The 121,896-nt window shown below is 35.9% G+C and overlaps 6 protein-coding genes across 10 annotated transcripts; 2 read left to right on the top strand and 4 right to left on the bottom strand.

The window, feature by feature from the left end:
• Nucleotides 1-525: 525 nt before the first annotated feature.
• Nucleotides 526-11,375, bottom strand: LOC128994318 (ubiquitin-conjugating enzyme E2-22 kDa-like). The gene is made up of 5 exons (XM_054418763.1): nt 11,132-11,375; nt 8,833-8,985; nt 8,422-8,504; nt 5,710-5,873; nt 526-3,567 (listed from the first exon to the last, which is right to left on the bottom strand). The coding sequence occupies exons 1-5, from the start codon at nt 11,192-11,194 to the stop codon at nt 3,431-3,433; spliced, it is 600 nt and encodes a 199-aa protein (XP_054274738.1). The 5' UTR covers nt 11,195-11,375; the 3' UTR covers nt 526-3,430.
• Nucleotides 11,376-15,060: 3,685 nt separating this feature from the next.
• Nucleotides 15,061-33,999, top strand: LOC128994312 (ribose-phosphate pyrophosphokinase 1). 4 transcript variants are annotated; one of them, XM_054418754.1, is made up of 8 exons: nt 15,061-15,265; nt 18,262-18,445; nt 25,743-25,763; nt 28,928-29,026; nt 29,916-30,040; nt 31,805-31,978; nt 32,966-33,125; nt 33,639-33,999. In XM_054418754.1, the coding sequence occupies exons 1-8, from the start codon at nt 15,063-15,065 to the stop codon at nt 33,729-33,731; spliced, it is 1,059 nt and encodes a 352-aa protein (XP_054274729.1). In that variant the 5' UTR covers nt 15,061-15,062; the 3' UTR covers nt 33,732-33,999. The 4 variants fall into 4 exon arrangements, with proteins under 4 accessions (XP_054274729.1, XP_054274728.1, XP_054274731.1 ...); XM_054418753.1 differs by lacking the exon at nt 25,743-25,763 and adding an exon at nt 22,924-22,992; XM_054418756.1 differs by lacking the exon at nt 25,743-25,763.
• A 540-nt stretch (nt 34,000-34,539) lies between these two features.
• LOC128994314 (UPF0046 protein C25E10.12-like) lies at nt 34,540-42,310 on the bottom strand. Its single transcript, XM_054418757.1, has 5 exons — nt 42,079-42,310; nt 39,481-39,625; nt 37,714-37,981; nt 36,720-36,946; nt 34,540-36,068 (listed from the first exon to the last, which is right to left on the bottom strand). Exons 1-5 carry the CDS (start codon nt 42,199-42,201, stop codon nt 35,941-35,943), a joined length of 891 nt encoding a protein of 296 aa, XP_054274732.1. The 5' UTR covers nt 42,202-42,310; the 3' UTR covers nt 34,540-35,940.
• Nucleotides 42,311-45,452: 3,142 nt separating this feature from the next.
• On the top strand, nt 45,453-79,956 carry LOC128994311 (uncharacterized). The gene is made up of 15 exons (XM_054418752.1): nt 45,453-45,944; nt 57,471-57,527; nt 63,368-63,409; nt 65,275-65,352; nt 66,009-66,125; nt 66,988-67,193; nt 68,226-68,526; nt 69,084-69,201; nt 70,738-70,869; nt 71,838-72,032; nt 72,791-72,954; nt 73,505-73,565; nt 74,292-74,450; nt 74,825-75,537; nt 78,871-79,956. Exons 1-15 carry the CDS (start codon nt 45,816-45,818, stop codon nt 79,033-79,035), a joined length of 2,637 nt encoding a protein of 878 aa, XP_054274727.1. The 5' UTR covers nt 45,453-45,815; the 3' UTR covers nt 79,036-79,956.
• A 4,318-nt stretch (nt 79,957-84,274) lies between these two features.
• Nucleotides 84,275-90,754, bottom strand: LOC128994315 (uncharacterized). Of its 2 annotated transcripts, XM_054418759.1 has the most exons (5): nt 90,641-90,751; nt 90,461-90,520; nt 89,850-89,982; nt 85,909-86,332; nt 84,275-84,470 (listed from the first exon to the last, which is right to left on the bottom strand). In XM_054418759.1, exons 1-5 carry the CDS (start codon nt 90,698-90,700, stop codon nt 84,341-84,343), a joined length of 807 nt encoding a protein of 268 aa, XP_054274734.1. In that variant the 5' UTR covers nt 90,701-90,751; the 3' UTR covers nt 84,275-84,340. The 2 variants fall into 2 exon arrangements, with proteins under 2 accessions (XP_054274734.1, XP_054274735.1); XM_054418760.1 differs by lacking the exon at nt 90,461-90,520 and having other exon boundaries at nt 90,641-90,754.
• A 21,441-nt stretch (nt 90,755-112,195) lies between these two features.
• LOC128994316 (uncharacterized) lies at nt 112,196-118,426 on the bottom strand. The gene is made up of 4 exons (XM_054418761.1): nt 118,313-118,426; nt 117,547-117,718; nt 113,657-114,086; nt 112,196-112,641 (listed from the first exon to the last, which is right to left on the bottom strand). Exons 1-4 carry the CDS (start codon nt 118,370-118,372, stop codon nt 112,515-112,517), a joined length of 789 nt encoding a protein of 262 aa, XP_054274736.1. The 5' UTR covers nt 118,373-118,426; the 3' UTR covers nt 112,196-112,514.
• Nucleotides 118,427-121,896: the final 3,470 nt, after the last annotated feature.

The raw sequence follows: 121,896 nt of genomic DNA, 5'->3' as shown, positions 1-121,896 counted from the left end.
CATACGATAAAGCATAACAATATAAGTGTTTAATTGCAAACTTTAAATTTGCAATACATGTAAAATCTTATACTCAGCATGTTTGGCATACAATTTTATACGAGGCTCATTTTGATTGAATACAAGAAATATATGATAAATTTATTTGATGGATTCACTTCTTTGGCTTATTGTGACAAATCGTGGCTAGAAGTAGAAATTGTATACAGATTTCAGAACATATTAAAAAGTTTCTGTAAGAATACAATATAAAGACAGAGAGTAAAACTAAACTTGATGTTGATATTGATTTTAAATCATCAATATCTCCCATTCTGGCTTTGTACATACACTTTTACAAGCTTCAACATTGAAGAATAAAGTATTTTTCAAAACTATCATCTTGCGCTAAAGATGGTGTTGCAAAACAAATTTAGCCAACTATTTTTGGACAAATTCTCAATCATTTTTGCATACAAAAGTATGTGTGTTTTTGTCACTGTAGTTTTGAATAGGATTTGATAACAAATAAGCATTCAATAATAACCAAAACTATTTATTAAAGACAATTTAAAAACTAATTATATTCACAAGTTCATGAAAGATATGAAGCTACTTACAAAAGGTAAAATTGAATTCAAATGATGATTTTCCTGTACTAAACAAAACAAGTTAAACGATTTTATATTTTTGGTGTAGTTTATGATTATATTTTTCCACTTACCATCTACTTAAAACACGTAAATTAGAGCCGTACCTAGATTCTTCATTTTAAAGTTTTTTGTATGATATTATGTAAAATAATTTGTACTAATGTTTGAGGATTTGTTGTTTGAAATTTGTTGCTTAATTCAGAGGTGTGCAAGAGATTACAAATAATGCTTTAAAAACTATAAAAATATATAACTCATCCACCGATCAAAATCATGCTGATCAGCTATAAGTCATTCAAAACTTAATACTAAAAGAAACAAAGTTTTTTTTTGTTTAAATTACCGTTTAAGGCAATCCTAATCCTATGATTCATACCAAAATTCAATACAAACACTTTTAAAAGCATCAGTAGGTGTTGATTAAACCATTCACTTTAAGATTTTGAAGTAGACATCCCATTAATAGGAACCAGTTTTAGACTATTTTGTATTAAAAATGGAGGTAGTTGAATACTCACAGAGTGGACTGGTCTAAAATTAAATTTCCTCGGTTTTTTTTACTGAGATAGTTTATAGAGACCAAAGTTGTCCTTTTAGTCTTGTTTTCAAAAGAAATCAGCATTCTATCAGTGGCTTCAACTACGTACAGTAGAACCTCAATAATACGATCTCGACTAGACCGGCTCCCCCCCTAATTTCGACCATGCCATCGCCTATGAGTGACAATGTTATCACAGTATTATCGTGACTATTTTCCATGGCTGTTTGGAGGTAATCACCGTCTCACGAAAACATATATCACCATCCTTCACGATCGAGAAAATTAAAAAACGTCTCTCACAGTCACAGGAACTTTATCATCGTCTCCCGATATGGTGGACCCCTAGGTTAATTCCACGGTCTAGGAAAAATCATTATCATCTTTAGTGATTGTGGCAAAAACCTGAACATCTCCCACGATCGTGTAGACATCATCATAGTTTTCCGCAATCATGGAAACTATTGTTGTTACCTGCAATCACGGCATACTCTTGCTTAAAGGAAAATCATCGTTGTCTTCTGCGATTGTGGAAAACTGTTGAATGTTTTCTTCAATCATGGAAATGCCATCATTGTCTGCCGCGATACTGGAATAGAGTGGAATATATTAAAGGTCTCCCACGGTCACGAAAACATTATCACGATAGCAATGCGATCATTAGCGATGTTTGGTATTTGCAATAGCGCGTGTAAATATCAGTTAATCAATGAATGTGGACATTTATTATGCTCCTTGGATAATACGACCTTTTCATTGTTCCGACCATGGTCCCGGTTCGGTAGGGGACGGACTAGCAGGGTTGTACTGTAAATTCATTCTAAATCTGGTTATAGCTTTAAAATGTGAACGGAATATCTAGTCAAAGACTAAACATACTAAAGATACTACTTAGCTGTGATGGTGATGCTTAGTTCATAGAAACTGTACAGGTGCCAATGACTTTGAATAGCACTTAGACTTCTCATCTCAGTATAAAGTAAGAAGTCTTTATGTGTGTTTCGTGTTGATGCCATTGGCTCTAATGTCAATGAAGTGTTTTTTCTTTTCTTTTTGGAACGATTTTATGGTTTGTGGTTTACTTTTTGTTCATACAACCAGAGGAGCTATTGTTTAATGACATTACTTGAATTAGTTTCAATTCAACTTGTTTTGAAATAAGTGAAATAGCAAGAAACAAATAAATAAAAACACAACCTCAAAAAGAACCGGATTGAAACTATCACCAAAATTGTCTTCAGTCGATCCACCATGATGAATCTATAAGTTGAGTATATTTAACGTTTGAGTATGTTTTTAAGGTATAACTTACTTAAAATAGCTAAAATAACTATTGGATCTATGACGGGAACTTAAACCTATCAGGAGCTAAGACTCCTCTTCATCCTTCGCCCTACAACTTATTCCATTGATAAGTGTGGTAAAGCACAAGAAAAAGCGGTTAAACAATAGCAATAATATTCTTTTGGAAATTGTTCGGGAAAAAAACCTTCTCCAGAAGGAGGGAGGTAAGGAAACTCTTTCCACTGTTCCCATCACACCAATCCCTGGTTTAAACATCAATGCTGTTACCATGCCTTAAAAACACTTGTTTTGTTCACCCTTCTTGCACACCTCTATGGCAAATAATAACCTATTTTATATAAATTAAACAAAAATACATGAAGGACAAACATTTTCGATACATAAAAACATCACAGACATTCACAACGAATGAGCGTTCTAAAGCATTCCAATTCGGAGGTATGTTCAGCTCAAAACAAAAGACAAAATAGAGCAACAACATTGTAGGATATTTTTCTATGTACAAAAGTGACATTTTATGTACAAGTTTGTGAACTAGACAAGATCATAAGATTTTGATTAAGTTGATTTATTATAATATTTAACACATAAAATCTTGAAGGAAAATAAATACCATCTGCGAGTGAAAGTGACAAAAATTGTCACCTGAATGTTTCTAAAACACCACAAATCATGAGTAAACAAATGAAAAATAAATAAATATACAACTAAAAAGTACTGTTCAATTTTAAATTACACCACTATAAAGTTCAAAAAATATTTTCCCGTTTGACGGGCCTTAATGAATAGGATGAAAAATCATTCGCGTTAAAAATATTATTGATCATATAAAAATGTGTAGTTCTGTATATGATTTGAAATTTAGAAATCTCTTTAAAATGCAACTCAGTAATCTAGGAATGTGACCTGGCTTTACAAGGTAATTTTCATGAGATTTACAGGTGATGTGAGGCGACTAACTAAACAGCTGTTCCGTGGCGCGCACGAGGTCCCAGTTGTAAGTGGACAGAGCCACACGAGCTTGGTCCTCGTCTATTCCCATGTCTGTCAGGCGGTGGATCTTAGAATCAAACTCAGGGTTGCCGTTTGGTCCTGAAAGCACAACACCCTTGACCATCGATAGAACTACATATTCCATTCCCGTAAAATAAATTGTTAACAGTTTGAGTTTCATAAAATGCATCAGCTTCATAGGATGTAAGGGTTGGTTTAGAGAAAGGATAACATTCATGGCTTTAAAAGTAACATGGTCATGTTTGGTATAATTTTTCTTCTGTTTTCACCACAGGGAAGTAAGGTATAGACTATAGAGGAAACTCGCTTATGGGAGAACCGTGCGTTTTCAGCTCTAATATGCTGTGGGTAATATATTTGTAACAGGCAAGGTGTAATGGTATGTTCTAAATTTTCTTATTTGTTGAAATCAATAATAAAAAACTCTTAACTACATGAAGTCACTAGAGCGCTCAACACACAACTTAAATCAAAACTCAAACGATTGGGGCAGCACTATACAGGACAATAAGCCTAGCGGAAAATCCAAAAGCTTAGTTACAGGGGAGTCTCGTTTTGAGAGGAGAGACAGAGACAGAGTCATATGTCTAATGATGGCGGTCGGTAGCAGTAGCTAGTAACTGTGTACCTAAGTCTTTATCACTTGTTCTGGAGTGTGTCGAGAAAGGTGACAGTCGCTGTGTGGTGTGTTATTACAAGAAGAACTACTAGACTTTACCTATAATCTGACATAAGTAAACTTAGTTTAGAACATCAAGAGCCAGTTTGTTGGTTGCCCTGGTGTGGAAGATAGCCAAACAAATATTAAAGTACTACGAGGACGAGTTTTATTGCTTTTACCACTCTTGACAACGGCAGGGAGGTGATCGTGGAGCTGTGGGACCGTGGAGGCTACAGGCATCTGGACTGGACTACGACTACAAAGACAAGACAACAAGACAGCCTACCGACACGAGGCCTGGGGAGCCATTAGCGGAGCTTTGGCGGGACAGCACCTTTGTTAAGCTAAGTGTAAGGTTTAAAATTTACTAATAAAATAAAAGAAATAAAAACGACACCATTACAAAGGAGAGCCTGACTGTGCGGAAACTCCTATCGCATAGGGCACAAGGTCAAGGATCTTTCTATACCGTGAGCGTTGTAGTGCATCAGGGTGAGGGGGGTGTTAGACACCAGCGATTTGTGCTAAACACCAGCGACTAGTGTTAGACCCCACTTCGGTGTTCCATTGAGTGTTTCCTCTGTACTTTGCTTTTATTTTAACCAACTTTTTTATTATGATGAAAAACAATCAACATCCCAAGTCACAAAAAATGTTATCGAGGGCAGTAGGGATGGAAGACTCAGAACAGAACACACATAGAAGACTAATAATTGAAACTGCTACTTGAGGAAGTGAGTGAACGAGGGTCAGACTAGGTAGCCAAGGTACACCAAATCAGTGTAAATCTAGGATACACCCAAAATTTAACAAAATTTGTGTTATTTTGAAAAATGTATTTTGAATTGTTCAGCCAATTGTTAAAATTATTGATTTCAATGATTGATTGTCTTATTTCTTGAATTTTGTTCATAAATTGTTTGTTGTTGCATTAAGCTAAGTATGGTGTTTTCACTACTGATTAATTCCAAGATATATATATAATGCAATTCTTCATTAAGATTCCTTCGTTCTAATTTTGTTCATACTCTAAAATTTTGACACAGTCTTAAGCCTAGTTATGGTTATGCGATAATAGGTCATGCTGAATATATTTTATTGCAATAACTTAGAGGAAAGTGAAGGAGTGCAAAAATCTGCTATTTTCAGTGAAAATAGCAAATTTTTTACAAGGAAAACTACATTTTCTATCTTTAAGAATGAGTGAAGTGAGTGCCCGATACTAGCAATTAAACTAGGCCTATATAGTTTAATACATTGCCAGCTAGTACCAAGGATCTTGATCCCCAAAATTTTTAGCAAAAAATTGAAAAATGGTTATGCCCTGCCGCCAATCTGTAAATATTTAAATATTTAATTAATGTTTTAGTTTTTATTTTCTTTATGACGATGGACTGCACAGTGCTAGTTAGGTCTACTAGTTCAGTTTTGACTCAATCTATCCAGCAACTGCTGGTCAAAGATGAAGAAATGAAGAAGAAGTATGAAGTATGAAGCAATACATAATGGGGAACTACACTCTCTACGTCTATTGTATTCGTCTCACAACCTGAACCCACCTCCGGCATAAACAGCAGTCCAATGACGGGCAGTGAGTCTAAACATTTCGGGGTTCTCTTTGTATTGACGAGCAACAACAGCGTCCTGGGGATCGTCAGGCTCAGCGGCTGCCATCAAAGCTTGCAGTGAGAGCAGCACAGTGCGCAATGTTAGCGCTGCGGCCCTGCACATCAATGTGTTTTTAAGCTATACAATAGTTGCAATGAAAATTTTTATGTTTTGAGAAAAAGAGTTAGAAAAAAACAATTTTTGAACATTTAAAAACCCATACCCCGTTTCCATGACCTTGCTGGTTTACGCACTCATTCAAAGTTTATCCTGCCCTACACTTTTCTTGCCAAATTTCATCAAAATCGGACCAAAATTACTCAAGTTAGCGCATTTACCGTCAAACACACACACAAATTTGAACAGATTGTGTTTTTGGCCTCTGGGTACATCGAAATGAATAAAAAAAACGATGGGTCCCAGGCCCCCCAAAGCAGAATGGTTCCTGCGTGTCTGCAACGGCCTGTGAAAACCTCAAAATGTGTCCGCAAGCGCTAAAACTAAAAAGCTAAATAATGACTTATATACCGGTATACATATATATATATTCACTCTTTAGGGCTACTAGTAATATAGTTAAATAAAATAAGTAAATTTCAATAACTTGTATAGCCTACTTTTAAAACAAAAAACTAAAAAACTATTAAGGGGTAGGCATAATCAGGTTATTTAAATTTACTTTTTTTTAAATACGTATATATATATACACATACCTTAACAAGTGTTAACAAGGTCTTCAGAAGTAAAACTTTAAATGTACTATAGTTTCTTTATATAAACACACTAGGGATGGACGGGATTGAAATTTTAGTTCGGGACGGGACGGGATTTTTATTTCCTTCCCGATTTTCGGGACGGGATGGGACAGAATTTTTTTCTGTGCATAAAAAAAAGTACTGTATTGCAGTTACCAAAAAAGACATACAAAATCAATTTTTACCATTTGTGGCACTGATCTATAAAAACCAAAAAATGGGTAACAATTTACAGGTACCTATAGAAACTTGTGACTCGCGGGTCACGGGGTGATCGTCTGTAGAACTCACGGTCACGGCGCAATCGTCGTCATGACTCGCGGTCACGGGGTTATCGTCGGTATGACTCCACGGTCACGGCGCGATCGTCGGTATGACTCCGCGGTCACGGGGTTATCGTCGGTATGACTCCACGGTCACGATGCGATCGTCGTCATGACTTGCGGTCACGGCGCGATCGTCGGTATGACTCGCGGTCACGGCGCGATCGTCGGTAGGACTCCGCGGTCACGGGGTTATCGTCGGTATGACTCTGCGGTCACGGCGCGATCGTCGGTAGGACTCCGCGGTCACGGGGTTATCGTCGGTATGACTCCACGGTCACGGCGCGATCGTCGGTATGACTCCGCGGTCACGGGGTTATCGTCGGTATGACTCCACGGTCACGGTGCGATCGTCGTCATGACTCGCGGTCACGGCGCGATCGTCGGTATGACTCCGTGCTCACGGTGCGATCGTCGTCATGACTCGCGGTCACGGCTCGATCGTCAGCATGACTCCGCCATCACGGCATGATCGTCAGTATGACTCCGCCATCACGGCGCGATCGTCGGTATGACTCCGCGGTCACGGCGCGATCGTCGGTAGGACTCTGCGGTCACGGCGCGATCGTCGGTAGGACTCCGCGGTCACGGCGCGATCGTCGGTATGACTCGCGGTCACGGCGCGATCGTCGGTAGGACTCCGCGGTCACGTCGTGATCGTCGGTATGACTCGCCATCATGGCATGATCGTCAGTATGACTCCGCGGTAACAGCGCGATCGTCAGTAGGACTCCGCGGTCACGGCGCGATCGTCGGTATGACTCGCGGTCACGGCGTGATCGTCGGTATGACTCGCGGTCACGGCGTGATCGTCGGTATGACTCGCGGTCACGGCGTGATCGTCGGTATGACTCGTGGTCACAGCGTGATGGTCGGTAGGACTTCGCGGTCACGGCGCGATCGTCGTTATGACTCCGCGGTCACTGCGTTACTGTTGGTATGATTCCGCGGTCACAGCCCGATCGTCGTTATGACTCGCGGTCACGGTGCGATCGTCGGTCCAATAATCGCGGCCACGGCGCGATCGTCGTTATGACTCCGTAAATGTGTCCGCAGGCCCGCGTTTCTCGGCGTTTCGTGTCCGCGACAATGTCGCAGCGTCGCTCGTTGTTCTGCTTTGGGGCCCAGGCCTAGGTCTTACCGTGCCACCAACAAATAGCTACTTCCCTATAGGGAAATTTCTAACAAATGTTCTCTTATAACAGAACTATCATTGTTTTTGTTTTTGAGATTAAAAAATTACAGCATAATAATTATGTAGGCTAGTTATTTTATCTTCCGTACATTTATACAAGACCTAGTTTTAATTTGTGTAGCCAATAGAACCATATATGGTGGGTTATGAATCGCTGAGTTGTGGCCTATCATGCACTGTCACATGTAAAAGATATTGGTGATAAGAGGAATCAGGACAGAAATCCCATGCTCCATGCACTAAACCAACTGCACCACAAATTTGGCTTAGTCAAATAGCAACAAGTCAAATACTGCAATCTCAGAGACTCGTGAATCTTATAGGAATTAGGCTTAATTTTTAATATTCAGACACAACTAAAGTTAATAAATAGAACTCAAGTAACCTTACCACTGATCTTTCAAAATATCTAAACAAATCGCTCCCGTAACCGAAGATATATTTGGATGCCATATTTTTGTAATAAATCGAACCTGAAACAGACAAAGTAAAGTTTAGGCCCAACTATAAAAACATTTTGTAATTGCTGATTTGTTGTTAGGTGTTAGGAAATAATTCCACTGCAAAAACGTTTATTCCAACACATTGTTTTGTTTCGGACGCATCTGCGTGTGGCACTTTGGTTGGCCAACATATCTTTGAGGTGTGTTAAATTTTTTTTTAGCAATTTCATCTTGTTATCTAACAGAGACAATTTTAAAGAGTCATGATACAATAAATCCTTGAAAAAACCACAAATGAACATCATGAAGTATTGGATTTCAAGGACGTAAAAATAAATCAAAGCAATCAAATACTTACTTTGGGTGGATTAAAAGGATATGTTTCTGGAACTTTAATCTCTAATATAAAATTGCCTCCCTCATAAGGAGTATCGGGAGGGCCGGCAATTTCTCCTTTTAACTCAGTGTAGTTGTCATCCACTAGTTCTACTCGAATCGCACATTTCGCCATCTGGAAAGAAGGATCCGTTGATTGATTTTTGTTACATGGTTAAATTTACTGACTATTAAAATTTAGGTTATTTAAGAAAAAATATGTAGTTTCAATTTTTTAGCAGCTGTAAAAAATCATAGCTTAGAGGTTCTAACTTTAACAATTTTACAAGTTTTACGATTTCTTTCTATTACAATTTGTAAGGACTATTCAAAAGCCAACTTGCAATAAATTTAAAACTTGTTAAAAAAAAGCTTTAATTTTGAAAAAAAGTAGGCCTAGTAATTTTCTTCAAACAGGTTTGATGAAGTTAATAAAACATTGTAAAATCCATACATGCTATAATTGGTACTTTCCTGTTAAAGGGAACATCCATTATTATCGATGATTTTTTTTCGATAGCCTATATCAATAGGTATTTTACTTTTTGATCCGATGTATCGATATTCATGATATGCTCACTTAACCAAGTGTTTATATGGATTTACTGGTGAGTTTTATTTCAACTTTCCATTTGCCTTTACTGTTATCAAACGGAATTTTGAAATGGCACAGTAAGTTTGGTTAGTTATGTTAGGTTACTTTGGAACTGTTTTATTTCTCCATAACTTAGCCTACCTAAAGGCGTGTTTACACCAAAGTTGATACAGTTAAAAGTTGCTTTTAAAAATTAGAGCCAACTAAGTTACTGTAGAGGAATATTTTTTTCTGGAAAAATAAAAGTCACTCTTCTCTAAATTGGAGCAACGAGAGGAAAACTGGTTACCAATGAATTGCCACAAAATAGGCAGTAGTGTCAAGGATGTAGGACGAAGACATGATCATTGCCGTGGCTACCTGTGTCATAATAGCCAGCTCTACTTGACAAGAGGTTCATTAAGATATTAGGTGAGACCCTCGTTGATGCCTGCGGTTAGGTAGGCTATAATGGCAGTGACATGATATCTTAAGTTATCTCCAAGAAGATGACATCGATCCGTTAAGTGGTGAGCTAAGATGCGACGGGAGTGTCCAAACTTTCTGAGAATGAAGAAGTGACTTGGAATATTTTATTTCATCGATCGGACAGAAAATCAAGAAGTGCATAACTTATGCGAGCAGGTTCTATATTTTGGTTCCTTATGCCCATTTAAGCCTAGCCTATGTTAATCCGTGGAGGAGGGGGGCCATGTCCCGATTTTCCCTAACATAAGGCGGCAACCCAGGTGGAGAGGGAACAGTTCTAAACTAGTTTTCGACAAGTTGCGCGTAACAACAAACTTTACACTTTAAGATGTCAACGTCACTTCGCGAGAAAGCAAAGTTTGGTGGAAAACTTTGATGTAGGCCTAAATGGAGATTTACTTGTGAAGGATACTAGAGCTAAAGCAAGCAAGGATACAGGTTACAGGTACGCAGAGGATAAGCGTCCGGCAACAGGACGTGGATTAGGCGTCCGGCAGTTACTGTCATAATCTAACCTAACCAACCAAACTTGCTGATAATGAAAAAAATCAAATGAAGGTTCATATTCTCTTCATAAAATAAAATTATAAATGCAAAAAATTCTAACAAAAGATGTACAGTTAAGAAGAAATTACATTCAAAGCAAATCTGTGACAATAAGTTAAAGAAACCGATGGGTTTCGAAGCAGGGACCTCTTGGATATCAGCCGAGCACTCTATCCACTACACCACGAACAACGCTGGCCGAACATCGTATCGTTGTGGTAATGGCGTTCCGGGACCCCACAACCCGGTGACGTCACTACCGGACGCCTAATCCACGTCTGGTTACCGGACGCGTATCCTCTGTGTTACAGGTAACCAAGTAGGCCCTAACTTAGGGAGTAACTTATAACGGGCATGACAAAACAGGTAAAATACCTAGGCCTAACTTACTGTTAGTGTTTTAGTAAGCCTAAGCCTTTTTTGGTCTTCACTTTTCAGCATTTAGGCTGAATTAACACTAAATATAAATATTATGGCATTCAGGCATGACTAAGTAGTTATAACTAGGCAAGGCCTTAGCCTAAATTACTATATTTAGATCCTATAAACTGATTATAAGGACGGAATTTTATTGATGGACATTTTATGAACAAATAATTCAAAGAAAAAATAAATTAACAATAAAGGCCTATGTATAATAAAGGATAGTAAAGTTACTATCCAAACACCTTACCTCCTCACTTTTAATAACATCCTTAAATTCTCGTTTGATTCTTTGAGCTGCTATATTAGCCATTTTATTTATATAAAATGTTGAATAATTATAAGGTCAAGGAACTATCTCATTTCATTAGTAAGTGTAATTTGATTTATAATGAAATTTTCACTTATAAGATACTTTTCTCACTACAAATTCAGAATTTTCGCTTCTGCACCTCTGGACTGGATGAGTGGAGTGGTGATATAAAAAATTGTAAAGTATAAAAATAACAACGCTTTTCAACATTGACAAGAGCGATGGAAGAAAAGAAGGAAGACCATCTGCTCTGCTTATTCAGCACAAGGTTACCAAAAACTAATAATTTTACGGTAGTTGACATAGACAGTAAGTAAAAACTTCACATGACGTCATAGGAGCGTAAGGCTAAAGTTATAAAAATTTGTCCATTTTGTTATTTTACAATTATATGACGGGGTTTTAGTGTTTTTATTGTTGATGGTAACAATTATTTAGTACTATATCAAGAGGACAAAGGAGTATGCTTAATCTATGATTGTTATCACCCAACCAACCATCATCAGTGATTTGAATTTCCTTCACAAAATATCGCAGTTCGCAGTTGTGTTCCCATCTTAAGGCCTGCACTCGCCGGGACCGGAGCGGTGAGAGCGGTGGCGATATTGGGGTGTTTTTTTCATCTCCTTCACCCACCATCACCCTTATGTCACCCCCTTATGTCATCACCACCGCGGCGTTATCGCTGGGGCGTTCACACCGGAGCGATTCCGCACCACTGCGGTGGCAGCATTCTACAGTAATTTTTCGTTGTCATTATACAACGTATACGTTGTCATTTCGTGTGCAGTTAACAAGTTCAATGTGTTGTTATTTAGAAATATGACAGACGAGAGGAAGAAATGTTGCTATTGTTTGATGTGTAGCTGAAGATGACGAGCGCAAAGATAGGGAGTGGGTACATGACATCAACAAAAGGCGATTTGAACATGGTGAATACCATACATTGATGCCTGAACTGAGAATATATGAGAAACGTCTTTAGAAATATATTTCAGAATTTCAATTGGGTACAAATAGACGTTTTCGATGAGAAGCTTAGTTGCTATGGTTGCTTGGAGTCCTGGACACAAAAAGACTCGTCGCACCGGCACCGCTGGGCGGTGAAATGGAACATGCTGCATCTCGGTGGTGCGGTGGTTCGGGTGGTACTTACGAGTGGTTTTTCTTGTATACCGCTACCCTGCTCCGGTTTGGCCGCTTGCATTTACTTCCATTGTACTAAATCACCGCGAGAATATTGCACCGCTACCACACCGCTTCGGTGTGTGCACCCCTTTAACAGGAGATTTTGTTTTTTCCTTCCACCATGGGGAGATTTGACTTTGTAATACAGTATCATCAAGGCCACCTTAAGCACCATGGCCTCGGCCTTCGAATTGGCAACATCCCAAGTAGTGTTGTAACAGCTGTTTTGTTTTTATGGTAGTTCGGTAGTTGTGTATGTTTTAAAAATACGAAAGCTTGGTTACTGGGCTATGAAAATATTGACTCCAATTTTAAATGTACATAAATATATATCCAATTTATATTGTTTTGGTTTTCAAATCTATATGTTTTATTTTCAACCTTTTAATAATTTATCTTCATAAATTTAAATTTAAATTAATAATAAAATATTATTGAGCTGGTGTCACCTCTACCTGCCTTGTTATCTTATGGGACGTATATGTCGCTAGACAAACCTATTTGCGACGTTATACCAATTGTACCAGGCCGCGGCCTATGGAGTTAAGGGTGGCCGTGGTATCATGTTCTATTGCACTGACTTCTTATAATTGACTAGACACTTTTATTACGGCATTGTGTCCAGTACAACAATCCAACATGTCAAAATCTCTTCAATTTATTTTTTCATATTTTACTACTGTAACAATGAATACAATTAATTTGACAATATTTTGCCCCTCCTCTGGTATTGCAAACAAAAAGCTAAATTATTTTGGTAGAGGTTACCTCAAAATAAAAAAGACATATTCATTCACCATCAATGAACGTGAACGAACTCAAGCGTTACCGGACATGAAATACTCTCCCAAGAGTTCAATACTAACATACTGAAGATAGTTTGATTGGAAGTAGACCTTTCATCGTTTACTATTCATAATGAAATGTATATAGATTAATGTTTAAACAATGTAAAGAGCTAATGAGTTTTACTATAGATAAAACCATAGATTAAACATACTCCTTGAGGAGTATGTTTAATCTATGATAAAACCAAAATAAAACATACTACCTCAGGTTTTACCTGAATATTAGCATAGACTAACCAAAGTATGCTTTATCTATGATATTAGCATCCTATAACCAGGGTAATCTATGATTTTGGGTACTCACAAAAAAATAAAAAGTGCGTTACTAATATCATGATCATTTTTATGCCAAAATATGTAAACACGAGGTGCAAAATGTACCATCATAATAATTCACATGAGTTTTAGTGTAAACATATGTAACATATGTAAACATATTTTTCTTTCAAAATAAACAATCTTTAGTACTTGAAACGGTTTATAGTAGTTATAGGAAAGTCATCATGGAGTAGTTGATAGATAGTTTATTATTGTCGAATTCAAAATTACTTATGAAAAAATGCACAGAGATACTTTTTATCTATGTGGATTCGCTTGTTATGTTGCATTCTACAAATGTAAGTTTAATTAACCTTCTTTATTTTTAACGTTACTTAAGTAACACTTTTGTTAGACAAAAAACACAAGGTACTTTTGTCCCAATTAACAAATATTTAATTAGGTAAACAGAATAAGTTTATATTTAAAGATAACGTACTCACTCTAATTCTAGGTCAAGTTTGGAAATTCTCAAACTTGCCACGTTTTCCAACTTCCCTTCAATTAAATTGCTGGGTGAAATTGTGTTTACAAACTGTCAACATTGTATTTAACTTAACATAACCTTGTTTTTTGTTATTGTTGTATTGGAGGAGAACCACGCGAATATACTAGTTTCAAATATTCGTGGGGAGAACCGACTCTGGGAAATAACTTACGCTAATAATTCATTGGATTACATTAAAATAATTTGATATATTATTAAATAAGTTCTCACTAATATTTTTACGTATAGCTAGGTCATCGGCGTAAGGGACCAAATTATATGGTCACAAATATCATTCTCCATAGTCCGCTTAATTTCTTGGACTCTTCGTACCCACCCAACTATAAACCAGGAAAGTACAAACTACCCTCAGCTGTCAAACGGGCCAAATTAAAATGCCAACACCCCCAGTGCAAGAAATGAAACAGAACAGAGGAAGAGACTCCGCCACGTGTCCGTCTTCACGTTGTGCGATTTACCCGACCGCAATATAATAAATCAAATGACCACGCGTGTGTAAATATTTTAGAAAATACAGTATATATTATATAGTGTTAAGTGATTAAAGCAGGCCCACTTTTATATACGGGCAGACTGGGCATATGCCCAGGGGCACCGGAGGTATGGGGGTGCCCACCGGGTGCCGGGTGTTTAGGAGAAAAGGGGGCAGCATATGTAATATGAAATAGAAATGTAGCATATGAAATAGAAATGTATTTCCTTCCCCCATGGTACCCGAGGCCTTAGTGCAACCGCTGTTTCGGAAGGCCGGGACTGCGGTGTTGCCACTTTTATCTCGCTACAGACTTGTATTAGTGGAGGCAGGAGGCTATGTTTCAACTATAGAATTTTGATTGATATTTATAGTTAACAATAAAATAAATACTGGTTATAAAATGGTGATTTGTATACATTTTAATCGAACTTTACGTAGTGGTTTGAAAACATCATAGCATCATGTGCAAACGGAAGTCGAAGATACTGAGATTTCATTTGATGCATTTTTTCTTTTGTTTTTATTCCAGTAATGCCTGGCTTATCGGACGCGATACGTGCTAAGAGTTTGTTGAGAGCTAAATCAGACAAGTACCTACCTCTAGAGTCTAGGATGCCGAACATCAAAGTTTTCAGCGGGTCTTCTCATCCCGATTTAGCGCAAAGAGTGGTTGATCGACTTGGGATTGATCTGGGAAAGGTGGTCACCAAGAAATTCAGTAATTTGGAAACATGGTAAGATGTCTTCTTTTCATTACTTTATTTAAACTTAGGTAATTATGTAATGTTGGCTACTTCTACCTGCCAATGTTAATGGTTTTCGCCTTTCGCCTAATTATCACGTGTGTTGTTTGTGCCTCTTAAGCTTACTTAGAATAATTTATTTCAATCTCCCAATAAGTGTACTATGACATATTGGTTTAACTGGGTGTAGCCTACTGGTTTTGTATTGCTCTAATTGGTTTGTTAGAGCCTAGCCTGTTAAATTAATCTGCCATAACTTGTTATGTGGTTGTAGATGGTATTCTAGGGCCTTAATCCATCATTGGGATTCTTTTAGGTAATTGGGCCTATGCACTATTATTATCTAACTTATAAAAGTAACCTAGGCTATTAAATATCAGGGCTTGTTTACGCCCCACATTCATTCGATTAAAACTATCGATACGGTATATCAATTACTGTTTTTCATTCGATTGTTTAATCCATTTTTTTATCAATTTTCCCTACTTTTTTATCACTAATTTTTTTGTAACTTCAATCAACTTCAATTTCAATTGAGTTTACATTCAATATTGAATGTGAACTAAAGTGAAGCCATATCAGTTTAAAGGTTTGTGTTTCAAAACCGAACAATAAGTAACAGTGTTTAGGAAGTTGAACTGAAGGGAGGGCCGGGTACTCCCTAATTTTATGCTTGCCAAGTGGGCCTAGGTTAATTTAAAAGTAGCCTAGGTAATTTAAGTTGAAACTCATCTCAATTAGCCTAAATGTTTTCTTACTGTATGTATTCATTTTTTCAAAATTATTTATCAATAGGCCTACTCAGAGAGGGTTTATTTCACGATAAACCCCATGAACATGTAAACATATATAGGAGTAATAATTTGACAGAGTTTTATCTTTTGATTATAGTTAAGTTATATACAAAATATAACCAAAGAAATCTATAACGGTCTCACAGACCAAAGACACCTAATGTGTGATAAAAATCATGACACCACTCTAGGGTTAAAACTCATTCAATCGATATATTTCTATATCTAAACTTTTTAAGTTCTTTCATCCAGAAGACACAACCACTGCAGCAAACCAGCAGATTATCGGCATTTCCATTTGTCTGATGAAATTTTCACTAAAATATTTCTGGAAAGTAAATGCCTACAATGCACCCAGTAGGCCTATAGTTTTTCTTCCGCTTAACCTAAATAATATAAGTTACAAATGCACTACAGCAACAACATTTTTTTTAACTTCCATCTTGTCGATGAAGCTTGGTTGGTACCGGTATACATTTGTCATTGTGGTCTAACCACCTGTTCATAACCAACCACCATTGCAGTTGAGACGATCTTTGAGAATAAGGAATTCTAAGAAATGTAGTTGTTGCAAGTGAATGATGAACTAACGTTGAAGTCAAGTGGGGGAGAACTGTTATCTATAAAGCTCAAATACCACTGACTCATTCACTCACTCATTACGAAATCTCAGAAACCATAAGACCTAGGAACCTGAAACTTGGCAGGCATCTTCCTTTTGGGTAGTAGACGCTCACTAAGAAAGGATTTTACCCTCCGACCTCTGGGCTCCGCCCCAGTGGCTCTGGAGTTTCCCATGTCAACCTTATGTGTACTCATATTTAAATGGAATTAATAAATCTTAACAGCTGTTTCAATTAAACAAGTTGGTTCTGTTCTATGATGTTCAATAGCATTAAAGGTACAAGGATTACCAACAGGGTGCAGCACTATTATTTCTTTTACATTATGAAAACAGCTAATTGGCAACGAGGACGTGATTAAGCCATGCGAACGAGCTCACTTATGAAGTTAAACGGGACAAAGCCCACGGGTAGGCCTACAGCTAGTAGCCTATATTATTATATCTGTTAGTCTGGACTCATTAATTAATTTTATTTCTATATAAAGCTGATGTAATATTTACAATTCTAAGATTGAGAAATGAATAAAAACAAGACTTTATTTTTAGTTCTTACAATTATGTGTTATAATTATTTAATTCAATAAGTACGTAACAAAAAACAATTCAAGGTACTAACACAGGGAAGTAAGATACAGAGGAAACATTCAATGGTACACTTAAGTCGTGTCTAGCACCAGTCGCTGGTGTCTAGTGCAAATTCTATTGGTCGTCCCCTTCCGCTCTCCTCTCCCCCTCACCACCACTTACTACAGCGCTCACGCTGTAGGAAGAACCTGTGTGCTACAACTGCTGTTGTAAACAATAGACATTTGGGTTCTTCGTTGCTCGGTACTAGTATAATTCCGCCCCACTATTCCAGAGCTAAAAGCGCTTGGTTGTTCCATAAGCAAGTTTCCTCTTTATCTTGCCTCTCTGTGGTACTAAATTATTTTTTTTAGCTCTACAAAATGGTTTAGCCAATGTTTTTAAATAGGCTAATTCTATGTTTTGATGGTCAAAAATGAGGAAAACCAATTTTCACCCCTATATAGGCCTGGCCTAACCCCCATTAAACTATGTTCCCATGGTCCAATCAAGGCAGTTCACAAACTCGTTTGATTAAACATAGGTTTAAACACGTTATACCAAATTTCATCATACCGGTACTGGGATTTTTTTCCTTGAGTCATTGTAACTAACAGACATATACCCTACAGTATATATAAACATTTTAACATGGCATTTTTGGTCTCTGAGGACATCAATAAGTAAATCGGTCTTGGGTCCAGGTCTTGTACTATGAGACCTACGGTAAATAGCTTATTTACATTGGAAATCTGCTAAAATCAAAATTATTGCAACTTATGAAAGACGTTAAAATTAATTATGCTTATCACCAGTTAATACCTTTATAAAAATGTACAGCCTTCGTTCCACAGATCAAAGGGAATAAAACTAGGCCCACATTTTAAAGTCAAGCTCCCTTTCACTTTCTTTTAAGGTAAGGCCCATGGTTTTCATAATTCAGTTATTTTTCATGTCAGTCTCATACTACTTAGGTTGTTAACATTATTGACTCATGTTTACAGTGTGGAAATAGGAGAGTCAGTACGAGGAGAAGATGTGTATATAGTACAAAGTGGCAGCGGAGAAATCAATGACAATCTGATGGAGCTTCTTATAATGATCAATGCATGTAAAATTGCTTCAGCTTCAAGAGTCACAGCCGTCATTCCATGCTTCCCCTATGCCCGACAGGACAAAAAAGACAAGGTAAAATTTTGAGTAATTTTGAATTATAGTTGTTTAATATTCTTTTTACAGTTATTTGGGAAAATTTGAAGTTTTAGTCTTGTCAAATTCATGTAGTGTAATACATTTACAGATTTTCTTACTACCATTAGGTTGTATCTCTCAAAGAACAAGTAACTAGTTTTAGTGCAAGTGGGTAGCCTACCATAATTAAATCTAGTCCTAAATACAGTGGCATTCTTAAATAAGCTGCGATACATTCATTCTAAGTTACATATGTAAAAAAATCATCCCTACTATCTTATGTTTGTACTAAACAAAAATACTAAAAAAAATTCCTTAGGTGTTTAATCTACACTAAGTATTTTTTTGTTAAAATGCTATTTATGCTATTTATGATACTTTTCATAAAATAGACAACATAAATTGTAAGAATTAAATAGACAAATCATTGGTGACTGTCAGTTATAGCAATGTAAAGCAATGATATAGCTATTCCAACTGATATAAAACAAATAAAAGCAGAACCAAACGACCTAAATTAAAAGTAACCATTGAATTTGATGGTATAAAGAACAATATGAAAATCTAGAACTACAGAGTTTTAAATCATTTTATTTGATTGGAATCCAAACCCCATTTTAATTGCGAGGTTGCTCAAGACAGTGGATAGATCAAACATTAAACTACATTGGCTAGAATCATATAGTGAGTGAAAATAATTTGGTTTTGTATAAATAATACACCTAATTTATTGAGAAAAGACTAGAGAAGCATGATGCTTGCAAAGTTTTTGGGTTTTACTTGGAGGAAGGTTGTGTGCTGATTACAAAGCATTCACCTCAGTCTTTGTCAGACAGAGATTCAAGGTTATCCAGTTGGCTGCAAAGGTCTTTATACTGAGGGCCCAATGGTCCCAGCCCCTTTTTTGCTCTCCAAACAGATTAAAATCAAAAGAGGCACATTCCTTTTTGTCCCTTTTTGGTAGAGGTTGTCTATTTGGTGCAGGGTAGTTTTAAAATGTTATATTTTCTTAGTTTTCAATAGGAAATATAAACTTTTTCCTTTATTATCATTGTTTTTTGTATATTTTAAAACATTTCTACTGGTAAATTTTAAGTAATTATTGTATTTTCATTTTTTTTACAATTTTTGAAGTTTCCTAAATATTTTGTTGATTTAAATTGAGGCATACTATTTAAATTACAGTACAATTACATTAAATAAGAGTATATTAATTCACGTTCACAATTTTTTACTTAACTTGTAAGTTTGTAAACTGTGTGTGGAGAACATTAAATGTAAATAATATGTAACTTGTTATTTAGGACATTGATAAAGTGTAGTTATGATGAATATTTAATTAAACACTTAGCTAAAATGTAATTTAAAACTGTTTATATAGATTTATTCTTTTTTTAATCATATTCTGGTACCTAGGTACTGCATTACTTGAAAATTCTAGCCCAAACACAATTATTTAGGTACAGATAAGCAATAAACCACTTTTAATAAGTTTTAGTAAAAACCTTTGAGTTGTTTTTGTGCCATAATTTTGCTTGAAATATAATTTGAACCCATAATTTAATTTCAAATAGAGTATAGGTATTTACTGATTAACTGATACCTAGGTACTGCATTACTTGAAAATTTCAGTCCAAACACAATTATTTTACAGATAAGCAATAAACCACTTCTAATAAGTTTTAGTAAAAACCTTTGAGTTGATTTTGTGCCATAATTTTGCTTGAAATATAATTTGAACCCATAATTTGATTTCAAATAGAGTATAGGTACAGTAGTCGCAGCTAGTCTGGGCGCGCGGCCGCTCTAGGGCGGGGGGTGTAGAGGCTGTTTATTGCTCATTTCCAAAAACATCTGGCCCACACGGCTGTCTGGGGTTGTTCAGCGCCTCACTGCTGTCTTCATGGCTTTGGCGTGGGATACGGTTAGTACACAAGGGTCTGCGCGCCCAGAATAATTGCGACTACTGTATTTACTGATTAACTGATACCTAGGTACTGCATTACTTGAAAATTTCAGTCCAAACACAATTATTTAGGTACAGATAAGCAATAAACCACTTTTAATAAGTTTTAGTACAAACCTTTGAGTTGATTTTGTGCCATAATTTTGCTTGAAATGTAATTTGAACTCATAATTTGATTTCAAATAGAGTATAGGTATTAACTGATTAAAATTCTAAATTGAGGTCACTTTAAAAGTTAAAAATACATTGTTGATTTCAGTTTTAAAAACATGATTTTACAAAACAAGATATAATTTTAAGGAAATATTATGGTATATTTGTTGTTGTTTAATCTAGAGATAATTTTTATTTCTTAACATGTTGATCCAGAATCATTTTATTTACAACAACTTGTTGACTAGTTGTTTACGTAATTATGACATGGGACTGTTTCTGACGCTAGAAAGTTTCTTTTTAACAACCATATTACGTCATAAGTTTGATAAAACCCAAATAGAGGTTATCTTTCCTTCATTGTAACTGATTTTTTTTACATACATTCATTTCTTGGTTGTTAACATATTGAGAAATTAATGTATCTATATTGTACGGACCTGATTGTAAAACATCGAAACAGTTAGTTGTTACATCTATAAGCCTACTGATAATGAAGTGACTAAATACTTTAATGAACAGTAGTTACAAAACTTTGATACACCAATATACTATTTCATGACATCATAGCTCTGTAATATCACAAACCTTATCACATTTGACTTAACTACTGACTGTAATTTCCGCTTAATAGTCAATTGACCATGTTTTTATATTGGGAAGAAGTGAAATCACAAATCCTAAAAATAAGTAAAACGCCTATTTTACTCAATTCAGTTTTTTTTTTTTTACGCCAGTGGCATTTCACGAGAGAGTTACGTTAGGTGTGCATCAATATTTTGATATTATATGTTGTTTAAGAGCTCAGTTTTATTTCTCTATGTTAGTATAAGCTACTAGTACATTACTAACATGTACTGAATGTGGTTTTCCACCCTGACGTCAGAGAGCCAATTGGTGACTTAATTACGAGCTTTGAGACAACAGATCAATTAAATACTACTTCTTAGCCCTGTTAAACAGACAAGCTAGGCTATACAATAATATTGACAGTTGGTAGGGCTACTAACAAAGTATGACTATTAATCTATTTAAACGCTGTAGGCCTTCTATATATTATAATTATTTCATAAATAATTCTTAAGATCACTATCAAAAATTTTTCTCCAAGTTGATGAATTTCGATAAATGATCATTCATCTTGCTCCTATATATTTTAATGGTTTTTGATGATTATGGATATTTTGTTTTAGGCAATAATAGGTTAATAGGTTTTTAGAAACATGAATGTTGTAGCGTACCAAGTAGCTAAAACATAATGTTACAAAACATAATTGTGGCTGCTAAGTCTTAAGTTTCCAGGATTATTATTAAACTTTTAGGCTATTACTAGCAGTTACCCGGCGCGCGTTGCTGCGCTAACAACTATTATTTTAAATGGTAAATTTGTTCTTTACAATCTATATCTTTATATATTTATTAGATGTATGAATAGATAAGTTTTTACTTGATAAAGGTTTTTACTTTTTATGTTTACATATTTTATACAGTAGGGGAGAATTTAAACGTTGTTGAGTGCACAGGTGTGCTGCGATTGGGGTTTAATATATTTGGACTTATCTAAAAGTAAAATAGTTTTCTGTGATGCATTCTGTGGAAATATTGTGGCGCTATTCCAAATCATGACTAATACAGAATGTTGTGATTATTCAAACCAACAGTTGGTGAAAGTAAACATCTGCTTTTAAATAATATTTATTTGTAAACATTGTAGTTCCAAAAGTCTGACATTGGACCCCTTAAAAATCTCTAGGGCAGAGCCCTTTTGACGGATCTGCACCAAACTTTACACAAATCATCCTTGAATAATGCTCAATAATGCCTGAAAGTTTCATTACAATCTCTCGAGTGATTTTGGAGTCCATAACGTTCAAATATATATGTATATATATACAAACTTCGTCTTTTATAAATATAGATATCAGCTTGAAAGTGTTTTTGCTAATGTACAAATTTTTAGTTCTCTATTAATAAGATGGCTCCTAATTAAGGCAGTTTCAACATGAAATCTGAATAAAACTATGATAGTGAAAACATTTAACTAAAAGTATCCTGAATCTTCAATTTCACACTGTTCATTTGGTACGCTCATTCACACACTGAATAGGTATCTTTTAAACTAACTTTATCATCGAGCTTCTGTGTGCTTACTGGTGCTTTCTTTTGCATTAAGGTATGTAGCAAATATCCCAGTACGATTTGAAGCTAGTCTACACGATGAGTTAAATCCTAGTGTGACATTTAATATATTGTTCCAATTTACTAGTTCTTTGTTTGATTATTCAGTAGTCAAAGTGGCGAACAAAGTCCAGCATTGTGCAACAGTATCAGTAATAAAAGTTTTCTGATTTGACAGGGTGGTATAGATGATGATTCAAACGTGCCACGGACCATGAAATTTGTAATCAATGAGTGGAAGTTCAGGGTATTTATTTTATTTATCAAAAAGACTAAACATGGAGGACTCAAAATGGTTCTTGCGATTTTGCACTTGGCGGTATATTTTAACACATGGGGTCAACTTGTCTGTTAAATTTGACTAAAATTAAATAATCAAGCCTCACTGATTTTATTTTTACTGTAACGTACTCAATTTTCAATAGAAAGTATTTTTTAAATTTTTTTACAGTGTGGCTAAAATACTGCTAAAGTAACAACTGGCTGGGTTACCAAGATAATTGCATTCATTATTACAAACTACTAATCCTTTGATGCTTGTTGCTAACATGAAAGCGTAAACATTTTTTTGTAACTAGTAATTTAACACTTTATTAAAATTGTAATTTGTACGCCTATTTATGCTGAATTAATGTTTAACCATATCAAGAAAAGTTTCAAAAACTAAAAACTATTATGTATGTTATTGTTACCGGGATTGTTATTTGTTATGGTCACATGCTATAAAATTAATATATGTAGCATTATGTGAATTCAATGGTTCCCTCATGGTCACAACAAAATGGGATTTATTGCTTTGATTTGGTAGGCTCTCAAAAATTAAGGTCTTAAAATCTCAGATTGATGAAGAAATGTAAATTTACTGACTAATCAGAAAAATTGAGGCGATTTTATAGCCAAGTGATTTCTAGATTGCATAAAATGAAGTGCCAATTTTATTTTTCTAGCTGTCTGCTTCTTGAGTTAAGATTTTTGGGAGTCTACTATAGTCACTTACCTGCCAATTAATACCAATTACAATTAAACAACTTAAATGAACAAATTAAATGACAAAGTAAACAGCAAACTTCCCTACGGCAGCTATGATTTGCATTATTTGACATCATTTCTGCTCTCTTGTCAAATTAGACCTACTAATATTTGCATTTGCACATTAAAAATTACCAGTCAATGCTTGGGACACAATTGCTAACCAAATTCAGTATTTAAAAAATGTTTAATTCACTAATCAATTAAAAAATTAACAACAACAATTTTTGTCAAATTGTATTTTATTTGCTGCTGTTCATGTTGCAAAGCAGTTACTATGTTATTTTTATTTATCCTAAGTTTTAAACAAAAGGCAATCATGAGACACAATCAATATGAAAAATAATTATATCAATGTTTCTAATTGAATACATATTTGTTACTTAACTCAAATTAGTTGTTCCAACAGTGAAATAAAGTTTTTTAATCGGTCACATTTTGAGTCTCGTGGCAATTAGTTATATAAGCCCCAAACATGTGTGGATTTGACCCGTTGTGTTATCACTGTCCGTTGGACATTGATATACTGCGGACATATGATCACTATTTTCAGCTATTTATGGTTTCCTGGTGCACTGCCAGTTTAATTTGTGTTGGTACAGCCTCTGCCAATTGCCAAAGTTCATACTATCTCAAACAACTTTGTTTGATATCGCTCATATTTTTGCTGACATGGTCAATTATAACAGTCTACTGATAAATGGAATTTCATAGCTTTGCGCTATCAGATTTAATTCAAGTTATTCAGGGTAATGTTGAGAATGTGATCTGATGAAATTATAACTTTTAACAGAGTGACTTGATGTAAATCAGTTTAAAATTACCAATGCAAACTAAAATGAATCAATAATCGTAGATGAATGGGATATTTCTTATCAGTGATATAAATTCTCTTCATTGGTAATTTTTATCAAGTTTTTTGCACATACATTTTGCACCAATCTCTCTGCATATTTGGTGACTTTCCTTGTCAAATAATACAAATACAATGGTAAATAATCATGCTTAAATAAATCTGATAGTGTCTGGCTAGAAACTATTCGATCATTGAAAAATTACCTGTCTATACGTTCACAAAATTTAGGCGTTTGAGGGGAAGAGTCCCCATCACTTTTTTAGTGAATTTCCCTATAGGGAAGTAGCTATTATCGTAGGTGGCACGGTAACACCTAGACCCTAGAAATAGATTTAATTGAAAATCGATTCAGACAAATGGAAATTCACTTAGTCGGCAAGTTTGCTGCAGCGAAGCTATTCTACTATCTATATGTAGTAGCTGATTGAGGTTTTGGCAAACCTCAGCTGTTGATCTATTGCTTTCAAGGTAGGATCAAGTGGAGGGAATAGATTTCTTCCCCTAAAACTGCCTAAATTTTGTGAATGGAGTATAATTGAAAATGTTGGGCCTTCTATAGAGATATTCTAAGGCTCCCGAAAGTATGCTCCTGTAAAAAAGTGTGAATGTTAGTTTTGGTTACAATACTTTGAAATAGGCTGTATTTTTGCTTACTGATAAACTAGCCTATTTGTAGTATAATGTATTATATTCAGCTTAAGTAAATACAGAGAAGAATCTACTTGAGTTTAGCTGTTGCTTCATACTTTAGTCTTGAAGTGGTTACCTGATTTGAATCTACTGATTGTTATATATTTTTAAGTTGATGAATATTTTTCATCATAAAAAATTACATGACTAATTAAAAATGTAGGACCTTCTATAAAGATGTTTTAAGGCTCCTGATAAAGTATGCTCCTGTTTGAAAGATTGAATGTTAGCCTTGGTTATAATACTTTGTAATAGACATGTTTTTGCACACTTCTGAACTAAACCATATAGTGTACTGCATTAGATCCAGCTTTAGCAAATACAGAGAATAATCTACTTGAGTTTATCTATTTAGTTTTGAAGTGGTTACCTGACTTGAATCTACTGATTGATATATTTGAAGTAGATGACTATTTTTTCAGGATGCTGCACATTGGTATACTGTAAGTACAGTCAGCCAGGTTTATAACGTGCCTTTATCTGTTTCTAGCTTAGAACAGTTCTGCTCTTCACATTTTGTTTCTCTGTACATTTTCTTTGTATGACTGTCGAGACTATTGTTTGGTGAGAAAACATTTTGTAGGAAAATTATATTCTGGAGGTTGTAAAGATGGTATGGACGCAGACAGTCAATATTTTGAGATTTGAATCAGAAAATCAAGTTTAGTCAGAGTCAACATGGAAGGTAGTTTTAAAATCATTATATCTCAATTAGAGAATTTATAAAATTGGTTTTGTATCATAAAATTATTGTTATATTCCCAGTAATGCAAATGGGTTTTTATTGAAAACAATTTATTTTTTTATTATAAAATTCATAAATTTGTCCTTAAAGATTCACCAAATTCAGTTTGAAAAGCTACCAGTACTAATGTGATAAAATAAAAACTATTTAAAGTAGAAAAATGGCTTTAAGTGAGTGTTTAAATAATAACCTTTCTTTGGAAACTTGGACTTTTTATATTTCCCCCTTTCAACATCTCCCATCTTTGAAACACCTGTTTAGTGTTTGTATATGAAAATATCCCTTTTACTAAGCAATATTGTTTGAACGATGTTGGCAGTTGAATAAGTAAATCAGGGTGGTACAACTTGGAGGCAGTTGGTTGTAATCAATAAAGGATAACTGTGTCAATGTAGACAAAGAAAGCCAACGGATACATCAGGAACTATCTACGTTTACCTGCGTTAAGTTACAGAAGTAATCAAAATCCTCTTAATCAGTCACAAATAGCTTCAACATTAAATTATAATTAATTTGTTTCCCTATTTTTGGTCCAACATTGAACGATATTTGAGACAACCGCTGTTTACATTTGTAAATGTACAGAGAACTACAGTTGAGTGATACTGTTAATTTTCTATTCTCTTTTAAAATAAGTAATATTGATGTGCATTTCTGACCAGATTAACAAATGCATGGAGATATATAGGCCCATTTTCAACATAGCGGGTTGCTATTTTGTGTTAATTTGTGATAGATCATGTTTGTAACTCGGTGTACAACACCAAAACAATTGACGATTGTGACCTTTTAAGTTGCCCTTTAATGATTTAAAGAGGCTATAAAGTCTTAAGAGGGGCTTTGGCTTATGAAAACAAATTACAGTATATTAACCTTTGTGTGCTAATGAAATATACTAACTCCTGGTTATTTTTTCCTGTTGTCTTTTTAACCCCTACATTTTGGTGAAATTTTATATTTACTTATTCTGATTTATACTGTTTACGTTAAATAACTCTTCTAGTGTTTCGTTTGAGACGATAAGTGGATGGGTTGTTGCACAATTTGTTGTTATTAAGGTGAATTGAGTCTAAATTCTGTGCCGTGTTTGAGCCAAACTAATTTGAAATGACGCCTCTGAAAGCATAACGAGGTCAAATTGTAATTGTAAAAATGTTATTGGTCGGTAACTACAGTTTAAATAGTGGAATTAGCTCAGTAGACCTCTGGTCGTTTTTATTAACTATGATGGTTACCATCTTGGCTATAAACAATGAAAATATTTGAAAATTTAAGTTACAATATTTATACCAAAATAAAATCTACATTTCTTGTAATTTTAATATTAATTGTTTAGCTTTGATTTTTGAGGATCCAGAACAAAAATTAAAAATTGGAATTTTTCTATTTTTCTGTAAAAGCTTTTGAATTAAGTTGGGTTGGATATGCAAACACCTGTTTTGGTGATAGTTTTGCCATCTCGAAGCTTTTCTTTATTTTCTTGTTTATTGCTTTTTTAAATACTAAGCTTTGTTTTGTGTCGTCTGTGTTTATTTTCGGTGTACCAAAAACCTTGGCTGACTGTATGTGTTAATGTACAATTTTTGCTAAAAGTATTTTAATATAAACCAAAATATTTTTTGAAATTTTGTGTTATTCACTGCAGGAATGTGTAGGACAAAAGTGTTAGATTCCGTATAAACATCTGGAAATGGTTACACTTATTAAAATATGCCTTAAGGCTGTTGTAAATATAATTTCCCCCAAACATGAGTACTCGTACTAAGCTCGATAATAATTTGTATATTACATAGCGTACTAGTTTGTAATGGATGGTGTAGAGATAAATTGAAAAAGTAACGAATAATGCTAAAAAGTAAATAAAATTAAAAGATATTCCTCGTTATTATTTGTTCCCGATTCACTTTTCCTCACAACCTGTTAAGAGAGGTTTCATAAAATATTTTAAACAAAGCTATTCTTTTAAAATATTTTAATAAGTTCCAAATATAAAAATTTGTTTTAAAATGTTCGATGCTTACATTGTATGAGTAAATAGTAGCAATCCTAAGTAAACATACAACCTAAATTAAATGTCGAAAAATTAAAAATGTTAGCCGACTTGTTCTCTTAATACATTTATATTAGTTAGAAACAGATAATTGTTGGAATAGGCAGTCAATATTTGCTGGCCATATGTTTAGCGACTTTTGTAAGTTAATTGCATTTAGCAGTGTCAATAATAGCAGCTTTTTTGCAACCAATCCAACTATAGCCGACATGCAATAATCGTTTTTGGATAATGTTGTAGTTAGAACTGTTAAATTAACTTAAATGCTTGAAGGCAATGTTTTAGCTTTTTGCCAAGATCTTGGATGGATAGAATTATAAATGTCTCAATAAACCACTAGATCAGAATCACCAATTTGCTTTCCTCATGTGGTTATTTAGAAACCAGTAAACATAGACAACAATGTTTTTTTGTTAATTGGCTATAGCCGTAGACAGGACTGTTTTTAGCAATTTTCCTTTTTTACATTTATCTACTGTGAATAATCTTGTGTATTTGTTGAAGTGTTAATGCTAATAAAGATGTTTGATTAATAGTAGTTAAGATTCCATTTTTAGCCATTACAATTTTGTAAACTGGATTACACTTAACATTTCAGGGTTTGGGGGTTATAATTTTCCAAGGGTGTGTGTAATATATACTGGGAATTCAAAACCAAATTTTTGTACTGTGATGTGTTTACCTTTTGATCTCTCAAATATGCATACTAATTTAGTTCTTACACTTAACTATAGCATAACATTAAGTTTAACTGGGGAAAGATGATTTTACTTTTAAAATGTTATTGTATTTAGAGCTCCAATGCTTTGCAGAGTCGGGCTCCGATCTCGGCCAAGCTTGTGGCCAACATGCTGAGTGTCGCCGGGGCGGATCACATCATCACCATGGACCTTCATGCCTCTCAGATCCAGGTGAATATAGAGATATGTACAGTAGTTTATATTCGGATAATCATGAACTAGTACATAAGTTTGATTGTCATAAAGGAGCTACATTGAACTTATGGTATGTTAGGTTTTATTTAAGGAACAAATTTTCTGACTGAAGAAGTCCCATATTAGGTTGAAATACCAATGTTAAATGTTCTCTCACCTCTTATTGTGTATCTAATGGCCCCTGGATTTTAATGTTTTCAGGTAAGCTAAATAAACTCTACCCCTTTAAAAGCCCTGACTAATGTATTGTGACTTTGTGACCTCGTAGTATAATCTGTGACTAATGTGACCCTCTAGTAAAATCTGTGACTTATGCGACCCTCTAGTAAAATCTGTGTCTTATGTGGACCCTCTAGTAAAATCTGTGACTTTTGTGACCCTCTGGTAAAGTCTGTGACTTATGTGACCCTCTAGTAAAATCTGTGACTTGTGTGACCCTCAAGTAAAACCTGTGACTTATGTGACCCTTTAGTAAAATCTGAGACTTGTGTGGCCCTCTAGTAAAATCTGTGACTTATATGACCCTCTAGTAAAATCTTTGACTTATGTGACTCTCTAGTGAAATCTGTGTCTAATGTGACCATCTTTTAAAATCTGTGACTTATGTGACCCTTTAGTAAAATCTGTGACTTGTGTGACCCTCTAGTAAAATCTGTGACTTATGTGACCTTATGGTTGCTAGTAAATGTGTCTTTGGGACCCTTATCCATGGCTTTTGATGACTTCCATGATCCCCAAGTAAAATCTTTTACTATCATTGACATGGTTCATTTTGTCTCTAGTGACAGAAAGTGTCTTAAAAGTGTCTGAGACTGTGGAGCAGTCAAAGATTACCTCTTACTGATGGTTCATGATCGATGTTTAGGGCTTCTTTGACATTCCCGTGGACAACTTGTACGCAGAGCCGGCCGTTCTCAAGTGGATCAAGGAGAACATCAGTGAGTGGCGCAACAGCATCATTGTGTCTCCTGACGCTGGGGGTGCCAAGAGGTGAATATAAGTTGTTAGGTTAATCATTGTCCTTGGTTGGAATATATTATTGATAAAAGGATTACCTTATCCAACCACATTAATACATTGACCTGACGAAGCTTTAAGGAACGAAACTAGTTGTCATACCAGCAACTGTGGTTGGATAAGATAATCCTTTTATTTCATCATGAATATAAATTGTTAAGCTAATATAAGTTTTTAAGCTTTAGACTGAACTAGACATTACATTAAAATTTGAAAGTTGTAGCCAGATTTAGAATGGAAATGAACATATACTAGAGTCACACTAATCCAAACCACGTTATGGAACTAGGACATTCGGAATAATCACCTTATATGGTCGAGTGTCCATTCATCTTTGCCATTCCATTGGTTCTGTTTTAAGAATGCAATCACCGAGGATGATCTTGGGTTTGATTGTAATATAAATCAAAGTTAGTTCCGAGATAACAGGATTTACTCAAGGATGATGATTGCAGTGTTTTTATAATTGCAGGAAATTTCCACTGTGTTTCCGATATACCATATATCTTTAGTCATAAAAATACATTACCAGTACTTTAACTTTTGGTGCAGTTTTACTGCATTTGTGGCTAAATTGTAAAATTTTGTAAACCGAACAGGGTCCAGTCCCAATTATTTCAGATTAGCGGCACTGAGGTGTAGTTGAATTCAACCACGGACGGAGTGTTTTGATGTTTGTTTCTGATTTCTGTTCTACATGCCAACTTTTTTTATCACAGGGGATGTAGAAGATGTCCCTTGGTCGCGAAAGATGTTAACAATTCCACCGTGACCGCAGGGGGTGCTCACGTCTTCCTAGTGACTGAGGACGATTTCGTTAATTTTCAATTTTACTTGGTGTTAACACTTTCGTCGTGATTTCAGAAGTCACTCTATATAAATCATTATGCTAACTTGCTTACTTGCTCACTTGCTCAAACAAATTCAACATGTACTGTCAGTAATCAGTTACTATTGTGTCCCTTATTTCATTCAAATACAATTTCCCAATCAAGCATAATGTCTTTTCACTGTCGAACGGTCATGAGTATCTTTTCACGTCAGATAATACGGTTGTTTGTTCAGTTCAGTTCAAAAATCTTTATTCATATAAAAAAGCTTTTATAGAATTCCATATTCAACCATGTGTTGGAAACACGTGTGGTTGAAAAACTTGAAAATATATCTTATATCTAGATAAATACTTTCTTGAGTAGGTCCATTTTATTTTAATTAGTCACTGTTACTGATACCATTGACTATTCTGATACTTAATATCTATTTTGATTGTTTTTATTTTTTTTACTATAAGACTTATGGTTCGTCGCTTCACTGGCTATTCACACTTGCATACTATTTTATATACAAAAATCTTTTTAACGTAATAAATTTGATAATTAATTGTTTTACTTTGTTTAATTGAGCCGTTTTTATCAATTCCTTTAATTTACTTTTATACAATTCAATTTTAAAATCCTGCATACTTTTGAGTAAATTTAAGTTAAAACATTTTACTGCTTTATGGTACACTGTAACCTGCTTGTGTCTTTCATAACTGGTGGTCTCACAATCATACCCACAGTACAGTTTCTTGTATTCCTATTAATAACAACTGATTTTGTTGTTGGCTACGAGTTACAACAAATCTCAGAGGCTCTACCAGGTTCTCCAGTTTCATGATAGGGTTATGTTGTACTTGGTTTTTGGAGATTTCTGTAATAAGTCACTTAAGCACAATCGTGTCGTTTTGTATCGCAGGGTGACATCAATTGCGGATCGATTGAATGTGGAGTTTGCGCTGATCCACAAGGAGAGGAAGAAGGCCAACGAGGTGGCGTCGATGGTGTTGGTGGGAGACGTCAAAGACAGAGTGGCTATCCTGGTGGACGACATGGCTGACACTTGTGGCACCATATGTCACGCGGCAGAGAAGTGAGTCAATTTAAATCAGAATTACAACCTCCAATACACCCAACAGAGGTGGCCCTAAAGGCGAAAGGTGGTGCCTGGGGCCGGCGCTTTTCAGGGCACAGCCGTATCTCAGGTAACTTGAGAGAGGCCCGCTATTTAACTTCACCTTGGACCCCGTCATCACTAGGTGCCCCGCCACTGATACCCATCCATTTTTTTCTCCCTATTAGGGATAATCGAGATTGGATTTTCAGTTGGATACGAGACCGGATTTCCCTTATCGTACATAATGGGAAATGAGCTTCGTGCGGCTGTCGTGCTACTCTATCCCTCTCCCTCTAAGCCCATTCTTTTTCTCACACAGTCAGCTGACTTGGCCGCACGCTCACGATAGTCTACCTAGCGGCCGCCGTGGGAACTATCCAAAATTCAGATATTCCCAGACTGAATTTTTAACAAAGGCATTGCGCTTTTTGTATTCATTGAGAATGTTGTGCCGGTGTAAATATTGTATATAACGTAAAAAGAACATCTTAGAATTTTTTCTGAAGATGCCACTGTGGCAAACTAACTAACAATATTTGAGAAAAAACTGAATTCTGCTGCTACAAAACAATGGCAATAAATTAAATTTTCTAGTTCTTGTCACTAGGAAAACAAACAAAAAGTAAATTTGAGATTTCTAACTGGGTCATTGCTGAACAAACCTATAAAACAGAAATTTCTTTTAACAAAGTTGTTACTTTAATTAAAGAATCAAATTAATTTATTGGCACATAAGTACAGTTTACATAAAGAAAGTGCTTATAGAAGTAACTTCAGGCAAGTTTTAACTTCTGGTGTCTCGTCCATTACATAAATATAACTAATTCAGTTTTTTTGCCTACTAATTTATTTTTGCCAATTTATTTACCCATGAAGCTTAAAACAAATATCTAGTAAACAGACAACATGTTGACAACTGACGTTGGTGCTAGGATGTAAACTAACGGTGTGTTCCTTCTGCAGACTGATGGAGGCTGGAGCCACCAAGGTTTACGCTATCCTTACCCACGGAATATTCTCAGGACCAGCCATTTCCAGGATCAACAATGCCTGCTTCGAGGCTGTCGTCGTGACAAACACCATCCCCCAGGAGCAGCACATGAAGGACTGCCCCAAAATCAAGGTGAGTCCATCACCTCAGGATGTCTTAAGCTCCAAGATATCCTTGATCCCCTCAAAAATTTTCCAATATTTAAGCAGGATCCCAAATGCCCTTAAAATCTCATAGAACTTGTCCCGAATGTCCTTAAAATCTAATAGAACTTCCTAAAAATCTATCCGAACCCGAATGTCCTAAAAATCTAATAGAACTTGTCCTAAATGTCCTTAAAATCTCATAAAACTTGGGAATTGTTCATCAAAGTCCCTAAAACCCCATAAAACTTAAAATTGTGTATGTAGGTGATGTAGAAACCCTGATAATAAACACTGTGCCTAACGATTTTGGTTTTTATAACAAATCTTTCATATGATAAAGAATCATTGGTCTCTTTTGTTCTAAATAAACGTAGAAAATAACCGATCAATTCACAAGAGACCGGACACAGTGTACTCATAGTTACGGGTGTTTTTTAGATGTTTGAGATGTTCCTACGTATGAATTCACAATCAAGTTATTGTTTCTGGCCTGTTTCAGTGTATTGACGTCTCGATGATGTTCGCTGAGGCAGTCAGGAGGACACATAACGGAGAATCTGTGTCCTATCTATTCTCTAACGTTCCTTATTGAATACTGTTTTATATTAAAACAGTACAAATGTTATTATGTTAAGGAATATCAAATCTCATCTAAGGTTTACAAATATGTACCACTCTTAGAGCAGTGGTCGCTACTTATTTTTATACACAATTTGAAGTTATTCAATATTATTTAGCCGAGAAAGTTATTATTTGTATTCTAAAACTGTTACGAATAACACAGTGAGCTTCTTCTAATCAAGCTGTACATGGATTATTGATAGTGTATTATGTTAACTGTGATTAAAATGAGAATGACATTTGTGGCTTTATTTTACCTTGAAACTCGGTGAATTGTAGTGACTTTATTGTAGTTGTGTCTTGTCTGCCATGCAGCCTGTGCCGGTTTGTCTCAGGTTGCAGGTTTGGCCGGCCAAGTGTGTATTTACAAATGTTTTCCTGGTTTTCAAATATAAATACTATACGTGTCAATGTGTGTTTGTAGTTTAAAATTTTTGTTGGATTTTATACCAATTTCATGTTGGATTTGTATTCTATTTAAATTTTATTTTTATATAATGTAGACTAAGTTCAGAAACATGTCGTCAAAATAAAATAATTATATACAAAAGCTTTTTTAATTGTGGTTTTAATTTTTATGAACTTATATAACTCAATATGCGAGTATAAAATAAATTTGAACGGATGGTGTTTTTGGCCTCTGGAGACCTCAAAAGAAAAAAAAGTAAATCCGTTCTGCGTCTGGGTCTTCCCACAAGACCAACGGTATTAGCTTATTCCCTATATGGGAAGGAACTTTCAAATAAAGAAAACAAAATGTTATTACAAAAGCTAAAAAATTTATTCCGTTCCAACATCCATATAGTAAAATTAAAATCCTAAATGGTAACTCTAATGCTTACGCAGGGACAATACTGATCACAAATAACCTACAAAAGGTACAAAAAACATTCAAATTTGTAAATTACACACTGCAAATCAAATCATGGTATACAATCACAAAAATAGGCCAAAGACAAAGAGAGATAAATTTAAGTGAGTGAGAGTATTCATTGCACCATCTGATCAACACACATCAAAACGTGATGTTAATATACGTGATGTTAATGTATATATAGATTCTCTTCAGTAAATCTTTGTTTCTCATTTATGATATGATTCTCGATTTGAAGTAACTATTTTACTATCTTATACTAGCTGATACAAAAGTTTTTTTTAGCAAATATTGCAGTATTTGATTGTACTTTTTTTGTATAGAAATACAGTGCAACCTCGATAAAAAGACTCTCATAAGGATTATTAAATAAGACTTTTTATCAAGGTTGACTTCTTAACAATGTTTAGAATAACACGTAGGGGTAAAATAAATTTAAGGGAATTTGAAAATGAAATGACACTGGTTAAGGTTGACTTGTTATCGAGGTTCCACTTACAATTTCAATTGATGAAAGTAATAAACTACACCAGTTGGCTCCTTTTCAAACCTTAAAACTTTGTCAGCCAATGAAATTCACCATAACAGAGTAAAACTAATTTTGCTCTGATTGGAACATTTACCGCTCAGAGTGGACACGGCACCAGCGTACCAAACCGAATAAATTCAAGATTGAATGCAGAATAACTAATAAGAGCTACTATGTGATTCTGTGCTGGTCAAATATAAAGTCGTTGTAATTTGTAAAAACAAAAATTACAAAATATTAGTAAGTGCCTTTCATTTTACCAAGGAATGTTTTTAAAACATGTTTGTACAATACTTCAATTTTTTCCCAGAGCCTCCTAGTTATCTACAAGTAAAAAATACACTCGTCAAACACTTATTCGTTTAAAAAATCTCACGACTTCTCACCTTAACACTGATTAAAAAAATATTAATATAACATTGTAATATCATCAAAGTGTCTCTTCTAGACCTTGTTAGGTAGCCACAAGGTCTAGAAAATATATGACTTTGCAGCAATTAAACGTACGAGATCACTTATTTGTGATTTTGATGCAAACGATTCATCAGTAATTGTGATGGCCAGGTAGGGAGGCGATGTAACACTTACATCTAAACAGCTGATCCAACAAGTAAACATGCTATGTGAAGAAGGTAGCTCAAACACGGCTTCAGTTGAATCGGTAACCATGCGTTGTTGCCATCGTTATCCTAAGATGCCATAAAGCAGCCTATCACATACACGGATTTCTTTGTGGATTATCAAGCACATGTAAAACATCAAAATAAATTATACTGTTCAATCCTTCGTTGCACCAGGAGGTAGGCTTATGTCAAACACTATTGGTTGATTGTTCGGTAAGTAGTTGACATCACAGGTTGAAGCGTTAATGTAGATCACCCGCCCATCTGAAGACACACCATAACCTAGGAAAATAAATCTTTGGTTTTAATAGATTCAAATTGGTACAGGTTACAAACACAATGTGAGTAATACACCAATACACAGCGGGACTGAGTTAAAACTACGCAAACTCGTTGGTACTGAATAACCAACACTATAGCAACGCGACTGGATATGAGCTTGTGAAGGGGTTCCCCCGCCACAGCAAACATCAATACTAAGTGAATTACCATTTGCTTAAATTGATTTCCATTTCAATATCTCCTTAAAACATGGTATATGACCTATGTTGATGACTACAGGATTATGGCCTAAAATCTCCAGTTCTACATTTCTGTTGCAAGAAAACCTGCATCCTTTAGGGTAAATATTTAGTTTTTCCAACTTAGAGTTTGTCTATTGGATGTTTTTCCTCTTATATATGATATGATTTCATGGTTAACATAGGAAAGTGAGTATGCTTGTTTTCTACCATTAAAATGAAAAAGAATGGAATTTTAGGCCACGATACAATACTTCTAAACTAGGAGAATCAATAAACTTTTAAGGGAGATATGACTGTTTCTCCAGAACTTGCAAAACTGGTTTAGATCACCTAGCTCGGCCTAGCACTTTTCACTATGGCATTGTGTAGTGTCGTAGCAGTTAGATGATTGATTACTGTTTTCAGTTACCTTCATGGACGTGTCCAAAAATGTGGTACCTAGGTCTGACCCTCTGTTGTACAGTAGCCAGCAGTTCCACACACCCTGCGCGGACACCCGAGCAGCACAGGTCACCATGTCCTATGGGTGGCGTGTGCGTCACGAGTACATCGGTGTTGTCTGGAATCTGCTGCCACTTGCTGAGGCAAGCTTCACCTCGAGGCAGGTTGAACGCCCACTTGCAAAACTCCGGCTGCCTGGTCAACACACACAATAAACCATATTAGCAAACCGACACGTACTTTCTCTCATTAGCTCGACATTAAAATCGAAACACAGGTGTGATTGAATGAATAAACAGTTTAAGAAACATTGGCTACAGACTTCAGTTGTGCTTATTAGTAAAAGGTGACAGAGTTACTGACTTACAGGTATTATGACTTCATTATTATATGGGGTGACACAGGGTACCTACCAGTTGGTCCAGTGACTTCAGGGGACAGCAACGACGTAAATGCTCGACCTTTTGTACCGATGAGGCAATATTTCGATTTGATTTGGTGGCTTGCTCCTAAAATATGGTCCCTCTCATTGATTCTTCATTGTGAATTAAATAATTATTTGCATCAAGCAGAGCAAAAAACCAAAGACACTGTGGCGGACCTGGAGATCGCGGGGCCCAAGGTGAAGTTCAATAGCAGGCCTCTCTTAATAACTGAAATACACCACACGGCTGTGCGGGGGCCCCTGAAAAGCACGGGGCCCCAGGCACCGCCTTGTTCGCCTTTATGTAGGGCCGCCACTACAAAGAGAGGTCTGGTCTGGGGAACTTTATTTTGGTTTTGGCCCAATGTTTTCCTGTGACTTTTGGGACTTTGAAAGGTGGATACCCTGTGAAAAGAGACTACTCCTCCAGTTAAAGTCAGAGCCCTATTTCCCATATATTCGAGGAGCCCACAGCCTATTTTCCCCCTGAATTTTTTCTACGCTAACGCTTTAAGTATAAGCACACTCAGCAGCTTACCACGGCGACCCGTAGAAATTCAGCCCGTATATTCCTATCGCCTGGTCCTGCAAGTAGGTGCAGTTCGTCAGACACTCCTTGATGTTCTGCATCTTCACAGCCTCCGCGATATTGTCCTTGGGCAGACCCAGCGTGGGGATCTGGTCTATGATGCTGCCTCCTCTAGAGCCGTCACTGGGAGAGTGGCTCAGAGGATGTGTGAACGTCCGGTCAAAGCTGAGCTCGTGGTTCCCAGCTATCACAATTTTGTGTTTGTGTGGCAGGCCGCCTGGACACAAAATTTATTGTGTTTTCAGTTAATCGAGATGGACATTTCCTACCGCTGTTCAATAACACAACGTTTCGGGAGGTAAGGAAACACCTCCTGGTTTCAAAAAACAAAGTATCTTAAGTTTTCTTAACTAGGGGCACAAGGCAAACCCGCTTCCACGCTGACCCACGGGATCATGATTTTAGCCTCTATGCACCAATATGAGGTTAGGTGGGCTAACTAGGAAAATGTAGATTTAGGGTCACACGAAAAAAGGAGGAATTTTCTTCACTCCTGAAGCATAGTGTAGTTAACTAAGCGGTAGTAATTGAAGATCCATGTTACTTAGAAAAAAGTTAACTTAAGTGTCAAAATTAAATTAAGATTGGATAAAATTTGTTTAAACTAGACTTGACTTTTCTAATTTTGAGTTTTTATGCCTTATGATTTTTCTATAACCATAAGTAATATTTGGTGTGTACATGCTATTGTGTATGGTATTAATCTTAAAAGCTAAGTTTAATCGTAATCAGTAGTTTACTAGTTTTGTTCATTGTGTTTTTAGAAATGTGACTAAATTAGCACTAAAATTTGAGTAATATATTTGATTGTTTTTTTGGAGTGTTTAATAACTTGAGTACTTTTTGTCCGATTTTGATAAAATTTGGTTTGAAGGTGTAAGGCGGGATACACTTGAATGAGTTCGCGAACCAGCATGATCGGACTATGGGAACGGGGGTTTATGGGGGATTATATGGGGTAAAAATAGGTTTTTCCCATTTTTGACCCTAAAAACACAAAATTTCACAATTTCTTTTTAAACCATTTTGTAGAGCTTAAAAAAACAAATAATTTAGTACATTGAAGCGTTGTTATGCGCCTAATTGTTACAGAGAAAATTCAAATAAATTGTAATTTTGAAATTCCCATGTTATTCTTATGGAGAATAAGTCAACTGTTGTAGTTTGCTTGTTTATGAACATATTTTGATAAAATTTGGAAAATACATTAATTTCTTACTAAACCACAGTACCTTTTAATATTTTACATTAAAAAAGACTTTTTTACCCTCCCTGTTGCAGCAAACCTAAGTACTCATTAAACTAATTCTGTTTAAATTGGGAATAAATGTGATATTTTTAAGGAGACATTTTAGTTTAAATCCAATCAGGAAAATTGAAATTCGCTAAGTCTGCAGGTTTGCTGCGGCGGGGGTATTTTAGACACTCTATGTTAAATTCAAACCTCCCTGTGGAGGAGCAAACTGCTGAATCACATAATATGTCTGAGTGGTATGACTACACCTTAGCGAATTGAATGTATCGATACAACCCCAGCACAAAGCATAGCACACCATTTGTCAACTCTTCACTCACACCTGCTTCTTTCTGCTACCCAACCTGTCTTATTTGGAGAACACTCAGTAGGCTATAACTTCTATTTTAACCATGGTATTCTGGTAAAATTAAAACACAAAACTCATTCTCCAGATAAAAGAATATCCATTAATTCATTACCTATCCAATTGTTGAAATCAATAACTTCTTCTAATCCTCCACATTTTGTAAAATCCCCAGCGTGTATGAAAATGTCGCCATCAGGAATATCAAACTTGATGTGAGAAGTTAAAGAGTGTGTGTCACTCATACAAACAACTCGAGCCTAGAAAAAATGCCATTCGAATAATTATCTTCAATTACCAATTATTTAAGATGGGGACGCCACTATGTGCATATTTTAACACAAATATGAGTATAGGATGAGTGGCCGATCTTGTAGTTTTGTTAGTGACTAAGGCCGACACAGCTTCCTTAGACACAGCTGCTAATTAATAGCCCAAACAGCTAATGCCAACTAAGGGACCTACAGTTTATAGTGGAATCTGAACCACATTCTTGCCTTGGTATTAACGAATTTGTCTAGGATAGTAGTCCTACTGCGGATAGTCGTAGTACTCACTAGTGTGGACGTTAACCCACACCAGGGAGTATCGCATCCACAGTGCATCTCTATAGACATCCACAATTCGTGACCTCCTAGTAGCTGGATTACAGGACAACGCCACCGTCCCATCTTGCCTTAGGAATAGGTAAATAAGTGTAAATGAAAAACATACGTACAGCGTACAACTAATGCCCAAATTAGTAGTTTCTAAATAAATTAGGGCAGGACACGTACTACAGAGAGAACGGGGTTCACTATTAAAAGAAGCAAGCATAGGAAAGCCAGAAAAGAAATTACCGGTACCATTAGGAAGGCCCAAGAGATGGTGGGATAATGTCTCCAAGGACGTCTGAGAAGTGTATATATCGATTATTTCATACGATATGTCAAGTTTGGTTAGTTAAGTTAACCTAACTTAACTAACCGAATGAAATAATCGATATATTGAATAATCTATATATCGATATTTTTCACTCGAACTAGTGTAGGACGTTTATACTAAAGTGCAGCCGCTGATTGTTACAAACAGTGTGGTAGGCTTAAAATATAGGCCCTAAACACAATCTTAAATAACAAAAAAAACTATTTTCTAACCTCAAATAGCCTATGTCCGTCAAGCATCCGGACAATCTAAAAATAAGTTTTCGGTGGGAATAAATCTGAAATTAACTGACGGAACTGTGCCAGATGAGTGTAACCTAGTTACCACAATAGAAAATCCACTATCCACTAAAGAACCAGAATGTTTTTTTACTGTGAAGCAACTGCTGTGTTTGAACCTTGTAAGTTAAGTCCCCCTCATTTTGAGCACTTAAGACAGAACATTTTAAGGCTTAATGGGATTCAACTAGGTGGGTACACAATTTTAACCCTTGAGGAGGTGCTTCACCAGTAAAAGAGGTGCGGGCGCATGCAGAGTTTTATTCCGCAACACTAAATAGCATAAATTTTACCCATTTTACTTGTTGTTATAACGAAATATTATATGTAAATGATGAATAACATAATATGAAATCTAATTTCTTTGTAATAACATTATTTGTTTAACTTTATATGAGTAATATTTCAAATAATTATATTGAGCAATTTTCTAGTATAGGGTATGTTACGAGAGAGGGCGCTTGCAGAGTTTTGTTCCGCAATAATGCAATTGTACATACATGCAAACAAAATATATTTGATAATAACTTAATTATATAAATAAAATATTTAGCCTACATTTAAACATGTTTATAATTTTGTAGGCCCTATGTATAAAATATACACACATTTTGACAATAGCGCATGAGGAAATAAACTCTGCGCCAAGGACTTAAGCAATAGGGCGCACACGGAGTAAACCTCCGCAAACTGACACCGCATCACTGAATTGCAACTGACAACAAAATTAGGAGGAATTCGGGGGTAAAAATAGCTTAGGGTATTAACAGGATGAGGTGCGTGAAGTGTAGAGCCGGACACGGCTGCACTTTACTTTAGGTCCAACACTCATTCGAGTGAAAATATCGATTGTTCGATTAATTCATTCAAAATATCATTTGGTTAGTTAGGTTAGGTAACCTAACTAACCAAACGATATATCGAAAGAAAAAACCGATTAATCGATATATCGATCGATATTTTCATTTGAATGAGTGTAGGACCTAAAGTAAAGTGCAGCCCCGGACACGACTGCCGACACCCGTTAAGCATATTTCTATTAACAAAAACTACAAGGAGGAAAACTCCGCATGCGCCCGCTCGAGGGTTAAAGTGATAATCAATAACATTTTCACTAAGCATTTAATCAAGGACAGGTTAGGATTTCAAAGCCTCTAGTGAACAAGACGGCTGCACTTTACTTGACGTCCTACACTCATTCGATTGTTTTTTTCGATTCGATATTTTCATTCGATATATCGTTTGGTTAGTTAGGTTAGGTTAACCTTACCTAACTAACCAAACGATATATCGAATGAAGCAATCGATTAATCGATATATCGATTGATGTTTTCGTTCGAATGAGTGTAGGACGTCAAGTAAAGTGCAGCCAACAAGACTTTTAAAAATAAGGAGTTTCCACAGGCTAATATGCCTATATTGTAAGCTAACCCTAAAATGAAAGGGACAATCCTTGACTTAATCACACTATTAAGCCTACTTTTAATAAAAAACCATAATATCCTACCTACCTTATTTTGGCTTACTTTTTCTTTAGGGATGTTGACATGGATTTTAATAACCTTCTGAGACTGGCTCAATTCTTTCCAAGCAGCAGTTGGGTTATTTGTTAGGGGATGAACTTCAACACTCATTTTAATGTTATTTTATATTAAAGTCAATTTTGACATGGAAGAGACATCAAAGGGAAATTTAAAACCCTAGGCCTAGTTCTACTTTTACTTTACTTACTCCCATCTGACAAGCTCAAGCTCAACAAAAACACAACAATTCAACCATTACAAACAAACAACCACTGCACTGATTAACACGAACACAACGACAACATAGGGTATAAGCCACTTAAGCATAGACTATTGGTGCATAGAGTCATTTCAGGTCACTGAACTAAAATTATAACTGGAGGTAGCACTGCCATGGCAGAAGTCTGTCAAAAGCGTGTCGCTGATTTTGTTAGGTTGGTATAGCAGTAAGTTTTCTTATCATAGCAATGACATGGCTTCTTATAACTAGGTTGGTATAGCAGTGAGTATTTTTGTCATACTTGAATACTTTTAATACTTTAATAATTTTCTTTGAAATGGCGACCATACAAAGTAGGTATTTTAAGCCAAGTATAATAATAGTTATAGCAATAATATGGCTTCTTATGACACCAGACTCACGCAAACATGGCGGCTGGCGACACGCATCTTTGACATTCATTCAGTGCTACCTCCAGTTAGATAGCTCAGTGTTTCAGGTGCTGGTTGGCTTGATCATGGCAGGCCTCTTTTCATAGAGAAAGGGGTCCTAACTGTATAAAGTCTATACATATTTCATTGTGTTGTTGCCATAAAGGAAAGAAATGGTTTATTTACATCCGTTGGTGAGGTTCATGAGCATAATCATTGACTATATAACACTACATTGTTATATAGTTATATATAACTATATAGCTATATAGTTATATAGTTATATGTTGTAGTGTTATATAGTCAATGGCATAATACAAGGTCAAATAGAAATTTGTTCTATCCCAGAACTAGGCTTGAAAAAACTTTGAAATCTTTTCCTGTTTCAGGTATACGTTTTTTTAACAAGCTGCCTGTCACCGTCAGAAACCTTCCCCTTCCAAGATTCACTCAGGTCATGAAGTCTTGGCTCATTCTACATCCTTTTTACCACACTAATGAATTTTACAACACCAACCTCAACACCTCTTCTGCCCTATTAAACCCCTAACTTCTGTACCTTCCATCCGGACCAAATCAGGTTTCATATTTATATTTTTCATATTTATATTTTTCCAAATCAGGTGTCTTATTTATATTGTTTGTCATTCACTTGCATGTGATTTGTGATTTGCACTGTTCTAGATATAAGCATGACGAAGCCTATTGTATTTTGTAAATATTTAATGGTAAATAAATCTTTGAATCTTTGGATACAGAAGTCAGGTATAAAAGTAACCGTTCCGCACATTTTTTTATTTCAGCTGCGGTTTTTCAATACGGACGAAATGAGAGTTAACAAATTATAAAATTAGTTATATAATTTTAAATTTATGAAAAAATTTAAAATGATTATATATTTTTTCTTAAATTTTTAATTAATTTATATTCATTTATTTCTAATTATTTTTTATAGGCTATAAAAAATTATAAAATTAATTTTATTATGTTTTAAGTAGTTGTGATATTAAACTGTGTCTAGCTTAATCTGTTATAATCCATATATATGGTGTCAGAAGTGGAATACGAATCCACGCCCTCATGGAGGACCAGAAGTTGAGTCTGAAGCTGTTAGTATCCAAATATATTATGTACTACAGTTCAGAAGTAACCCGCGTTCTAAGCTAAATCGTTATCAAAAAGTTAACTTTTCAGTGGGATTCGATCCGGCTACCTTCAGTTCATCAGCCAGGAACGCTTCCACTGCACCACCGAGGCCGATGGCTCTACCGTATCGTTGCGGTAATGGTGTTCCCCCAAGAGAAGAGATCTGATCTGACACTGACAGCTGACGTCATAAAAGGCTCGTCTATTCCTCCCTTGAGTAAATACCCTCTAAAATCACGACGCCCCACTCCGCTCCCAATCGATGTGTGATTTTTTTAACCCTAAACTCACTCAGTCAAGTCAGTCAGTGCACTAGGGTAGTCTGCAGTGTGGTGAGTGTCTCTCTCTCTCTCATCTCTCGACTTCGTATGTCGACCACGGCCGCCTTTAACTCCAGGCCGTGGCCTTCGAAGTGGCAACGTCGCAAGTGGTGTTGTAACAGCTGTTTTGTTTGGAAGCAGCTAATAGTATTTGTATATTTACTAAAGATTGGTTACTGGAACTATGACAATATTCGAATATTCCGCTTAAAATGTACATATATATTTAACTCATATTGTTTCGTCTTTCAGTTCTGTATGTTTTATTTTATTTATTTATTTGTTTTATTACAATGCTGCTAAACAGGATAAACCCAGTTACATTGTAGCATTAAATATTTACAAAATACAATAGGCTTCGTCATGCTAACAACAAAATCTTGACATGCATGATAAATAACCCCGGCTTGCCCCCCATGCATGATAAATAGCCTCCCCACATTCCCTGCTCAGCCCTAGACCCAATATGTCATCAGGATTCACAGCTGTTATTTCAATATTTTAATAAATTTATGTTCATAAATTTAAATTTAAATCATTAAGGTGCGAATTAATGGCTGTCACCTGTCCGCCATGTTATCTTATGGGACGTCTGTCACTAAACAACACCACTTGCGACATTGCCAATAATTCTACCAGTCCGCGGCCTGTAGTTAAAGGTGGCCGTGTGTCGACAGATGCGCCACCCGCGCCAGGCGCCACGCCACCACTAGTAAGTAGTGTAGTGACCACTGAGCTATAATTCTAACTGGAGGTAGCACTGAATGTCAAAGATGCGTGTCGCCAGCCGCCATGTTTGCGTGAGTCTGGTGTCATAAGAAGCCATATTATTGCTATAACTATTATTATACTTGGCTTAAAATACCTACTTTGTATGGTCGCCATTTCAAAGAAAATTATTAAAGTATTAAAAGTATTCAAGTATGACAAAAATACTCACTGCTATACCAACCTAGTTATAAGAAGCCATGTCATTGCTATGATAAGAAAACTTACTGCTATACCAACCTAACAAAATCAGCGACACGCTTTTGACAGACTTCTGCCATGGCAGTGCTACCTCCAGTTATAATTTTAGCTCAGTGGTAGTGACTGACAGATCGCTGGCTGAATTCGAACTCTTACTTGGTTGTCTTTGTCTAATGTCTAGTTGAATGAAGAGTTGAAGTTGAGTTGAGTGGACCAGTTGACTTTGACTGAGTTGAGTTGCAGTTGAGTTGAAGTTGAAAGTTAAAGTTGGAGTGAAGTCGTCGTAGATCGTCGATCGTGTTGCGACTGTGAAAGTGTGATTTTGATTTTTGATTAATAGGAACTTAGCAACACCGGTTTACTTTTTATAATCAATAACTTATCCTCTAATCTTTATAGGCCACAAACCCTTCTGTGTACTAGAACTATTGTTATATTAGGGCATATAAATATCGCAATTTCATTACAGTAGGAACCGCTTTAAGTTGACTTTCTTTGTCTAAAGACGCCTCAATCAAGATTGCAACAGCAGCCCTTGTCGGTAGAAAGTTCAAAGATAACGCAACATACGATCATTGACTGACCTGGCTTCTTGGATTTTCTGACTAATCAAGTTGGATTTGGTTTAGTTTGACTAAAATGTCGGACCAATACGTCTTTGAATTGTGTTATAAACGACAAGGAAGGAGCCCTGATGAAAAAGAAACTCAATTCGTGATAATTGATGGCTCTTCAATGGCAGATTTCTGCAGACTGAAGGAAGACTTGGTAAGCCCTTATAGACTTAAGTAGGACATATCCTTTGTGAGCCTAAGCCTCTGCCCTATGCTGTCACTGGCTTCATAAACTTTATCATGACAAATTTATTTTCTTTTGGCTAAGGCAATAAGTTATGACTAAGTTTAGGCCTAGCTGGTGTGCAACCCAACCCATCTTTAACTTAGGCCTATGGATACTGAACTAAACTGGTCCCATGAGGGATAGGCCTAGGTTTAGGATAGCCTCAGTCTTGGTAATTATTTGATAGGCTATAGGCCTATCGGCAAATATTTGATACATCTACAATGCGATATTGTGTAATTTTTAGATGTCTAAAAGTATTTTTCACGCTGAATCCAAAAATGCAATCAGTTTTTGTCAGAGAGATTCATAAGTGGCCGTAAAACGAAGGTTAAAATTACAAATCCAAGGTTCATTGAGCTTACTGATGGTAAGTTACGGTACCTAATATGGCGTGGTCTGGACGGGTCCGTATGTGGACTGTGGACTGAGTGAGGAGGAGAGCAAACAGCTGTTTTATAGGTACTCGACTTAATGTGGAATGAAATAAATTTGTTTTGAAACCAAATAATCAGTTCTTATTTTAGGCATGTGAGGAAGGTAGGTCCTAGGTCGGGCTTTACACGGATTCGTAACTGTATTAGGCCTAAGTGTTTTGAAGTGAGGTTAGATTAGGAAGGTAGGTAAAGGTTAGGTTATAATGAACCGACTCATTAATAAATGCAACTTCCAGACTGTTTTTGCAAAATTAAATAGTGGGTGAAACACAATGAAATAACGATATCAAAAACACTTTGATGCGGGAGCTGAGGGGGCCCGCAAACCGGTGAGTGGGAAACGGTGAGCAGAGAGGCCCGTGAGACGAGTGGGGCTGAAAAATTGGAGTTCATTCTTATTTAAATGTATTATCAATCATTCAATAATTGTATTGAACAAGTAATGACATTGATGTCATTAATAATAATGTTGTTATCAGGTAGGCCTATCGTTTAATTTCGTTAGGCCTCTTCAGTGATAATGAACTAGGGTAACAAATTCAGCGTGTTATAACGTGGGTCTTTGCAATCTTACTTTTGTCAATGAGAATACTTTACGGTAAAATAGGCCTATGCATTTTAGGGTTTGCACGCGATTTTTGAAAATTTTTTTTCATTCTACTCGAAATTTAACGCTCATTCCGAAAATGACGTTCTTTTCCCGCGGAAAACGACCATAACACGGAAAAATGACCAAAACGACCAAAAATTTGTTTTTACCAAAACACGTAATATGGGTACTCAAATTAACCGTAATATTAAGCAGATCACGACTATGTAAGAATTTTTAGGATCCGAGGTCAAATAAGCGAGATTTTTACGAAAATCTGAGATGCTATTTTGAATTTTTGCTCCAACTTTTGTCTGTGTTGAAATACCAGCTGATCAGGATCAGCTGGTCATTATTTTATTATAAGGCAAATATTTGAAATATCAACAACGCGATATTATGTACTTTTTTGATGTCTACTTACAGTATTTTTCACGCTGAATCCAAAAATGCAATCAGTTTTTGTCGGAGAGATTCCTAAATGATCGTAAAACGAAGGTCAAAATTACGAGTCTAAGGTTAATTGAGGTATACTGATGGCAATATGGCGTGGTCTGGACGGGTCCGTATGTGGACTGAGTACTGAGTGAGGAGGAGAGCAAACAGCTGTTTGTATTCGACTTAATGCGGAATGAAATCAATTCGTTTTGAAACCAGAGATAATCAGTTCTTATTTAGGCATGTGAGGAAGGTAGGTCGGGTTTTATGCGGATTCGTGACTGTATTAAGTGTTTTGAAGTGAGGTTAGATTAGGAAGGTAAAGGTTAGGTTATAATGAACCGACTCATTAATTTATGCTACTTCCAGACTGTTTTTGCACAATTAAATAGTGGTTGAAACACAATGAAATAACGATATCAAAAATGCGAGTCAAAGTAGCCCCGGTTGACGGTACCTTCCTAATCTAACCTCACTTCAAAACACTTAATACAGTTACGAATCCGTGTAACCTTCCTCACATGCCTAAAATAAGAACTGATTATTTGGTTTCAAAACAAATTGATTTCATTCCGCATTAGGTCGAGTATAAACAGCTGTTTGCTCTCCTCCTCAATCAATCCACAGTCCACATACGGACCAATCCAGACCACGCCAAATTACCATCAGTATAGCCCAATGAACCTTAGATTCGTAATTTTAACCTTCGTTTTACGGCCACTTATGAATCTCTCCGACAGAAACTGATTGCATTTTTGAATTCAGTGTGAAAATACTGTAAGTAGACATCTAAAAATGACACGATATCGCGTTAAAGATATATCAAATATTTGCCTTTGTTTTTTCAATCGCAGAGGATACGGGTGTAGTAACCGGACGTGGATTAGGCGTCTGGCAGTTACTGTCATAACCTAACTTAACCTAACCAACCAAACTTGCTGATAATGAAAAAATCAAATGAAGATTAAATTCTGTTCTTAAAATAAAATTATAAATGCAAAAATTCTAACAAAAGATGTACAGTTAAGAATAAATGGCATTCAAAGCAAAATCTGTGACAAAAGTTAAAGTTACCGATGGGATTCGAACCAGAGACCTCTTGCATATCAGCCGAACACCCTATCCACTACACCTTGAAAAACGATGGCTGAACATCATGTCGTTGAGGTAATGGTGTTCTGGGCCCCCACAACCCGGTGACCTCACTGCCAGACGCCTAATCCACGCCCGGTTACCAGATGCTTATCCTCTGTGTTTTTCAATTTGTTCAAAACCTTCAAATTTATAAAAATAATTTAGGCAAACTTAGGCCCATAACAACCATGTCAAAACAAACTAACTTATGTTAACTTTAGTTATAGACCATTAAATAAATCTTAGTCTAAAAGGCAATAGGGTAGATAACGGAAGTGCTATAATGTAGATAGGTAACAGTGCTATAAATAACTTACAGGCAATAATAACAGACAGTAGTTGAAACAGTCAACATCAGTGGTGCTCTTTCATTGACAGTTTTGCTGAGTTTGTATATTTTTCTGCATTATTCCAATGCCAATGGTGTTACTATATCTATATAGATCTCGTCCGCTATGATTACCCAGGTGCGATATTACGAGACCCCGAGATTAACTTACATTGCGCAGTAATCTTTTGCGCATCATAACCTCGCAAAGAAAGGAGAGAGAGAGAGAGAGAGAGCGTTAGTTTATATGAACCAGTAGCCTACAATGTTTAATCTTCAGCCAGCCCAGGAAGTGAAGAAGGCGTCATTGTACGAGATCTCATACCGCACAGCTGTATCATTATTATCATTATTTGTTTGTATTTATTATTTTTCTACAATAAAAAATTAAGAAAAATATGTGTTAGGCCTATCTGTTTATTTACGAATTCCTAATAATCTTAAGTAACCGTTTTAAAATATATATTTTATCTTTGTATTATCACTTTTTATGCCAAATGCGTTTCCTTATGGCTGGTTTCAGGCTAAACAAAATACAAATGAAATATGTTTGCAAATTACTGTTTTTTAGCCTTTACCTTTTTCGGTCCCAATTGGTTCTGATTTTTGATGCCCTACTCTAGATTAGCTATTTTGTTAGGATTTGATTCCCTCATTTTACCAGTCAAATCTGCATTAAATGAGTTTTTGATTATCCGAGATACACAATGTCTCTATTCTCGGATAGCCTAATCAAGGCTCTCTATTGTATACCAATAACACATATTGCCAAATGAGCCATTCCAAAACAATAATCTAGGTAAAATTAGTAGTCTACCTATTTTTAAATTGCCTAACCATTTTCCAGTCCCCTTCGAACTCCAATGAACATGCTGAAATGTTGCAAAAAATACGCCCAAAGAGTTTTATTGTGTAAAAAACATACCGGTATCATTGAATGTGCTGTAGGCCCTACCAGTGGGGTTTACTGTGCTCCCAAAACAAATAACATTTACCCATACAGTAATTTTGAGTTATCGCAACTTCAAAATCCTTATTCCTGAATTGCTTATCAGACAATGAGCGGTTGGAATGAGCCTCTTGATATAACCTCAACCAGTGACAATATTAGACACTCATCAAAATATTCCCTTATTCCTCTTGACATAATTTCTAACTTCTGACATAAATTCTGACATAAACTGCATCTAGTCCTTTGAAAGTAGGTGTTGTAACTCTTTATAACATAATAAAAGATAAATCAGATAAAAAAGTGTATTATTCCATTAACATAGAATAGAAACTAAACATAAACAATAGTAATCAATAAGAATAAAGATCATATGATCAGCTGGTAATTCAAATGCAGTCTATTAGAAATTATAACAATCTTCCCCACATAAGTTTTGAGCTCACACATAAGCCTCAAGGTAACTTGGCGGTTGTCGAACACGTGTTGACCTACGTAACTGAGGTGACTCAACTTCATCGGGAATCTGGATGTCACATTCAGGATGCTGAGCCTCCACTACCGGTATTTGGCCAGTCGAGGAACGTCGAGGTGATTGATCTTGAATTCTGACTTCATCAGGAAAATGGATGCCACATTCAGGATGTTGAGCCTCCACTACTGGTATTTGACCAGTCGTGGAACGCCGTTGTAGCGTACGACCGACAATGGTTGAACCACTGTTTGTAGAGCGTTGTAATGCTGGTATCCCTGGAATATTGAACCTAACAGTACGTCTTTGGATATCTTCTGACTGTTGGTTAGTGGAGCGTCTTTGATTATCTTCTTCCCGTTGATTTGTCGTTTTAGGCGGTACTCTTGTTCTTATGAGTTGATTGATGTGCCTTTTGATTAAGCGTCCAGAGTCAAGCTTTACCATGTAATGTCGATAGCCCAGTTTGGATTGGATGGTTCCAAATTCCCAGATTTCGGCATTTCCAGAGTAAAGGCGAACTTGGGCTCTATCTCCTACTCTCATCGATCTTACATGTTTTGTCTGCCTAACTTCTTTTTCTTTATTTATCTTCTTTGGAATAGGAAATATGGCATCCAGCTCTATTCTTAATCTTCTGTGCAAATAAAGTTCTGCTGGGCTTTTCCCACATGCAAGTGGTGTGGCTCTGTAGCGTAAAAGCATTTTCCTGACCTTTTCTGGCATGGTGCCCTTTTCACTTGCCATTGATTTTAAACGTTTCTTCACAGTTTGAACATTTCTTTCGGCTAATCCATTTGTAGCTGGATGGCCTGGGGCAATAAATTTTTGGGTAATACCATGATCAATACAGAAGGCTTTGAATACATCGCTTGTGAAAATTGATGCATTATCGGTGACCAATGAATTGGGGTAGCCATGGAATGAAAATATTTCTTGAAGTGTGTGTATTGTTGTTTCAGTTGTAGGAGAATGTCTCATGACTCGGACCTCTGCCCATTTTGACTTGGCATCAATGGCAACTAGAAAATGATGACCCTCGAAAGGACCTGCATAGTCTATATGTAGACGTTCCCAATTGGAGTGAGGCTGATCCCACGGGTGTACTATCACCTTCGGGGGGTTGTTACGGAGCTTAGCACAGATTTCACAAGATCTAACTAGGTCTTCTATGTCATGGTTCATCCCTTCCCAGTACACATACCGCCTTGCAAGTTGTTTCATTTTTGTTATACCGATATGTGTTGTGTGAAGTTCTCTCAAAATTGAATTTTTAAGGCTCTGTGGAATGACAACTCGATCTTGCCAAAAGAGAATTCCATCAAGAAGGGTGTAGGGTGTGTCTTCGTTGCTTGTTTGTAGAGTTTTCATAAGAGATTTGAGATGAGAATCGTTTAATGTTGCACTTGCAATGGTCTGATTCGTGATAGCAGTTGAAGAAATTTGGAAAAGTGACTCAGCATACAGAAGGTGAACTTCTTCATTTATCTTCATATCAGTTGATCTTGAGTCTTGAGACAAAGGTGCTCGAGATAAACAATCAGCATTTTCATTTTCATCTCCTGATTTGTTTTTCAACTTATAATTGAATCCAGATAGAAATGAAGCATATCGAAGTAATCGAGCTGTTGTCATTTTCGGCAAAGAGTGGTCATGACAAAAGATTCTGCTCAAAGGCTTATATCTGTGACAAGAGTGAACTGGCTTCCATACAAGTAGTTATGAAACTTTCCAACAGAAAATATAATAGCAAGTGCCTCTCGATCTAGTTGATTATAATTTTGTTCTGCAGGTGTTAGTGATCTGGATGTGTAAGCGATAGGGCGTTCATGACCATTTACGATGTGGCTAAGTATTCCCGCAATGCCAACAGGGCTTGCATCGCAAGAAAGTACAACTGGCAATTTTGGATCATAAGGAATCAGGACTCTGTCACTGCAAATCTCTTGCTTGAGCTTTTGGAAGGATGATTCACATTCTGTCGTCCATTGAAAACGGTGTTTCTTCTTGAGCAACTCCCTTAAGGGACAGGACAACGTAGATAGATTTGGAATGAAACGTGAGTAATAAGTAATCATTCCAAGAAATCTTCTGACCTCATCAGCGTTGTGCGGTCTTGACATTTCCATCACTGCCTTTATCTTCTCGGGAGATTTGCTGATTTTATTTTGCTCAATCAGATGTCCTAAGTATTCAATCTTTGTTTCAAAAAATGTACATTTCTTTCGATTTAGATGTAAGTCGTATTCTGTTAGTCTTCTTAAACACATTCGAAGGTTGTGAGCACATTCTGCTTGGGTTGCTCCATGGACGACTATGTCATCGAAATAAGCTTCACACTTATTAAGTCCATTGAGGATTTGTGACAAAATTCTGTTGAATTCTGAGGGAGCGGTTTTTATGCCAAAACTGAGACGGTTCATGAGAAAGGTTCCCTTATGTGTTGACATAGTTTGGATTTCACTACTTTCTTTGTCTACTGCTAAATGTAAGTACGCTTTATAAAGGTCAAGTTTGCAAAAGTATTTGGAATTTCGGAGACTGTTAAGAACATCTTCAACCGTCCTTATAGGAAAATTAGCCGAGACTAACCTCTCGTTTACACCGCACTTGTAATCCACACAAAGTCTCAGTCCACCATCTGGTTTGGGAATGATGACGAGAGGTGATCCCCAGTCACTTGTCGCAATCGGAGTGATGATTCCCTCTTTTTCTAAAGATTCCAACTCCTTTTCAACACGTTCTCTAAGTGCATATGGGACATCACGTTCTTTTGTAAATACCGGTTTTGCGTCATCTCTTAAAGTTAATGAAACTTGAATGTTAGGAGCACAACCAATTTTTTCCTCAAAAATTGAAGCAAACTCATTCAGAATGTTATTCATATCTTGAAAGTTCTTTCTGTCGCCATCAACCAAATGGACTTTTGGATTAGTTTTCATGTCATGATCGATTTGTTTTAGTTCAATGTCGAAAGCACGGATCAAATCTCTACCTAAAATAGGATCGTGGCCTGATGAAACTACATACACTTCTGCTTTTAAAGATCGTTCTTTATATTGTAATGTAACTTTTGCTTTTCCTTTACATGGCACAATATCATTGGAATAAGCTCGAAAATTTAGATTTGAAGGTTGAAGATCTATTCCCAAATTCAATGCTAAGAACTTATCCTCTGGTAAAATTGTGTACCGTGCACCAGAATCTACTTCCATCTTCAGTTTCTTGTGGTTTATCGCTACCTCTACTATGTACTTTCCATGTCCAGGTTCAATTTCGTAGAGGCTGATGATTTTCTGATCTTTGGATACTGAACTGATTATGTTGCATGCCCCGTAGGAACAATCAGATTGTGAGTCATTGATCATATCATTGTCAGAGAATCGGTTAACTTGTTTACTTGAAGCATATTTCTTGGTCAGGGTATTGATGCAAACTTTTTGAATGTGGCCATTCTTCTTACATGCTTCACAGAATAGTTTTTCACGCCTTATTCGACACTGGTTTGATCGGTGGTTAGATGTTCCACATCTGAAGCAAAGATTGTTGATTCCTAAGGACTCATAATCGATTCTTTGGCTTGATCGATGCTTGTATGATGGTTTTTTCCAGGGAGATGATGTTGATGATGATGATGATGATTTCCGAGTGGATGGATGATCGTGTCTAGTGGTCTTCTGAATTTTCATTATATCTGGCACTGAAGAACTAGGGATCAGAGGTTTTGAAATGTTTGAAAGTTCCTTGCACTGGATTTGGGCTGCTTCAAGAGCTATAGCTCTCCTGACTATTTCATCAAAGTTCTCTTCCTTTCCTTTGAAAAGTTGTTCTCGAATGCTATTATCACGAATGCCCCTAATGAATTGAGCCCTTAAGAAAATGTGAGCTGTTGAAATGTTTTCTCTGCATTCACATTTTATGTAAAATTCACAGTCAGCAAGTCGTTTTTGCAAACTTGCAACATAGTCAGGTATGTTTTCACTTTCTGATTGGTAAGTGGAGAAAAAGTAATGCTGCGACACTACAGTATTCTTTTTAGGCGATAGCATTTCGCCAAAGGCTTCAACTAGCTGTTCATATTCCAAGTCTTTGATTTTCTTTGTAGGTCCTTTGAATGCAACTAAGTTGTTGTAATGGATAGAACCGATTGATGCACATAGAATTTGAGCTTTTTTAGTTTTGTTTGACACATTCTTCATGCTGAGATAGTTTTCAAATCGTTCAATATAGGCTGAAAATCTTTCTTTTTCTGAGTTGTAACTTTCAAATTGAGCAGTTGGATCTGGTGTGTTATCTTTCATTTTTTGTTCTAGTTTCTCAAACAACAGAAATAGAAGATCCATTTGTTGTTTCTGGCCTTCTATGAATTTGTCAAATTGTTCTGAGTTCATTTTGTTGTTGTAACTTGAATGTTCCTAAGCCTGAGGTGTAGTTATTAACATGTTATTTGAAGAAAAGGTAATTGAAAAAAAAAATGTAACTGGTCATTAATGTATGAATAAACAAATTTATACTTTTACCTCGTCGCCAAAACTGTTGTAACTCTTTATAACATAATAAAAGATAAATCAGATAAAAAAGTGTATTATTCCATTAACATAGAATAGAAACTAAACATAAACAATAGTAATCAATAAGAAGAAAGATCATATGATCAGCTGGTAATTCAAATGCAGTCTATTAGAAATTATAACAGTAGGTAAGGTAAAGTACAGATTATGATCCTAGTTGTTAGTTTATGTTATCTTCAGACTGTTTTTGTCCAATTAAAACACTGGGTAAGCCATTGCAAAATATGTACCCTACTATTCCAAAGTTGGTTTGTGCAATGAAAAACAATAAACTCATAGAATCATAGCTTGTTTTTTAATGATAGTCATAATGAAACAACGTTGCTGAAACTCAAATTTTACCGTCTCTGTGTAAAAGTTAACCTGCACTAAGTGTAGAAATATCAACTAACAACTTCAACACATTTTATGTATTTAAAAAAATAAAAAAATAGGCCTATCGTCATTAAAAGGCCTCGTTACTTAGACTGGCATTACAGTATTATATTAGTCAAGTTGATTTTTTATGTTATTATATTGCCATTCATAGTTTGTTTGTCATTATGAGCCATAGACAGAAGTTGTTTGCAATTCTGGTGTATTGAGTGTCCATTTGATCAGAATGCCTTGATAACAGAAAACTTGATAAGATAAGCTCAGTAGGCACTATGTTTCAATCTTAATATTAATTTTAATCTAACTCATAACAATTTTGTTTATGCAAAAACTATTCTGTATAACTTGGTAATTAATGCATTTTTGTTTTCCTAAACTAAATTTAAATGTTTAATAAATAAATAAAAGGTTAAAATACCTGCTTGTTGCCTTGTGGTCTTAGTATTTTATATTAGTATACTAGGACCACAAGGCGACAAGCAGGTATTTTAACCTTTTATTTATTTGTCAATCAATTGGTCCGGAAACACCACAACAAAATATGAAGTTAAATGTTTAGATGTTAATTATTATTCAAGTCTTGGATTTATACCATAAGTGCTGATAAATAACCAGACTTTGCCTCTCAATAGTTGGCTTTTTGGAGGAGAGTGCTTTTTGTATACCATCTATCAATGATCTTATTGTTAAGTTTTACATATCAACTTAGAAATTTTAACTCTATGGGCCCTATTACACTTGGTCACCAGGCGACGTCATTGGTGTTACTGTATGGGCAGCCAGGCTCAACACCTGAGATGTCACCAGGAGTGACACCAACCCTCAAAATTCCTCCACTCCAGTGTCTACGTATGCATTCAGCGCTGTCACCTCGTTGAAGGACAAAGTACTCTGTTATCCGCGTCTCTTCAGTTTAAAAAATGTCCAGTGAACAAACATTATTGAATAAACGGGGAAGAGATGCAGGGAAAGGAAAAGGGGAAGAAGACTTAGTAAAAGTAAGCCAGTCTAGTGTAAAATGTAGTGGTGAAAAAGATACCACTAAATTTTCCTTGGGGGTGCACGTACATTTTCCTTGCTCGTCTCCTCCTTTTCCTCAACAAACGAGCAATAATTAGCATTTCTTCATATTTTTCCATTCAGTACGTCCACCCACTACACTGGCAACAATCTGAACACGAAAATACAGTGGTGACGCAACACCGGTGACTGTGTGTAATATGTGCCATTTGATTCAATGCCCAGCGACAAATCTTGGTCACCAGGAGACGTCACCGGTGACCTGACTGGTTGGTGGGCGGGCACTGGTTGGTGGGCGGGCACTGGTTCTTACGGCACCTATTACACTAGAGTCACCGGTTGCGTCACCAGCCTTTGGTGACTGACCGGTGACTCTGCCCCGTGACCAGACGAGTAACCAAGATTTGTCGCTGAGTATTGAATCAAATGGCACATATTACACACAGTCACCGCTGTTGCGTCACCACTGTATTTTTAGATTGTTGCCAGTGTAGTGAGTGGACGTAATCGGAAAAATATGAAGAAATGCTACTTATTGCTCTTTTGTTGAGGAAAAGGAGAAGACGAGCAAGAAAAATGCACGTGCACCACCAAGGAAAATGTAGTGGTATCTTTTTCGCCACTATATTTTACACTAGACTGGCTTCCTTTCACTGAGTCGTCTTCCCTTTTCCCTTTCCCTGCATCTCTTCCTTGTTTATTCACTAATGTTTGTTCACTGGACATTTTTTAAACTGAAGAGGTAAGACGCGGATAACAGAGCACTTTGTCCTTCAACGAGGTGACAGCTCTGAATGTATGATTGTAGATACTGGAGTTGAGGAACTTTGGGGGTTGGTCTCACTCCTGGTGACTTCTGGTGTTGAGGCTGGCTGCCTGTACAGTGTGACGTCGCCTGGTGACCAAGTGTAATAGGGCCCAATTAGTTTTGAGATTCATGAATGGCTTCTAGGTTTTGCAGATTTACACTCTTACTAACCAGATGTTTTTGTTTAGCCTATATGTACTGTATTTGTATTTGAGTTTGCAGTTGTTTGTTGCAAGTGGTAATTATTTACGCATATATATGCAAGTAGGTCGTATTAGAGGATTTTTGTACTCTCATACACTATCGTATCTAAAACTTTACCTTGTGTTTCAGGGAATGTGTATGGCAGAGCCGTTTACAGTGCAGTACATTGACGATGAGAATGATGTTGTAAGTGCATTTTATATTTCAGAAACTATGCATTAGTACATTTTATAGATTATATTGTTTTCATAATCATTAAAAATCTTATTGTCTATTGTGATTTTTTAAGACAAGGATCTATTTTCTAAGGCTTTAGTATCACATGATCCAGCAATTCACCTGAAGCAAAATGATGCACAACGATTTGCTTGGAAGCGTTTTTTTTTTCTTTGCTTCTCCAGTGAGCGGAAGTTTCAAGCAATTCAGCATTTGGTTTCAAGCAAAAATAAGAAAAAATAAACACTTTTTTCTCTGGTCCTCTACTACAGTATTGTTTAAACATCAGTCAGTTTGTTTTTGCAAAATTTTGGACTAAATAGAAAGAAAACATTGGGTTTACACAATCAATCTGATGATGGACATTAAGGATTTTCTCTCAGAAATGAAATCAGATCCAGGGAAATTTTACAACTATTGTCGAATAATTGCTATTCTAATTAATTTGAAAGGGTTTAAATACTGTAAGTTATACCGTAAAAAACTATTAGATAATGGCGTGATGGTTAAATAATGGACTGAGTATTCTTGGTAATTTCTTAATTATTTTACTACTTTGCATGGGCTGTATGACTATCAAAGTGGTAGCAAGAAAAATTAAACAACAATATTGTTCAATGGAAATACAAAATATAATTGTCAAGTTTTAATGGAACTTCAAATAAGAGTTAGTTATTTTTTAAACAACAAAAGGCCAATTGAATTTTGAGAGCCACTAAGCCTATTCTAGTTATAAGGGATTTGGCGCATGCGCAGAACATTTTGCCCCTTGAAACATCAAACATCGTGCTGTCTATTCGTCGAGCAACTGCTCAAATGTTTCAAGAACATTTGATGTAAGAACATCCAAGATGGCGGACACTCATCACCAACTGTACTAGTGCTCCCCATTATTTAAGTGAATTAAGTGGTAAAACCAACAAATTACCTACATAACTTCACACAAAACTGTACTCATCAACCGTAAGTACACAAAAATCATGAGAAACTAAGACCTACATAACTAAAGAGTAGATTCAATCTGAAAACAAATTTGCTGCACAAGGGCTTACAACTCACCAACATACCTTGCTCTCATCTTTAAAATATTGAATAAAGCACCAAAATAAATTTGTATAATCTTCTGACAGTATAAACTGAAAAACTCTAGGCCTAAGATATTTATGAATAATACACTAGGCTATTTACAGAACTAGAATAAACCAATTAAAACTGTGAGAGCTGGTGACAAGCAATGCTGACAGAGCACAATCAGCACATTCCATCTTTGCTAACCCACTCAAAATACTGCTAACAACTGACCAATGCCAACATGAGCTGAGCTGTGCTTTCAAATCACTAATGCAAGACTGCACATATGTTATCAATTGACATAATATTCCTGATAAAAAACACTTAAACAATTTGACCAAACCAAGAAGAAATTTATTTCACAACCACCAAAAACTAAACCCCCCTAAAAAAGTGACAATCAGAAACCACCTTAAATCATGTCAAAATATCCATGCGGAATATGCAACATAGGGGTAAAACACAAAGGCATTCTGTGTACCGGAGAGTGCAATCAATGGTATCACTCCAAATGCCTGAACTGGACAGATAAAAAACTGAAAACGCTTACGAACCTAGAGATACAAAACTGGAAATGTACTTCATGTACCGAAGACACCAAAGTCCAAAACCCCAGTGTAGACGAACTAGAGCAAAGAATTAGTAACCTAAGGCCCCTATTACACTAGGTAGCCTGGCGACGTCGCCAGCGACCAAACTGGCTACTCAGCTTGTCATGGGGCATTGATTCTTATGGATGTTATTACACGAGGGTAGCCAGCGACGCAGCCACACTTTGGCGACCGACTGGCTACCGAGCCCCGTCGCCACTGTGGTAGCCACTGGCTACCCATATTGGCGACGCTGCGTTGTAGCATATGGAGCTTATTACACTAGGTCGCCAGGATCACGTCGCCACTCGGTCAGTTCACGGGGTACTTGCACACTGTTGTGTTGAGTTCTCTTGTGTTGTTCAATTGTTGTTGAATTGTTCACTTCAGAATGTCTACATCTGATTCAGTCGAAGGGACTAGGATCGAAGATAGGAAGAAAAAAGAAGAAGCTCCGAAAGGAGAACAAAAGAAAGATAAGAAAAAGGAAGAGGAGCTCACGAAAAAGTGCCAGAAGTTGGCCGACAAGTGGAACACTGAAGACTTTATCAGTGAAATTGAAAAACGCCCTTCTATTTGGAACTGTGCTATTGAGGATTACAGCAACAAACATGTGAAATTGAGTGCGTGGAATGAAATTTTGTGCACCTTCATACCTGACTTCGAAGAGCGGGAGGTGGCTGAAAAAAATGTCCTCAGTAAGTACTGGTTACGTTATTCAGTGAGATTGTAAAGTAAAATAATGTTGTATAGTTTTGATTTTGTATTACCGTACGGAGTTATTTTGTTAGTTTAATGTTCAGTTTATTTGCATAAACCTTCATTCATAATCAACCTAATCTAATGCCAAAGAAAATTAAATACAGTAATTACACAAACATTATACAACAACTATTTTACTTTACACACTCGCTGAATTAAGTAATGATATGTAGTTCATTTAGAATAGTTCATTGAGAAAATGTGTTTTATTTAACATAACATACCTCATGTTTCAGAGTTAAGTGAATATTTGTTGTTTAGTGATAACAATTGAAACATAACTAAAGGATAGTGTTTTCATTTTTTTTTGTTACACAAATTTTCTTAAATTTTGGAAAACATTTTTTTAGAATAGTTCATTGAGAAAATGTGTTTTATTTAACATAACATACCTCATGTTTCAGAGTTGAGTGAATATTTGTTGTTTAGTGATAACAATTGAAACATAACTAAAGGATAGTGTTTTAATTTTTTCTTGTTACACAAATTTTCTTAAATTTTTGAACACATTTTTTTAGAATAGGTCATTGAGAAAATGTGTTTTATTTAACATAACATACCTCATGTAATAAATATTGTTTAATACAATTGTTGTTCAATTATTTGTGTCCCATTCGTGTGCCCAAAATTTTTATGAGCGATTTTCTTGTTATTTTGTATTATATTTATGACATTTTAGATTTTGAATAACTTTTATATTTTTCAACTAATTAAACAATTTTTATTTTGTTATATTCTACATGAAATAAAGAAACTTTTGACCCATGGAAACTATCATAGCTCATACAAAAATAACTCAATCGTTTGAACAAATGTAATTTTTTTAAGTTAAAAAACATTTTATACTCAAAACAAAAATATTAGTGTTGCTTGTAGTTGGATTTCCATGCGTGACAAGTTTCTAAATACTATCAAAATGAAGTGGTTACAATTTCGAGTGAAAAAAAATAAAAATAAAATATTAATATACATAATATATATATATATATATTCTTTATTTTTTTATTAATATTGTTTTTCCATAGATTCGCAAGAAACACCAACTTTTCGCGAAGCACGCGATTCCATGAAAACATCCTAAAATGTTAGAAATAATGCTCGGAATTGCTTGATATTTTGCAGACACAATTTTAAGAATATTTACAATGTATTGGAACCAAAAACACTAAATCACAACAAATTTACTAAATTAACTTTTGGAGGAGGAGGTTCCCCTTAACTATGTTGTTATACAATTTCAATTTTTATTTAACAAGGAGACTTACCTTAAAGTGACTACAAGCTTCTCCTCGGGTGTAATACATCTTCTCAATGCAGTATCAGTTCCAGTTATATCATCCTTTATGAGACCTAACAACTCGAAGAAACTGGATTGTGACATACGAAAATAATTGACAAATTTTGTATTGTCCGCACAGAGCTCATAAAAAAGGGTGTAATATAACCCTTTTGATTCTCTTGCACTAAGCATTGGATGAACGTGCATTTTTCTCTTCCTTAGCCTCCTTTTCTTCAGAAGTAACAGAAGGAGAAGATACTTATAATCACTCATTATTCACTGTAAACACCGCTCATAACAAGTACAAGTGCAAGACAAGCACTCACAACAACGGCGCCAAGGCGGTAAAATTCTGGCTACTCAACTGGCTACTCAACTGGTTATAGGTTTGGTGGCCAGTGCGTCGCCAGCTACTGCCGCTGGCGACGTCGCCAGGCTACCTAGTGTAATAGGGGCCTAAGTGACATAGAATCAGCTGACCTTGAAACATCACTATCTTTAGCATCCGAGGTTGGCAGCACACTACTAACGGAGAATAAAGAACTCAAACAAAACTTAGTAACTATGACAAACAAGTACATTATCCTAGAAAATGAAATAAAGGAATTGAAAAACTCCAAAGACCATTCCTTAATATAGGTACCAACAGCAACTAGAGGAATGCATTATTGAAAAGGAAAACATCCTATTCAAATGTAACTCATTGAAAAAACAGATGAACTAGATAAAGCACTGATAAAGGAGAAACAAATGAGATATGGCCTAGAAAAAATGTTCAAGGAGCATGACAAGGAGAGTACTGAAACTATTCTTAGATATGAAACAAACATCAAACAGCTCCTTAACAAAGTTAAAGAACTTGAACAAAATAAGCCTGTCGCAGATAGAAACCCAGCTAGACCAATATACACAGACTCTGAAACCCAAAAAACAATCTCTGACGCATTCCCATAAACTCAGATATGGCATTGCGACTTGGGGTGGAACATCAAAAGGCAACCTGGAAAGAGTACTCCTAAAGCAAAAAAGAGCAATTAGATGCCTTGCCGACCTAAACTATAGAGACAGTTGCCGAGAAGCCTTCAAGAACCTTAAAATTCTCACATCAATTTCACTCTACAAAAGAGAAGTCATTATCCACACCACTAAAACAGCCCAGCCAAGACACAGAGACATAGACCAGCACAACACACAACATGCCGCCAATTTTTCCCTCCCACAACACCATCTGAGTCTGTACGAGAAGAAACCATCCTACAAAGGTGCTCTGTACTTTAACAACCTACCAGAGCACCTTAAGAGAGAACAACCCAATCTGTTCAAGAAGCACCTGACAACATGGCTTATGGACCGGCCGTTCTACTCTGAGGATGAACTCTTAAACAATAAGCTACCATGAAAAAAAAAGAAAAAAAAATTCTAATTGTAATTGCAAATGACTGTAATAGTTTATGTACATACTGTACATTTTATGTACCTGACACATGAATGTTCTCTAGGAATATTTCAATAAAGATTTTGTCTATTGTCTATTGTCAAGGCGTTGCGAGGCGCCTCGCAACGTTTGCTTGATCAGTGTGCGGCCTCCTATTGAAATACATGGGGCGATCGTACCCAGTGAAACATTTTGCCTCGCAACACTTGCTTCAGGTGAAATGCTGCATCAGTGTGTGGCTGGCCTAAAGTAATAGCAAAATACTGTTGGGCCTACGCCTGAATACAGGTCACCAACCAGATGAATCAACACTGTGTAATTACAAGCATTATTGTGATTTGTCAATAATTAGGTCTATATAAGCACCGATATTACCATCATCAGGACTAACATATTCTTATCAATGGCCTTATTTACAAGAGAGTTTTATGTTATGGATGTAATAATAATCAGCTTTAAATCAGAAATTTCCTTCGACAATGAGACATGTAATTTTTATTAAATTACAATGTTTACTTTTGATCTATTACGTTTATTAATTTTAAACCGTCACACAAATCAACTGATTGAAATGAATAAAATTTATTACTGTTTCAAACTAAGTTATGCAAGGCCTACTAGTTTATTAATAGAATCACTAATATACACGTTTTAAAAACTTTGTTGCTTGCAGATTTCAATTGATACAGAAGAGGAGTTTCAAGAGTTTGCAAAGGTAAGCTAGAATGGTTATTATCACAAGAGCCCCCTTGTCTTGCACGGAGATAACCTCACATTGTTAAATTGTTTCACACTATTGTCTAGATAAGAACACCTAAAGAATCATTAAAAGTTACTTAGATAGAATACCTATCATATTTGGCTGATAAGCCTAATTGTCCGCTTCTGAGACTTGGTCTGCACTAACTTATAACTGCAGTTCCCAGCTTAGCAATGTGACTTGTACCAAAACTTCACTGTCTTCGCATATCACTGCAGAGACCACTAGGTTCCAAAAGCTGTCACGGCTTGCTAAAAAAATGTTGTTTCTAAAAAAAACTATTAAAACTCTCATGCATGTCTTAGTATGTACCTATTACAGAGTCTATATCATATGTCAATTTTGATAGTGAATTTAATATGTTCATTCCAAAGACTTTTAAAATGGTTTTTTATGTTAAAACTTGAAAGAATTTTTTCAGAGGCTAGAATTGCACTGGTGATGGTTAGGGAAATGATTCTTTTATTCTTTTGCAGCCATCATTTTGATTTGATATCAGAATACAGTAGACCCCCTCTTAACCGACCCTAATGGGACCGGACCTAGGTCGGATAACTCAAAAGGTTGGATAAAACGGACAATCCCTAAAATCATAACATAATGAAGTGCTATTCATTTGGAATTATATAATCATTATTTTGGAATCATAATTGCATTATTTATCAAATAAACTACTCTTATCTCCTTTTTCCTATTGATAGAAAAGTCACAAATAAACACAAAACACGGTTAAGTCAAATAGGCCTACTTTCAGTGGAATATATTATAATATTAGGCAAGAGTCAATAAAATTCCTATTTTAATAACTTTAGTACTGTAATTTATTAATTGATGCTTTACAAATCCATCGTAATGAGGTACAGAACCTTTTGTCAAAATTAAAGATACAAGCAACCATTTTGTTACAAGACAGGACGTTTATTTATAGCCTCTCACTGGAGGCTCGAGGCAGAAAAACTATCTTGACCTTGGAGTTGTTAACCCCCCTTCCCTGCCATCCCTTTAAGTTGCTTTGTTTGTTTACTCCAGCGATAAGATAATCAGTTCTCAAAATCGTAACACACTTTATGATGTTATAAAATTGCCTCACAGATAACAAACAGATCAGATGCGCTCGAGCTACGAACGATGATGACAAACTGACGACAGGCTGTGCTATATTTTTTGTGATCAACACAAAATAACTTATTCTTAGTCATATCCTGTGGAGATAAGCATATGGTTTGGTTCTCATCGCCCAGCGAGGGAGCGGAAATGCCGAGATTCCTAGAAAGCGGCGGTTAAAACGAGCTGCTCTCAAAGCAAGGTCGGTTAAAACAAACTGTATTATTTTACGATCGAAGGCGGATAATCCGATTTTCGGTTAATACGAGGTCGGTTAAGAGGGGGTCTACTGTATCTTTATTCTATAGCCTATTCTTATAGCCTGCCTTAATATAAATCGATACTATACATATTTTCAAGATATTCTTACGTCCAAATGAGGGTTTTACATTGATTAATATGTTTTTTATTTCTATCTTTAACTTATTCTTAAATTGAGTACAACTAAATAAGTTTATGGTTTTTTTTTTTTAGGGATACATATGTTTTTATAATGAACTAATAGCATATGTCACTTTAATCACAATCATTTGAATGAATTTTGAGCAATAATAAAGTAAAGTGGTAAACATTTTTAATACAGTTAGAAAATTCCTGTAATGTCTTTTAATATTTGGTTTAAGCTTTTTTTCTGTTTGTGATTTGTGTTATAAATAGCAATGCTCTTAACATGTACCAGTTGAATCTATTGTGAATTTGGTCGTCTCAACTTTCAGATAGCCAAGAAGCGTTGCTCTCGTGGAATGCTTATGCGGCTCATCTTGAACTCGAACACACAAGCTCCCACACCACCAGTAAGTAAAAACGCAAATGGATACTAGTAATGTTTCTATAGTGTTGATGTACCTATGTGTTGGAACAAGGCTGTTAGGTTCGGTAAAACCCTACTTATTTGCGGATTTAATTTTGGATAACTAACATTATCTACAAGACATTCCCTTGAAATCAATTATTCAATAATTAATCTTGGATTTATTATTTATAACTATGCCATAGACTGACTATTTAAAGGTTACAAAACAATTATCTTAAAATAGAGGTGTGCGAGGCAGATTTTTGATCTAGCGGAATCTGGGCTTTTTTATATCATGAATTTTATGTAATGCCTTATAATAAGTTAATCCGTCACAAACCTTCTTTTTACAGTGGAATTTAATATTGTGATGTGAAGAGTTAGAATAAAATTTTCACATTACTTAAATAGATTATAAAACCGTGACTAAGTTTAGAATAAATGTGAACTTATTTTCTATTCTTAAAAATGCAATGTTTTTCTGAAATTTATGTAGTTACGGACGAAGAATAGGTCCAAATGAATATACAAATAATAAGTTATTAGTTACAATTAGTTCTGATAAGCCGGACTTTGGTATATTAATCTAATTGACATGTTTAGGCCTAATTAGGTCTCGAGTCCATGTTGTTTATCTATGTCTCGGTTGATTTCTAGGAAGGAAGGAAGAAGGTGCAGTTCTCGAATAGCCAGAGACATGCAAACAGAGAGTCCTCCGCGAAGACGCCCAAAACAGTCTCTGAGAAACCCATTCGGGACCCACAGGATATGCTGGTACTTTATATCTTTTAAGTGAATTCCATTCCTTAATTTGTGTACTTTCAAAAGACAGGGTGTCCGGCCAACCTGGAAACTGGGAAAACAAAATTTTATGACCGGGAAAAATTCCATTAAACTTATATAATTTTTGTAAAGAATCGAGAAATTTTAATTTTTGATAAATCACAGAAAAAATCCACCAGAAATCACCGATGAATCTTTTTTTGCGTCATTGAAAATCACGATTTTGGGAAACCATCACGAATCACGGATGTTGCTGCGGCCGTAAGAAATGATAACAGACATTGTATCTATTGTAAGAAATTATCACAACGTTGCCGCGGTCGAAAGATTACGGATGTGCGATATCGTGAAAAATTATCACAGACGTTGCCACGAATGTGTAATCATCACAAACTTTGCTGCAATCATAAGATATGATTACCAATGTGGCTGTGAACTCTGGAAATTATAACAGAAGCGGTGAATTTCGATTACGTGTGTAGGCAATGAGCATCACATTGTCACAGCGCTTCTACAAGCTTCTGGAAAATATCACTATAGTTTCATAAACCAGCTGGTTACTGTAAAAACGCCAGAATCTGTCTGTCTACAGAATCACAGATATGGTAAAAATTTGGCGTATTCAACAGAAATCAGTTGGTTACATCAGCACAATCTGTGAGTGGCTGGATTCAACTTAGTCCATTTTGATTAAAAAACTGACGACAACTTTGGAGGATGTAATCTCTATCAATAGTCAAAGGTTTCATCTATTACAGTTCATAAGAAGACTGCCTGACTGATTTGATTAGCTGGTAAATCACAGGTCTCTTGATTCTGTACTATCTTTACAAATGTTATCATTGGGTTACAGAAATTCAAACAACAATTCATAGCAGAGGTGAAGAGAGAAATTCTGTCTGAACTCAGAGGTGCAGAAGGAGCACAGGCTGGTTCATCCAACATCAACACATATGTGTTTAAAGCCAGCGGCAGCAGGGACAGTAGCCGAATGGAAGTAGACTCCAAGGAAACAGAATATGAAGAAGATTCTGATTTTCTCTGTCCTCCAGAGAAGAAGTAAGTTAATCAATCACAGCTTCTTATTGGTCTCCACATTCATACTACAATGATCGTATAAAACATCTGATGTCATGAGTTAAAAAAACACTATCATTTAAATGGTTACAAGATAAATAAATAATTATGATGGTAGATTGCAGGGATTTTCTCAAGCTCCGCTGAAACATTGGTGGAAGTTTATTAGGGGAAAAAAATGCATTGCGTAAACATATTTACCTTACATAAAAAACAATTAATCTAAGTAAAATGAAAATTCTTCTTTATTAAGACGAACTTAGGATCTCACGGTCCTATGTTGCTGCTAACCTGAACAAAAATACAACAAAACTTGGAAAAAAAAAATTACAATAATTTCTTTTTCCTACAGTTACCTAACAATGTACATGTTCTCTCACTGATTTGAGAAAGCAAAGTGGCCAATTCGCTCATCAGTGAGACAATGTTAACATTGTCTCACTCTAATTACTTTGTCTCACTCCAGATTTTCAACGTGAAGGCACGAAATAGTGAGCGCGTAACATGCAGGCAACGCCGTATGCGCGCGAAATACGTTGGCAGCACTGGCTGTAAATCAGCTGGTCAGCTGTTGTACTGTTGTATTTGTCACTTCACATTAAATGTTATATTAAAAGTTCACGAACCAATCCCAAACTCGCCTACGGCTCGTGAGTAAGGATTTCTCTCGAGTGAGTCAATTGCTCACTTTTCTCACTAGTTGCACAAATAACTATTGTTTCCGTGAAATACAATCACACACAACACATAAACAAATTGCTGTATCAAGACATAATGCACACCACCTGCCAGGAGGAGCAGGATCATAGGTGGCATGTTTTTACTATATGATTTATTAAACAGTTGTCCTGTGATGAGGAATGCTCAGTTAAGGATGCCAGAGTGAGGATCCTTTGAGCCTCTACCGAAATGTTTAAAATTTGGTATTTAATTACATAAAACATCAATATTAAGTGTAAATAATGTCTTGTGTAAATATTAACCTAATATAAACATTCCCACTATTTGATTCAGCTCTAGGAAAACCAAGCTGATGCATCACAGCCAGAAGAAGCTTGAGAAGAAGGATAAACTGATCGAATCAAAGATCGATCAGAGATTGGAAAAACTAGAGATGAAGAGGAAAAAACTGATGGACAAGGTCAATCAGAAGATGACTCCGTCAAAGTTCCTGGGCTACCAAATGTCCCAGCCAATGATCTTCAGCGCCATCGCGACCCAGGAGACTACGAAGATCGACCAGCCTGTGACTGCCTCGGAGATGTTTTCTCACACCTGGACCATCGTCAACGATGGCACCGTGTCCCTGAACAATGTAAGTTTCAGCACATTACAGTAAATCATGAATAAAGGAATAAATATTTATTCTACAAAAAACATATGCTACATCAAACACACTTTTACAAAAGATCTATGAGCTGGGCAAAATATATAACTTTAACTTTACAAATACAATAAAACTCTGTAGTTAAAATTTAAATTAAAAGTCAGTGGAAGGGGCAGAAATGGACAAAAATGCACTTGTGCAAGTACTGGGACTACCTTTTTTACTTTTGATTGACTATTGCTGATTATTTTATTGATGGTAACAAAAGTGAAAAAGTGCTGAAAGAATTTGATTTGATTTTCTATTGAATATGACAAATGAATGTGATTATGAAGTGAAAATTAGTAAGTAATAAAGGGAGAAATAGATAATTCTGAAGGAAAGTACAGTACAGTTATCATGTTGGTCTTGAAAAGTGATAAATTTATTTGGTAACCGGTACTTATTTCTTAGACTATTAGAGGAATGTATTTGAAAGCTGATGATGTTAAAAACACATAAAGGAAATCATTCTGATGCTGATATATTGGTATTTTATTTTCCAGGTTGCACTGCGTCACACTTACAGCTCTCCTGGGCTTGAGCCCAAGGATCTTGTTCTCAAGTTGACTCCTTTGCAACCAAATGAGACTTGCAACATTGTGGCCAAGTTCAGGGCTCCAAGTGAGTATTATTACTAACAAATGTTGCAACCTTCTTATGTTTCTTAAAATAAACATAACAAAAGTGTGTGTCTCGGGAAAATTGGTTTGTGCCGGAAATAATTTGGGTCAAGCTCGGATTGGGTAATTTTCAAACCAAGCTTTTATTCTTTTGATATCATTGCACCGCAGAAAGCTTCTGTAATTGTGTGATAGAAAACTCACGATTTTGCTGCAGTCGCAGGAGAAATAAAAGATAGATTCTGTAAAATATACCCTACAATGATTAGTGCACTCAGTGCTACAGTCCAGTGAACTAAGTGCATTAGTGTGAATTTGGACATGGAACACACGTTGCATCTGACTTGAGTTTATTTCCAGGATTCTAAGAAGATTATTTGCAGTATCCAAAGTCAATGGAGAAATTTTGAATCTCAAAACCGAAACCGAAACTTAAAAAAATAAAATCCTGAATCTCAAATCTCAAAACCTAAACGCAAAACCTTTTTACTTAGCTGGTTACAAAAGTTAAGGTTACAGAAAAAAATACAGGTAATAATAAAAGTTTAAGTAAGAAATCAAAACTGAAAGAGGACCCCTGACACTGACATAATATGTGACTGATAAACCTATACCGACATAATTTATTCTGAAATTAAAATAAATTAAACTCCTGGCACAAACATAAACATGAATATTAGACTAATTAGAACATTTATTGGCTAATATATCGTTATGAAACATGATTTGTTCTAGTTTTGGTTTTGAAGATGCCTTTCTAATTTCAGAATACAATTTACTGTGTTTTCTATATTGCTACCAGCTAGTGTGAAAACAGTGTTAAAGATAATAAAAATAATGCAAAAAATGTCAGTAGCCTCAAGAATAAAACTGCCAAAATCTTCAATTTTCAAACTTTTGAATCTTGAAACTCGGTGATCGAATCTTGAAACCCGGTGATCGAATCTCGAAACCGAAACTTTACCAAAGTTTTGATGGTTTTGAGATTTGAGATTTGGTTTTGACATTTGAGATTTGGTTTTGACACATCACTAATGGTACTATACAACTATTATATTCTGTTCACAAAATTTCGACAGTTTCAGGAGAAGAAATTTAGCCCCTCCACTTCAACCTACTTTTAAACAATAGTCGCCTAAAAATAAGCAAACATTCATTAAAAAAAAAAAAAAATGGGGGAACTTCTGTAAAACTGCAAAAATTTTGTGGACACTTCGTGGACAATTTTTGTGGAAATTTTTTTTATCTAGGTCAGAAGAAAAGTGATGTATTTAGGTCCACTTGATATTCACTCTTTGACATGATCCTACATTTTTATTCCAAGACCATTGATTTTTATTTGTAGTGTTAACCATAATACAATTTCTTTTTTAGAGTACAGTTAATTTTATGACCACAGTTAGCTTATTTTTCGATAGAACAAAAAAGTGTTCTTAATTAGCCAGCTTATAGTTATTGATTCATACAGAGAATTTTGTTTTTAAAATGTCAGGAGCGAGATATTAATTATAAATCAATTTTGCTACTTTGTTTTCAGAAACTCGAGGCATTACGTTCATCTCCTACTGGCATTTATTCCGTCTGGTTGACGCTCAGTGGCAAGAGTTTGGGCATTATGTCTCGGTAACTGGGACCACTGAATCTTCTGTTGGAGATACTGCAAGTAACGGTACAAACAGAAAACAATTTTCAATTCTTTAATTTTTATCTACATATTTTTAATCAAAATGATGCGTCTGTGTGATACTTTACTAGTTTTACTGACATTTTTCCCGCACTCTATGACACAAAGTTAGCAACCCTACTCAGGTTTGGGGTAGGCACATTGCTGTGTTGATATTTTTACTGAGGGCGAAACACCGCCTTAAAAAAGAGTCAACAAAGGGGAAAGGGCTCTCAAGTAAATACTGATCGGTTGCCATGGCAATTGAAAGAATACATATCACAATCTTTACTGTTGTTTTATACAAATATGCTATCGTTGCAATTTTGTTTACTCTGCCACACTTACTTACTTACTGCCGTGGCTCTTGGTACCCAAGGAGGTGCTTTGCCTCGCCAACACACTGCCTCCAGACTGCACGATCCACTGCTTCATCCTCCCTTCTTCCCATTCTTCTCAGGTCTCTTCTCACTTGATCTCTCTACCTCAACTTGGTCCTTACAGGAGGTCTTCTACTCTGCCACACAGCTAGATAAAATAAACCAAAAAGTGTTTCAGAAAATAAGTAGGCTAGTATTTTTTTACTATCACATTTTGAATATTACAAGTAAAATTACTTGGTTCTCTTAATGTGTAATGTAAAATCTTATGTTCAAACAGTGTACTTATTACTTAAAAAAGGGAATTTTTAATAACAAACTATGCCTTTTTTTAACACTATCACAATTGTACTACATCAGAAAACTGAGTTACAGAATGCAGAATGTTTTTTGGAAGGATTTATCTTCAGTTTCTCAATTACTAAAAATCATGCACTGTCATCTTGCATATCTCATTGTGTATCTATTGGTGTAATCGGTAGTTAATTGACTATATAGATAATTTAGTAAACTTTAATTTTTAATTTTTTCTTGCAATTTTAATTGGTATCCAGAAATATGTTTCTAATTTAATAAAACCAGTCTTACCTACAGACCTGACAGTAACCAACAAAAAGCCCCTAGAGGAGAATCCAATCGATATGGTTGGAATCGTGGAGGAGGAAACGAACGTAAGACTGAAACAGCAGATGGAGCAACTGCAGGCAACCCTGGCGTCCACGGAGATTGCGGCAGAGATGGCACAGAAGGCGGCCAGACTTTTGGCACGAGCTGCAGAGAGCAACAAAGGTGACAAACTGTTCTCACCATCCTGTAAAAATCCCTGTTAAGGTTAAACGGCTCCAGAATTTAAAGAAATTTTCGGTACTTATATATTTCTGATCTGCAGGCCTATAAACATTATTACATAGTTTCAAATACCATTGGATGAGTGTGTATTTCCATGATTGATTTTAGAATCCGATGATTTTAACCCAGTGTCTATACTTTTTGCACAGTTCACCTATATCTGAACTTTAAACCCTGACGCTTATTAATGTCAACAAATATGATGTACCCTGTGAGCTTTTTTCAAATGTTTTTCATAGGACACTGACTCTGATATTAGGCCTACTGATTTGTTACCAAATTGAGACTCTAATATTGCTAAAAATATAATATTTATAGTAAAAAAACAGATTTTATGGGGTGCAGCTTGGCAGTAAACACACTTAATACTACCGTTTGCTAGTAATATTTACTGAGGTTACCTCCCATGGTATCATGGTTTTTTTTATCATTTTGTGAAATTTAAAAGTAATTAATATCTTTCTTCTCATTATTATTTACATGTCGTTGGGCACAATGAGTTAATCAAGTGATTTTTTACAAAGAAAAAGATTTTATAGGCCTACAAAAGTTTATACGCCTTGAACCATCTGAAATGTCCTGCACCATCGATCCCTCGGGCTCTGCCTGATACACTTACCTAGATTGCCTGATTATTTTAAAGTACATATGATAATATATTAAACATAGTTAGTAATTTGAACCTTTATATGTTTCAGGCAAGTCTCAGAGCGGAGCCTCCACAACCACCACTCCCTCCACATCTGCACCTCAGCCGGAGAGAAACTGCCAAATACCGGCTATCAACCGTGCAGAACTGTTGGCATCGCTGACGCACGCACAAAACCGTCAACGAACTGAGAGCAGGACCAACGCTAGGCAGGTTAGAAGCTCAGCCATCTAATCAGCAAAACTTTGTACAGTAAAAGCCCGCTAATCTGGCATCCGATGGTCCAGCATTTTAAATAATCCGGCATCGGTGTTAGGCCAAGCAATTTCTGAATGTTTTAGGTCATTTTATTGCAGTCGGCAGATCTTAGGAGCAATCAGCACATGTTGGAAGCAATGGGCAGACATTGGGAATGATGGACTGAGTTGGTAGTGATATATACAACGGGAGCAATTGGCAGAAGTCACTTGCATTTGATGAGATTCAGAATTTTTCATATGGATTTCTTTTTGGCATTATTCATCACTTATAAAATAAAAGAAAGCCCATTAAAATTTAGCTGCCTTTCCTGCAGCACATAAGTACTCTTTAAAATTAATGTTATTGAAATAGAAAATCAATCTGACAACCTTTAGGGAATATTTTTAGTCAACATGCAATCAGGTACATGGAAGTTAGAGCTGTTTGCAGGTTTGCTGTGTTTGGGGATCACTTTAAATTGTTCTATAATTTTACTCCTGAAGCATGTTCATTATTTTTACAGTGTGCTGTGCCCGTCTGCGACAGGCAGAAATTGCTGAAACGCTTGATGACACTTCAGGCAGGTAAGTCTAACTTAGTGCATAACTGCAACGCATCCAAATATATGATGTCTCACTCGAAAGAAAGTGCAGTACCTGACTGCCCCATCTGCCAGTCAGGGGAACAAATTCAATTGTTAGGGTAATTTGTTTTGAAACTGAGTTAAAAGTGCTTTTTTTTAGATCATTTTGAAAAATCTCATAATTTTTTTTACTGTAGGCCTAAATTTTTGTCCTCTTGCTTCAACGATTAAGCTTAAAGTGTCCACCAATTGACAAGTTTCTGTCTTGCCAATATTCACATTTGGCTACCCCTAGTCATCTTAAACAAATTTTCCCAAACTCTATTACAATTTCAGTTTCTATTGGGCTGAGGATATAGTTCCAGGCAGTGTCGAAAAGTTACAAAACTGGCAGGTAAATTACATGAAGATATGACTTCAAATTTGTAACCTAACCACAAGTACTGTCTACGTGCACTATAACACAATCCATAGCCCGTGGACTCCATGACTAAATAAATAGACAATCTTACCACTGTCTGTAGATTTTCATAAAAAAATTGCCTGGGCTAAATAAAGAGGTGAGGAAGCATATTTGATCTATATCCATATGTCATTTTATTATACATAGGTAGTAAAATAAAAAATAAAATTATTCGGCAAATCACACTTCCAAAGACAACAACCAAACATTTGATATTTTTTTAATGTGAAGAAGTTGGTTTAACCTTGAGTTTGGCTATTGCAGATACAGATTTGGAGCAAGCAGCTGTCAAAGTGCAGCAGTTGAACCTGGTGGAGAGTGAGTCAGACACGGACACAAACATGGAGACTGGTGAAGACACAGACCGTGGCTTTGTCATGGTAAACATGACCACAGAGCAGACTAGTCCTGAGGGGACCCAAGGTATGTCGATGAGTAAAATATGTTGCTGAAATAAATTCGTGAATATTTCTTGTGATAACAACCTCCTATCACAGCAACATCATGATTGAAATGAAATAAACTGTTTATTTGTCACACAGAATGGAACAATATTCTACCTAATAGATTTTGTCTGGGTCCTGGGATTCCCTTTTTGTTGGACATCTGCGTTCCTTTTTGTTGGAAATTTTTGTCCGACCTTTTGAGAAGTGTAATGAAGTTATTGGCTGTTTGGGTCTGAGCCTTGTACCAACAAAGCTCTAGTGTTTTCGGTTTAAAAGCTATAACAAGGTATAATATACAGTAATAAATACGTCAAAAACTCTCATATTGATGTCAATCATCTGTATCCTTAGGTGAGCTTAAGGAGGATAATACAGCTGCTTCTGAGACTGTTAACCCTGAAGAAGCACAGCCAGAACCTCAGCGTACCCCTTTCGTACAATCGCAGCAGCCGCATTTGGGATTTTGGCACCAGGTCCCACTAGGTTCAGATTATCCTAGACCTATGTTCTATCCCCTCCACGCGAGACCCCACAATGTCTACAATTCGCCAGTGTTTTCCGAAATACCCCTTCGCCCTGCCAACAACCTAGGGGTTGTTTTCCCCCCTCCTATGAACTATCACAACACATGGATGCCTCCCCCGCCTGTACCTCTTCACCCATTTGTTCCTCTTCCCCAAACAATGACTCCTCTGGCCTCGCACCCCTTGCCAGTGACTCTGCAACCAGTCACACAATCACCAGCTACTGCGCAAACCACTGTTACTCCGACTGAGGCTGCAGATATAACAGCACCAGAAAACGCAGATATAACAGCACCAGAAAACCCTGCTGCGACTGTGCCAACTACGGCTGAAGTTGAACAGGAGCAGCAGCAAGAACCTCAGACAGACGCTGCAACTCCCAATCCAGAAGAGGAAACCCAAACCCAAGCCCAAACATCCAACCCGGTCCAGATCCTGCCTCAGTCGCTGGTGGATGGGGCTATCAACGTAGCCGCCACTGCCTACTCCACAGCCTGGAACGCCCTCAACAACCTTCGTCCAAAAGAGGGAGAAGCTGCGGTATGTATTAAGCTAGATAGATTGGTTTGAATATTGTAATGGCTTACCTAAGTTTGATTTATAATGGGATTGTTTGCTAGGTAATTAAATTAATACCAAAGGAATAGAGTTCAACTAGCATCTGAGAAAATTATTCCAGGGAGTAATAGTTACACAATGAAAGAAAACAAAACTTTACACTGATACTCTTCTACTTATACAGTAACTTTACTTGATACTGAAACTTTTTGTCCTGATGTAGGATTTTTTCAGAGTAGTTTTCAGAGAAGAAACTTTCCTTCCCCGGACAATAATTTTCTTAGATAAGCTAGCTGAACTCTATTGTTCTTTTAAAAAAATCCTTACCAGCCAATTAGCTTTCCTTTGAAATATAATTGATTAATACTAAGAAACTTCTATCATGAGTTTTAAAAACTCCTATCTCCTTCTCCAGTTGATCATTTATTATTTTACCTCCTTCCTACAACAGGCAGTACAATGAATCTGTGATTGGAAAAGGAGCTAGTAGTTCTGAAAACTTTTGGCGTTTATGTTTTTTTATCAGCATAAATTTTATACCAGTAAACTTAGTAAGATTGGATTCACACTTAAGATGCAGTTCTGTATCCTTCGAAGACAACGTATCTCGGACTGCTTGGGTACCAATCACTATCAGATCTATAAATCAACAATGTCACAGATGGGAAATACCATTAACTTTGCCATAATAGTCATGACAGTTCCATAGCTCTTCGTAAATAGGTGAAATAATACATTATTTTTGTCACAAAAGCTACTATTCTTCATCAAGAAAGCTACAACCGGTCGTTTTTAATAGGAAGCGATAGGATCAGTGTTATTTATCACTCGTTTTATCAGTTCAGATGACGTTACAAAAATAATCATATTACTTAGGAACAGTTAATAGAAAGACACAATAAAAGGGATACCTTTAGCTATTACATTTGTTCGTTTGAACAGGTTTTTTCTTTTTTTTCTCATATCTTCGCCAGTTTAGATTATGTTGCTAAAATAATAGGGAATTTTCAGTAATCTACTACCAGTGTAGGTGACATAGTATTATTTATCTATATACTAGCAGAGTACCCGTCCTTCGTACGGGGTTGGCATATAAGTATCAAATGCTTATAGCAGTTATGAGTGAGGACATGGTTTAAGAAATTTCGGTTCTTTTTGAAGTTCGTTTGCTACGCTCACTCACCTTTAGGTTGGAGCTCGTTCGCTGCGCTCACTTTCCTTCAGGTTAGCTCGTTCGCTACGCTCACTTGCCTTCGGGTTAGCTCGTTCGCTACGCTCACTCGCCTCCAGGTTGAAGTTCGTTCGCTACGCTCACTCACCTTTTGCTGTTGTCATAAATGTAAAAGAAATAATAGTGCTAGTGCTGAACCCTGTTGGTAATCCTTGTAACTTTTAATGCTATTGAACATCATAGAACAGAACCAACTTGTTTAATTGAAACAGCTGTTAAGATTCATTAATTCCATTTCTCATAAGGTTAACATGGGAAACTCCAGAGCCACTGGGGCGGAGCCCCGAAGGATTTTTTGGGATAAAAATATGCCTATATGTTAATCGGGAATGTGAGCTATCATCATGCCAAATTTCAGCCCGATCCGACCAGTAGATTTTGAGATTAGCTCATACAAACACACACACAGACACCACCTCTTCTTTATAATAGTACTAGCAGAGTACCCGTCCTTCGTACGGGGTTGGCATATAAGTATCAAATGCTTATAGCAGTTATGAGTGAGGACATGGTTTAAGAAATTTCGGTTCTTTTTGAAGTTCGTTCGCTACGCTCACTCACCTTTAGGTTGGAGCTCGTTCGCTGCGCTCACTTTCCTTCAGGTTAGCTCGTTCGCTACGCTCACTTGCCTTCAGGTTAGCTCGTTCGCTACGCTCACTCGCCTCCAGGTTGAAGTTCGTTCGCTACGCTCACTCACCTTTTGCTGTTGTCATAAATGTAAAAGAAATAATAGTGCTAGTGCTGCACCCTGTTGGTAATCCTTGTAACTTTTAATGCTATTGAACATCATAGAACAGAACCAACTTGTTTAATTGAAACAGCTGTTAAGATTCATTAATTCCATTTCTCATAAGGTTAACATGGGAAACTCCAGAGCCACTGGGGCGGAGCCCCGAAGGATTTTTGGGATAAAAATATGCCTATATGTTAATCGGGAATGTGAGCTATCATCATGCCAAATTTCAGCCCGATCCGACCAGTAGTTTTTGAGATTAGCTCATACAAACACACACACAGACACCACCTCTTCTTTATAATAGTATAGAATATAGAATAGAATATAGAATATAGAATAGATAGATAGATAGATAACTTAGGCAAGCACGATATTTGTCGGCAGAACTCCTCCGTAGTTTCTCAACCGATTTTGTTAGTTTAGGGCTCGCTGAAAAGATCTCTGAGTAGATGTCAGATTATAAGGTCTTACTTGTTGAAAAAGTCCTATGGGCTCTGCCCCAGTGCCTTTTAAAGCTCCAATGTTTACCCTTTTTGTTTACATAGGTTTGTTCAAGCTATTTCTTTTAACAGCTGGTAATATTTGTATATGTTTATGTTGTAATGAAAACAAATCATCTTTGTGTGATTACATGGCTAAATTAGTTTTTTTTATTTTGTTTCACTATTGCTGGCTTTTTTAATACACACTTCTTTAGAACTCTTCTCTGCTTTTTTAAAGACATGCCACAGCGTCGCCGGTCAAATACGTTCGGTAATCGTAGCAATATTTAGCTGGAGCTTCATCTAGACTCCATGTACTGATTCCAAAGTTGGAGTGTATCTTCCAAAACCTGTGTTCGGACACGGCCAGCTACTACGTTGCCACCAGTAGAGCAAGGTTGCTGAGCTAAGGTTCTTCATAGAAGACACTTCCGAGCAGGTTCGCTTAAGAGATGATCATCGTGTTTACACTAAAACTTTGCTTATGGTGAACTGATTTTACATTAATAATTTACTGTTAAAAGAATATAAAATATGTATTTATTACACCAGTGAGCACAGAGTTCATTCCAGGTTTGTTGTAAAATAAAAAGCTTTGTCGTTCACTGAGAATTGGAAGAAATGGGGACGTATAACGTGCTTGGGCATATCGGTTTCGATCGGTTGCCTATGGGGCAATGCTGTCCTTATAAGTATTAAAAAAAAGCTACATTTGGAAACTGCTCTACGTAGCTCCCACAATTATCTGACCTCGGGACGTTACTTTAAATTATGCCCACCTCTAATGTTTAATGTTCCAAAACATTTGGGGTGGATGTATCACTTCTGTTAGATTCGTCACTCATGACGTCTTATGACATTCGCAGGAGTTTGACCCAGTGTTTGAGAACAACATGGCTGTGTTGGTGGAGATGGGGTTCAACAACCTTGAGCGCAATGCCCGTCTTCTCAAGCGCTTCAACAATGATATAAGCCAAGTGATCGGAGTCATCTGCTCCACTGGCGGGGGCCACGACTTGAACATTGATTAAGCAACAATCCACGATATATTTTAACACACAACGTATTCTTTCATGTAATTTTAAGTAACATATAGTCCTATTGTTTAAGTACTTGTATAACTGAAGTTGTTTATAAGATTGTCTGTGGTGATGGCGATTTCCGAGTTAATTATTTTTCCATTAGACAAACGCTTCTGTGGTCTTTAGTGAGTTTTATGTGATACTGGTTAATGTTGTAAAACATGGCTGTGGCGAGGAATTTTGTCTTAGTGTTTTGTCACATTTTTGGGGTAGAGAATTGTTTCTAAAGTTATGGGATTAAGCTTTTGCATTTACGTAGTGTCAATGATGTAATTACCGTTTCCTCGCATTACTTTTATGGTTTAAGTCTGTGTAGCATTTATTTGTTCTCTTGGTTAATTTCATACCTCTGTTATTTTTTCAGACTATTAATCACCTTATTTAATCCAAGGGCATTAGTGTCACTCGTATAATTGGTGGATTTGAATACTATTCATCAAACTGATATATTATTCAGTTGTTATCCATTGTATTGCAATATATTGTTTGTGTTAAGTAGTTAAGAGTTTAGCTAGAGTTTATCTATATAGGGTGTTTTTTTTTCTATTTTAATATGTTATCAAGTTAACTTTAATTATTAAAATGTTTAGCTATTCAACATTGTAACTTGTTGTAAGAATCAAATAATTTGCAAATTAAATATTTTTTTAAATTAGACCCATTATGCTTTGAAGAAAACAATATTTTTCCAAAAAGATGTAATGTTACATACAAGATGTTACTTAAGAGTTTTTAACCTTTATTAAAATAAAACGAAATACTACAAAGGATATTATGTAAATAAAGCTTCATTATCAAAAAAAATTTGGTCCTGCGTTCAAGTGTATGCACATGTAGCATTTTAATCAAGTGTATAAAATAAAACTGTTAAATTACATTGTGTTGTCATTAATAATCCAAAGAAACCTAATTTTGGTTTATACTCCTGCAAAAGTGATTGATTGGTAGCAACTGCACAAGATGCGTTGTGGGGCTAAAGAGATTCTTTCAATCAATTGATAAAAAAGAATCAGCTGTAGTCGAGGATATCATTATCAGATATATACCTTTCTCACTATAAAAATTGTCTACTTGCAGAAAAAATAGTACTGAAAGGAATAATATCATTATTAAATATTCTTGAGTTTGTCAAGTCACATGTTGATTTAACTCGGAGCGAGCTGGTCTAGTGGTAGAGCGAAGGACTTCAATCCCCAAGATTCCGGGTTCAATCCCGCCAATCAATTTGATATAAGTGAAAATGGGGCAACCCCTAGGTCAAGTCTGAAGTAACGTGAAAAATGAACCCGAGGTAGGTAAAAAGGCCTAGGGTGAAAAACTGTATATTCCACCCCAAAAAAATATTGCCAAAGGAGATTTAATATAACCACATACAAGGGAAATTACGCACCTATGGAAAATAATTTTCAAGCTGATTTAACAAGGGCTTTCCATAAATCAACAAGGTATAAAATAAAACAATGGCTTTACAGATTTTGATTAAAATTCTGTATATGGTCCATATTTCCAAACAAAATGGCATAACCCACATGGCTGTAAAAATTATGATTCAAAAGTTATTGCAACTTTTGTGATTTTCACCATAAAATATTATAGTTACTCCCACTGTTTACGTATAATGAAGGTTGTTGGCTATTTAATGGGGGATAGTAGGTGTCAAATTGCTGATACCGTTTATTAATTTACCTGAAATGAAATTTCACATTTAGCAGTAGTATATTAAGGAACGCGGCAGCGTTCCGCCCCGCCAAGTCCCCCAGCGGTACACAGCTGCTGCAGTGTATATATACATGACGTGACAAAGTGGCTTTTTCACTCGTCTATAGCTCTGAAGAAACAAAAGCTATTAAAATAATTGTTCATCTATTGGATAGGGGCACTCATTCTCAACAAAATTTAAAAAAAGAATTTTAAAAACGGTTGTGTTTGAGCCAAGAAAAACTAGTTTGAAAATTCAAAAATTTTCCGTGTTCTCCTTCTCCTCCTTCTCCTTCTCCTTGAATGTTGACGGACCTACAGCCCAAACCACTGGCTCAATTTTAATGTTCTTTATGTTGTTTGAAAGGCCTTAACGTGTAGATGTGCCTTTTGAGGGTCTCAAGTCGGTGAGTTGACCCATAAACCCTTGGCAAGCCCTCAAAGTACGATTTTGGCCCATTTAAATGACATGGGATTAAAATCAAAACAAAAGAAGGACCAGCTGCGATTAAATCTCAATTAATTTCAATGTTAGAGAAATTCATAGGAACAGCTGAAAAAATATTTTAAAACTTTTATAAAGTATTTTTTTCAGGTATACTGAATGATTTTAACTACTTACTATATAAAATTACTTAGAGCAGTGATATTCCCCGATACTTTCCATTGAAAAATGCAGTGTACCGATGGTACACTGGTACAGCAGCTCGTCATTTTTAACAGTTTAATACTACTTATCAAAACATATGAAACCTAGGAACTTGAAACTTAGTACTAGGACTTAGGTTTGTTTTATGTTTTGATACACTAAAACAAATAAAATAATCGGGAAATTCACTCTACGTATGTTAAACAAGCAATTAGAAAGTGATATGTAAATTTAGGATAAATGAGTTTTTCAATATTTGATTGCCTTATGCTATTTCTAACAATCCTAATCTGTTTGATTACATTTTAACTTCTCTAATAAGGGCTCAATTTACACTAGTCGTTAGATATATGGGTTTAATTATCAGAACACTTATGTAACACCAACGCATTTTGTGTTGTTCAAGATGACCATCATTGATGAAATTTGAAACTGATATTTTAACTGTTAATTTTCTACAAAAATAAATAAAATCTAACAAAAAACCACAAGGTGGTAACACTTTCCCCGCCAAGTCAGCAATCCAAAAAAGATAATAAATCATTACTTTTTCCGCCAAGAAAAACAATGTAATGTATGTTAGTTTGGCAACTTGGCGGCAGACTTTTGCTCAATCACTTTAAAAAAATACCATAAAAATAGTTTCATTGAGCAAGTATCTCTCCCATTAGTACATTGCTAGGTGAGATCTTATTTTACAAAATTTGACTTTATTTGTGCCACATTTCATAATCATCATAATAGTGATGGTTTTATATTTACTGATTACCTCGAAATTATTATACTTAGTTGGACTAATTAATTAGAGAAATTGATTTGTAAAATTATCCACGAACGTAACTTTAATGAAAAAAACCAAACAAAAGTCTGCCGCCAAGTTGCCAAACTTACATACATTACATTGTTTTTCTTGGCGGAAAAAGTAATGATTTATTATCTTTTTTGGATTGCTGACTTGGCGGGGAAAGTGTTACCACCTTGTGGTTTTTTGTTAGATAAGTAACTAATTCATGAACTGTAAAGCAGATGATGTTATTTTGTTATCATTGGTAGATTATTCAATGAAGATTTGTGTATATAATAATAAAAAAAAATAATTTTTTTTTACTGTAACGCTAACAACGTCTAACTATGGAGGCCCACAAAAATAAATAAAACTATAAAATAGCAGCAGAGTACCCATCCTTCGTATGGGGTTGGCATATAAGTATCAAATGCTTATTGCAGACAAAATAATTATTGATATTATAAGTATCAAATGCTTATTGCAGTTATACTCAAACTTTGCGTTTGCAATGGGAGAGGACACATTTAGATAAAATTCAGTTCTTAAAATTTGTGGTATACTATAGTATAACACATCTACCATATAGCCATAATGTTCTACCACTGCAACTAAACAATGGAACAAATCACCAAACATTCACACGCAATTTCACAAATTATTCATTAATTTAATTAAGACTCTTCATCTTCTAAAAAGTGTACCTAGTTCTTTCATAGTTGTATCGGCTCTTCTAATACACTCTTCAAGAACCAGCTTGTTAAGTTGGAACAGCTGATTAATAGCTATTTACCTTACAAGTGTAGTAAGAGCGTTTTTACATCACGCAGGTGAATGTTGTGCAACGAGCGGAAGCGAGTTGCATAATTTACCGAAGTGATGTAAACACGCTCTTGCGTAACGTGTAACGTACAAGATTTTACCTGACCCGACAATGTACAGGAGGTTACGAACAATATTTTTCATTATCCATTTCACTCATCTTCTATCAGTAACGTTCATTTACAAACAAAAGCTAGGTTAAGAAAATTCTTCAAAACATAACATAAAATTCAAGCGCACAGCTGATTTCTAGCGTTGAAAGTCGTTGGCTCCATAGAGGTATATTTTTTAAGTTAAGCACTCAATGTTATTTAAATGGGTTTCATTACATCACCGAGTGAGTTTTTTTCAACTTTACATCACTCGAGAAGTAACGAAGTTATATACATCACGCTTGGGATAGGGAAGTTTAACATGGCGGGTTAGGTAAATTCTTTAATTCCTTTTAAACTCATAAGGTTAACATGGGGAACTACAGTGCCACTGGGGCGGAGCCTGAAAGGATTTTTGAGATAAGGATAGGCCTATATGTTAAGCGAGCTATAATGTGCCAAATTTCAGCACAATCCTCAAGTAGTTAATGTGTAATTGAACTACAAACAAACACAAAAACTTTCACATTTTTAATATTAGTAAGATAAGATATAAAATGGTGTTGAGTCATATTTAAAGTCTAAACGTGATTTATACAATTTACTAAAAATAATTATTTCAATGGAATCAAAGAATATAAATGCTGTCGTTTGCATTTATTATTTTTCTGTGAATTTATTTTATTTTCCAAAGTATACTCCTAGGATATAATCATTATATAATGCATTTTCCAAATGCTATGAAAGGATTGAAGAAAAAACATTTTGTTTTAAATATTAGATGGAAAATTAATATTCTGTTTTTATTAGATGCAATCCAATTCACATTTAAGAAACACATTTTGGGCTGCAGGAAACAAAAGAGACAGGAACATAATGGAATCGTTGGTTGGATTACTGTACAAGTCCAGATAGCGAGAATTGGCTTTGAGTCCTGGTTAATTGCATTCTTTCTCCTCTTTTGGGATGTATAGCTTACAAACGTTTAGTTAAACTTTCAGTTAAAAAAAAAATATTTTTACTTTTCTAACCGTTAATGTGAAGAATAGAATAATAGCACTGATAGCTACTATTCTACAGTAATATTTGCCTAAGATCATAACATTGGATAAAGGATGGTTGTAATTAAATTTAAAATGGAAATTCAAATTTTTGTCTTTTTATCTTCAAAACCAAGACATGGTTGACTCATTTCCTCTAATCGGTTGGTTAAGACATTCCCACAGCCGGTGCTGGTTCAAGAGCAGAGTTAGTAGTAGGGGCATCTTCTACTTTACATAAAGATTCAATATTAGCTTCTTTATTCCATGCCATATCTTCAGGACTGAGCATACCTTTCCTGGAAAAAATGTATACCATGATGTCTATTGAAATCGTCAATAGTTTAACGCTTTGTACACTACATTAGAAAATCACAGGTGGGTTAACGGGAGCTTTTGAAAATGCAATAAAGGATTTCTTTTCTAGTAAGGGCCAAGAACAAGTTTTCATAGGAAGAACTCTGGGACAAAATATTAGTTTTCCTAAGGGCAAGAACTATAACTAAATGGTTGTTTTAGTAACATTTTAAAATATTGCATAAGCGTCAGCAATTACATTTGTATTGTTTTGTTACTGTTTGTTTAATTTCTCGTTAAACTTTTGATCCTCTTCATAGATTTTCTTTGTTTGCATCTATACAGGGTTTCCTGTTTGAACTAGAAAAACTCCAGGGAATTGTTGTATTGGTCAAATAAAAAGAAAATCAAGAATAGCATTTTGCCAAAATCACTTTGTTAATCATATATCCACTATTTTGTATTTTTTACAAATCCTTTTTATCTTTAGATTGTTTAGACTGATTTTTATGAAACTTTGTATGTATATGTGTATATGCATATGTATATATATATGTATACATGTATGTGCTTGAAGATACTTAATTCTGAAAAAAATATTAACTTAGTATAATTCAAAATTAAAAAATTGCGTTCATTTTAATTTTTCTAATTTAAAATTACCGGTACAAAAAAATGGCTGGCTTTATGAAAAATTGTCAAGAATACTTTATTTTGCTCTTAAAATCTGTATATAATAGGCAAGCATGTTTCTTTAAAATCTTTATAAATTAAATTAGGCTCAAAAATAAGCACAAAAACAAATTTGAAACTAAACAAAAATTAACATGGGCCTTATGGGTTGCCATGATGATGACGAAATAAAAAAAATATTTACAGAACATCTAAACAAATGGAATAAATTCTAATAACATGTTTTATTTACAGCGTGGGAAAAATAGAGAAGTTTATACATTACATATTTTTGGTCGAGTTTTCGACCACTGGACGACCTCTAGTTATCTATCAAACGACACCGAGTTAAAAAAGATCGTATGCAAAATAATGAACTATCACGATTTGTAGTTTTGACGAGGTAAAATAAGGGTCAGTAGCCAGGTTTGCCTAATTTAAAGATATAAAATGTAAATACCTAAATATTACACTGACCTAATTTAATGTACTCATAAAGTTATAAATATCTCTATTTTACATGTAGATTTTTCAAGATTTTCATGCAAAAGAAGTACAATTATAGTAGTTTTTTTCAAATGTATTTAGTATTTACTATTTAATGACTAATGTAATTCAACTCTCAAGTAATTGTCACGGTTCAATATTCGTAGGTAAATACCTTTATAGATACATGACCACAGTTATTAAAGCTAGTAAACAGATATCATGTTTATTCTTCCTGACATTTTACTCATTCTACTGACAACTTTTCACCTTCCTACTTACTTTGCCTTGCATTCGTCCAACAATGATGAACTTTGTGACTGTGTTGGGCAATCGTCTTCACCATGATTTTGGTTCAGCGAAGCGAAGCCCTTAATCTTGCATTCTTCTTTATCCCCTTTGTTCACTCTGATTTTAAACAGGTATACCATTGTGCATGCATTGCTATTGCCACAGGAATAGCTCGAGCAGAGGTGTTTGACGTTGTCCAGGACGACGGAGGGGTCCGAAGTACAGTAAGCCTCAAAAAAGTCCGGTCCATCTAGAAGTTCTACGTAATGCAGATGAGTTTCCTTCGTCTTGGTAGCACAATGTTGCCGAGCCTCTGGCAAAGGGAGACACGCCATCTTGAATTTTTTCTTCGTAGCTGCTATGGAAATCAACTTCTTTCCTTTGTCATCTTTTACGAAGGCGTCGACTTTGTAAACTGGAAATAATGAATTTGAGTTACTATTAAGTATTTTACCTAACCCACCATGTTAAACTTCCCTATCCCAAGCGTGATGTATACATCTTCTTTTCTTCACGAGTGAAGTAAAGTTTCAAAAACTCACTCCGTGAAGTAATGAAACCCATTATAACATTGAGTGCTCAAGTTGAAAAAAATATACTTCTATGGAGCCAACGACGTTCTACGCTAGAAATCAGCTGTACGCTTGAATTTTGTTATGCTTTTGTAAAAGAACGTTACTGTTAGAAGATGAGTGAAATGGATAATGAAAAATATTGTACGTAACCCCCTGTATATTGTCGGGTCAGGTAAAATCTTGTACGTTACACATTACGCAAGAGCGTGTTTACATCACTTAGGTGAATTATACAACTCGCTTCCGCTTGTTGCACAACATTCACCTGCGTGATGTAAAAACGCTCTTACTACACTTGTAAGGTAAATAGCTAAAATATTGATTTAAAATATTTTTGCCTTTAGTCTGTCTCAGAAATAAATATAATATATTTTGACATTTAAATATTGTTGTCTTTGGCCTGGCTCCAACACATGTTTTAGGTTTAACACATTAACATGTGGTTTTTTAATATTATTTGTTTTGTTTATGTTCTGTGTTCATGTTGAAGAAACGTAAAACTACTCAATTATTATTTTTGCTCTTAATTATTTTTAGTGTTTATTACTCGCTCAAAGTATTTAAAAAAGTTTTCCTCACTTTTCACTATAGCTGTTCTTAATAACTCTAAATTTCAAACCTCAAGATTTATAGTATACAAAGAAGAAAATATTTAAAGGTAAAATCTCTTCCTAAGCATATATCATTTGGAACAAATCAAGCCTGATCTGATGGTAAATTCTATTCTCACATCTCTTGTTCTTTTCTTTGTAATCATTTCAGTTACCGAAATTGAAAATTTACCGAAAGTTTGATAACATTTCCATTGAGCTGAACACGAATAGTTTTTTTTTTTTTTTTTTTTTTTAGGGTGAGGAGGGAAAATGCTTTTACGCACACAGGTAGCCAGCCTGTAGTGTGAGACTCCTGAGTTTATCACAGACTACTCACTAAAAAACCCCCTCTACTCTGTTGGACACAGACCTGGAATTGTTTGTCACATTACTTCAAGTCAGGCCAACATGTGACCTAAGCCCACAGGGCTCGCACCGTTTCTGGCATTATTTATTTTTTGACCTACACCGCATCCCGGTCGAGGTCAAGCTTCTTGGCGCGGAGAACACCCTGGATGTAAAGTGACACACAGGTCCAATTGTCCTCACCCTCCATCATCATCGGTATGACCCTATTGAACTACTACTATTGAACACGAATAGTAAAGCAAGTTATTTAAAGGTAATTTAGAATAGAGCGCAGAGCCACTTTCACTTCAGGTTCTAGTTATGGAATATAGTGCTGCATTTTGGTTCTATTCAAACTGGCGTGGGAAGGATAAATCAAAAGATTCATCGAAGTTCAAGAACTATAAATAGAGCAAGTGTAAACGCGACATTTTATGACACTGAAATCATTGAATTTACATTTTAAAACCCAACCACAGGAACTATTGTAAAAAATTCTTGATGAAAGCGAAGAGAAAGCAAATCACCAAAATGTAAAGTAAATGGAAATATGTCAATGATACTTCACGGTGCATAGACTGTCGTTTTGTAACATTTCAATTAGGCCAATGTTTATATAGTTGTTTGCATGATAACAAGAACCAAGACAACAGGGCAGGTTCTAGAACGAGAAAATGAGAGCTTGAAGTCCGTTGTAACATTTCAATTCTAGAACGAGAAAATGAGAGCTTGAAGTCCGTTGTAACATTTCAATTGGGCCAATGTTTATATAGTTGTTTGCATGATAACAAGAACCAAGACAACAGGGCAGGTTCTAGAACGAGAAAATGAGAGCTTGAAGTCCGTTGTAACATTTCAATTGGGCCAATGTTTATATAGGCTAGTTGTTTGCATGATAACAAGAACCAAGACAACAGGGCAGGTTCTAGAACGAGAAAATGAGAGCTTGAAGTCCGTTGTAACATTTCAATTAGGCCAATGTTTATATAGTTGTTTCCATGATAACAAGAACCAAGACAACAGGGCAGGTTCTAGAACGAGAAAATGAGAGCTTGAAGTCCGTTGTAACATTTCAATTAGGCCAATGTTTATATAGTTGTTTGCATGATAACAAGAACCAAGACAACAGGGCAGGTTCTAGAACGAGAAAATGAGAGCTTGAAGTCCGTTGTAACATTTCAATTAGGCCAATGTTTATATAGTTGTTTCCATGATAACAAGAACCAAGACAACAGGGCAGGTTCTAGAGAACGAGAAAATGAGAGCTTGAAGTCCGTTGTAACATTTCAATTGGGCCAATGTTTATATAGTTGTTTCCATGATAACAAGAACCAAGACAACAGGGCAGTTTCTAGAACGAGAAAATGAGAGCTTGAAGTCCGTTGTAACATTTCAATTGGGCCAATGTTTATATAGTTGTTTCCATGATAACAAGAACCAAGACAACGGGGCAGGTTCTAGAACGAGAAAATAAGCGAGTTGCACAACATTCACCTGCGTGATGTAAAAACGCTCTTACTACACTTGTAAGGTAAATATAGCTAATATTGATTTTAAATATTTTTGGCCTTTAGTCTGTCTCAGAAATATAATATATTTTGACATTTAAAAATATTGTTGTCTTTGGCGACAATATTTCTTCAACAACGAACAATAATTCTTAGTTGACAAATTGTCAACAAAATGTTAAAATCAACTATAGCTTTATAATTATGTATAATATGACATGTGGGAACTCTGTGAGATTTGAACTATAACTATAACTATAATGAACCTCTGTTTTGGGTACATCCTGTATTGAAAAAAAACATTTAAAATGCAGTAGAGGCATACTTGTAAGTTACTCCTTGGGGTTGGTTTAGAGGGTAAAATCTTTATTTTCGCTGTACTTAAATGAGTTTGTAAACCAGCAAGGTGAGGTTATAAAAAAGCGTGGTTTTTTAAAATTCCTTCAAATCTTTACTCTTAAAACATAAAAATGGCCAATTACATTACAACCATCGTAGACCTAACAAACTGTTGTAGGTCTCAAAGCGTTGTTGTGCTTAATCTTCTCCTACAATCTTTTTAAGGAGAAAAACTTGATCAAATTTGACTAGTTTATTTTTGAACACTATACTATTAACATTTTTTATTGCCAGCAAATGCATTACAGTATTATAACATATTTACTCAGCGTGCAATGGTTATGCCGTTGGAAAATGTTAAGACTTTTAGCGGGCTCCTAGGTTAAATTTATCATGTATCCTAAGGTATCTTCATTCCAAATTTTGTGCCTTTATCCGCCAGATGGTATTCTCAAAGTAAAGCCCTAAGCAAGTTAGTTTCGGGACTTATGAAATATAACATTGCAATACAGAATCATGCGCTGGCAAACTTAATGACTAGTCTAGCCTACTTATTGTCCAAAATATACCTTTTCCGGCCATTGCTGCAAATGGAGTGTCTGTGTTTGCGCCATTTGTGGTAACACCATGACTGGAAGTACCTTCATTCCTCAAGTGATTAGCCGCTTCTTTTTTAACCAATTGATGCCTGTAGATTAGAAGCTGAAACAGGAGATTTATATCAATTAGAGCGAAATATTTTTGTCCTAATTATTTGTAAGCTTCCACAGCAAGCGATTTCCAGTTAATTATTCCATTTTCAAAATAATTAAGAGATGTATATATCAAGGTTCCTGAGATTTGTGTCGAACGTGTTTTGATCATTTGGCTTAATAAAAGATTTGGTAACAGAATGGAAATAGATTGCTGATTTGTGTCAGGTTCATTTCTTCGCGTAGATAACAAGTAACAAAGGTAATTGATGGAGCTCGATGTAGGTTAATTTATTAATGGTGTAAGCCATAAAATATTCAATGAACTTCTTATAATTATGACAAATATTAATTCACGCATTCTTATACATATCGGTTTTACTGTGATGTTGTACCTGACAATTTAAACAATAAATAACATATTGGCTAAGTTCGAGCCATAAAATATTCTAAATATTGAACATCATTTAAAGGAAACATATACTTACTCTAGAAAGCTTATCAAAAAGATTTCGTACACTGTGTCTTACACTGTGAGACGCTGTTGTCTATAACAAACATATCTTGATTACAAGTTGTTTCCTAAAGTTATACTCGACAAGTTTTCATGTATAAATAACTACAAAATTACATTAAAGTGAAATTAACCTAACAAAACATAAACTCACCCCAGTTAACATTGAGAGATTTACGACGGTCAAAACACCAAAAAATACAACGTAATTCATTCTTGTAGTTTCAGCATAAAACTACAGAACCGCAGAATCCGTCGATTTGTCGATGATAACTACATTTTTCGCAGATCATTAGAGTTAAATGTCATGTTTGTGATACGTGTAAACAGCTGGTGTATCTGCCATCGCTGTGATGTCATCATCAACTAGTGAAATGAGAGGTTTTTAAAAACTTTCATAACTTGGACTAATGCTTAACTCAGCGAGTAGTTTACTAAAAATTGTCTTAAACAAATTGTTACATTTGTATGCATTCGGTTCTGATGAATGTTTTAATGCAAATGATCATATTTTGTATTTGCATGTTGGTGTGAATACAAATTACAGTTTTATCTTTAGATTCTTTGTTATCAAACTATTCTATAGTGTACTAAGAAATTAGATGCAAGGGTATTAATATTTTTTATTTTTGAAAGCAAGATTGTACATTTGCTTATTTATGTTACATCTTAACTTACTTACTCCCATGACCATAAATACCCTAGGTGGTATTTGGCCTCGCCAACAAGTAAGATTATAAATCTTTTGCCCTGATCTTAATTTTGGCAAATATTTCTCCACCTAGTCCTTCCAGTGATTCTTAGGCCTTTGTCAGGGCCTTCTTTCCGCTGGGGGTTTGCCTTTGAAAGATATTTAATTCTAATAATTTTCCACCCTAAATACATTTCCAGACCTTGGTGTTCCGCTCTTTGCTTTTCCTAATATGGATTATTTATTTATTTTACATCACTGTTAGGCCTAAATAGAAACGACTGGATGGGTAACCTTTCTAACGATAAATTTGTTGACTTTGATAAATGCATTTTCCGTTCTTACAGTTCCGTTGTATAGTTAGAAAATCATTTTAATTCAAGATCAAAAATGAATCCCTTCAAATTGCATGGACAACTTTGAACAAACCATTAGGCAATGCCCTCGATGTACTCTGTTTTGACCCGCAAAAGTTATCTTTAATAATTATCGAGATTAAGAGCTTTCATTCATTTGATACTAGCTGTACCCGCAGGCTTTGCCCCGTTTAACTTCACAAGTGAGCTCGTTCGCATGGCTCAATCACGTCCTGGTTGAAGTTCGTTCGCTATGCTCACTCACCTTTAGGTAAGAGCTCGTTCGCTCTGCTCACTTGCCTTCAGGTTAGCTCGTTCGCTACGCTAACTCGCTTCCAGGTTGAAGTTCGTTCGCTACGCTCACTCACCTTTTGGTTGCAAATTGGCTGTAGTCATAAATTAAAAAAAATAATAGTGCTGCACCCTGGTGGTAATCCTTGTAACTTTAATGCTATTGAACATCATAGAGCAGAACCAACTTGTTTAATTGAAACAGCTGTTAAGAAATTCCTTTTAAATATGAAAAATCATAAGATTAACATGGAAAACTCCAGAGCCACTGGGGCGGACCCCGAAAGCCCGATCAGAATAAAAACTACTTAGTTTTCCTATTTAATGCCCAAAGAATCGGTGTACCGAATTTCAGCCTCATAGGTAAAAGGGAAGTGGGAGAATTAGTGATGAGTGAGTGAGTGAGTCAGTCAATCAGTCAGTGAGGGCTTTGCCTTTTATATATTTAGATTTACAGGGGTTGTCAACAAATTAAGATTTCACTGTCCTTCAACCCCTATTGCTATCCATCGCCAATGGCGGACATGACTGGAGTGTGTTCGTAAGGGTTGTAGGGAGTTCGGGGATTTGTAAAAAGTGTTGTCCACACTTTAAATATGACACAGGCAACTTTATAAAGGCAGCACACTAGTTTCTATAGGAAAAGTTAATTTGATTAGCTAAATTGCGATTGGATACAACACTTCGAGAAGAACGAAATTTGATTCAGGTACGGAACATGTAAATGAAGCATATCGGATCTTGTTCCCACATTGGAAGATCTGATCATACTGGATCTTAATGTGGAAATTATGTGTTTATATCCTTATATGTATACACATTTCGTGTGTACTTTGTGGACTTCTTTCTTCACTATGGAAATTACTCAATTGTATTTATTCATTTTTATTGTTGCTGGCATGATAAATGTCCTTACTTGAAAAAGTCAGGTTGAATACAAAAAGGTAGATAACAGTTAGCCAATAATAGTTCCACAGCGAGTGCAATAAAATTGTGGTGACAATATTCAGGACAGTGAATAACCCTACAGCCGAGTAAAACACAGACATTATAAATAGGATTCTATCCCCTAGCTTTATGCATATCCCTCTCTGCATTTAAACTGGTACATTATCTCTAAATAGGGTATGAAACTAATATTGTAGACTGGAACACTAGGTTTTCAAAGTTGATAACACACACATAAGATTGTCAAGACTAAGGTTTTATTCTTAGAACCATAACTGAATAAATGAATAAATGAATTTATTTCCATTGAGAACAAACTTATTACATGCATTTACAGTATTGGAAATTGACTGGCCGCTTTTCAAGTAGTGCGGTCAGTTAGAACAAATAAATACAATAAATTATAACATATTTTGAGTCTAGCATCATGCATTAAAAATAATCTCATGCCGCCATTTGGGTATCTGCTAACATATATTAAAATATAAATAAATAACAATGTAAGTGTTGCAAATTATTCAAGCACAATTAAATAACACTAATTGTAAATAATAAATAACAATAATTATAGGTAATAAATAACAAAACAACAAAAATTATAGGTAATAAATAATAAAACAACAAACAAAAACTTTCTGTTTTGTAAATTCTGGAAACTTAACGAAAAGTAACTAACCTAGTAGCATAACAACCTCCAAAACCGCAACGGTTAGCATATGGATGAACTTTAAATCTAAAAGAATCACTCAAGAAATATGAAAATCACTAAAATGTCAAATGTAATCAGGCGCTATTCATGCTATAATGTATGTATACAGAATCAGAATCAGAATCAGAATACTTTATTCTTGAACATAGAGTACAGAATAGGCGTCATTACAGAGATTGAGAGGATTGTTTAATCCTCACTGGAACAGCGGTGAAGTTCTCCAGTTCATGAACTCCTCAACTGTGTAGAACGGTCTCTCCACAAGCCAAGCCGATAAGCGTTGTCTGGTGCTGCTTATGCTGGGGCCTTTTATTGTCTCTGGGAGCAGGTTCAGGAACTTCGCTCCCATGTAGGAAGGCTTTTCTTCAAAAAGAGTTAGATGATGGACTGGAAGTGTGTAATTCATAGCCTGTCGGGTGTTATGGCTGTGCCTATCCGTACCTCGTTGGATCTGTAGCCTGCTTGCGTGAGTAGCCACAGCTAGGATGTACAGGCTTGTAATCGTTAGGATTTTTAGCTCACGGAATTTCGGTCTGTGACTTTCTCTCTTGTCCATGTCTGCTAATATTCTTACTGCTTTTTTCTGGTGGATAAGCACACGTTGGAGGTTGGTAGCCGATGAGTTTCCCCATACTTCAAGGCCATATCGAAGATGTGATTCAAACAGTGAGTGGTAGGCAATCTTGGCTATGTTGGTGTCACTTATGGTTTTTATCCTTCTTATCACGTAGACACTGCTATTCAGCTTACTACACAGGCTGTCAATATGGGGGGTCCATGTCAGTTTCTGGTCTATTATTAAACCTAAATACTTTGCTTCTTCTGGGCCTTCGATGTCTTGGATCCTGCATACCCCACTATTTCCTCTGCCAAAGACCAGTTGTTGTGTTTTCTCTTCATTAACTACTAAGCTGTTGTTTTGGCAATATTGTATTGCCATGTTTATGGAAACAAACGAGCTGATTTCAAGGGCTTCAGGGTTTTTCCCCCCAATGAGGAGTACGGTATCATCTGCATACATAAGTAGTCTTCCAAATAGTGAGGGAGATCATTTGTAAACAAGATGAAAAGGATGGGGCCCAGCACAGAACCCTGTGGAACACCCCTTACTACAGGTAATAACTTTGATCTTACTGTTTGTGTAGATCCCTTTTCAGTGTATTTGAGTTCAACCATCTGACATCTTCGAGTTAAATAGCTCTTGAACCATTCTGCAGTTTTCCCACCAATTCCAATTTTTCTCAACTTGTTACGCAGTTGTGTATGATCTAAGCAGTCAAATGCTTTGCTGAAATCAAGTAAAATTGCGGTTGGTATGTTTCCTTCGTCTAGATTATCTATTACATATTCAGTTAGCGCTATTATGGCAGATGTGGTTGATTTTCTCTGTACAAATCCATGTTGATGTGGTGTGAGCAGTTCATTGGATGATAGGTATTGAAGAAGTCTGTTTAGTACTATTTTTTCAAATACTTTGGAGAATGTGGAAATTAATGAAATTGGGCGGTAGTTCTTTGAGTCCAGATGGTTTCCTTTCTTGAATTTTGGGTATACCTTTGCAATTTTAAGCCCACTTGGGAAGATTCCTTCTTTGAAAGAACGGTTTATGATGTACGTTAACGGTCCAGCAAGTTCTTCTTTACATTTTTTTAGTAGACTGGCGGATATATAATCTACTCCAGCAGATGTTTTATTTTTTAGGGTGTTGATCACTTGAGTCAGTTCCTGCTCGTTTGTTAACTGAAGAGACATCTCAGGTGTCTGACAGTGTACCTCTGTGATTTCAGCTGGCTGATTTTGGTTTTGGGGATTTTGTGCAAGGGTGTCATTGGCTATGTTAACTCATTGGCAACATTTTGAGGATTGTTGGTTTTGAGGCCATTTATTTCTAGTGTGATTGATTGTTCTGATGTGTCTCGAGTCGGCTTTCTTTCTCTGTTGATGACCCTCCAGAGTGCTTTGGTTTTATCATCAGCTTGCTGTATTTGGACTGCTGTGGCCTGTCGTCTTAGTGTCTTCAGTTTCAGGTCATAATCTTTTTTCTTGTTTGACATTGTAATTTTGTCCTCTTCTGTTCCACTCAGTAGGTATTTGTTCAGAGCCTGTAGAAATTCTTGCTTTAGTACCTCAGCTGCATGGTTTGCTATAGGACGTTTTCTGTTTTTTTCCTTGACTTTACCATTGGGCAGGTTTGGTTAATAGCTCCTGCAATAATCTTGCTGAAGTTACGATAGGCGTCCTCTGGTTGATGTTCATTGAAGACACTTTCCCAGGTTTCTTGGGCAAGAATAGTTTTTAATCTCATGACATTCCTTTGGTTGAATTTCCTAGAATAGAAGGTTTGATTCTGAGCTTCTGGGGCAGAGGTATTTATTTTGCAGAGCTGTGCTGTGTGGTCTGAGAGTCCGGCATTGAGAACGTCAACCTGAATATCATCATTGCCTAGGTTTGTGCAGACACAGTCAATTGAGCTTATTGTAGTAGGTGTTATTCTTGTAGGAGGCAGGGGGAGCCGTATCATATTGTGGCTAAGAAGAACTTCGTTAAGTTTTGTCATTTGAAGGTTTGGCTCCAGGCAGTCTATATTGATATCACCTATGAGAATAACTTGATTTTTCCATGTTTGTGTTTTTTCTAGGGGTTTCAGAGATGATATCCAAGGATGAGTCTAGGTTTCCTTGGGTTCTGTAGATGCCAACAACGTTTAAGTTTTTCCGGCCCTGTTTTATTTTCACAGATATTAGCTCACACTGTAGTTTCGATGCTGAGGTTTGTTATATCTGTAGGTACAATGGTGTAATTAGCATTGTCATTTTTATAAATAGCTACACCACCTTTTTGATAGTTGGTTCTGCTATATTCTGCAGTGAGTGTGTATCCTGGAATATGGGTATTCTGAATTTCTGCCTGCTTTAGGCCATGCTCAGTCACTACAAGAAGGTCAGGTTTAAGGTCCTCCAGCAGGTGTGTTAATCTTTCAATTTTATTTGAGAGTCTGTCCATGTTTTGGTGAAGTATTGTGAAATGTTTTATCTGGTGTGGAGTTTTTATTACTTTAATTGGTTTTTGGCCTAATTTGTTACTGTGCGTTGGAATATTCTGGGTTTGTAGCGCTGCTTACTATAGTCTGTATACTATAGTATACTATATGAGTAAATACTATAGTATACTAGTATACTATAAAGTATACTATAGTCTGTAGTACCTCTTCTACTTAAAAACAAATCAAAATAGTCACAAAAGGCTCTATTTTAATGTTAATAGCTAAAAATAACCCTTATGACGTACAAGTTTTCATCCTACACCCAACATGTTGTTATTGCTATATTTACATCTGTGATAGAATTCCACATAATGTGAGTTTTACATGTAAAACACAAAGGTACGACGAAGTGTAATAACCATTAAATTAACCAACCACACTATGCCGTAATTATAAATGCATTAATATTATCTCACACCACGAGTCGTATATTTCTCTGTACGGAAATTAGAGTAAAGTCGTTTCCGGAAAAAGGAAATTGCATCATAATTTTCTTCGCAGCTCACTGATTAAAAATTCCACTATTTAATCTGAATCACGCAACATTACTGCAACGCTATTTATTTTGCACATTTTTAGATTGGTCAAACATAGGAATATTTTTTTTTCCTAGGACGCTAGGCATGAGTCCGGGATTGTTTTTCACATTACTTCAGGCTAGACCTGGGGGTTGCTGCATTATCACTTAGATAAAATCCATTGGTTATTTGGCGGGATTTGAACCCTGGACCTCAGGAACCGAAGTTACGTGCTCTAACCATTAGACCAGCTCGCTCCCCAGACATAATAAAACTTACTACAACAATTTAAAAAGTACATGCCACTGTATACTCACTAGATAAAGTACGTATTGCATAACACAGAGGTATAAACTATACGTGTTATGGCATTATATAACAGTTTGGTTCAAAAACACAATAGATTTTTTTTCAAAATTTTGTTGCTTGCTAAACAACTAAACACGGGACAACCGGCAATGGGCCGAGTTAGACAGAGTTTGGATCATTGAATTTGCATTGTAGGAAACTTTGTCCGTTAACCTAATCTGTGGACCTTATATTGTAGTTATCACACAATACGTCTTTCAAGGCTTAAAGTGCGATTAGCTCGAGTTACCACAACTACTGATGTTACATTTTGCTGATGGTTTAGCTGGGAAAATGGTCATTAGAAACACATGATTTTGTTCTTTTGATTTAAATCATAATAGGAGCACGTTTAGATGAATCTTACTAATGTGAAAGTTTGGATGATTGTATGTCACATAGAGAATCATGTTCAAACTAGACCAATTGAGCTGAAATAATTTTCCAGAAATATAGCTGATTGATATACCAGAGATACATAATATCATAGAATATCTGCATAGAACATCCTTAGAATATCTGCACTGCGAGCGAAATACTATAACTAGTGTTTGATAGTGGTGTATCACATCACCCAAACTTTCTGCGCAATAATTTTTCTTCAACTTGTTGCATTATGAACCCCCCTAAGGATATATGTGCGGTCTGCTTTATTAAGGTCTTACCCACTGATAAAAAAGCTGAATGTGATGAATATGAGAGATGGTTTCCTGTACTTGTGTCGGCTTATCGTCCTCTGAGTATAATACTCGTAAACTGGCTGTCAACAACAAACAAGTTTGGAAGTGTAACCGTTTTGACTGTAATGCAAATCCTGATGTTACTGTATCTGCCAAATTGAATAAGCTCCTAGACAACTTTGCCCAGCTTCATACTAAAGAGGATTTTAGCAAATTAGCGAGTGGGATTTCTGATCTTAAGGCTCAACTGAATGACCTCTCCTGTAAGGTATCTGACATCGAACCTCGACTTGCCGCTGCTGAAAATGACATCTCCGACTTGAAAGGCGTAATCTCTGAACTGAAATCTACCTCCCTGGACCAATCTACAACTGAACATATTTTTGAGGAATTCAATGACCGGATACGTCGGGCTAAGAACATAATCCTGTACAAGCTCCCTGAAAGCAACTCCAACAATGCTGACCTGATTAAGGCCCACGATCTGGATATTCTTAATAAAATCTTTCATTGCCGTGGGTTAAGCTTCTCCTCTTTCAGTTTCTTTAGAATCGGCCGTAGTAAGGGTCAAGCTCCTCGTCCCCTGAAGGTTACTCTTCCATCTTCTGACGATGTTCGTTCGTTCTTTACAACGTTTTCTGTTGATAAGAATGCCTCGATTCACGCTTCCTACTCCGAAATAGAGCTGTCTAGAGATAGAACTCCAAACGAACGTAAGCTTTTAAGCAAACTACGCAAAGAGCTGGAAGAGCGAACAAAAACAGGTAAAACCGATCTCACTATCAAGTTTGTCAATGGTACACCCGCTATTGTGAAAAAGCCAAAAAAACGGTTAGACTCCCCAGTCCTTCACACAATTCACATGTTCTATTAAAATGTGGATGGACTGAGAACGAAACTTTTGGATCTAAGGAAGTCACTCTCTACCTGTGTCTATGATATTATTGTTCTTACGGAAACTAACTTGTTACCTAATATTTCTAGCTCAGAACTTGGTTTCCCTAGCACCTTTGATATATACAGGCAAGACCGATCTAAGGAAAATAGTGCCAAGTCTTCGGGTGGTGGTGTGATGTTGGCTGTTGACAAGAAGTATTGTTTAAGGAGGGTTGATATCCAGAGTGAAGGTGTTGAGTGTCTGGTTGTATCACTGTCGTGTGGCACACTATCGAACTTTCTTCTAAGTGGCGTCTACCTTCCCCCTAAATCCCATAGGGATCTCTACCAGGAGTATTTTTCCATTATTGAAGAAGCTGTTGTTACCACTAATCCCACTGAGTCCCTCCTGATTGGCGATTTTAATCTACCTGAAGTGAACTGGTGCCAAACTGCCGACCCCCCCCCCCCCCTACCCCCAGTCAGCTCAGTCCAACGTGGTAATGAACTCTATGTCCTTTTTGGATTTAAGACAGTTCAACGATGTCCTAAATGACCGTGGAGTGTGTCTAGACCTTATTATGTGTTCCCTCAACAACATCATGGTATCAAAAGACACTGATCCTCTGGTTCCAGCGGAGTCTCATCACCCTGCTTTATCAATTGATGTACCCTTGCCTCAAAAAATCTCTGACAGAGCTCCTATTTTCCGACCAAACTTCAGTCAAAGCGATCTACCTGCTATTCATTTGGAACTACAGTCACATGATTTCAGTTGGTTTGACCCTGATTCCGATACCAATGCTTTGTTTAATAGCTTCTGCAGAACAGTTAGTACCATAGTTTTGCGTCCTACTCCCAAGAAAAATATTGCCAAGTCTCCCTTTCCCGTCTGGTTCACACCCCAGTTGCGTGAGCTGGTGATTGAAAAGAAAATCCTTCACAAGGCTTTTAAGATGTCCCTAAAGGATAATGATTACGTCAAGTTTGCACGTGTCAGAGCTGAATGCAAACAACTCCCTGGAATCTGCTACAAAAACTACTTGCAGTTTATTCAAGCAAATATAATAGGCAATCCTAAGTCTTTCTGGGGTTTTGTGAGGAACCTTAAATCTTCTGACGATCAGCCTAGAACCTTCAAGTATGATGATCATTCATCGGAGCATCCTGATATCATTTCCAACTTCTTCGCTGACTTCTTCTCGTCGGTATACACCAACGATCATGTCTATCATCCTCCACTTGATGTGGGAGCTTCAGATGTTCTCTCTTCCTGCTCGCTTCAGATTGGGGAAGTTGTTGACTGCCTCAAGAACCTGGATGGATCTAAGGGTTGCGGCCCTGACAACATACCGCCTAATGTTCTCAAATCAAGTGCTGATGTACTAGCTCCTGTTATTTTAGTTCTGTTTAACCACTCTTTATCCTCGGGTGTGTTTCCAGATGCCCTGAAGAGTGCTTACATCTTACCCATTCACAAATCTGGTCCTACTCTAGACGTCCGCAACTACAGACCTATAGCTATTTTGAATACACTCTCCAAAATCTTTGCAAGCTGACATCCTTGATGCCTTTCAAGACCGCTTGCAAGTGGACGCCATTTATCTTGACTTTGCTAAGGCGTTCGACAGGGTAAATCATCCGCTCCTCCTCACCAAGCTCCAAGCTGCTGGTGTAACTGGGAAAATGCTATCTTGATTCCAGTCCTACCTTGCAAACCACCCCGTCAAAGTTAAGTTTCTTGGTTCCTTATCTCACGAGTTTTTCCCCACATCTGGTGTTCCCCAGGGCTCACACCTTGGTCCTCCACTTTTCAACATCTTCATTAATGACCTGGTGACCCACGTTGGTAACCATTGCCTTCTATTTGCTGACGACCTGAAGATATACCGTACCATTAGAAGCCACGAAGACTGCCTTCTCTGCCAACGTAGTCTCGATGCCGTCCAGAACTGGTGTGTCTCAAACCACATGGATCTAAACATTAAAAAGTGTGTAGCCATATCGTTTAGCAAGAAGAAGTCTCAGTCTCAGTTCGTATATAGCCTGGGTCAATCTAATCTTGCAAGGGTTAATGAAGTGAGGGATTTGGGCGTGACCTTAACCTCCTCCCTGTCATGGGAACGTCATATTACCACTAGTTGCAGAAAAGCCCTTCAAGCCCTGGGATTTGTTCTTCGAAGCTCCAAATATTTCCAAGACGTTACTCTACTCAAAACCCTGTTCCTGGCCTTCGTATTACCACACCTAGAGTTTGGCTGCTGTGTTTGGTCACCTCACCAAGACTATCTCAAGACCGAACTTCAAATGGTTGTTAATCACTTCTTGAGAGTGGTCGGTGTGAGGTTGGGCTACAACTACAGAGAGGTACCCATCCAAGAAATCTCCAAGGCCCTTCAAATCCTTCCACTGGAGTCCAGACGTGAGATCCAGGACATCTTGCTCATTTACAAACTGGTCAATGGCTTCATCGACTGTCCTGGACTTCTCAAACTTCTGAACTTCAGGGCAGGTAGATCTTCAAGATCCAAGGACCTCTTCTCTCGTGAGCATCTCAGCACCAACTATCATCTCTTCAGCCCACTGCCCAGAGCCCAACGTCTCGTCAATGCTCTACCTGATGATATTGACCTTTTTAATATGTCGCTGGCTGCTTTCAAGAAATGTGTGGTAACTTCGAAGTGGTGAAGTTCCTTCTGAGTTTTGTACCTGTACCTCTCTGTGTACGCAAATTTTTCTACTGCCCTTTCTGTTTTTTTTTTCAATTGCACGGCAGTATTGGTTCGCTATTTTCTGATATGTTTGGGTTGTTGCTTTGCTTGTTTTGGTTATGCATAATTATTGTTTCTGTTTTTGCACTCAAATGTCATTATCAAAAATTTTCTTAATTTAGTAGATCATTATTGTGAATTTTGCATGTTTGTCAACTTATTTATTGTTGCTATTTATTGTTGTTTTTTATTTATTGTTGTATTTATTGTTTTCTCGTAGCTTGTTACTGTTCTGAATTGTATCACATTTGCATCTTGTTAGTTCCTTTAAATTGTATCTCTATCAATCATCTATGTATTGGCGCGGCGTCAGCCGTTGAAATGATAAATAAATAAATAGAACCCCATCCCGCTGGCTTCCACTAGTTTGCTATGTAATTTTTACCTAACGAACACACTCTAAATGAATATTACCATATTGGGATAAACCAGTGGGTTGAAAATGTTTTTTGTTGGAGTTTTATTTACATCGAGAAGATTTCTGTGTAATTTAATGAGAGGGTTATGTTTCATTGAGGAAAGGTATTATATTTTCTTAGAGTTTTGCTTATATATTTCTGTTGCATTTTTAAAGTGAGCTTACAGATAAAGGTTCTTCGAGCATTTAAGAATCAGTGTTGAACATAATATATACTTTATTCGAAATCAATACATAGTATATTTCTCAACTTGCATGTAAAACACCAACTCGCCCCGAAATGCCACTTTCGTGACGAGTATTGATACTTTTTATCACAATGAAAAAAACTACTTCATCAAACTTAAAAATTATCTGATACTAGCAGAGTACCCGTCCTTCGTACGGGGTTGGCATATAAGTATAAATGCTTATTGTAGTTATGGGAGAGGACACGGTTTAAGAAAATTTTGTCTTTTAATTTATACGGTATCCTATAGTGTCCTACAGTATCTACCATAGTCCTAATTTTCTACCACTGCACCTAAACCCTGAAAAAAAGTTAAGTTCTCATTGTGTACCACAACTTTTTGTTGCTAGTTGGTTAAAATTAGCGTTAGTATTTTTCGCGTTTACTTGTCACAAACATCCATCCATCCATCCATACATCCAAACTTTCTTACTTATAATGTTAGTAGGATAAGTAAACTGTTGTAATATTGCTTGTTTATGGATCAATTTTTATCAAACTTGGCAAATGTATTTATTTCATAGTAAGCTAATGATATGTTCCTTAAAATCACACTTCGTTGCCCTCCCTGTAGGGAGCAAAAACCTAAGTACTCGTTAAACCTAATGTTATCGTTGGTGCAATTAGTAGCGCCATTTGAACAGCTACTGCAAATCAGCGCTACTATTCTATTTGCTAGCAGCTATACCCGGGCCTTGCATCGGGGTCAGTATGCAAAAGAGACAATGTTGGTTCTTAGAAACATGCCAAATGGTTTTCCAAATGCCAAATTTAGAAACAAAATTTAACTGTACTACTTAACTTGATAATAGTACGTTTTTGTTAAATCTTACTGTGATTACTTATTTATGCTACCTACCATACAAAACCAAAGATAGATTTTAAGGTATAATAAAAGAATGTATTTCATGGTTTGCACTGTAAACGAAAAACTATCACAATAAACCTCATAAAACTCAGAATAAGAGCCTAGATTGATAGGGCAATGATTATAGAATCTTAATTATTTCCTATATCCATGAACAATTTTTTTACAACGAATTATTCCCTCTAAAATATTATTACAGCATTTCACAAATATTAGAACAGACTCAGTATAATAGATCATAAACATAAACAAATGAAGTAACTGAAAGATTCATATACTAATGAAATTCAAATTATATTAACATATGGTTTGACAGCTCCATTTAAGTAATGTCAAATAATGTTTACATTCGGGCTAGTGACATCATTATTTTAAATTTATAATCCTTACCCTCTCTGTTCTAATATTCGTGCAGTATTTAATATGTTTGAACCAGCTGTGTGGAAATATGAAATCAACATTCATTTGACAGTTAGTTCTGCTTGTTTACATTTTTAAACTTTGTAGGTTTGTTCTTTGTTACCATGGATACCATCAATCAATATTTACTTTTAAATCTCTCACCTCAAATTTTTGAAAGCCCACGGGGCAGAGCCCTAGGACAATATCGAAGCGGGAATAGTTCTATATGTATCCTCGGAGCTGTAGCTTCATTTGTGTGCAATTTGAGCCCAGTCGGTTCAGTAGTTTTTGAGATTACCTCATACAAACACACACACACACACACACAGACACCACCTCTTCTTTATAATAGTATAGATATAGATAGATTTCGTAATACTGTATATTCATTTTTTAAATCCATACACAATACGGCTGTACAATTAATTTTAGTGTAAAATTCAGCTGATTGTAATTTTGTCGATGTCAGGCAAAGTACTGTTTGTAGCGAAAGTAATGTTTGTGTAGCGAAAGTAATGTTTATGTAGCAAAAGTAATGTTTGTGTCAGGAAAGGGAGCTGATCACTATTTGTTTTCAGTGTATGGAAATTGACGATTTTCGAAGATCTCAGCAGTATGGAAATTAGCTATTTTTGAATACAGAGGGATGAAAAAGTAATTTATTTCATTGGTACAGTACGGTATGTTGTTAAGTTCTTTTGGATTTATTGTCTTCAAACAATAGAGGAATTAAATTGGAACAATTGGAGGGTTTAAAAAGTATAAGTACCTTTCAAGTGCATCTTTTATTATTAAGTTATATAGTTATACAATTTGTAACATGCATCAGGGCCACTAATACACCTTACTAGGCTACCTAGAAAAATGTAAACCCCTTACCTGATTTGAAAGAAAATAATTATATACAACTAAGCAGTAAAATTAAGTTTTGTTTCTAAAATGAATTATGGATATGTAACTATTTCATGTATGTAGACCATAAGTATAATAATACCGTCTTTTTATTATCGTCTCATTATCTAACCAAAAGGGGAGTTTAATATTGCAGCAGGAATACAGCTGTAATTATATTTGAAAGAAATCACTGAACATTAACAGAAATTGCTGAAGTAATGAAAGTAGTTTACCCAGCTTCTTAATGAGCGCCTTTCTTAAACTTTAATTTAACTTTATTGCACAAACTTTATTACAAAAATGGCACACAGTCATTACATTATAAAAATCAAATATTAATGAAATTTCTTTAGTATAACAGTTTTACATTTCTATTCAACCATCATAAATATAACTTGTTGGTTGTTTTTGGAAATTATTTAAATTTTAAATGTTATAGTTGGCGTGAAAAATCTATTTCATAGCGTTTATTTTCTTCAACGGATATAAACTGATGTAACTCATGTGTATACTGACCAAAAGAAAAGGGTAATCGGATTTATACCTTCAGCATAGTATACTTAAAAATAGATAACCAATTGTGGCTATATTGCGAGGTGGGATTTATGAGAAGTAAACACAACAAAATACATAATTTGTTTTCAGTGTCCACCAAAAACACGGAAATAGTTATTTGTGTAACTAGTGGTGAAAGTGGCACTTTGCTGCACACGAGAGCAATGTTTGCGGAATGATCTCGAGTGCAGCAAAGGCCTTTTGCTCTCGTGTTACACATTATATTTTTCCTACAGTCACTATAAAGCATATAAATAATTAGTCTTTCAAACACTATACAACACGTTTTTAGGTTCACGTGGCAACACAAATGGTGTCCTAGAGAAAGTAGTACCCGCGGTCCGTATCACTCCACTATTTTTCCTCGGCAAGAAATGTGCTCCGCGTTTTGAGAATATAGTTCCGTACGTTTTTGTAATTTGAAGTGGTTTCCGCGCCTAAAAAATGCTTTAAAGGTATTTTCTTGTATATTAAGATCGTAGGAATGTTTTAAAAACGTTTAAAAGAAAAGTCCAGAAAGTTCAGAAATACCGAAACTATAAACACGAAATGACAGGTTAAATCGTAGTTATAATAGTCAATCAGCTGCTCATAGTATTATTATCTTTAAGTGTTGCCAACCTATTTCCAAGCGTACACGGATTACGTGCATAATAGAACCACGCTGTTTTGTGTTGTTTCGTTGGAATCCTGATGTGCGGCAAAGTATAAACCGTACGGCAAAGTATAAATATGCAGCAATTAGCAGCTTTCTGTACTATAAACAGTACAAGGAAGTCAACTTTGTCGGGTGACTGTAGGAAAACATACTTTTCCTACAGTCACCCGACAAAGTTTAGACGGTTTATACCTTGGCGCAAATCAGGATTCCAACGAAACAACACAAAACGGCGTGGTTCTATTATGCACGTAATCCGTGTACGCTTGGAAATAGGTTGGCAACACTTAAGGATAATAATATTACGAGCAGCTGATTGACTATTATAACTACGATTTAACCTGTCATTTCGTGTTTATAGTTTATGTTCTCTTTTCGGTATTTCTGAACTTTCTGGACTTTTTTTAAACGTTTTTAAAATATTCCTAAATAACAATAGTTAATAGCTAATAAACAAGAAAATACCTTTAAAGCATTTTTTTAGGCGCGGAAACTACTGCAAAATACAAAAATATACGGAACTATTTTCTCAAGTTGCGGAGCACATTGCTTGCCGAGGAAAAAATAGCGGAGTGATACGGACCGGGGACTACTTTCTCTAGGGCACCTATTTGTGTTGCCAGCTGAACCTAAAAAACGTGTTGTATAGTGTTTGAAAGACTAATTATTACATGCTTTATCGTGACTGTAGGAAAAATATAATTTGTAACACGAGTGCAAAAGGCCTTTGCTGCACTCGAGATCATTCCGCATTTGGCTGCGGCTCGTGCGTAAACGTTGCTCTCGTGTGCAGCAAAGTGCCAAATTGCTTACTAGTTACACAAATAACTATTCTTAGGTACAGTATTTAACCGATTTGATTTACGTAGCTAAATAAGGTTATAACAAATAACATTTATTTTATCTTAAACAATTCGTCTGAAAATCACATTCATGGATCCATCTCATAAATGGCAAACTTAAGTAAGTCCATGACGTAGGAAGTGGTGAAGGAAGTAGTAAAGGCAAGAAGTGCGGAGTGTGGGAACCGTTTGTGGAAGTTACATTAATGTATCTGCAATACTAAAATTTTATGGGAAGAGAGAGAAACAGGTCCAAGACGTAGGAAGTGGTGAAGGAAGTAGTAAAGGCTTGCAGTGCAGAGTGTAGGAACGCTTTATGGCAGTTACATTAATGTATCTGCAATACTAAAATGTATTGGGATGGGAGGGAAACAGGTCCACAGCGTTGGAAGTGGTGAAGGAAGTAGTATTGGTGAACAGTCTGCAGTGTGGGAACCGTCTGTGGCAGTTAGATTAATATATCTGCAATACTAAAATGCGATGGGAAGGGTGGGAAACAGTATGGAAGTGGTGAAGGAAGTAGTAAAGGCTAGCAGTGCAGAGTGTAGGAACATTTATTTGTATTTTGTATTATATCTATAAACATTTGTTCATTTATTGCTTTATAAACCATGAAACATGAATGCTCCACTCAACTGGCTTTGATTGCTATGAAAGCAATCCTAGTTATCGTATTCTAACAACGAAGCAATTGTATAAACGAGTATAACGACTAAATGTAGGCAATAGAATCTTATCCACTAACACATTTAAATAACATAACTTTATCGTTCAGCTGGAAAACTGCAAATTGAAAAGAGCAATCTCTGGCTCACTAATCCAAACATTCAACTTCTCATTTCTCATCCAGTATTAACAGGCCCAAAGGTACCCCTAGTGCGATTTAATTTTTGCAGTAAATATAACATCACACCAAAATTATTGGTAAAAAATATTGGTGTTTACGTTTATACACCAACGGGTGCTCCATGGGTGCTTTTTCACATAAATCAAATTTTAGAATATCTGCCATTTTGCCTAGGGAGATATCCACCTCGGGTTTGCATCATTGTGTTTCTTTTGACAAACCCTTCAAAATGAGGGGTCACTCAATAGGGATTGTTATAAAAAAATAGTCACCCCCACCCCCTACCCTGTTTAAGGAGTTAAAAAAAAAATGTTGATGTAGAAATTGATGAACCTATGTTAACAAACAATTCTACAAACAGAATATTCCTATCTATTTCGGTTTTAAAAATAGAGATTTGTTTGATGCTTTTTCACATACAGTAAATCATATTTAGGAATACCTGCCTTTTTGCCTAAGGCTGAGATATCCACCTCGGGTTTGCATCATTGTGTTTGTAACGTTGCTAGTAATGTTTAAAACAAGGGGAAATCGGACTGATCACCCGATAGTAATTATTGCTGTTTGGAGGGACGCCTTCCACTGCCCCAATACACAATATTGCTAGTAGGTCTTGCAACTGCCGCCTCCCCACTGAAGGAGCAAGATAAATTCAATCTGTAGCCAAGGGAGCTACACATGCCAACCATCAGTAGCCCTCAGGTTTGTGCATGAGTACTGATAAGCCCAACTGATGGATAAGGAAAAACTGTGCATTTATGGTGTGGAAGCCGACCTGACTGATTGTGGATATCCAGGACAACACCCTCTTCTCTTCAGGAATATTTTATTGAGGATATTAATGCAGATATTTTATTTGTAAATTGTATGTTCAAAATCAAATTATAAGTAGTTTATGTTGCCTTGAATGATTAATTTTGTTGGAATTATAAAATTCTAACATTGACTTTTCATGCATAGAGAATCTCAAAAAGCACATGTTTCTAAAACTTTGTAAATAGGTAAAATATATTTTATTAGGAGTTTTGCTGTTAATCAAAGTAAAATAAACGTTATGGGTGTTAATTTAATATACATAACTTAAAATTTAAAGTTAACTATTGTTGTACATAAAATTTTGTGAATATTGAGTGAAGTAAATTACAATCATTGTTGGGCTGTAAATGTTAAAATATAAAAAATCCAGTAGTATTTTTATTAAATTAATGACTTTTTTTCTCGAAAGAGGGCCAGGCTTACAAGTTACCATGGGATTGCATCGCAGCTAGAACAGCTTATTGTGCACCCTCGTTCACAGATCCTCATTCTTCGTCAAATCCCAGGCCCTTGGTGAACCGTGAGAGCCTTTTGACTATGGTGACCTGTTCTTCCCTTTGATCTCCCATCAATAGGCCAAGGGATCTCATACGCAGACCTTGTAGGGCTGGGCACATAAATATACCTTCACAGCTTTCACAAGGTCTCTGGCTGGGGCAACCAGTACCGAGATTTCCCCGAAAGGACTCAGCTCCTGAACTTGCTTGACCAGCCAATCCTTTGTGGCTGCGTCAGCACAGCCTGCACCTTTCTTCCTGGAGGCTTCATTAGAGTCAGCTTTGGGGGTACCACCCTTGCCCTGCTTTTTCCCAGCATCCTAGTTCCCGGAGGAACTGGCTTTGCAGGCAGCAGAGTTAGGGTGCTTGGCAGCCCACACCAGCCTCCTCTCACTTCTGGATAGCACCTTTTCGCCTTTGGCTTAAGCATCTGCTATCCCCCATCTTTGCAACTCGCCCCTGGAAAGTCGTTTTTCGTTCCTTTCCGGTTTCTGCGAGCTTGTCATCGTCAGATTTCAGTAGACCTTCCTCCTCCATTTGGGTCAGATTGTCTACATTGTTCTCACGAATACCGGGTATTTAATTCCACCTCCCCAGTGACCCGATTAGAGAGGTAAGGGGTGCGTACGACTGGGTTACCCCTGGTTCCCAGAAGGCTCCGTTAAGACACTGAATATTAGGCCCCCAGTGCCACAAGACTCTTGGCACGGATCGCATTACACCTTAGTCTAGGGCCCCCCCTCACTTGGTTCTGTAGGTGGACCAACACCCAGTGGCAGAAGGTAGCTCTCCGCAGCTAACAAGTGAGAGTTGGGGTTTAGGTTGTGGCCAATCTGCCGAACCAACCCCGCATGCGAGGTTTGGCCGGAACGGCGCGAAATTTTCTCCCACTCACTAAACCCCCATACCTTCCAAATTAATGACTTGGTTTTGCTGAAAACTGGAAATAATATCTCAAACGTTAGCAAATTTGAAAATATTAGGCTAGATTTTTAATAATCAACATTTTATGTAGCTACATTGTCTAGGTCAAACTCATTTAATTGTGCATATTTTATGTTCCATTTTGTCAATTTTAACTGGGTCAGAAATTATAGTTAGTGTACTCATTGTTTGATGTGTAATTTAATGTGTAATAGATTCTTGAGGTTAAAATAATTATTGTATGAATTCAATACATCATAGTAGGTGTGATACAATTATAAAATCATACTGTATAAGCTTTTGGGCAGTTACAATTGTAGCATATTATTTGGAATACAGATCAAACAGATTACTATGCAGATAATTTCCAGGACCTTGCATTATCACAAGAAGTTGTTTACAAAGTTGCATATTTTGATCTATTTTCTTTGAACTAGGGTGATTTTCTTTGGTGGAAATATTTGGTAATATTTAAATATTTGTATTTATGTAGGATTGTTATTTGTAATACTCACTAGAACAAATTAGTAGAATTATTAATTTAAACAGGGAACAACTATTACATTTATTTAATGTTTTACAATACAACTAATTTTATTTAATGTTTTACAAGAGCATGAGCATAATTCATTACAATCACATTCAAAAGTTATGTTTTGGCTTAAAAGTGTGGCACTAGAACTTGTTTTGTTAAATATATATATATATTATGTTTATGGTGAGATCATGTACTATTCGAAGGAATTTTGTAGGGTTTTTTGGCTACTGCTGCTGGGATTTGGATCCAACAGCCTGGACACTCTGTTCACTTCACTGCTTCGTACCCTACCGCACTTGGTCTACCCACTGCTATGTTTCTGGACATTTGGACTGCCTGACTGGTCAATCACCCTTGATGCTGTGGACCTACCTACTTCAGACCGAGCCCGAGATCATCTGTCTTCAACCGATAAGTCAGACATCTTATTCTTTAGTCCAAAATATCTTACCATCTGATCTCACAGCTTATCCCGGAATAATCAAATAAACACTTGGCTAGCCAGACATTGTGGACACTTGGTGCTTGAGTGCCCCCACCTCTAGGCGTGTGTGAGACTATTAAGTGCCACAGGAATATTTGAGTGCCTGGATGACGTCACGCCTCATTGGAGAATATTTATTATAAATTATTTAGCCTTGTTAGATTTAAGTATTGTGCATGTTCTTGTTTGATGCTATTTTTATGGTTATGTGGATGTATTAAAGAATTTATATGTATTTAAAATGTCTTTTCAGCACGGTGGCCACCTGCAGTTGCACTCAATTGATTAATTAATTTCATGTTGTAGTATTATTTGCTGAATATCTTGCTTTTGGTGAAACATATACTAAAGTTTATCTTGAGCAGACAATATCTGATTTATTTATGTAAATTTTTGAAATACTTTATTATTTGAATATTTGGTGGCTTGTGTGACATTGAGGGTTGAATATACAAATTGGAGCCACATTTAAATTATGTATTTTGTATGTGACAATCTGATAGCTGAATAAATATTGTGTCTGCTAACTGGTTATCATCTATTTGCCTGTCTAGACACAAATCATTTAGTGTGAATTTACAAAACAATTTGAATTAGAGTCTTTTGAATTTTAATCAATTCTTTTGGTATATTTTGAGTGTATATAATTTATTCGCTGTTTAGTTATAAGATTGCATCAACAGTCAAATTTTCTTTATCTTTATAGTAATTATTTGCATTACCTAAACGTTATCTTGTTATCTGTTGAACTGACCCAACCGGATAGATTCCCCATTGCCATCACATGAACTCCAGGGTATGATTAATGGGGTGGCGCCCTTTTAAAACCATCTTAACAGATTAGGATAGAATTTTGGGTAGCTTTAATATTCTTCAAGGCAAACTTTGGCGAATTAAGATTCAGACCCCGCCCTTCTCCACTGACTTGGCCGGAGCACATGGCATGTTCCTTTAACATAATGGATAACTCTGCACCCTTTAAATGATTTTCTGATTGTACTTTTGTCCCCAATTTATAAATGGAAATGTGTTACTCAGAATTGCATCATGTAATAAACAAAAATTTATATGGTTCATTTATCGTAATTACATCCATGGTACTCACCTACTAACAATATCCTTTAATTCAGGGTGTAACATAAAGCACAAGGGCGTAGGTTATTAGGATTTTCCTACTTTTAGGTAATATTTTTAGGTTTTTAGGGCTACCCTCTCAAAAATCCCAATATATTGGTTATTTAGTTATTTAAACACAGGATTTATTTATTTTTGTTATCACCATTCTGTAGACGAATCATTATTGTAAATAATTTATAGCTATGTACCAATGAATTTGTATTAAATAGTAGGAGAAATCATGCATCACAATATATACAACTATGGTGTAAAGTATATATGTATGCAAAGGTCTATGTGTAATAAAGCCACTTGATCAACTTTAGACAATTTATTTATTAAATAAAACCTGTGTTCAGACTTTTGAACAATGGTAAGCAAATTGCTTACATTATTTGATGTCTATTTAAATAAGTTTTCAATTGCTGAGTAAGTAGAATTGATTGTTATCGTTTTCAGGCACTGTTTATGACGGATGAATTTGACTGTATATATAAAGTATATACATTATATATAATGAATTTGTATATATATAAATTAGAATATAAGTAGAATTGATAGCTACTTTTCTACAGGAATATTTGCGTAATATTAGATCATGCCATATTGGATAAAGGATGGTTGTAATTAAAATTAAAATGGTAAATTCAAGTTTTGTCTTTTTATCTCCAAAACTAAGACATGGTTGACTCATTTCCTCTTCTGTTGGTTAAGACGTTCCCGCAGCCGGTGCTGGTTCAGGAGCAGAGTTAGTAGTAGGGGCATCTTCTACTTTACATAAAGATTCAATATTTGCTTCTTTACTCCATGCCGTATCTTCAGGACTGATCATATCTCTGAAAAAATTGTTATACTATGATGTCTATTGAGATTGTCAATAGTTTAACGCTATTTGTATTTAATATTTTTTAACATTTAACATTTTTGCTCAAGTTATCACGCTAACGGACACACACATATCTATATATATAAAAGGCAAAGCCCTCACTGACTGACTCACTCACTCACTCACTCACTCATCACTAATTCTCCCACTTCCCATTTACCTAGGAGGCTGAAATTTGGTACACTGATTCTTTAGGCATTAAATAGGAAAACTAAGTGGTTTTTATTCTGATCGGACTCTCGGGCTCCGCCCCAGTCGCTCTGGAGTTTCCCATGTTAACCTAATGAGTACTCATATTTAAATGGAGTTAATAAATCATAACAGCTTTTTCAATTAAACAAGTTGGTTCTGTTCTATGATGTTCAATAGCATTAAAGTTACAAGGATTACCAACAGGGTGCAGCACCATTATTTCTTTTACATTTATGACAACAGCTAATTTGTAACCAAAAGGTGAGTGAGCGTAGCGAACGAACTTCAACCTCGAGGCTAGTGAGCGTAGCGAACGAGCTAACCTGAAGGCAAGTGAGCGCAGCGAACGAGCTCCAACCTAAAGATGAGTGAGCGTAGCGAACGAGCTCCAACCTAAAGATGAGTGAGCGTAGCGAACGAACTTCAACCAGGACATGATTGAGCCATGCGAACGAGATCATCTTGAAAATTAAGAAGTGAAACGGGGCAAAGCCCGCGGGTACAGCTAGTGTAATGATAAAGTTATACATATCTCTATTTTACATATCTATCAAGATTTTCATGCAAAAAAAGAACAATTATAGTAGCTTTTTTCAAACGTATTTACTATTTAATAACTAATGTAATTCAACTCTTAAGTAATTGTCACGGTTCAATATTTGTAGGTAAATACCTTTATAGATACATGACCACAGTTATTTAAGCTAGTATACAGGTATCATTTTTATTCTTCCTGACATTTTACACATTCAACTATTCACCTTCGTACTTACTTTGCCTCGCATTCGTCCAACAATTTTGACCTTTGTGACTGTGTTGGGCAATCGTCTTCGCCACGTTTTTGGAATCCACCGTTCAGCGAAGCGAAGCTCTTAATCTTGCATTCTTCTTTATCCCCTTTGTTCACTCTGATTAGCAACACGTATACCGTTGTGCACACATTTCCGCCACAGTCATTGCGCGAGCAGAGGTGTTTGACGTTGTCCAGGACGACGGATGGGTCCGAAGTACAGTAAGCCTCAAACATGTCCGGTCCATCTAGAAGTTCTACGTAATGCAGATGAGTTTCCTTCGTCTTGGTAGCACAATGTTGCCGAGCCTCTGGCAAAGGGAGACACGCCATCTTGAAATTTTTCTTCGTAGTTGCTATGGAAATCAACTTCTTTCCTTTGTCATCTTTCACGAAGGTGCCGACTTTGTAAACTGGAAACAATTCATTTACGTTACTGTTAAGTATTCTATTGATTTTACATATTTTTGCCTTTATTCTGTCTTCAAAATCATACTCCTACTAATATTATAAATGAGAAAGTTTGGATGTAGTATGTATGTATGTTTGTGACAAGTAAACGCGAAAAATACTGGTCGGATTGGGCTGAAATTTGGCATGATGATAGCTCACATTCCTGATTAAGATATAGGCATATTCTTAACTCAAAAATCCTTTCGGGCTCTGCCCTGGTGGCTCTGCAGTTCCTCATGTTAACCTTATGAGTATCCTATACTCTAATACGAGCAATGTTTTGCATGTATGTATGCTTGCTTGCTTGCAGGAAGATCTCGAAAACGGCTCCGACGATTTTCTTCAAATCTTGTAAATAGTTTATTTTTGGCCTAAAAACGAGTTTCATGCAGTTAGAACTGCCAACAAAAATCTAATTGTAGAAAAACGAAACTGAAAGTCACATTTTTTTAACATTAGTCTTATGGGTTGCTATAAGTAACCATGTTGGTTGAATTAAATTAAATAACAAGGAAAAAGTAAACAAAAGGCTTGAAGTTGAAGCATTGAAGCATGTGTTCATTATAAGCCAACTACCCACAGTATACTAGCAAATTACAAATACAGTATAAAAGGGAAATCATCACTTGTTACTATTGACATAGATAAAACATACTAGTCTATGCTATTGAGCAAAGATTATACTGAAAATTGATTAATACATTGTAGGCCTAGTAAAGGCAAGCAGTACGAAATGCGGGATCTGTTTATGACGATTAGATTAAGGTTATCTGCTATCCTAAAATGCTATAGGAAGGGAAGGAAACAGGTCTGCGACCGTAGGAAGTGGTGAAGGAAGTAGTAAAGGAAAGTTGTCCGGAGTGTTGGATCTGTTTATGACAATTAGATTAAGGTACTTGCAATCATAAAATGCTATGGGAAAGGAGGGAAACAGGTCCGTGACGTAGGAAGTGATGATGGAAGTAGTAAAGGCAAGCTGTCCGGAGTGTGGGAACTGTTTTTTTACGATAACATTAAGGTATCTGCAATCCTAAAATTCTATGGGAAGGGAGGGAATCAGGTCCGCGATGTAGGAAGTGGTGAAGGAAGTAGTCAAGGCAAGTAGTCCGGAGGGTGGGAACCGTTTGTGACGATTAGATAAGGCTATTGGCAATCCTAAAATGCTATGGGGAAGGGAGGGAAACAAGATCCGGATTATCAAGATACAATTAAAGTGGTTTAAATACCTGTAATGTGGATAATCCAATCGGTTGTGAAACAACTAGTTTCGGCTCACAATGGAGCCTTCTTCAGGTTTTCCCAAGGACATTGTCACTTCTTCCGAAGGTCGTCAAAATTCACAATATTTACAAATCATAACAAACATTTAAAACACGTACGTAACACGCATGCCTAGGCCTAGCTTTAACGATGTGACCGGCGGGAGTTTACGTCTAGACTGCCGGGGACTATGGTCGGTGCGTCTTATCAGTAACAGCACAGAAAACATACTACTATAACCATATTACTATAACTTGGTTATAGTAATATGTTTTCTGTGGTAACAGGTTGTTTGTGGGTTTCATTCTTCTCCCTCTCCCTTTCCATTATTTCTATTGTAGTGTTGTAAACTTAAATAAAATTAGATGCGAATGTAAGCTTGTCGCTTAGCACGTTTTGTTTGTCCGATTTGACTGCCTTATAAATTTCGAATTCTTCTAGCGTGTTGATCTGAAACTTATTATTATTAAAATGTAGAACAGTCATGTTATCGTTGATGTTGGAATAGCTATGGTTGTTTGTGATTAAATGCTTTGCAAAAGTTGATGATTGAGTGGACGTGGTTTTCTTGAGGATGTGTTCCTTAAAACGTTTTGCAAAAGAGCGTGATGTCTGGCCTATAAAATAATTATCACAATTGCTGCAATTGATTTGGTAAACACCTTTCTTATCGTAGTTTGATGTAGACATGAGAGTACGTTCCTTTAACTTAAGAGCCAAGTTTGTTGACAGATTTAAATGCTACTGTGATGTTGTTCTTGGCCATGATATTTTTAAATTTTTAACTTAGATGAGTTCCAAAGTCAGCCGATAAAAACGTCTTAGGCTCTTTTGTTTTGTTTTTATCTTTATTCAGCTGTTTAGCTACCAGTTTATCTACTATCATGGATAAAAGGAGTAACTACTATACTACGTTTGAATCCATTTTTTACAGCTATGTATTTGATGGTATTTAATTCCTCTTCATAATCTTTTGTATTCATTGGTACTGTCAATAACCTGTGTACAAAACTGTTGTATGCAGCCATCTTTTGGGAGTATGGATGGTGTGACTCTGAATAAATGGTTTGGTCAGTGCAAGTCGGTTTTCTATAGATCTTAAATTCAAAGTGGTCATGTGTTGTTTAAAGATGGTGAGGTCGAGAAAGTTGATAGAGCCGTCTTTCTCCTTTTCTAGAGTAAATTGGATGTTTTTATGGATTTTGCATAAATATGTATTTAACAGGGTCAACTGCCTGCTGTTTCCGTTAAAGAGAACAATTATTGTGTCATCTACATATCTATGGTAAAAGATTATTTTATCTCTGCAACGGTTAGCGTCTGTGAACAATGTTTTGTTTTCAAGGTCATTTAAGAATACTTCGGCTAAAATGCTTGATAGAGGGGAGCCCATAGCTAACCCTTCTTTTTGGATGTAGAAGCTATTTTGAAATTTAAAATAATTCTGTTTCAGAACAACATTCGTTAGTTTTATCAGATCATCTATTGCGTCAGGTGAAAGTTTGGAATTCTTCAATAAGTTGAGTTTGAGGATGTCTATTGTTTCGTTAATAGGGATATTTGTATAAAGATTCACAATATCGAATGATGGTAGTCTTCTAGGCTATTTTCAAGGCTATGGTTGTTCTCTAAAATAATTTCATTTCTGATTATCTTATCAAGTTATTTTGCCACTTTATATGCTGGTGAAGGCGTGGAGTTGACAAGAGGTCTTATAGGTATGTCGAGCTTGTGAATCTTTGGTAGTCCACGGAGTATTGGAGCTTGCGGGTTCGTGACTTTTAAAGAATTCATTTCAGATTTCATAAACAAATGTTTGCTTTGTACAAGCAAACAGTAAATAATCCAATCGGTTGTGAAAATAGTTGTTTCACAACCGATTGGATTATCAACATTACAGGTATTTAAACCACTTTAATAAAATTTATCATCATATCTTAAGGTACCTTCATGCCAAATTTTGTGCCTTTATCCGCCAGGTAACGGTATTCTTAAAGTAAAGCCCTAAGCAACCTCACTGATTGTTGTTTTCGCCCTTGCCATTATCTTTCCCAAAATGAGTTAGTTTCGGGACTTATGAAATATAATATTACAATACAGAATCATGCGCTGGCAAACTTAAAGACTACTCTAGCCTACTTATAATTGTCCAAAATATACCTTTTCCGGCCTTGGATGTAGATGAAATGCCTGTTGGTGGAATGCCTGTAGATGGAATGTCTGTGTTTGCGCCATTTGTGGTAACATGATGACTGGACGAATATTCTGTAGGCCTATTCATCAAGTGGTTAGCGGCTTCTTTTTTAACCAATTGATGCCTGTAGATTAGAAGCTGAAACAGGAGATTTATATACATTAGAGCGAAATATTTTTGTCCTAATTATTTGTAACCTTCCACAGCAAGCGATTTCCAGTTAATTAATCTATTTTCAAAATTACTTCAGGCTCGTGAGATTCGTGTCAACCGTGTTTTCGATCATTTGGCTAAATTTACGATTTGTTTAAACATGGTAAAACGCTGCCGACTTGTGTCAGGTTAATTTTTTCGCGTAGAGCTCGATGTAGGTTAATTTATTAATGCCATAAAATATTCAATGAACTTCTTATAATTATGACAAATATTAATTCGCACATTCTTATACATATCGGTTCTACTGTGATTTTGTACCTGATAATTTAAACAATAAATAACATATTGGCTAAGTTCGAGCCATAAAATATTATAAATATTGAACATCATTTTAAAGGAAACATATACTTACTCTTAGCTAGTAACAAACTTAGTTACACTGTAAGACGCTGTTGTCTATAACAAAAATATCTTGATTACAAGTTGTTTCCTTAAGTTATACTCTACAAGTTTTCATGTATAAATAACTACAAAATTAAATTAAATTAAAATCAACCTAACAAAACATAAACTCACCCCAGTTAACATTGAGAGATTTACGACGGTCAAAACACCAAAAAATACAACGTAATTCATGCTTGTAGTTTTAGCTTAAAACTACAGAACCGCAGAATCCGTCGATTTGTCGATGATAACAACATTTTCGCAGATCATTAGCATTAAATGTCATGTTTGTGATACGTGTGAACAGCTGGTGTATCTGCCATCGCTGTGATGTCATCATCAACTAGTGAAATGAGAGGTTTTTAGAAACTTTCATAACTTGGACTAATGCTTAACTCAGCGAGTAATTTACTAAAAATCGACTTAATAAAATGTTTAAACTTGTCTATAATTGGTTTTGATGAATGTTTTATTGGCAAACATGTTGCACGGAAATGAGCATATTTTGTATTTGCATCACGTTGGTGTGAATACAAATTAAAGTATCATCTTTAAATTCTTTGTAATCTAACTGTTGTATAGTGTACTAAGAAAAGTTGCAGAGGTATTAATATTTTTTATTTTTGAAAACAAGATCGTACATTTTGTTTATTTATGTTATATTTTAACTTACCTACTCCTACGGCCATTGAATACCCTAGGTTTTGGCCTCGCCAACAAGTTGCCTCCATCCCTCCCTGTTATATAAATCTTATTGCCTTGCAGTAGTATTTTGGCAAATATTTCTCCATTTAGTCCTTCCAGTGATTCTTTGGTCTTTGTCAGGGTCTTCTTTCCTTTGAAAGATCTTTAATTCTAATAATTTTCCCTCCTAAATACGTTGCCAGCCCTTGGTATTCCGCTCTTTGCTTTTCATAATATGGATTATTTATTTATTTTACATCACTGTTAGGCCTAAATAGAAACGACTGGATGGTAAACCTTTCCTAAGATAAATTTGTTGACTTTGATAAATGTATTTTCCGTTCTTACAGTTCCGTTGTAGCTTATAGCTAGATAATCATTTTAATTCAAGATCAAAAATGAATGATCCCTTCAAATTGCATGGGCAACTTTGAAATGTTTGTTCAAACAGGCAATGCCTGGAAGATGGACACCTGTTATGTGTTTATATCTGTGTACACATTTCGTGTTTACTTTGTGGTCTAGGCCATCGCTATGGGAATTACTCCTTTTTATTCAGCAGAAAATAGAATTTATCACTATAATTGTAGATTTATTTATTGTTTCTTTTATTGTTGCTGGTATGATAAAAGTCTTTACTTGAATGAAAAAGTCTGGTTGAATACAAAAAGGTAGATAACAGTTAGCCAATAATAGTTCCACAGCGAGTGCAATAAAATTGTGGTGACAATATTCAGGACAGTGAATAACCCTACAGCCGAGTAAAACACAGACATTAGAAATAGGATTCTATCCCCTAGCTTTATGCATATCCCTCTCTGCATTTAAACTGGTACATTATCTCTAAATAGGGCATGAAACTAATATTGTAGACTGGATCACTAGGTTTTCAAAGTTGATAACACACACATAAGATTGTCAAGACTAAGGTTTTATTCTTAGAACCATAACTAACCTAGTAGCATAACAACCTCCAAAACCGCAACGGTTAGCATATGGATGAACTTGAAATCTAAAAGAATCACTCGAGAAATATGAAAATCACTAAAATGTCAAATTTAATCAGGCGCTATTCATGCTATAATGTATGTATACTATAGTCTGTAGTACCTCTTCTACTTAAAAACAAATCAAAATAGTCACAAAAGGCTCTATTTTAATGTAAATAGCTAAAAATAACTTAAAAAAGGTTCAAATACCTGCTATTAAGCAATCCAAATTTGTTGTTAGAACAACTAGTTTCGGTGTCTGTGTGACACCATCATCAGGCTGCACAAGGACAGTTTTCTTTCTTCATACGAAGAGCGTCATATTTACACGAAAAATAAATAAACATTTACAGACGACACAAACACGAACACGAGACATTTATGGTAACTGATCAGTTAAGAAAACAGACGACGCTAACCCGGCGGAGTTTGAGTCCAGACTGCGGGTGGTCAGTGCAGTGGTGTACGTTATCTTATCATCCCAGGTTGCGTCCTGTCAATCACACCTCCCCTCTCCAGTAAACCGATGGCAGTGTCATACATAAAATTAGACGAGAAAAATTGTTGGTCATTTAGTACATTATGGTGGTCGGATTTTACTGCCTTATATATCTCAAACTCTTCCAATGTGTTAAGTTTATATCTGTCTTTACAAAAATGTAGAATATCCATATTGCTGCTAATGTTGGTATAATTGTGGCCTTGGGATATTAAATGTTCGGCAAAAGACGATGTTTGGTGGGCTGTTGACAAATTTGGATTGCTTAATAGCAGGTATTTGAACCTTTTTTAATATTATTTGGCAATCCGGAGGCTAACAACTACAATAAAAATAACTCTTATGACGTACAAGTTTTCATCCTACACGCAACATGTTGTAATTGCTATATTTACATCTGAGATAGAATTCCACATAATGTGAGTTTTACATGTAAAACACAAAGGTACGACGAAGTGTAATAACCATTAAATTAACCAACCACACTATACCGTAATTATAAATGCATTAATATTATCTCACACCACGAGTCGTATATTTCTCTGTACGGAAATTAGAGTAAAGTCGTTTCCGGAAAAAGGAAATTGCATCATAATTTTCTTCGCAGCTCACTGATTAAAAATTCCACTATTAAATATGAATCACGCAACATTACTGCAACGCTATTTATTTTGCACATTTTTAGATTGGTCAAACATAGGAATATTTTTTTTTCCTAGGACGCTAGGCATGAGTCCGGGATTGTTTTTCACATTACTTCAGGCTAGACCTAGGGGTTGCTGCATTATCACTTAAGTGTAAAAACATACAGACAGCGTAGCGTAGCGTAGCGCAGCGCAGCGCATGTTTTAAATCAAAACCGTGCATTGAAATGAGGTATGACATACTAGTAGCGTATTTCGGCGTAGCGTAGCGCAGCGCAGCGCAGCGCAGCGCAGCGTACGACCGAGGAACAAACTATTTTGTTTTTCTCAGAGCGTATTGGAGCGCATTCGACTGCAGACACGCTTTAAAGTCAATACTAGTCTCTTTTCTGCACCAATTGGTCTCCTCTAATTAGTTGTCAGCTTCTCTTAATCATCCTTCACCAAACTAAATATGTAATCGAACGTTGTAGTCGACATTCTTGTGTAATTCTTAAACCGAGACTCATATTTTCTAAGGATTTGAAAAAGATGTATTCACCATGTTTGCCCCTGCCTTTACACACTTCATGCACCCCGAAACTTCTCCTACTGATCAAAACTGCCACCAGTAATTTATAAATAAAAAACTTTTTTAAAACAAAACGTTTTTATACGCACTAAAAAGTATAAAATATTTTATAAACATGTTGAGAGTATAAATACTTGTAAGATTTAAAACTAAAAACGTGGGGTGCATGCAATAGATCATTTACAATTACCTTCACCTATTGAACAAATGTATTATTATCAATTAATTGCATGCACCCAACGTTGTTCGTTTTAAATCTTACAAGTGTTTATACTCTCAACATATTTATAAATTATTTTCTACTTTTTAGTGCGTTTAAAAACGTTTTG

The sequence above is a fragment of the Macrosteles quadrilineatus genome, unplaced genomic scaffold (genome assembly GCF_028750875.1).
Source record: "Macrosteles quadrilineatus isolate MER2022 unplaced genomic scaffold, UCM_ALF_1.0 Scaffold_5__1_contigs__length_97177068, whole genome shotgun sequence".
NCBI classification, from domain to species: domain Eukaryota; kingdom Metazoa; phylum Arthropoda; class Insecta; order Hemiptera; family Cicadellidae; genus Macrosteles; species Macrosteles quadrilineatus.
Note: the sequence above shows the minus strand (reverse complement) of the source record. Positions and strands in the feature narration are given on the sequence as shown.

What these genes read in the sequence shown, in the direction of transcription:
- LOC128994318 (XM_054418763.1), bottom strand. Translation starts at nt 11,194, where the DNA reads ATGGCTAATATAGCAGCTCAAAGAATCAAACGAGAATTTAAGGATGTT. An exon ending in ATGTTATTAAAAGTGAGGAG is followed by an intron (nt 8,986 to 11,131) that starts GTAAGGTGTTTG and finishes CCTTCTTTCCAG; the next exon opens with ATGGCGAAATGTGCGATTCG. An exon ending in GATATTTTGAAAGATCAGTG is followed by an intron (nt 5,874 to 8,421) that starts GTAAGGTTACTT and finishes ATTGATGTGCAG; the next exon opens with GGCCGCAGCGCTAACATTGC.
- LOC128994312 (XM_054418753.1), top strand. Translation starts at nt 15,063, where the DNA reads ATGCCTGGCTTATCGGACGCGATACGTGCTAAGAGTTTGTTGAGAGCT. An exon ending in TCAATGAGTGGAAGTTCAGG is followed by an intron (nt 22,993 to 28,927) that starts GTATTTATTTTA and finishes AATGCTTTGCAG; the next exon opens with AGTCGGGCTCCGATCTCGGC. An exon ending in AGGACTGCCCCAAAATCAAG is followed by an intron (nt 33,126 to 33,638) that starts GTGAGTCCATCA and finishes GGCCTGTTTCAG; the next exon opens with TGTATTGACGTCTCGATGAT.
- LOC128994314 (XM_054418757.1), bottom strand. Translation starts at nt 42,201, where the DNA reads ATGAGTGTTGAAGTTCATCCCCTAACAAATAACCCAACTGCTGCTTGG. An exon ending in AATTTCTACGGGTCGCCGTG is followed by an intron (nt 36,947 to 37,713) that starts GTAAGCTGCTGA and finishes TGTGTTGACCAG; the next exon opens with GCAGCCGGAGTTTTGCAAGT. An exon ending in TTTTGGACACGTCCATGAAG is followed by an intron (nt 36,069 to 36,719) that starts GTAACTGAAAAC and finishes TTATTTTCCTAG; the next exon opens with GTTATGGTGTGTCTTCAGAT.
- LOC128994311 (XM_054418752.1), top strand. Translation starts at nt 45,816, where the DNA reads ATGTCGGACCAATACGTCTTTGAATTGTGTTATAAACGACAAGGAAGG. An exon ending in GCAGACTGAAGGAAGACTTG is followed by an intron (nt 45,945 to 57,470) that starts GTAAGCCCTTAT and finishes CTTGTGTTTCAG; the next exon opens with GGAATGTGTATGGCAGAGCC. An exon ending in GCAGGACCAACGCTAGGCAG is followed by an intron (nt 72,955 to 73,504) that starts GTTAGAAGCTCA and finishes TTATTTTTACAG; the next exon opens with TGTGCTGTGCCCGTCTGCGA.
- LOC128994315 (XM_054418759.1), bottom strand. Translation starts at nt 90,700, where the DNA reads ATGAATTACGTTGTATTTTTTGGTGTTTTGACCGTCGTAAATCTCTCA. An exon ending in TGCAGCAATGGCCGGAAAAG is followed by an intron (nt 86,333 to 89,849) that starts GTATATTTTGGA and finishes CATTATTTCCAG; the next exon opens with TTTACAAAGTCGACGCCTTC. An exon ending in TTGGACGAATGCAAGGCAAA is followed by an intron (nt 84,471 to 85,908) that starts GTAAGTAGGAAG and finishes CATTTTTTCCAG; the next exon opens with GAAAGGTATGCTCAGTCCTG.
- LOC128994316 (XM_054418761.1), bottom strand. Translation starts at nt 118,372, where the DNA reads ATGAATTACGTTGTATTTTTTGGTGTTTTGACCGTCGTAAATCTCTCA. An exon ending in ATCTCTCAATGTTAACTGGG is followed by an intron (nt 117,719 to 118,312) that starts GTGAGTTTATGT and finishes CTCCTGTTTCAG; the next exon opens with CTTCTAATCTACAGGCATCA. An exon ending in TTGGACGAATGCGAGGCAAA is followed by an intron (nt 112,642 to 113,656) that starts GTAAGTACGAAG and finishes CAATTTTTTCAG; the next exon opens with AGATATGATCAGTCCTGAAG.